Genomic DNA, 144,179 nt, shown 5'->3' on the forward strand with positions numbered 1-144,179 from the left:
TTCAGCGGAAGGTATGGTGTCTTTAAATATGTGTGCTTACGTTTGGATTTATAATTTTGATACTGTAAAGTGTGGTTTCTTTAGGTGTTTCCGCATTCTGAATTTAAGTTTAAATATATATATATATTTGCATATATATATGTGGTATGTTGAGAACTTTTACAAATGCTTCATTAACAAATAATGAATATAAATACCGGTTTTCCTAATGTTACCAGCTTCTTAGAGTTAAGCACAACTAGTTGCAAATAAAATGTCTTTTCTATTACATTCTCCTACAAAAGTGCAGTTCTACTCTTTAAAAATTATTCTGTATAAAGAAGCAACAGATGGGCGCATTCACAGCTCTGTCTGCTTAGTTAAATAACTTGATGTTTGTTGCCAGCTTCTCATGCTTCTTCGGAGCATGGTACTTAAGCTGGATGAGCAGGTATGTCTTAAGTGTAAGTACAGAATCTTTCAGTGGATAATTTTTAACATTCAGATCCCCGGGCAAGCATTATTTTAAGATAAACAGCTTTGTCCTGGAGACAGTGCTAAGCAAAAAATGCGGAAATTTTTAATGACTATTTTTGAGTCCCTCTTTTTTTTTTCTAGAGTAGAACCACACTTTAACCGCCATATCATGTTTAAGTAACTTAAACATAACATGGCTTTGTGCCATCCAGTAATGAAGGCACTGTCTTGCTGCTACTTTCTATGAAATGATACAAAATTCATGAGAAACTGTTTGGATGGGGAGCCTTAATATGGTTAAAAAGAAACATAACCCTTTGAGTGCCTTAAGATATTTCTTTAATAAACGGGCACTCACTTGGATCTGCAGGCGTACAGCATGTTTTCTCAACAGTTGGAATAAAATACTGCCTTAAGTGACAATGCCCTGGGATTTCTGAAACTTAGAACTCAAAGGGTTATTTTAGACTATTGTTTTGGGACTTTTTTTTTAAACAGGGAACAAAATGAAAAGGTCTTTGAAAAGTTCCTTTGCATACTATTGTTATTTTTACATGATGGATTTACCAGCTTTCAGGTGCAAAATTATTGTTAATCTTCTGAGAAAACATAACTGGCCTAAGAATTCTACACAGAGAAAAAGAATACATGGTTACCACTGTATGTGCAAAGTAAATTGCTTTAGTAAGTATAAATTTAGGGAGAGATGCACATTTGTGTGTGTTTACCTTGATGAGTGTGTCCTTGTAAACAAAATTTTAATAAGGCAGTGATGAAACTAGCAAAGTACAGTAAAGCCAATAATAAAAATATGAGGTCAGTGTGTTCAATTAGCTCATTACACGTTAAAGATGCACAGTGCAGGCAACTGTATGCTAAAGACTTTCTACAAATGATGCGGTTTAAACTTATTTCAAACCTGCATCACAAAAATGAAACTATCAAATTTAAATGATACTCTTACAGTCCTAGTTACCTGGAGTTGAAGATAAATGTGATGCTTTTTTCCCTTGAGGCGAAAAAAGCAGTTTAGGTACATGCAGCGCTGAAAACAATGGAAATAACAGGAGTCTTATTCACAAGAAGTGAATAAAAATTCAGTGACTAATGTTTTTATTCTAAACTGTGCACCTTTAGTAGTGTAATGGTCCCTCTTATTGAAGAATGGGATATAATTTTCTACTTGCATATGAACTTTCTTGAAATAACCAAGAGTCTTGGCATTGCCTGGTCTGGCTTTGGGTGTACATTGTACTGAAACTATTGAATTTTAGACATTTCTTTTAGACATTTAACTGCAAGTTAAAATCGCTAATAAACTGCATTCTGACTGTAGAATTTAAGTACTAAATAAACTCTATGCATATTAGACCCATTTTACTTGGTCTTAAGTTTCATAATAGTGTTGGATGGATTATAACGTAGTTTGTAGCTGCGGAGTTCAGTGACGGCGAGCTGTCTGGTTCCCCTAGAAGGATATTCCAGAATGACACTGTATACACTCATAGTTCATAGTGCAGAGTAAAGATGAAAGCAATTACCTACCCCTCTAAAGCTGCAAGAATCTTTATTCTCTTTTCTGTAGCAACTGGACATACAATTTGGTAGCTAGGTGATCAGACACTGAAATGTAGGAGAGGCAGACATGCATACAGCAATATCACTACAAACTTGTTTTGCTTCATACTTTCTTCATGATTACAATTTGACATTCAGAGAAGAATTAAATTTAAAGGAACCATTAAATGAAACTGACCATTTATTGTAACTGTTGGAACAAAGCTAGAAAGCAAACTAATTGGCAGCAAAAAAATACAGGATTCTTCTTGTACAGTCTATACTTCTCTGAAGCATAGAATCAGGATGTAATAGCAATAAAATGACATCACTATCTCACACTTAGAGCCGCGAGAGTTACATAATGTTATTTATCACCATTTTGGTTGTGGTAAAGCTGAGGCAAGGACACCAAGTAATTTGCCAAGTCCATAAAGTCTGTGTCAGAGAATGATCTATGATACAGAAATCCATGGCTTGAAGTTGTTGAGTCCAGCTGATGCAGTGTATCTTTGTGATCTTCTACCTTGTCTGAAATTCTGTTTATACCAAGGAAGACTAAGCTAAGCTAGATGGCTGTTCAGGATTTTCTTTTCACTTGACATTGATGAACTAATGGAAGCAGCTTGCCTTCCTCATGAAGCCTCCGAGTATCCATAGCACCTCCAACAAAAGCCCCATTGACAAACACTCTTGGGACCTATCAAGAAAATGAAAATTGCATTAGTTACTTCTTGGAAAAAAGATAAAAATCTAAGCAAGCCTACGTGGACTCTAGTATACACACAATAGTTATGTTCTTACATATGCATATTTAATATTACTGTACAACTCGTACGTTTCCATAATATTTAGAGAGAGGGGAAACTTTGTTCATGTGCCCCTCAAAAGTGGGATAAAGTCACTGTATGGGAGATTGTAATAAATTAAAATAATTGAGTCAAGTGAGACTATGTAAAATTAAGAAATTACAAGGTAAGTGTTAAACACAATGGATTAAATACCCATAATTAAATACCCATACAAATGAGAACTGACTTTGATACTTCAATTATCTTAGTAGCAGTATGGAAAAGATCAGCTCAGAGGGATAGCCAGAGGGCCTCAAGAGGAAGAGACGGTACAGAACCCTTCTGCATTACCTTGTCTTTAATTTAGGAGCTTGTATCCCAAGTTTACTGGTCTCAAAAAAATGAAGAACTTGATATGGTCATAACCCATGAGGAACGCCTGTAGTGTAAGTTCTTACTTTGCTTGTTACAGGTAAGAAAAAGTACTTACTGTTCTGCCACCAGTCATCTGTTCAAGAACGTCCTGGAAATTACTTCCATTTGTATTCCTGTCCAGTTCTACAGCTGTATAATTTACATTCATACCCTCAAAAAGGTTTTTTGCCATTTTGCAGTAGGAGCATGTTGTTTTAGAGAAAATCACCACACAGTTGTCTGAAACAATCTCCTGTATGCTCAAAAGAATGTTCAAGTCAGTGTATTTTAACAGCATCGAACAGTCATGAAAACAAACACAGAAGTTAAAATTCTGCTATTATGGTAACAGATACAGGAAAATTACTCGCTGTAAAAGGCTTTGAGGTATTTTTAACAGGGACAACTGAGGAGTTCGCAGCCATGCTACAGCAATGGCTGACTACTTCTGAAGAATCTTCCAAAACACTGTACTTTATTCTCAGTTTTTTAAGGTAAAGTGAAAAGCTAGTTTGACTTCTAAATTTTCCCTACTTCCAATCTAGAGCCACAAGAATCTTAAGGCGAGGAACGAACTACTTTTCTTTAAAAACAAGGAGCAGAACAGTGACTTCTGTCAAGGCATCTGTCAAGAAGATATCATCACCTGTATGGCGGGTGCAAAACATATCCACCCTACATTTGTTTTGAAGACTTCCATGGTGGCCTAGCACCTCCTTTAGGGATGCGTCACATACTTTCGTATCAGAATAAAAATTGCTTCCTACCTGGCTACCAAGAAAGTCAGACTCTCAACCTCAAAAAGTGCAGTTGCACGTGGCCAGATCCCAAAGAGCATCTGCACACAAGTGCAGTAGACAGTGAGGCACAACTTCAGCAGTTTGCAGAACTACATGGAAGATAAAGTGACTTCTCCTGCTCCACTTCAGCTTTTCAGTAAATGGTATGCTCTATCCTTTGAGTAGAATACATGCTATCAGTTAAAACTTAGCAGTGTCTAACTTTCAGGAATGCTATAATCTTCTCGTGGGAGCAGAGAAAGAGAAGAGAGTTGGCATTAACGATCTCTACCAGAAGCACTGCTGGCACCTATGTATGACCTGCACTTGGCTCCAAAACTGAGCAGAATGATTGCGGAGCATGTGGTATGACTGCCATGCAACGGTGCCAACCCTGAACCCTCTTTTGCTCTGCAGTCACAGACCTCCTGCAGTCTGCCAAACAAGCTGCATCTCCTTGAATTACTTAGTACAGCTTTCCCTGTCCGTAAGGCAAATGGAATGTGCCAGCGGCAAGCAGAGTGACAAAAAGGGTTCTGAGTGGCAGAAAGAAATACCCGTTCCTTTACTGTAAATTCAAGGTGATTTCAGGCTGTCATTTAGTATCAGTAAATTTACTTTAAAAAAACAACTTACTCTAAACTTCGTATCAGTCATTTTAGAAGGTTTAATCCCCGATGCTGATAGCAGTACTGAATTTGAGTAGAGGTCTGAAAAAACGTAAAATGGATGCAGCCGAGGAAGATCAGGTTCCAAGGCTGCGGGTAAACACTGCTGCCAGTATTACTTAATAAACATAAGAATTGGGTTCAACATGCAGAACTATTTACAGAATTTCTTTGTATGTATCAGAAGGGCTTTTAAGTAACTATGGCTTTTAGAAATGTTGAAAATAAGTAAGAATTGCATAAATAATGTTACCTGTATTTGATTCACAGCAGCATCATTAGACAATCCTACAGAAGTAGGCAGACTATTCCCCATTCTAAAACTAAAAAGAAATTCAAGTCAGATATCAAGCTTTCAAACGACACATTTTATAATTCACAAAGTAAAGGTTGGCTTCATACTGTTCTGTTTAAATATTTGATGTGATTTCTCCATTACATGTAAGTTTACTTCAGCTGCAATACCTACAGTCATACTAGTTCTTACATGCCTGCAAGAAGATGAAAATAGAGATGGATGTTGCAGACTATAAGAATAACCAAAACGGCTGCCTTCACGAGAGAAATACTTTTTTCCTAACGATAATACAGACACAAGTGTCAAATCTGACACCGGGCTGTATTCAACGTCACAACCCGACTCTAACAGAAGGGCCCACGGTCGTTTTCATCAAAGGAGCGGGTCCCGCAGGCGCGCTGCTCCGCGGCCTGCACGTCCCGATGCCAGCCGGGTCGTCCGTCCCCCCGCCTCAGCCCCGGGGCGGCCCCGGCACCTGCCGCTCCGCTCCCCGGAGGGCCGCTCCTTCGCGGACGTGCGTTCAAAGGGCACGAAGACAGAAAGCAGGCCCCGTCCCCTCGGGCTCGACCCAGGCCCAAGGTCCCGGAGCCGGCGCAGAGCTCCCGCCGCCGCCCGCCGCTGCGCCCTCTGCAGGGCCATGGCCGCCAAGAGGAAGGGGCGGGGCTTCTCCGCAGTCCTCACGGCGGTCCGACCCCTTTCGCAGGCCCCCGCACCGCCTCTCAGGGAAGCGTCGGGCTGCCCGCCGCGCTGCCGGTGTCCTGAGGCGCCGTGTGCCGGGCAGCGCCGCCCCGCCCCGCCCCGCGGCGGTGGGTCCCTCAGGTGAGGGCTCTGGTAATGGCGGTGTCGGAGGTGAAGGCGGCCCAGAGCGGGCTGCCGGGGGGGGGAAAGGAGCGCCTCCAGGGCGGGGAAGAAAGCGGTGCGGCGGCGCGGGCAGCTCCCGGAAGCGGTGGTACGGGGCGAGCGGCACCCGGCCTGCGAGGGCAGGCCCTGGGGGCGGGGGCGCCTGGCAGCCGCGGCGGGCTGATGTTCCCAGTTGGGATACAGGGGGTGACAGACTGTGTTTCTGAGGGAAAAACCGTTCTGGAATTGCGACGTGGGGGTAGCAAGGAGGCTCCGAAGCGCTCCTGTCGGCGGAGTGGCGGTTAGGAGAGGGAACAGAGCTGGGGTGGCTTTCTTGGAGGCCCCGGAGAGACTTGTGGTGCGGGGGGGAGGGCGGGGGTGGTCTCCTGCCTCTTGTGGCTGACTCCCAGGTGCTAAGGTTTCGGCAGTGCCTTTGTTTTGTCAAATGTAAAACTAATTTTAAATCTTCTCTGTCAGCATTTCAGTTGCCTGTTTGTCTTTACGTTTCTTTCCTGCGTTGCAGTTATTCAAATAGTCAGAAACTTACCCGTGAAACAGGAGCGTTCCCAGACAACAAATAATGTGTTAAAGGATAATGAACTCGTCCTGGTATCTGGGAAGTTATGCTTGCGGTGTGTTTGACTAATCCTGTAATATGTGGAATGTTTTTAGTGACTCCGGGAAAATTCGTTTTCTCTTCCTAAAGAATTAACGAATTTGGAGGCTTTACTTTATGTGGGGGTGTTGGTTTTTTTTCTTTCCTCAGACTGTCTAGTAAGAGCTGTTCAGCAATATTCTCTTGCTTCACCCCCACATAACTTGCTACAGAGCCTGGATCACTGGTGAAAGATGTATGTCCTTCGCAGACCATACCTATTGAATATCCTCTGAGTCTCCCCACTGGGATCTAGACAAGAATTTCAGTACTGCAGAAACTTCTCTGCCTCTCTCTTTGCTGAGAAGATAAGTTTTGCAGAGTTGTGCTCTGGATCACTGTTCAGTAGTCAGTCCTATGTTTTAAAATCAACTAATGTGTACTGTTTTGGTTTTGCTCACATATATATAAAAATGAATGTTGTTTATTCCGACACGGTATATCTTGCTCCTCCTGTATTATAAGACTTGAACAATCTTTCTTGATGTTATTAGTCGTAATGAACTTACCTATGATGTAAAGTTGTCAAACTAATGCTTTGCAACTTAATTTTCATTTCATATAAAACATCGGCATAACCTGTTAGACTACAGCTCTGTTAAACTAGTCATAGTTTAGACTACAGCTCTGTTAAACTAGTCAATAGCATAAAATGCAATTGAAACATTGTACTTATGTGATATACTTCTATTTTACTAAATGGTAACATGCTTTCTCATTTCAGGTAATGATTTTCTAGCCGAATCTCCTGGGATAAAACTGATAAACTCCCAGGTATCTAATGCTATGTGAAAATAGTTTCTCTGGCATCTCTTATCAAATCCTGATTTAGTGATAAAAATAATGGTTAATAATCTCACTATGATCCCCAAAGTAAACTGTGGGAACCATTTTGTAAACTCCCATTTAGAACTTCTAATGAAGGCATCCTTAAATGGTAAACCAGAACTACAACATTTTCTCGAAACATGAAAATAAATTTCTTTGCAGCCATGTATTGCAGCTGATTATGTACTGCATCATTCACTGCTTACTGGGCGACAGACCACAGCATAACTGAAATGAACGGCTTTCTTGTGCCATTGTAACATAATGAGTTTCTGTCTTGCTGAAGAAAGTACTATTTGCAGTCTACCAGATGTATGAGAGATGTTTCTTAAGAGGTAACACTGGTTTAGGTGATGCAGTAGGGTTTTTGGATGAGACATAGAAAGGGGACTTGGCACACTGGAAGCATTTCAAGTTCCATTCCAATTTTTCATGAGCTGTAGCTCCAGTCATCATTCCAAATCCAGTCTGAGAAGTTATATTCTGTTTATTCATTATGGTTTTGTCTCCTAAGTACATCAATGTTACTCTATGCCAGTTGAAAAATAAATAGTGGAAGTAATTGGTATAATTCATCATGTTACTAGGTGTTGTAGTATATTTGTGTATTAGGCTATTTCGATACCATATGTGAAATGTTATTAAATATACTTGCGATATTCAGCACGCTGTGTAGTTCCCACACAAATGGTGATATCACTGACATCTCGGAACAGGAAATTGTATATGCTGTTGACTTTTAGTCTGTTTTGTCAGTCTCAGTATGTGCTACTTACAGGAAGAAAAATGATGCAATTTTGCCTTTTGCAGATTTAAAACAGGATAATGTTTTCTGCCAACGTTGAAAAGTGTTAAGAAAATTCTGAGCATCAAAGATTAGAATAAGCCATCCAAAGCACTGGAAGAGCTTTCTTCCAGGCCTAAAATCCCAGAATTGGTATTCCCCGGGGATACCAGTCTGTTGGGTTCTGCTGGGAAGCACTACACTTCCAGTTTTCATATGCTTGAGTGGAAGAAATTAACCTGGAACACTGAGAGAGCAAGAACGTGCCTGACAGAGGAGGCCTCGGCCAGCCGCAGCTGTGCAGTTGCTCCGGTGAGCAAATGGCGTTACAGGGGCTCTGTGAAATCCTGAACTCTGCAGGTTAAAGTGGTGTTTGCTCAGTGTTGTTACTGTTCGTTCTTCTTCAGATGCAGAGGCAATAAATATTTTCCTAACTACTTTTTCGCTATGGTCTTTTGACGGCTTATTCTTGTCAGAATTAAATTGCATTTTTGTGATGGATAAAGCAGAGATTTTTCTCTTTTATCCTTTTTTTTTTTCCCCCTTTAGATCCAGGTTCCAGAAGACCTTCTTTCTAACCTGCGGGGTGAGACGAGTGCACAGCTTTTGAGAGCTTTCATGCTGTTTTCTTGAGGCGTTCCCCTCGCTGTGCTGTCCCAGGCGGCGCCGCCCGCCTGCCGCGGTGCAGAGCCGGGCGGGGCGGGGCGCAGGGGAAGGCGGCACGGCGTAGTGCAATTAGGGAGCTGCCGCCTGAGCGCTAATTGTTTGTGAGGCGGAGGAGGCGCGCTGCCTTCCGTGCCTGGTGCGCAGCGGCGTGACGCGGCTCGTCGTTTGGGTCCGCGCAACGCCGGCGGCCGCGATACCGGCCGGGAAAAGCCCCTCAACCGCCCTCACCGGGGTGCGGTCCCTCCCGCAGACGCTCCGGCGGTGACGCTGCTTCCGCAGCTGCCGCGCACGGAGGCGGCGTGCGAACGCACAGCGCGGCGGCACCGTGGCCGTGAGGGGCGTCGTCGCCCCGCCCCGCGGCCGTTACGCTCCCGCCGCCCGGCGGGGGTGGCTGTAGCCGGCGGAGGCCCCGCGCCGGCGGGCGGAACGGCTGGTTGGCAAGCGGCTCCGGGAGCGCCTCTGCCGGCGGTGTCCGTGACCCCCTCGCCGCCGCCGCCGCCTGAAGTGATGGCCGAGCCGCCGTGAGGGCGGCGGGCGCTTCCCCGACCGGCCGGGGGAGGCGCCTCCGGAGAGGCGGGGGCGGGACCGGGACCCACCCCGCCCAGGCGGGTGCCGCCCTGAGGGCGGGGCCGCGTCGCTCCATGGCAACGGGTTCGGCGTCGCCCCCTGGAGGCGGCGGCGGCGGCGGCGCTGCTCAGGCGGTCGCGGCGGGCAGCCCGGGGCCTGGCGGCGGGGTCCTCGCGCGGCTGGCAGAGGGGCCGGGCCGGAGCGGCGGCGGCGGCCGGCGGCTCCGGAGCGAAGATGGCGGACGTGCTGAGCGTGCTGCGGCAGTACAACACGCAGAAGAAGGAGATCGTGGTGAAGGGCGACGAGGTGATCTTCGGCGAGTTCTCCTGGCCCAAGAACGTCAAGACCAACTATGTCATCTGGGGGTGAGCGGCGGGGCCGGGGCGGGCGGCCGCTCGCCCGGGGAAGGGACGGGCGGGGGCGGAGGGAGAAGTTGCCCCGAAGTTGCGGGGGAGCGCCCGGGGAGCGGGGTCTCGCCGCCCTTCGCCTCCCGCTGCGTTGTAGGGAGCGAGGTGGGCGGGGGCGGGCGGCCTGGCTGCCGCCTCCCGGCAGGGCCCCTCGGGAGCGCAGCGGGGCCGTGCGCCTCCTCTCTGCCTGGGCGCGGTGTCCCGGTGGAGGGGGTGTCCGAGCGGCCGGCACCCTTCGCGGCCGGGTGGGCGATGCTTCCCTTCCCTGTGCTGCCGGCAGCCCGGTCGGGCAGGGAGGTCTCGCCGGTCCCTTCGGGAAGGTTCCCAGGACCGCGCCCGGCCGGCCGGCGCCCCTGCCCTCGGCCAGCAGAGCAGCGGGGCCGGGGCGAGGCCTTTCCTCGGCTCTCGGCCTGTCCGTGCGACCCGGGGGGGCTGGAGGGTCGCAGCGGGGCCGGGTTTTACAGGCTCATGCGATGAGACGATAGGAAGCAGCTTCTCGAAGTTTTTCTGGGTTTTGTGTGAAAAACAGGCGTTACGTCCTTACCGTCTTAGTTTATCTGGAGCTTTGTCCTGGTGTCGGAAAGTCAGTGAGGTCCAAACCGACGGTCCTTCTGTGGTCACCTGCGAGCCCCGTTGAACTATGCAGGCACTTTGCTCCTCCTCAGTCTGCTCCTAGCTGAGGCCTCTTCCTGGGCTGGACCTAATGCAGGCTGTTTCCTAGTTGGTCTTATCGTAATAAACAAGTAGAGATAGTGCTTCTGTTGCTTAAATGATTATATTGGGTAAAATGCTTATTTTTAGAAAGCTTCTAGAAAATGAGGTTTTGTACCTGTTGAGTTTTCTAGTATGATATGTATTGCTTACAACGCAAGGGAGTTCTTCGTTCTCCTTTCCTCTGAATTTAGCAGCTGCTTGCTTTTAACGCCCTAACTAGAAGGATTTCAACGAATCTTTTTTAAACCCGACAGAAAAAAATGCTTATTGTTAAGTATTAGATAGCGAACATTTCAGGTACTGATCAAAGAGAGTATGTTATCGTGTGAAGCTTGATGGAAAGACAGAAGAACTTGCAGATTTCTCAAAAAACCCCTTGTAGTTCAGTCTATGACCAGGGATTATTTTTTTCTAGTTTTCCTAATTATGATATGAGTATTACTATTGATCCAATATCCTGACTTCTAGTTTGAGAGAGAAAGGAAAGAAACCTATTTGTTTATGTTAACTTGTAGACAGATTTTTTTTTTTAACTGATTTTACTTTGCAGTCTCTTTAAAACTAGAAATGTGCTTTTCTGTTACCTATTTCAAGCTTTCAGAAACTCATTTGGGATTTATTTGCACTTCCTGGCTGAGTGGGGGATGCTGGTAGCTAGACTGAAGAGGAAGAAAAATATTTGCATAAGCAGTTAAGTTTTAAAATTCTTGAAAAGTCTTAGTTCTATTTTTGCTGAGCAACTGTATAGACAATTGTGGTGGTTTCCTTGCTACAAGTTGCTTTTCCCTAGCAGTAACAAGTAATGGTTAACTAGACAGACAAGTTTCATTGCTCTTCTGCAGGGAACAGAGAAACTGATACGGCAGCCTAACTCTACTACTGCTTAGGAGAGCTTGAATTAGGCCCAGAAATTGTTAACAAAAGACAAAAAGACAGCAGCTGGAGAGAAAAACTTTATTATGCACATTCAGGCAGCTTTATCTTCATGGTGAAGAAGGAACTGTGAGTGAACAGAGGATACTCTGAGCAAAACAGCAGCAGTAACCTCATAATAGCTGTTTGTGTCCTCGCCTTGTGTGATAGATGTGTTGTAGAATTTGGAGGTTTTTTGTTGGTTTGTTTGTTTGAAGTAAGTTAGTAAATCTTGGTTTAGACCACTGGCTTCTGAACTTTTGGTCGGATCAGACTGCTGTCAATTCACAACATTTCTTGTGAACCACTGTGGAATTATGTATGTCTAATCTTTAAATTGAAGACACTGTAAAAATGGCACCAGTTCTGCAAGCCATGCTCAACAGCTTGGACACCACAGTTTAGGAGCTGTTAATTTATGTAATTGCCAGACTTATGCAGGGACTTCTGAGGAACGTTTTCAAAAACTTTTAAGATTCAAAACCTTTTATATTCAGGTCGCTTGACAGGATCCAAACTCTGCTTGCACTGAGCAGTTGTTAGTCTTTCGTGAAGCAAATCTTGATTTCTGTTTTAGGTGTCCACACCATTGTTGCTGTAATTGCATCTCTGCTGCCAGTCTGGAGAGAGTAACGCAAGTCCAAACAGCAGTGGTGGCATTCTGTCCTTGCTAGAATTAGAAGTAGTCCCACTAGACATTTAACACTGTGGCTCCTTGAGCAGCTAAGCTGGCAGAAGTTGGCAGTGCTGCCCAGTGCAGTCTGTGCTAGCACAAGTGTCAGCCAAACAGTGAATTGGTCTGAGGAGCTAAGCCAACTTAAAAGTAACCTGGAGGAAAAAAACCCAAACAGACAAAAAAATTAATTTTAATCCAGGTTAATTTCCAGATAATAATTATGTGAATACCCCTGCTGGCACATGAAGAAGCCTAGATGGTCTAAGATTAAGTGTTTTGTGTGTTTTGATCTAGTGGCTGATCTGTGGCCCCTGAAGAGTGATTACAGAATCTGTTTCAAAACTGAAGGAAGGAATCAATCTAACAGAGAAACTTATTTGCTTTGTTTACCCAGCAGAGGGGCTTGTATGCACAGCTGAGAAGTCTTTAAACAGTGAGCAGCTGGTCATGGGTATTGTAATTTGTGAGATACTCTGCATGTCTAGTCTTGTGTTTTTAAAGATTACTGCTTTCTTCTGTGGATGAGGCACAGGCCTTTAGTACCTCTATAAAAATTCATGCTTTGAAACATGAAAGAGGAAATAAAGCAGTTAAAAATGAATAAATTCCTGGCACCCACAGGTTGAGGGTGAATGGATGAACAGGAAATAAATTTCTGGTGTTAAAAACAAGCAGGTGAAACTTTCTCTCTTGCATTATGTAAACATTTTGTCCGTTTTTTAAGCTGGAGTTTTATTTTTTTAAGAGATGCAACTCTTAAGGACCATTAAAGCAAAAGTACAAGTACTGGACTTTTTGAGGTCTGAATCTTAAGATTTTAATTTTTTTCTTAAGTAATTGATGCCATTACTAAATATGAGAAATAAGAGAATTAATTTCTTTTGCTACTTTGGATGTTTGTAAATTGAATGAAGTAAGCTACCTTCAGATCAGCTTGCTTTTATTTCTCTGTTTATTGAGCAGGTTCTTTCTGTCTGGAAAATCCGAAAGGAACACAAACTGATGCTGAAATGTCAGTTTAGACTCAGAGTTTCTCCTTGCGTACAACTGCTTGTCCATCTGACCCTTTCCCTTTAACGTGCAGTATCTTGTCCTCCTAATAACACATCCTCTTAGAACCATACTGAGCATGGGGATTTCTTGTGTGTGTGCTTTAAGTGATGAAGTACCAGCTGTGCCCTGCTGAGCTTTGGCAATGCCTGTGGCTTTATAATACTGTATTTTCAACTTAATAGATAAATTATGCCATTTATTGCTAAATATTGCTAAAAACTTGAACAGATGACCAGCTGGACTTTTTATATAATGTTCCGTGGATATTGCACACTTCAAAGAAATAATGAGTTATTCTGAAGTGAGATAATCTAAAATGTTCATTTTAAAATGAAGTGACAACTGTATCATGTGACAGAGGCTTCACTTCAGGGCCAAGTCTATGTGGAGGAAGCTTTTTTTTCTACCAGTGCTCTGAATATGTTTACCACCTTATCAAAGATAGCAGTGAAACAGTGAAATACTCAAACAATTCCTTGCTGAGGAATCCAGTTTCGTTGGCTGTAATTGTGAAGCCAACTTTTGGCTTCTTAGCAGTAAAAAGATACTATGTCTCTTCCCTTTCCTCTTCAGCAACAAGCCACACGCACAGCCCCACACCACACAGACTAAGTTTTTTGGAAGGAAGAAACAGTGATAGCAAGATCTTTTGTTCTACTATTCTCCCAGTGCTCTGAATCACTTTTCTCTGCGTGTTATTCATGTATTGGTTTTCTCAAGCATCGTTATGAAAGTAATGTTTTCAGCCTTACTGCTAGTAATGAGTTCTGAACAGGTTATTGGACACTTTCAATCTAGATAATTTCAGAAAAGGAGTTGCAAGAAGAGCAGTAGTGGCAGTATCCACAGTATGGAGAAAACAGACTTACACTTCTGTTGCGTTTAGTAGATGTTTGTGTAGCTCTTTCAGGTTCAAGAAAGCTATGGTTCAGTATTGTTTTATTTCCTCTCCCTATCCCCAGTGAGACTGGCACTTCTGCGATGAGCGTTTCGATGCTGATGGTGAGCCATGAGTAAAGCCACTGTACTTGGAGGGAAAACTTCTTATGGTTTTAATGGAAGTATTTCTTCCTGAAGTCTCTGGTTTGATCAAAATTCTGTGCCAGTCTTAAGTTTTACAGTTTGGGCCTGGTTTTTTGGTGAGTCAACTTCCTCAGGCTTTGAGGTGAGCCGGCTGGTTGGGGACGGGGACTGGGCAGTGTCGGGGAGCCCTGTCCTGCTTGGAGCTGGGGTCTAGCAGGTCCCAGGTCTGGGCAGTGGAATCGCTGGTCTTGTTGCTTTCGTGGTCCCGCTGAGAGCTGTGAAGCTGATGGAAAGGTCCATTTCTCAGAGCAGTTGAAGTATTTAGGGAGCAGGTTTTGTTTTGAAACTGGGACATGCATTGCTTCCCCTCAAAATCTTCTAGTAACAGCATAAAGGGGTGAATGTGTGTGTGAGGGGGGAATTATGTTCGATGCACATGGAGCCAAGCTGAAACTATGGTTTTTGTTTGGCCTTGTTTTGTGGGATTGTTTTTTTTCAAATTGTTACACAGAACAGATTCCTTTTTAGACTTAAAAGGCATCTCTTTCAAACAAGCTGTTTCGAAGCTGAGATTGAACTTGGTGCTGTCATGTTGCTCTGAAGTGGTCTGACTTCAGTATGGGAGTTCATTTTGATTTTGTAGTCCGTTTTGGTTTTGCTAGTTTTGTGTGCAGTTGGTTTCTAGTCACTCCTTATTTTGACCTTTCGGCACTGTTTTGAACCTTTTGCTCTCTAGACTTCATGGAATTTGTGTATTCTGAGTTCTTCACTGTGCTTCCTCTAGTGGTGAAAATTCTGTCCTGTTATACCTGAAGAGCATGTAATACTATTTTTTTTTTCATTTGCAGTTCAGTTATGTTCATCTAGCTGTCCCAAATAAGGTAGACATTTCCTTTGACAATTAGAATAAATATGTTTGAGATGTGGGAGAATGTGTCCTTACAGTTTCCCAAGTCTTGCTTCTTGTATATTTTACAACCCATCCAGCTCTTATTTTGGATTATTTTGGACAGTTTTTATAATTTGTTCAGTAAAGAGGCTGCACGAACATATATCCCTCACTCGTATTTGTTAACACAATCGATAGTTCCCTGGTTTGGCAATAGCCTGATGATAATATTACTGCTTGCTTTTTTTAACTGTCCTCTGGAAAGAAAAGAGAACTTTGCTAAAAAACTGTGTGCATGAGACAGAGATGGAGAGGTTAAATGTTAAAATCTTTGTTTCATGATTTTACAGAACAGGGAAGGAGGGCCAACCCAGGGAATACTACACTTTGGATTCTATCTTGTTCCTGCTCAATAATGTGCACCTTTCACATCCTGTTTATGTCCGCCGTGCTGCAGTAAGTACACCATATAAAATTTTATTTTGTCTTGTTTGTGATAAGTAATATGTGCATAGTTATTTTCAGGGAATGCTAGTAGCATTTAAGTGTATGAATTGGGCTGGGGAAAGGGAAAAAAGGTATGCAACAAAGTGTGTGTGTGCGCGTTTAAAAAAGAACACCTCTACATAGGGATAAAATGACAGTCCCTATCAAGGTGGAATATTTTTCTTGACAATTCACTTCCTAACAGATTATCCCTTCAAACCACCGGGTTGCATTTACAACAAGAGTCTGCCACCCAAATATTAACAGTAATGGCAGCATTTCTCCTGATATTCTACAGTCATAGTTGTCTCCAGCACTAACTAGTTCAAAAGTACTTTTGTCCATCTGTTCTCTGTTGTGTGATCCCAATCTAGATGATCCTTTAGTGCCTGAGATTGCAAGGATCTACAAAACAGAAAAGTACAGCAGAATAGCTTTGCAGTGGACTCAGAAATATGCAATCTAATTAAAGAAATTATTGGATAAACTCTACAAATAAAGATAGGGGAACTCTGAAAAAGAAAGTCCTTTTGATTTCCGTTTGACTGCTTTCTATGAGCCCACGCTTCATCTTCCCCTGTGCCACATGTTTACCTGATACAACAGTACTGTGTGTTGTGCATACTTGGAACAACAAAATTGAAATACTCAATTTCTGTGTACCAGCATTGACTCCTGGCAGAGAAGTGTGTGTGTGTGTGTTAAAAGCTAGTTCTTAATCTTATTTGCAAGTTTGAAGTGAAGGAGGAAAAAGGCTGTCCTCTCTTTCAGTTTTATAGCAGACAACATGTTTCATTTTATGTAGTTGAACATCCTCTAGGAAGTAATTGTATTTTTAAGCTTGATAGTTATGTTTTCTTGGGAGGCAGGACAAGTGTTCCTGTCTTTGTGTGAATGAGTAGTTTTCAATAAAAGTGAAAAATCTTCAGCCAGAGACTTTCTGAGGGAATAACAGTTTAATGTCAAGTCTGCTGTCTTTTCAGACTGAAAACATTCCTGTGGTAAGAAGACCTGATAGGAAAGACTTGCTTGCATACCTAAATGGGGAAACATGTGAGTGATGCTTGCTTTTAACTTAGACACAGTGTGCTTTACGGCTTCATGTTTGGGGCACAAGTGAGGGGTAGGAGGGGAAGGGTGGTTAACAATGGTCAGTTTGCAGCTTAACTGAATATGTTCAGACTTCTTAAACGAAGTTAGGATTTCTTTTATTTTTTAATTTTGTTCTGAACTATTTTTATGGTGCTCAGGAGCTGCATTCCTACATGCATGTTCAGAAGTGAGCTACTTTTTTATTATTATTAACACACTTTGGTTAATAGTTATGTGTTAGAATGCTTAGTGTTTATATTTTTTCCTTCTCTAGACTGTGGGAAACTTTCAGTAGTGCATTGATATTGATGCAATAAGTGTGTGGGATAAAATCTTCAGTACAGTAAAATATATCAAATCACTGCTTTGTCAGTCTGGCAGATTTGCCTAGTATTCCATCGTCTTAAAATTTTTGTTAACAATAGTCAGAGAAAAGAGGCTTCTCTGATGAGAGAAAGATAAATATGGCTTGCTTTTGTAAGTTGCTCTGTTTTGTAGGTGGTCTTAGAATTTTAAGTATACTGGAATATGAGATTATTTCTGTAATATGAGCAGTAAACCATTTTTTGTATATATTTTAAAGGGACCAGCAGGTTGTCTTTATTCCAAAAACTAGACAAACTAGTAGATCTTGATTCTAGGTTATAAAGTAATTATCTTTGTGACTCTGTTTTCTTTTATGTGGTATATACAGATCATAGAATCACTGACTAATTTATGTTCGAAGGGACCACAGGACGTCATCTGGTTCAATCCCCTTTTCAAAGAAGGGCCAAATGACCCTGAGCAACCTGATCTAACTTCACATTCAGTCAGGTTCTGAATATCTCCAGTTCCAGTGTGTGACTGCCTTTGCTACCTAATATCTAGTTAGAATTTCCGTTGTTGCAATTTATCTGTTGTCCTTCTTCCTTTTACACTTAAATACTTTTGTGACTCTTTTGTACTTAAATGAAATGTTGTGTTTGATTACAGCAACCTCATCGAGCATCGACAGAAGTGCTCCACTTGAAATTGGTCTTCAACGGTCCACTCAAGGTACAGGTTAACTAAAAAATAACTTTGAGGCTTATTTTATGAAAGCGTACTACAATCTTGCATTTTTAATGTCCTCTTTTTCTTGTAGTTAAAAGAGCAGCAGATGAAATATTAGCAGAAGCAAAGAAACCAAGAATAGAGGTAATGACAGTAACTGTCATGAATACAAATTGGGGGTGGTGGTAAATTACAGTATTTATCTTTTTTTTGTAGCAATTCAGTTGGGCTACCTGTCCTCTGGGTGCACACAGTACTTCTGTTAGTGTGAACATGAACTGGAAGGAGTTAGAATTTAAGCCTCTGATTTAAACTTGGAATTTTAGTTGCTAGATGTATGTTCTAGTATGAAAGGGGAAAGCCTGACCACATGTCTGTAAGTAGCTGTTGCATTATAACCTGTCTGCTAAGAGCTATGGGATTGGAATATAAGTGCTGTTTAATGACTGATTACAGTTATTTGCCATCCATGAGTTGGCATTATAACTTAAATGCCAGTCTTACCTCTATCAATGGATATTTATTTGTTTTACCTGCTATTTTAGTCCCTTGATAGCAGTATATGAAGCTGTCCCTGTGATTGCTATTTTCTGAAGATGTGTCTTAGGCAATGAGTTTAACAGTGTATTTTCACAAGTGCCTCTTGAATAGGAGCAATGTGTCTAGTTATTATGCAAATTGTATTACTTGACTTTTTAAAATCAGGCAGAGTTACTTACTGTTTTTCTTGGTTGTCTTTTTTTTTTTTAAAAAAACTATGTTCATTCAGTTGTCTCCTCTGTGAGTTGTTATAAATGTGGCTGTATATATTTTCAGAGTACTGAGGCTTTAGATTTCTTCTTAGAAGAAGAGTTATCAAAATAGATAAATTCCCTTATTCAAGAATTGGATTTAGACATTGTACTTGGCTATAACTGCCTAAGAATCAAAAACTTTATGCATCCTTAATGGCACATGAGCAGATGATTGCTGTGAGATGACCTACTGGTGATCTATAGACTTTAGTTCTACATTACCCTATGTGGTTGTGATGCCAGTATATTTTGAAACTGTAGATCTTCACCATCATAATTTTGAGAATCGAGAATTCTGCATATGAGCCTAATGAATTTATGGCCATCTTCTCTTTGTTTCCTTGCTGCTCTGGCAGCTCAGAGTCTGTAAAGTCTGTTTTAAGTTATTCGGAGATCATCTCGGTGTAGAGATTCCAGGTCTCTCCTGATACATGGGCGTGACTGGTTTTGCTGTGCTTCAGCCTTTCCAAATAGGCTTTTAGTGATAGGACAGGCTTGATGCTGATTTAAGTTTTGTGGGGAAGTAAGACAGATTGAGCACAAGTGGTACCACCATTAAGAAGCTGAAAAGATGGCATAAAATTACATCTCTCTACTGCTTTCTCAAATTACATGTCTATGTCAAACCTGGCTTGAGTAACTAGAGGCTTCCTTACTCTTGACTTGTTTTTTTATGTTTACTAGGAATGCAGTTTATAAAAGTTCTGTGTCAAGATATAACAGTTCTGAGCAGTTTTTTCTTTAAAAATGTCACTGATTAAATATCTGGACAAATTTGAGTGTCGGACAAATTTGAGTGTCAGAGAAATTTATCTTAAATAGGTATGTGTGTATATGTATTGTCCTACCTCAACGTGTGCATTGTTTGCCAGCTTTAAGTTCTCTGACTGATTTTTCTGTTGTTCTCAATTGTTGTCTGAGCAAGGCTCTTTACAATGGAATGGTAGTTTCCTTTTCATTATTCTAATTATACTTAGTGGTTCTTGAGCGGAAATTTCCAATAGCTGTACAGTTAATACTAGTGCACAGATCAAAAATAATTGGAAATAAAGATTATCCTTGCAAATGTAAAAAAAAAAAAATTCTGAATAGCTTTAATTCTAGCTGTATTTATTTTTTTTAATGAGAATGCACAAAAAATTAAAGATTACTGTTACTGCTAGGATGAAGAGTGTGTGCGCCTTGACAAGGAGCGGTTGGCAGCTCGGTTGGAAGGACATAAAGAAGGTATCGTGCAAACGGAGCAGATCAGGTAGGAATACTTTTTCTTATGGATAATGCTTAATTAAAGGACTAATAACAATTCTTGTGCTATTCAAGGCAGCCAGTTTTACTTCTGTCCAGCAGCTCTCGGTGGAAGTCTCCCTCCCTTAGGTGCTATCATTAGTAATGTCTGAGGAGGCAGACCTTCATGCCTGGTCAGACTCCTGTTCTTGAGTGGCAGTTCAGATGTCATGGCATGAGATTTGGTTTGTCTTCAGAAGTGAGCAGACAGTTGTCTCTTCCTCCCACCAAGTCTGCCATTTCTGCTTTCTTCTGCCATGGTGTTTATTTAAACAGTCAAATACAATGAGCAGAACTGCAAGGGGAAGCCGATTATCTCTCTATTTCAAAGAAAAATATCCTGTATTGAGGAATGTCTTGTATGTAAAAGGAGGAAAACGTTGTGAGAACAGATCAAAGGGTAACACAACCTCTGTTTGACTCCCTACAGAGGTGAGCTTCTTGCCTCTGAAGAAGCAGTAGGCTACCAGAGGATGATGCACTGTCATTGCCATAAGTAATAATCAGTATTCAGGTGCTTAAAAACTTGCCCATCACCTTTCCCCTTCCGTTGTATCCATCCAGAATTTTGCAAAGAATGACAGCTGGTTTTGAGTCTTACACCATATCTTCCTAAAGCCAAGCAGAGAGGAAATGAAATTCTTGCAAGATCTTGTTGATGCTAAGGATCTTGGTCTTAGTAGGATACCAGACTCCAGTAGTTCATTTTGAAATACCGGAGTTCAGAAGTCTTAAAGTAAAGGTAGCTGCTTAATTTCTTCAGTGTGTCAGCTCCCATAATGTAAAATGGGAGTCATGCTTCCTACAGTTAAGGTGTATGAGCATGAATTAATGTACTTCTTTGTCTTCATTGGATTTTGCAGATAAGTAGTTTCACTTGATAGACCAACTGCATTCTTGAGAAATTTACCTCTTGGGCATAAACAATATTGTGAATACTTGTCTGTCCTTTACTGGGATTAAATTTAACAGTTAGCCTTGCAACAATTAATATAGCAGAGTTGAGGCATTTATAGAATCCATAATTACACCTAACCACCTGAAAAATACATATTTTGAATATCTTCTTCCTCTGTCTCTTGTTTAGGTATATTTAAAAAGAAATTATAGGAAAAAAAGGAAATACGATTGTCATACCTGACTTAAAATCAGAAAGTCTAAGGATCAAAAAATCAAAAACTACACACATTGTTTTGTATAAACTAATAATTTTGATACTAGCTTGAGTGTATCACAACTTTGTTTTGGAGTTGAGAGACAATGCTGCAGTGAGGATTACCGAGTATTATTTGTAATTACTTTGTATTCTGTATTTACTGCTGGTTTTTAATGCTGAATGTAAAAGACTGCCCTTTTAAAAAAAGTGCAAATAACGTTTACAGGCAGTGAGGTTGAACTATGTGCTTGTCGCTGTTGTTACTTTGTTTAACAGCAACACAAAAAAGTTCCCTTTCCAGTAGCTTAGCTGTAAAAGGAGAATACTTCACAACCAGTACTTGTTGTATTAATTTTTCAATGTAATCTCAAAAAAAAAAAAAAAATCACGTAAAATTGAATTGGGTATGTGCAGTTAGGATTGTGCAATTCAGTCCTTTTTTTTTTTCTTCAGTTCACCTGCAAAACAATAGGGCTCACCGTTTGGCAACCAAATTCTGTGTTTACAATTAAAAGCAAACAGATAAAGATGTTGCACTCTTGGACTGAACTGAGCTACCTCAAACACAGATTAATGTGGACAAAGTTTCTACCATCTGTTGTTTGTTTGGCCTACAAGCTCTGAAAAGGTAACACATCTTCCAAGTGGCCAAGTCCACATAACGGCACCTCAGCCGAAATTTAGATTAATGCTTTGAGAGCCTCAGAGCAGCCAGGGATTGATTGACTGGACACAAAATTGTAATCCACTAAAAATAACGGGGAGCTGAAATTCAGATGATGTTGTAAGTGGAAGCTTTAGTCCTGATGCTTTACATTTGCAATCTTTACTTCTGCTTGTTATAGTTGGGATTTTTTGATGGTTTTTGTGCTAATACCGGGATTGAGTCTTTTGTCCGAAGTTTGATTCTCAGGCCCAAAACAGCAATGCCAAGCTCATGTAATCTTCAAGTATATGTAAGGTGACTATTTTATGATTTATAGTATAGCCATAAACTTTAAGCAGGATGAAGTTACTCGTTCACAAATTCTTTCGGAAAAATTGTTTGTGCAATTGTTCAGTCTCTTCTGTAATTTTTGCTCATTTAGGTCCTTGTCTGAAGCCATGTCAGTGGAAAAAATTGCTGCTATCAAAGCAAAAATCATGGCAAAGAAAAGATCCACTATCAAAACTGATCTGGATGATGACATAACTGCTCTTAAACAGAGAAGTTTTGTTGATGCTGAAGTGGATGTAACCAGAGATATTGTCAGCAGGGAGAGAGTATGGAGGACGAGAACTACAATCTTACAAAGCACAGGCAAGGTAATGCTCTGGATACCAAGCTATTTTTATGATCCAAATGATAAACTGCATTTTCTATTTTCTGTATCTCTAGCTTGTTAACTATAGATGACTGGGGGGATTATGCTTAGTGTTCTAGGTAAAGGTAGGCTTGGAGGGCACAGTGACAGAAGAGTTCGTTCTTACCTCATTACAGTAAGCCTAAAATGTATCTCAAAATACTTGCTTCAGCCATTTAAAAGATATGAAGTAATCGCTTAATTCCTCTTAAACAAAGCTGGCTTGAGCCCTACAATTGGGAGGGCTGTAGGAAAGTACCTGCAGGTTTGAAACGGGCAAAAGTGGGGAGTAACTGATAGAAGTAGCAACATGTGTACCTTGAAAGTCCAAAGGCTGCTAAGCTGTGGAAAACACCAAAGAAGTAAAGAGAGAAAATGCTAAAATGAACAAAACTATAAAGTGTTACCATGAGAAGGCTTTTCTGTATATTTTTGTCCCTTCATGCTCCTTTAATCCATGTCTTCAGCTGCACTTGGTTATGTACCATTCAGAATATGGTTGCAAGCGCAGCTGACAGCTTCCTCTCTTTGGACAGTTAGGCTTTCTTTATTGCAGTAATACTTGGCACTAAATTTCTCAAGGAAGCAGTAAGTCAATTTCTAAAAGATTGCAAATGTCTCTCTTCCTGAGGTTATTACCAAATCGCATCCTTTGCCTTCACTACTTCTTTAAGTACTGTCACAGGAAAATAGTATTTGGAAGTAAACAAGGTCCTGGTTTTCATTTGTCTTATTTTTAACAGTATTTTACATAGTGCTGATTTTCTCAACCTGATCTCATGGCATTAGTGGTAGAATAATTTCAGTCCTGGATTACGGGGTAATTACTAGGTATGTGGCACGTACCTGCATGCTACATGCAGAGTGAGTGTTGCTACTTCGAGTCTGTGAGATTTGTAGCAATCTCCCTGCTGAACAGTTGGTAAGTTGGTAAAAGCCTTTAACGTTTTAGTCATCGGAAATGGTTGTACTGAAGGAATCTGGGTAGCTTTTCCTCCTTTAGCGAATCATTCATGGCATTCATATCTTTACATGTCTTCCAAGGGAAACTTGTAAAGATACTAGGGAAAGAGTTGAATGTATTACTGTAGTATCCTTGTAATAATAGCGAGATGAGGTAGTGGTTTTAAGCAAAACCTAACACAGGGAGAAAGACAAGAAACAAGAGATCGAGTTTGGTTTTGGACTCCAGCATGCAGTTACTTTGACTAGCCTGATGAATATAATAGACATAATAGTGAGTCTTTATTTCTGTTTGTGCAGGATTGCAGGAGCATTCTTGATAGTGTGGACAGAAATCATCGAATGTTAATGTTTATATTTTTGTACAAGTAACAGTGAGAGTAAGTAGATGGGGAGACATCACTTGTTACCCAGGGCTGTGATTCATCCCAGAACAGCTCAGCGGTTTTTTTGTTTGTTTGTTTGTAGGTTGGTTGGGAGGGTTTTTTGGTTGGTTGATTGTTGTTGGTTTGTTTTGTTTGTTTTTTTTTTTTTAAAAACCTTTGTGAAGACCTTCTCAAAAGTTGTTAGGAAACTTAGATCTGTTCTCTCAGGCAGATCATTCCTTATCTACTTGCTTGTTCATTTAAAGAATTGTGATCAGGGAAGCATGACACCCCTCTGCAACTGCTGTTTTGACTTTTCTGTATGATACTTGAATTGCTAATATGCCTGATAGTGAAAATTTACAATAAAAAGAATTATCTGCTTGGTATAGATTTATCTGCAGTCTTTTGAATCCTCCTAGAATGTTTAAAAACAAAATTGACTTCAACAGTAATTTACATACCATATAGTGTCCGACTTTTTAATATCTGAATTCCTTTAGAACTCCTGGGTGAATGGTAACAAAGAGTGAGCACCCCAAAATGTCAATTTTATTGTTTCTTTCCAAAAATTGGTTCAGTCTGAGGCAGCTCCTCAAGCTCTCTTCTCCACAGAGGAAAAACTCCTGTGTGAGAACTTTCCCAGTGTTCTCTGTAGTAAGCAAAGATGCAGAGATAGCTTAAGGTGCAAAAGGAAAACACTAGGAAGATCACATCACAGCAAAAAGAAGATAATCTGTCGTCCTTATCAGCTTTCTGGCAGGTTTCCTCTGTTTTTGATGTGTTTGAAAAAAGTACTGATTCCTCCAGTAAGATGCTCCTCAAAATTCTGTGTAGATGGCAATAATCTTAACTATATTTATGGAGTATTTACTGTTTCTCCTTTCAGACACCTTTTCTGATTCTGAAGTTGGCTTTTTACTTCAAATAGCCTTTTTTGCTTTATAGAACTGTTCCAGGATTTTTTTTAAAGTCTTTAGTGACATAGTGTTCTTTTTTAACCTCTTTAAAAGTTTTCATGATACTTGCATTCTGCCCTTTTAGATGCTACTTTTAATTATCTTTTGATAGCACCTTCATTGTTATGTAGCTCCCCCTGCTGAAATTAGTGGTGGACTTTTTCCTGGCTATAGGGTTTTTTTTCATTTATAAGAGTGTTGAATTTGAGTGCATTGATACTCGTGTTGTAGAATATTCTTCAGCAGCTACCTCTCTAAAGTAGGTGCTAGGGACTAAATCAAGAGATGCTTTTCCTTTTGTGACTACTTTGGCCAGTTGCTCCAAGAAGCAATTACTTATGATAGCTAAAGAATTAATTGCTGCATCACTTCCCTTCTTGACACTTATCCAACCTATAAAGTAACTGCAATCTCTCATAATTACTGTTCTCTTCTTCGCAAGTCTCGGTACTGTCCCATTCGTATTGGCAATATAGCCCTAATGCGCTAATGATTTGAGACAGGTTATTGTTAATTTACTGTCACTCATTGGTTGTCATTCGTAGTTTATTTGACTCTAAGCTTTCTATAATGCATCACACAGGTCCTTTATCTGTATGATCCCCTTTGTTACCCTCTTTTGATCTGATGTTGCATTGATCCCTGGCTGCCTTTGTACTGATTTTTGTGAAGTTCCTATTGTTTGTAAAATCAGACATTTCAGTTCACCTGTCCTCTTTTGTTTTTAAGATTTCTAGAATTTGCATTTGTCTGCTTGCTTATTTTTGTTTTGCTTAGAACTTATTGTTGAGGTATTTTTCCATAGTTTTCTGCCTGATTATTACGCAGTTGTACATTCTTTTGGAAATACAGTGTTTGATTTAATTGCTAGTGGATGAGTCATCCTGCACTGTCTGTTTTAAATATCTGTTGGCCTTCCCGAAGTCTGTAGTGTAGTCTTCTATATTTTATGAATAATGTGACATTTTTATGTAATCACTTTTCAGAGCCAAATTGCATCTGGTTAGCCTAAGGTTTTTTTCCTCTCATAGTAGCTTAATTTTAGAACTATTTGAGAGGATTTATTGTTTAAAGCAATTTGATTTCAGGTTTGGCTAAAGGCATGCAACAAAACATTGCTTTTTTGGTGAGTCAACTGACAGTCTAACCAACTGAAAATTTACTCAGATTTCAAAAGCAATGAAAGTACTTGATGCTAGAGCTGCTTCTGAATTCCTTTACCATTCCTTTAACGGCCACAGTTGTTGGGGGCTTTAAGAAATTAATCTCTTCTGTTTGTCCTCACTCTTCATGCAGTCCAATTCTCATTCTTAATCTTCACAAACACACACAAAAATCGGGGTAAAGGAATTGCTGTCTTCAGATCCAATACAGCAGGATATGCTGGGAGAGAGAAGTTTAAAGAAGAAAAAGTGAAAATTATTTCATCTGTAGATTGATATTTGGACAAGGTGTCTTGCTGCTGTAAGTGTCTCACTTTTTTTTTTAGTGGTCTTTTTTGTATAAAGCAGACATAACAACTTTGGATGCTTGCTTACCTCATGTTAGAAGGGTATGAATGAGTTCTTGATCATGTAGTCACGCCATTGACTATGGAACCTGTTTCTGGAGAACAGGTTAAGTTTGTCAGATTTTTATGTATGTTAAATCAGCTTGAACTGAAATATTGTCTGGTGAAGATATGTCAGAATTAATCTTGACGCGTTTTGAACTGCAAATCTTAGGGGAGAATACTAAAAAAATATTACTTTTGTAACTTCTTTATTGAGAGAACCTTTGTTTATAGAACTGGATACCTTCTCTGGTAGCTAAAGTTTTGAACCCATACATAGAATATTTACCATCATAAGTGTTTGGAGTGTTAAGTTTTGAATTACTGCTTTGCAGAGGCTTCAATTCTGTTGTGTATATGTTTTTAGATAAACGTCTGGCTGTTTTGTAAAACCAACCATTGAACACCTAGAAAAAAACTGTGTTTAAACTGAAATTGATTCCTTCCTTTCATGTCCTTCCTCTATCTTTCCTTCCTGAATAATGCTTTGATTTTTATAATCTCAGAGAGCAGGCTTCAGCAATCTTTTCTGAAGGAAAAACCTCCTCATTCCATCTCTACCGTAAATGTGTTTGTGGCACTTTAATTCTTCCTCTAGGAACAAATTAAAGTAGCCTAAGCAGGAGTTTCAGCATTCACGGGTGTATTAGGAGGGTGTATTTTTGTCAGTGACTGCTGATGTACTTTTTTCTTAATCTCCCAGATTGCTCAGAAATATTTCTTAGATAAGCAGCATGGTAGCTGGGTGGGCTGGGTTGAACATGCTCTACTTGTGTGTAGAGAAATCTTAAAACTGGAATCTTGGAAATGCACTAATACTGGCCTTGTGAATTTATAACTTTGAAACGAACCAATGTTTTTATAGGAATAGTGAGCTCTGAGCATTTCTGATGTTTTAAAAAAAAAAAACTTTCATACTTTTGTTTGTAGGGTGTGGTGGGTTGACCTTGGCTGGATGCCAGTTGCCCACCAAGCTGCTCTGTCACTCCCCTCCTCAGCAGGACGAGGAGGGGGAGAAAATAAGATGGAAAAAAATTTAGGCAGTTTAATAAAAGCAAAGGCTGCACACGGAAGCAAAGGAAAGCAAAAGATTTATTCCTTACTTCCCATCAGCAGGCAATGTCCAGCCACTTCCGGGGAAGTAGGGCTTCAGTACACATAGCAGTTGCTCCAGGTGACAAACGTCAAAATGACGAATGCCCCCGCCCATCCTCCTTTCTCTTAGCTTTTATTGCTGACCACATGTCATATGGTATGGAATATTCCTTTGGTCAGTTTGGGTCAGCTGTCCTAGCTATGTGCCCTCTCAAGATCTTGCCCAGCCCCAGCCTACTGGTGAGGGGGGAATGTTGGAGAGACAGCCTTGATGCTGTGGGAGCACTGCTCAGCAGCAGCCGAAACACTGGTGTGTTATCAACACCTTTCTAGCTACCAATACAGAGCACAGCACTATGAGGGCTGCTATGGGGAAAATTAACTCCATCTCACCCAGACCCAATGCATAAGGATGTGCTAGAGATTATTGCTAAAACTTTTAAATTTTGGGTAGCACTCTTCAGTCATATTTTCTTACAGTTGCAAGTATATTAGAATTACCTTGTCTCAAGTGAACTCTAACCCTACATACAGGAGAAATAACATAATCCATCCTGTCGAACATATGGGAAGTCTTAAAGGTTATACCACGTAACCTTTCTAAATTGCTTCAACTAAGAACTGGAACAATGGCTACATACACTTCATGTATATGAGTCCATACACAGACACCCATTTGTATATCTGTGTGCAGCAACTGCACGGGACTTGTCCAGCTGCTGGTTTTGTGGATTTCTCAGTCTCTTTTAACAGATCTGTAAATCCCTTCTTTACTGTCTTCCTTGAGTGTTGTGTAAGTCTTTTGAAGAAATTGCAAGGCACTAGGAGTCTAGAGTGATCTGTACAGCATCTTAACGTTATTGTGTGCCTGGATGCGCTCCAGGGAAAAGCACTGAAGCAGAACCATGGAAGTTGGACATGAGAAATCTGAATTTGAAGTAAACTTTTTTCTAATGGAATTAGCTGTGTATAAAATCAAAGAATGATCAGATGTGGCCTCCTTATGCAGATATCTATTAATAATGGAAAAACTATTTAAAGCGTTAAAATTTGATATGGGATCAGTTATGTGAAACTCGGTCCCTCTAGTTGCATAACCTTTGAATCATGAAATTGTATCTTTTTGTCAATATAAGATTTGTTTCTTTATGCGCATATTACTTGCTAGGTCTAGGTTGAAATGTTGAAGCAAAGGTCTCATTTATTACTTTTGCTTCATGTCTGCAGACTGACCAATTTGATTCTCTCACAAGCTGGGTAGTTAATCTTTTCCCTGCTTAATATTTACAAAAAAATTAAGAGAATATTCTGAATTATGGCTTTTTATATATAAAAAATGTCCTCTTTCCTTTCTAATAAAGTAGGAAGTAAGCCTGAATCAAATGAAGTATTTTTCTGTCTTAATCCTGATATTTTTATATTCTCTGTTCTTATGTGAAAGACTTAGACTAGGCTATCCAGCACATATTTTTCTTAAGCTTTGTTTTGAAAACACAGCAATCATACTTTGTGTAACAAGCAATTTGTTTAAATAAACAATTTTGTTTGGTTTTTAACCTTCATAATTTTTCAGATTTGATATCTTTAGTTATTGCAGTCCTGTTGTAATGTACTAATTATCTATACTTTTCTTTGGCAAAAAGGTTGATGATGCCCAGTGTATTGTGTATCCATAAAAAAAGGACATTAATACAGAAGGGAATGGACTCAGCTCTAACTTCATTTTATAGAGCATGACTGTGAGTTGTATGTATTAAATTCCATAATCTTGATTTTATTTCCCCACCGCCCCACTCCCAGCGTCTGGGTATGTTTGTGTGCATGGTGATGAGAAATCCAGAACTGAGTAAGATGATTGGAGTTTATAGCTGACCTAGCTAGAGGGATTAGCACTTTCCTGGTATGTGGCATTTACCTTGGATGTAACCCACAATTGCAAATTCATCTAATACAGTGTCTTGCTCTGAACTATTTCAGAACGTTATTCCTTTGTGTGTATTCCTGTACATAATTATTAAATAGCAGGACTTCTCACTTTCCCCAATGAATCTCATCTTTATGGGGGTCAGTATTTTTAGTTTTGTGTTATCACCTGGAAAATATTACCACTACAGTTAGTATCTGCATACTTTATTTTTTAAATTAATGTCTTTTTTTTCGTAGGGTTGATCCTTTTAATAGTAACTAACATATTTGAAGTAAATGTGAGAAATTGCTTTTTCAGTTACTTTCAGTTCTCGTATTTTTTTCTGATACCTTTTCAGCATTCTTACTAGTAAAGTCACCTGTGAGGGGATTAATACTACAGTTATAATCACAATTTCAGTAAATTCTTTTCTATGATCTTGTAACTGGAAAATATTTAAATTAAAATAATTTTATACCAAGACTAATATAGTATTTTAATCACTTTTGACAGCTAAAAGGTCTGAGAGTAAAATTTTGGATATTTTAAAAGAAATTGTTTGATTGTAAAAGCAACTTTATGTATGGGCTCTAGGTGGCAGAATTGTTCTACATTCCTGAAATTCACAATAGTGGTGAATTTAATAGCAAAATTGAAAAGGCGAAGGTGTGCCAGGTTAATAGCAACTAGTATCCTCATTAGTGCTTTCAAATGGAACAAGCGTATGGTTTTAGAATGGCTGTGCACAAGTGTAATGGCATGGTATAGCTTAAGTTCCTAAACTCCATTTTTATCCTATATTAGCTTGCTTAGTAAAACTGGGAAGACCGTTATATTGCTGCTTAGGCACTAGTGCAGACGTTTTGAATACAGCACTTAAAAGAAAGATGGGCCAGATTATAAAAATTGTATTTATATTGAACAATAATGAATCTTGTTTTGTAAATAGGTACCTCAAATTTGTCAGAAAAATCTGTAGAATAAAGCATTATGTTTCCTGAATGAAAATTTAGGTTGGCTATAAAGTAACTTCACCATTCTTAAGCACTACTTTTATAACTATTAAAAAAAAAAGTATTTCCATATGCTGCATTCATAGGAGAAATAAACTCGGATTATGTATGAGGGGAATTTTTGAGCAGAGTTTATGCTGTGCTGTATATTCAGGATATTATAGTGTTGCTGCTCTTTCATACTTCTGAATTAGCCTTTGTTCTATTTCAAATTAAATGTTTCAGTTGTCTTTCATATAATACTCTTGCTATAAAAATTTAGTGAAGGTATTACGAAACAAGTGAGGAGTGGAACTTTTTATTGAAAACATAGTCCGCAAATATACAGGGCTAATAGCTATGTTTTCAATTCAGTGCAGAAGACTATAGTAATACTTAAATGAACTTTCTGACTGGAACATAAAGATATGTTATTTGATTCCTAGAGGAACTTTTTGTGAAAGGGAGTGTCTGATTTTTATTTTTTTTCCCCAGCAGTTAGTAACAAGTTCGGTTTTATGAATAGTTTTTTTTTTTTTAATAGGTTCCCTAATCTGACAGCTTAAAAAAATTAGTTCATGTACTCTGCTTCAGGTGGTTAGCTATATAAATTCTAGTACTTTATTGCGAATTTCTTAAACTACTGTTGTCCTGAAAGCACAACTAAGGTGACCTATTTATTTAGGTGGTACTTTTTAAAATTGTCTGTGTGGTAGTATGGTTGTTGTATGACTTACTGTAGTATGGTACGTACAGGTCACAAGTGTATGGAGAATAGTTTGAGAGGTACCGTGAGGTCTCTGCAAACATACCTGGCAATGCAGTTGAGCATCTTGTGCATTTTACATGTTATTCAAATGAAAGCAAATAAGGAAAATGAGAGAGGTGCATGTGTATGTAATTCAAAAAGGAGGATTTACTTCATCACAACTATATAATTCAACTTCATCACAACTATATCATTGAAGATCATGTTTCTAGCTGTGGCCTTTATCTGAAGGGTTCTGATTTAAGGAGAGGAAAGATGCTGGGTCAGAAATGATGGAAATTTGTATGGTCTGAATAAGCACAGTGCAGAGAATACCAGTAGTTCACATAGCCGTTCTACCAGTATATTTGCATGCTTGCAGTTGCTTGAGACTGTCCCTGAATATCAGTCTTGCATATGTCCAGCCTTTGATGCTGAGGGCAACCTGGCACACAATATAAAATGCAGTGCTTTAGGACTGTCTTTAAATTAGAAGAGCAAGGAGAGGAGATCAATGTTGGTGAACAGTTTAGCAGTTGAAGATACGCATTCTTAGGCATAGGAAAGTGATGCCTTAAATGAAGAACTCCAGATTTAAATATGTGCTTTAAATTTAAATGTGCAAAATACTTCCTTTTAAATATACAGTTCATCAGTTCATGTTCCATATGAACAATTTTTTAATTTCTGCTGTACTTTTATGAGACCACCTGAATACTGTTTACATTTTTCATGTCATGCAGTACATAAGAATTGCTGAAAATGTGTGATGGGAATATTGCATTTCTGGTACTGCGTCATGCCTTTCAGTCTGTCAGTGGCCGCAAAGGACTTAGCAGTATGTCTGAGCATATCAAGCAAACGTGTAAAGAAGTGTGGTAGTGGCTTGATTCTTCCTTCTCCAGCCCTACTCTAAGTTTGGACAATGTTTATAGCATTCTGCCGCTCTTGATTATCCTGGGATGCATGTCCAACAAGAAATCCTTATTGTCAGCTCAAATAAGAGTTTGAGTTTATACAGTTGTTCCTAGGCTCTTCTCTCTCTGCAGTGAAATACCAGAATGTAAAATCTGATTAAAAATTGGTTACAGCTTAGCTATAGGAAAGTTTTGAAGCCCTATAAGCCATGCTGTGTAACAGTGTATATGCTTCTAGCTTTATATGTTAGATTTGATCTTTTATTTTTGTTCAGATGATTGAGATGAAGTATGTTTTTCTTTAATTTTTTTTGCCTCAAGAATTGTTTTCTATGAAGTTGAAATCAGTATTTCTCATTGATGATCATTATTTAAAAAAGATTTTTTTTTTTTTGTTGTTAGCATGATAAAGCTGCTGTTGTGACTAGAAGTCTTTTTTTAATGAGCATTAGGGTTATGGCTAGTTACAGAAATTAAAGATAGGTTGCAGAATGAAGATTGTAATTTTTTAGAATAAATTGTGATATATTTAAATGGAAGTATTTTTATTACAAAAGGAGTCTTGTTAGTGATGTAACTTCGTTAAGTCTTCCCCAGCAGAGCAGGCTGATCTTACTTACTCTGGTATTTCTCCTCAAACAGACTGGTGTTATATTAACACCAGTGATAGTAACTTGACTTGGTGTATGTTAGTCACTATGTTGGCAAGGGATAGAGCATCTGTGCCAGTAAATTTTGAGAATTTACATACTGTTGCAGGCTTTCCGAAAGAACTTGTGTGACTCCTTCTGTAAGATGACTATGTTTATCTGACCATAGCTGCTGTTACTGTCTTTTGGCTACCGTTGTTTTCCTGTCTAATGTACATCTAGTGCATGAGTGAGGATGGGCAGAAAAATCTATTACGATAGGGCTTTATTTAAGGCAGTATCAAAAGCCTGATTTGGTAGTTGCTGAAACACTTTGCCTCCCCCCCCCCCCCCCCCCCGCAATGTGATGAATTATTAGGTGTAGACATGATTGGAATCAACAAAGAGAGCTTTCATGGGAGTAGCGATGCTCTAGGCAGCTAACAACAAGAATCGATGGAATTGTCCTTTTACATACTAAGGATTTTCTTAAGCATTGTTTTTACAGCATGTTCAGATTTTTTTAAGACTTAGTGCAGAGAAACAGATTTTATTTTTTTTTCTTTTTTTCTGCTCTGTCCCCCAGGTCAGAAGTTTTTTGTAATAAAAATGTTGCACTTGGTATTAAGTTTAACTAAATCTAGGGCAGAAGCTAGAGGATATTCATATTCTGATCTCTGAAGGGATGAACAATGAAAACTTAGCGGTCTTGCAACTCTGCAGGGCTTTGCAAATCAGCTGGTACCTGCAGTGGACTTCCTGCTCGATCATTTTTCTGTCACAGTAATGTAATCCCACATCCCCGACCAAGCCAATGAACACCAAGATGATGATATTAGTTTGAGCGCTTGTTAAAACACTGTGGTTTTTTCCCCTTCCAAACAGATACTAGTTGTGGCCTTGGGGGACCTGCATTTTCATGCTGTGGGAAAAAAAAGACATCAGCAAGAACAGTTTGTAATTCCGTGCTTATTAGCGACTTCTTTTCAGCAGATGGGAGAAAATCCTGTGGGTTTTTTTTAACCTGAAAGAATTTAAAATTTGGTCCAGGATGTGCAATTTCAGGCTATTAATCTGAGATGCTAAAATGCCTTTGAAAAATTCACAATTTGAAATTTGAGCTCACTTTAAGAGTATGTTAACTGTAGGTTTTATGAATGAAATATGGGTGTGAAAGCTGGTTGTAGCTTCCTTGTGACTGAAAGAAGACTTGGCTTCTACAGGGACAATCACTCTTACAAAATTCCTTTTCTTGTTATTTAATTAGTTCCTTCTCCTGGATTTCAGAAGACTGAGTAGCTTGTCGTTTCCAAGAGACAGTATGTGATAAAGCACAGCAATGACAAGAATTGTGATTGATATGCTGCCCAGTCCACAGTTTGGGAGAAATCTCTGAATTTCCAGTAAAAGTGTGTAGTTTAGACTTACTTTCTGAAGAACAGAGCTGATTTTGAGTATCCTCGTATGATTGATATGTGCATGGCTCACAGCTCTTTAAAGGTTTTTTTCCCAGGATTTTTCTGACTGAAAAGAACTTCAAATACAGTTTTGTGTGTGTTCTTTCACTCTTTGTGAAAAGAACTGGGTTTGCTCAAGGAATGGCTTTGCCTTTATAAGTGGTTTCTGGTGATCTTCCAGTTCCTGCCCCTCTGGCTTGGTGCAGATTGACAACATGCTGGCTGAGGTCAAGTGAACAAGCTTAGAGAAGCTTTGCATTACAGCTCTCTCTAAATGATTTCTACAAAATTCACCCCGGAAGTCTTTGTTTTGTAATTCATGCATTTGTTTTGTAATGCCAGTGGTGTTAACTAACACCACTTCAGTGTTAGTATACAATACTCTGGAAGAATGTAAGCATTTTGTGAATACTTTATACTATTCTGAACTAGTAAAAAAGCCATTTTCTTTAATTGATAAAAGGTTTCTTTTACTGATGAACCATTACTGAAAATTGACAGTAATGACAGACATTGTGTACACGTATCTCTATAGCTTAAAATGCCTATTGAGTGGTAATGTAATAAGCATATGCCTTTCAAAAGTTTAATTAGCATTTACATTTTTGTTTAGAATAAAGCAGCCCTACTAATATTACCAGGAGGAATGTGTTTTAAAAAACTTGATCGATATCATTTGTTCAGTTGTGCCTCAATGACTTAGTTATCTGACAAAGCACTGCATGAAGTTATTAGAATTATCCTGCATCACCCTTGAATCAAGGATTTGTGAATGGGATTTCTGTACATGCTTCCTCCAATTTAAAATGAAAGGCTCTACAGCTTAAATTATTGGTGCCAAATGGAGTGAAGTCGTAATTCAGGATAAATATTAAAAGAGGTGCACCACGATGTGACGGGGTTGTGCACATGTGTCAACCACTAACAACCAGTTGAAGCATGTTCTGCTCTGCTCATGAGCCTTGCTGGAAAGCGCAGGAGGTGGCTGCCTGTCTGCCTTGCCTCAGCTGCTCCGTGCAGGATCAGGGAAAGCCTGCCGAGGGTTCATAAGGACTCTTCCCTAAGAGTAGCTGGCTGGAGGAGAGCTTCTTGCAGCGCAGGGTTAGGCAGACAGAGGGACTGTGCCCAAGGTGTCCTGTCAGGAGGCCAAAAGTGAGCAGACAGGCTCCCATTAAGCGGACACATACCTGGGCCTCGGACATGATACTTGTCCTGGAAATCTTGAGTAAAAGTTTTTCCTTCTTTCTACAGCACGAAGAGTTCCAAAGGGACTGTAAGGGCATGGTAGGCAAGAGGGGAGAAGATGACAAGTGCTTTGTGAAGAGTTTGGTTTATGTTGTGGTATAACGAAGCCAGTTAGATTTAGCAAGTTTGGGTCTTAAAGAATAAGGTGTACCAATGATGCCTTAAAACTCTGTTTGTTTGGATCCTGTCACAGAAGAGTAATCGGAAAACATCTATTTATAAAATTGGTGCACTAGTTTTGTTTTTCTGTGAAGCACAAGTTAACCAAATGGTGTCTTCTACCTGTGTTGCTATTATGTGAAATGCAGATAGTCAGCAAGGTTCATGGGTATGTGATATGTTTTTCAGAACTTTGCCAAGAATATTTTTGCAATTCTTCAATCAGTAAAAGCCAGAGAAGAAGGCCGAGCGCCTGAGCAAAGACCTGCACCAAATACAGCACCAACGGTAAGAGCAGCACTTTGAATATGAAGGCTGTGACACCAAAAGTGAGAGTAGAGTGTTTTGTCACTACTAAATATGAAATTTGTTTTGGTTTAGTTCCAATGAATGCACAACTTTCAAGCATAACTTCACAGATATTCTCTGACTTAAATTACATTTATTGGTATTTAAAGAGTTGAATATATTAGTGTAATTTGTTCAGTATGTTCTTGTTACTTAGAGATTAAACTGCTAGTGCCAGCTTCTGCATCTATCAAACACTAGCGACATCCTGCATCTATTTGCAAAAAATCTATTAGATGAGACTGCTGCCATTTCAAACAAAATGTTTTGCTGTTTTTCTGACAGATAGGGTAGCAAATGTTTAAGAATCTGGAATATGACTCATGAGTGGGAACAGCTTGAACCAGCTTTCTTTTGCTTGTAATAAATCAGGAGGACAGACTTAGAGCTTTATTGTTTAAGTCTGTCTAGGTATTAGACAGGATTTGTTTTCTATTGTGGTGTTTACTATTGAGTTCTAGTAAACCTGATATATTCTTGAACTCAGTGGCAGTCTACTATAAAAGCTATTTAATCATACTTGGATTTGTTTTCGTTGCAACTGCATTTCACAAAGAACTAAATTTAAATAGCAAGATGAAGTCCAGCATTTAAATATTTGCTTTGTGTTGAATTTCGTAAATTGTGCATGGGACTATTCAAATGTCCCATTCGGAATAGTTGTGAATACATAACTAAGCCATCCACAAAAAAGACTGAATTGGTATTTAGTGTGCCTCTAGATTGGTACTCTTTAAAAACTTTTTTCCCAGAATGCCTTTTTTTCCCCTCCAAATTTGTTTTTATTCTGTAGGTTTAGCAGCATTTTAGCTTAATCAGGCTGGCAAGGAACATTTTGTGTGTGTGGCTGAAGGCTTAATCATGAGTTGTCAGTTGACAGGTTTTTTCCCCCCACTAATTCTTGAGATACTACAAAAACTCAGTGATTTCATAAAACTTACAGATTTTAGCTAACGTAGTTTGTTACTCCTACTTCAGTTTTGCCTCAGGTTGTTGTCATTGCTTTCAGTATGTACTTCTAAACTCCGTTTCTGTAAGATTATAAGTGGATGTTGAAGGGAAACATATAAGAAGTTTTCAAATGCATTGAAACTCCTGCAAAAGTGACCTAATTTTATACTCTTGGGCAGTTCCATGTAATACTTTATGAAGTTCAAAAACCATCAAATACCTTTTAGTATGTTTTACAAATCTTATTTAACCTGTTTTAGGATCCCACTTTACGAAATAAGCAACCTATTCCAGCTGCCTACAACAGATACGATCAGGAAAGATTCAAAGGCAAAGAGGGTAAGTTCATTGTAATGCTTCTTTTAAAAAGAAAAAAAAAAATTGGGAAATGAAACCGACGAGTTACAAAGTTCGGGTTAGGGTATTTTCTGTGCCATTACTTTTCAAACCTAAGAAAAGACCAAAAAAAGCGCCGTAACTATGCCTAAAGATAGCTTTTCCAAGTAATAAAGTCTAAAAATATTCTTTATTAGAAATTATTTCTACCTCTTAGGAAGCAAACTGAAAGCTTAAAACCAGAACTTCTTGGGGGAAAAAATATTAATTATTTGTTTGGGGAAGGTCATATGCAATTAATAAAAAAGCAGAACTGCAAATATGACTGTCAAGTGCATAAAATGAAATAGATTGCCTGTCTTCAAACAATCACAATTACTTTACAAGTTGCTTCGAATAATTACAAGTAAATATTATTAGCTTGTTATGTCTCTTTAAATTACAAAACAAACCGGTAACAGGAGTGCAAAATATTAGCTCCCTTCTGGAGAGGAGATGGAAATAATCTACAATATTTAAGAATTCTCACTTATTTTAAAACAAGGTGGAAGGTTGAACTTGAGTGATGATTTGAATTTCTAACTCAAAATTTTTCTTCTGTCCCCCTTGGCTTTTTTTTATCTTCTGTTTTAGGACAAGTTCTAGTTATTTCATGTTCATGTCTTGCTGTGTTTTTATTTTGCAAATCTTGTGTTTGTTGTGGTTGGATGGTTTTGTGTTTCTTGCAGAGGGCAAGGCAAATTTTGTTACACTTCTGACTTGCCTCTTCCTTCTAGTTCTCAAACAAAATAATTCTCTTTAATGAAACTTCCTATGCACGCTTCTAAGGACTTTCTTTTCTGGCTGCAAGAAGTTACATGCTGCTAAATGCCATTTTAAACTGTAGATGAGCAATTCAGCTTGCATCTTTTGGAGTATTTGGCTTTGTCCAAGTTAGTACCATTTTTTGTTCAGGGAAACTGAATAACATTCATATGCCATGTATGTGAATTCTCAGATGTGGAAGTGCTGTACTGTAGCTGATTGTGTTCAATTTTATGTTGAAATGACATGATTGGTTTTGCTATATAAATAAATAAAAAGCGAGAGTATATTATAGTACTACTTGGATATTCAGTTTTGATTGTAGCTGGATAAAGAAAAGCATAAAATGTAACACCAAGGAGAATTTCATGCCATAAGAAATTTGTGAAGGTTGTTTTCCATGCACCTCATACTGGATAACGTACAAGAATTTCAGAATCTGACTGTAGCCATCTCTGAAGTTATTTAAAAAAAAAAGTTTTGTAAATGTGCACATGTGAATACATTCTTTAGGTTTATGGGGTTTTTTGTGTGTGTGAAACTTACTATAGGAAATTTAGTCAGATATTCTATTAGATCCTCTTGAAGTCTATTTCCTGGTGGCCTCAATATACTTTTATTTCAGTGCAGTGGTTTTTATTTACTACTACTCATTGACAATTGCATGGCGGGGTATGAGAAAAAAGCTGAAGCGGGATATTTGCTAGCTTTTTCAGCATTGAAAAATAATCTACAAATAGCATCCATGAAGAATTAATTGTTATACTAGGAGCCAAGGGAATTTGGGAAAGAAAGGAAGAAAAAAAAAAAACAACCCAACCAAACCAACCCTTCCATGAATATTTTTACTAGTACTTCCTCAGTTTGCTTCTGATAATATTTTAAATCTTCAAGATTTGCATATTTGCCAAGTAGTTTTCCTTTTACTACCATTTCCTATTAAGAGTTAAAAATAGTAAATATCTATACTGGACAGTATGAAATAAAAGGTGGAGAAAGAAATTAATGGACAAGTGTAACAGTTCAAATGTACCAATGCATATAATTCATTGTGGACTCTTACAACAAGAAACTTAGGTAAAGGAATGGTCTGTGCCCTTCTAGTTGACAAATTACAGAGTTCTAGTAAGCAACCCATCTAGACAACATCTGCACTAAACAGGTGAATGTATTTTATGCTTTTACCACATGTGTGCAGTTCAAGAGCAGACAGAAAATAACAGATTTTGCATGTCAGGAAAAAGGAACCCAGAAGAGTTTGTCGAGCAGCTCACCAGTGTGGGTTTAATGTAGAAATTTCTGAGCAGAAACCAAAGAAGATATTAAATGGTTGCCAGTGGTGGTGGTGGGGAAATGTTTCTGCCTGTAATTAATAATGGTGAAAAATCCATTTGTATGTTATGTGATTCTGAGAATGTAGTCTTGGGGTTTCTGTCAGTGCTGAAATGGACTGGACTGCAGCTCTTGTTCCAGTTGAAAGGTTCTTTTGTGATGTAGTTATGAAATGCCTGAAATGGTCATATTCTACCTGGGTAGTTATCATTATCACTCTGCTTCTTTCTAGAACATGTTTATGTCCCTTAACTTTCCAGTTTCTTATATTTGGTTTAGTCATATACGGAGTTAACTTTCTATTTCAGTTTTCTAGGTGTATTTAAAGAAATACATAGTTTAAGAATAGCACTGGTGTAATACCAAGTTAGATATGTGTAGGCTAGCATTGGAAATACAAATCAGGTGTTCGAAAGAATGTTTTTCAAATACAAGACTGACTTATGAAAGGTATTGATACAGCATTTATGGAAGTTACGTAGAATTAGTGATTAACATCTGGATTTCTTAGGAGAGGACCTAGAGATAGTAGAGATCTTCCTCAGCTACAAATTAACTTTAGAAAATAGCAGATGATCTTATTTACTTCTGGGATATTCTATTATAAAACTATAACTTTAAAATTTTAGTCTAACTGAAACTCACAGTGCAGGTAGTTTTCAAAAGCCATAATTAGGCATTAATGTTTTCCTATGCCATTCAGCTCTGGTAATGTGGTTTGCTTAAAACTGAACTATACACATCACTTGCAACCGTATCACAAGTGAACTCATACCTTAAAGGATTTTTAATTTAACTGCCCTCAGAATTAAGTTATGGCCCCCAAATATTCAGTGCAGAAGTGAGATTGCAAGCAGAAATAGTCATCAATAAAAGTAAAACAAGGCATTTTTTGTTCCTTAAAGACTTTTTTTACAGTTGACCTAGTGAGAACTTGGAATTACATGTGTTCATGGAAAGCTTGCATTATTGGGGATTTGGGGAAAGAAGTCTGAAGGAAAAGGATGATTATTTGAGTTCCAGGTATAATAACTTGCAGTCCTGATACCATTGTTTATACCATGTTTGTTAGCAATGATGGGTAACACCTGAGATAAAGTTGAACCCTATAGATTTGTGTCACTCTGAGGGGTTTCTACATCTTACCCTATATGACTGTATGTGTGGTTGGCTAGAGATTGTGGAAGGGAGAATTGTATGATGTGTGTAACAATGTGCGTAGTAGTGATTTTGGCTAAAGATTGAAACAAAGCCAAGAGAGGCAATGTCTCTAAGCTTTTGTCTTTGTGTCTCAGCTGTTTGCTCTTTCCTCAGAGGTACTGAAACCATAGGAAGGATTCACAGTAGTCCTCTCCTAGTTGCATCATGATTGCGGCTTATTGGCTATCTGCAGTTTCATATAATACTACAGTATTCATGAAGATGTAAAGTTTAGGCAGCAAAGAGGTGAACTGTTTTTTCTTTGAATATTTGTGTAGTTTAACACAGAGTTTTTCCATTAACAGTCTTGTTCTTAGCATAAGTGATTCAAAGCTTGTAGAGTTAAGATAGTAAATTTAGGAATTTTAACACAAGATGCATAAAGTAAACTCCTGAGTTGCAGCCAAATTTCTCTACTTCTTGTGATGGATCATTATTTCTGATGCGGTGTATCAGGATGCCTCTCTGGTTGGCTTACTTAAAATTTTCATGCCAAATGGGACAAGCTTTGCTACTAGAATGGTTTAGATTGCTTTCACAGTAAATGTGAGGGGGTTGCTAATTGTAAAGTACTATTCTTGAAGAGCAAATAATCAGTTACACCTGCAGTCAGTGGAACTGCTTATGCAGCCCTGAGTCAGTAGTTGGTAGCTTTCTCTCAAATGGATGTCTTGTTACTGCAGCTTTGGTTAGGCAGGAGAGAGAAATCTTTCCTTTGACATTTTTAAACTTAAAGTTCTGCGACATATGCCATAGGAAGTGTATTAGAATGTCTCTTGCAGTAGGACTTGTATGTCCTAGATATTTCCGCAGGGGAAGAACATGTTACTTGGCAGTGCACCCATCATGCTGAACTGCTCAAATGGTTTTGAGGTGAGGAGGTGAACTCCCTGTGATTACTTTCCTTGACTGCTGTTTCCTTCCTGTTGGTTTTGTTTCTTTCATGCTGGCAGTCAATGATGGTATCCTCTCTTTAACAACGTAGAGCTCCATTCTGTGCTAAACTTTCTCTACTTTTCCCTTTGTAGTTTCATTATTTTCCTTCATATTACTCCCTTTAGCTTTTTTTTTACACTTTATTAATGTCATTTATTAATATGCATCTTTACTAGTGGTATTTTATTCATGCCACAGACCATCTTATTCAAACTACAGCCTGTCATATCTTCTTGAGCAACATAATTTTTAAATCCTTTTTAGGATTTAAAAATCCTGTGCCCAAATGTCATTTGACGCTTAGGAAGGTATCTCGTGTCCTCTCCTGTGTGCCTCAGTGTTTGATATTTAAATACATATTTATTAATGTATATGGTTTGCAGCTCAGCCAGTGGTATACCAAAACTTTGAGCTGATGTGATTGTTCTATAGGACATTCTAGGTACTAAACTGTTTTGGATGCTATACCTTGTTTTTTTCCCCAGTTTTTTGGGTGGCTTTACCTGAGATCCTCCTTTTCATATGCTTGTTTCTTCAGTAATTCCAGAGTGTGAAATAGTACTGGGATGATAATCTTGAAGATTTAACATTTTCATGACCCACTGAGTGCATCTCTCAGTATAGATGGCAAAGTAAAGTTTCTCTGTGCTGCTCCAAGTGTTAGGTCTTTAAGGAGTGTTTCAGGAGCATTGTTCTTGTTTGCCTGTTATTGTTGTTGTCAAGGTTTCAACATAGCAGAAGCCAATTGTTATTTAAAAAAAAAAAACCAAACCCAAAACTTCTATTTAGTGTAAATTGGAGAGGGTCTTGGTGTACAGCCACGTGATTTCCATCTGTAATGGTGACAAGAATATTTTTTTTACCACATCCAAGTTTTTCCTTCAGGAAAGCTTGCTGTTGACCTCCTGCTATTGTCACTTTATGTTTGAATTATTCTTGTAATTGTGTTGGATTTTCAAACATAGCTGCAGTTTTTCAGAAGCATGCCTAGCTTTCAATCACTTCTAAGTGTTAAGCCTAGGCAACAGAGGACTATGAAGTTTTTAAACTTGAGGTGACTCTGGACCATAATTTTTTTTTCTCTATGCATTGTTAAGAAAGATTCTTTATAAAGTATTTCTCGTTTATAAGTATTTCCTTTTAAATTGTGTGATTTCTGTTTACACAAGGAGAATAGGAGAACTGGTAGCAGGAGATCCAGAGTTCTGAAACTTGACTGCCTTGTTAAGACTTTTATTGCATTCATTTTTAAGGTTATAGGATTCTGCTTTTTTTTCTAGCAGAGAATGTGTGCAAGAGATTCACATTTGGAAAAAGACTGTGGTCTATCTCCATTTTCTAGCTTGGTGTGGCCAAGTAGTTTGATAACTTTCAGTACTGTACATTCACTTCAGTACTGGAAAACACACACAGATTCATACTGTAATTTTTTTTTATTAGTACTACGAGAAGCTTTCAAGAACTTGGTGTTAATTACTTGTAAGATTACTACTGAACTGTTATATATGAAATGTGCAGAGAATTTTGTAAACTAATTAGTGTAGCTTGGAAATTTAAGCGTGAAACTTTTACTTGTTAGGGTGTAGTACTGAAAAGGAGTGTTCAGTAATTGCTTATGTAGAATGAAATTTGGTGTCAGTGATTTAATTACCATGGGTGTGAAATGGGGTAGTGAATCATTTCCAAGCAGTCTGCAGAGCTGTTGCTGTCTGGGGTTTGAAGAGTGTACAGCTGAAAAAAGAAGTGGTTATTCGATCTTGTTCATCCACAATTCAAAGTCTTTAACTTGAGCTCTTCAGTGTTTCAGAGATATGCTCCTTTGTTCTGTTTCTGTTTGCCTAGACTTACTTCCAGAAATTCAGGTTAATTCGAGTCTTTTTAAAACTATTATTCTTTCGGTAATGTATCAGTGCTCAAGTTTGCACCCGGATTGGATGGCTAGAGCTGCAGCACGTGCAGAATCAAAACGCAGAGTGACCTAGATGGACGTAAAGCAGTGGGCTTTAAGCACTTTGAACATTAATACTTGTATGCAAGGAGATGGAACATATGCCCAAATGGTGGTGGAGAATATAATCAGTCCAATAAGCTGGTGCATTAGGGTGCATATTTTCATTTCCAGGTCTAATTCTTTTAAATGAGAGAAGGCACTCAGATTGATGCTTGGTGATGATAGAAAGGTAACTAGTGATGAACCACGCTGGGAAAGTGTATGATTCTTTTGACAGTCTTTGGGTTGTTGAACTGTGAAACTGTGATCATAATACATGCAATGACTGGAGAAGAAAAGATAGTCTTAACGTTAACTGATGGTAGTTTATGTTTTTGAAGCATTAGAATTGATTATTCAGTACTAGTTACTGTGTTTAGTCTCTCAAGATGTAGTTTTTAAGGCATTTGTTGATGTCAGTTTTTAACAATGCTTATATGTTTCTAAAACTGATTATATTTGGCAATATATATAATATATATTTTTTTAATAGTTGTTCTGCATCTAATTCAGAGTTTAAAATTAAGGGTCCAAAGATTTGCCATCATGATACTTTTATTTAAAGGGCTCTTTTCTTCTTAAACACCCTTTTCTCAGTAGATGGCTTATAATTTTAACTGCTTCCTGTATTACCATCAGTGAAGCTTTGATTTTGAAACTGGAGTTGCAAACTAATTCTTGGCCAGGCATTAATATTTCATCTCTGTGCTGGTGCATGACTCAGCAGCACAGGTTCAAGCTGGTTTGGGAGGGAGGGGAGAAACATACTGCTTTTGTGTTCTTAGTCAGAGGGTATGGTACAGCATTTGTGCTGATGTATGCTGGGGCATGTCCCCTGGTGCTCCAGGTTGCTCTGTGTTCTGCTGCTCTTTACTGTGGCCCGTGGTTCCTCTTGTATCCCAGGTCTGCTTTTGAGCAGCTGCATCAGGGTCAGCCCCTGCCCTCGGAGAATGCTCTGGAAGAAGTGCCTCTCTACTTTCTAGCCTGGTCCTTGAATGTCTTTTACAACCAGCTGCATTAACCTGACTAACACCCTCAGCAATTTTTGAAGTGGGAATGCAGCTATAACTGTGGAGTCCCTGACTTGGAAGCATTTGTTTTCTGCTTTGCCCAGGCTGTATACAGTGAGTGGAGCTGAAGGTACTGCTGTATGGGGCCAAGTGCACAAGCTGTTAAGACCTTATAAAAAGGCACAAAAGTGCAAGTGGCAGGGCTCTCGCTTGTAGCAGTGTTTATTTCTGTAAGAAAAGTGAGTGGCTGACAGGTAGAATATCACATGGTGAATGTGAGAGGATCAGGTCAAAAAAGCTATATTCTGAGAAAAGAGTGTCCATGCTGTTACCAGTTAAAGGAGCGTTGCTGTGGTTATCTGGAAGCTGGCAATGCCTAACTGTTGTTCACCAGCTGCTTGAGAGTTTGAGGCAGGAAATTTGAGAGCTGGTGGGCTGTTTGGGAGATGGTTTCTTCTACTCATCCCACCCTACCTGCAGGTAGCAGACCCTGGGGTCTGCAGTAGACCTCATAGTGGCTGCAGTAACTGTTTGCAGGAATGTAAGTGGGTACCTACGTTCTACTTTGACCGTTTAGCATCTCTTAGATTTACATTAATAAGGAAAAGTACTATGCCATTATTTACAGATTATCAGAACTGTTTTATTTACTACCTGAGTAGTAACAGCATTTAACGATGCTGTTAAATAGCATTGGAAGGCCTATGTAGCTGCTGGAAATGTGCAGCAGGCAAGAGCACCCACGCTAATGTTTGAGGCAGCAGGTGGCTCTGTGGGATCCTGGTGGTTTGCTCCTCCTGCTGGGAGGAAGGGTCTGCACAAGGCTGGGAGCAGAAAGCTGGTGAGAGCCAGAGGTCTGGTTAGTGGCTCTTGTCGCTCATTAAATGAACCAGGACAGATTTTATGAGAGACTTGGGGAGATTTTTGCAAAAGATGAAACCATTGGCGGTTGAGCAGAGGCTTGTTCCCTGCCAGGTGCCTCTTTCCCCTTTGATTTACTTTCTAACTGTGCTGCTGGCTCTGTGGGCCTTTATTCCCTTTGCAATGCTGATGGAGACTTGGGTTAGGTTTTTTAATTAATTGAGAAGGAATGCAAAGTTTTATTAGGGAAAAAGTAGAAAAAGAGTCCAGTGGAAAGAAATAACTGAAACAGGGAACAAACATGTAGAACTAATTATAGAATCAGGATTTGTGCTGAGAGGAAAGAAACTGTGGCAGGCCAGGCACAACGGGGGATGCTGCTTTGCTGGTCTTGTTAAGGGGTGTCTGTATTCTTTGGAGTTTGGGAAGAACAGCTGGTTGAAGTAGTTGGAAATTCTCCATGTCACAGGCAAGAGGAACCCATAACAGGTCAGTCTGAAAGGAGAAAGGTGCCTCTGTTGGTGACCTTCTGAAATTCACAAACTACTGTCAGCCTAGATTATACACCTCTGATTTATGTCACTCCAGGTCAGCAAAAGTATCTCTTCAACTTAGGGGAGCTCTGCCAAGTATCCTGCAAGGCTCCAGGCACCACCCGAAATATTAATATGCTCCTTGCCCAGAAACAGTGACCTGTATAGTCACAGAGAAAACTGCTACCCATGGAAGTGTTGGTCGGATGCAACTTCACTATCTGTAGCTCAAGTTCAGCTGTACGAGCCCTGAGCTAAGACTCAATGCATAATTACATCTTGGGGTTGAGGGGAAAGGTGGTAAGGCACTATCAATTTACAAAGAGAAGCTAGGCGCCTTTTTTTTTTTTAGTAGAAAAGACTGCATTCATGTTCCTCTGCACCTGCATTTTGCTTTCTCAGAATCAGCTCCGTGTAGTTTAGAAATGTTAAATCTGGCAGAAGGGGAGGGTGGCCTTGGGAGGCAAAGTTGAACGGCTGGAGCTGAGGTGACTGTGTAAAACAAAACGTGGTTGGTAACACTAGGCCTCTCCAATTGGTAGTTGGTGGTAGGTCTGGTAGCATAATCGAGGGGATGAGGGGGGAAAGATAAAACCAAAAACAGTGTTCAGAAGGTAGATACCTATCTCTGTGGTGAGAGGAGTATGATCAGTTTTCAGCTCTTGAGTATCTTTTTCTAGGCACTGGAGAGTTACTGAATCTGGGAAACGTTTCTGCCTCATCTCCTACAAGTGAATGGTAATCTTCCTCATCTAAGGAAGAAAGGATGAGCAACCATAGATGCTTCCCAGAGCATCTGCATTGTTTTCAAGGTTGTCTGGGTTTCAATTTAAGTTAATTTACTCATGATAAGAGCAAGCAGGTCTGACACTCTTGAAAATCTAATATTTTTCTTGGACTTTTTGTAGGTTCAGGTGTGAGCATTACTTTGATTCTGCATTATTTTTGGTCTGTTATGGTTTTGTGCTGATGCATCGTATGAAGGTGGTGTAATAAATGGCAAAAATCTTCCTATTCCTAATAGCTGTTTCTGCACAGTATCAGTTACCTTTACCCAAGTCTAGTTGAAATAGCCCAAAAGTTGCTTAGATGTATACAAATGCTTGCTTATCATGGTTTGATTGGTGATTATAGCGCTATTTTAAGTATGAATTAATTGGGTGGTTGGTTGATGGGGTCAGTTGACAGTAGATGCATGAGGCTAGGTAATTTACAAAAGGAAAAAGGTTTTCTTGGAAGTCCTGGTGGCAATATTCAGGAGCTCACTTTGATCTTAGAGTGCTGAGAATAGGAGGACAGAGAAGGAGTATTCAAAAGCAAACAGGCTAGTGGCAGTAGGTTTAGTCACTGAGCACTTGCAGGCTTCTGGCACTTACTCAGCATAAATTCAGTCTGATTAAAACTAGTAAAAAAAAAAAACAAACCACCAAAACAACTCTTTTTATCACCTTTAGTCTGGTAGTGTGAATTTATGCAGATTCTATCCTCTGTATCATATGACAATGACATTGTTGCTCTTCTGCGCTCCAGAAGTGAATTTATCATGTTAAGTGGTCACAGTTTTATAGTCAGCATGTAAACCAGTTTCTTAAGTATATTTTTCCATTAATACAACTACAAGTTGAATAAGTTGCGTTATAATGCATTCTGGGAATGTGAGGTACTTCTCCATTTTGTAGTGAAGAGAATTTCTGAGACTGCATGCATGTTGTAACATACTCTCACAAAGATTTAAACTTACATACTTTCTCTGGAGTGCTTTGAATGATTTCATGCAGCAGGAAAAGCTTATTCTAGTTACAGAAAGCAGAAATACCAAATGGACCTCTGTCTAAAGAAAACACCAATTTGCTAATTACTAACAAGGTTGTATATTGTGAACAAAGCCTAAACCACTACCAATAGCAAGATGTGTTCTTTGCAAAAATAATGTCAAAGATATTTCTAGTGTTGTCTGTTTAGACATGACATCCCTATGTTCATAATGATTTACAAGAGACTTTTTTTCCTTTGCAGAAACGGAAGGCTTTAAAATTGATACCATGGGCACCTATCACGGAATGACTCTGAAGTCTGTAACGGTAAGCTAGAATTCTTTTCTTAAACATGTTTTATAGAAATGATAGTGTACCTATATCTATCTCTTGTCCGCCTGGCCTAGGCTCTGGAAGGTCACTTTGGTTGACTAACAGAATTGATGAAAGTTCTTCTCTGTGAAAAGATAAAACATATTTTGATTTGTTGTGCGCATTTTAGAGATCTTTGCTCAAGGGATTTGTCTGCAGTAAAAAGGTGTGCTGGAAAGGCTTTGCTGGCAGGTTATTCTTGTGGAGGTGCCTTTTTGTGCTCGACTATGCTAAGATACCGAGATTTTTGCTAGCCTTATGTATGTTAATGAAGGACATCCTTCATAATTGTAAGCGATAAAACTATACTCACAAAACTGAAGTAACAAAACTAGGTTTTGGAGTATTGCTCTGTTTCCTACTCTGCATTTAATAACAATAAATTTGTTTAGTGGTGAAAGAATTTGACCTCTGCATTACTGTTGAAGCTTTCTAGCCTAGTGAGATGGACTTCTTTTGTATGACTACAATGCTGTCGGTAGGAATTGCTACATACACAGATGAGAAAGAGACCCTCAAACAGATTTCCTTTTTTTTGGCCAATATTTGTCTGCTTTTGTGGAAGTGGGTTGAATGCTCTCAAACAAATGCTGTTTTGATCTGCGGGTAAGTAGGACAGATGCTACAAAACTAATGTAGAGCCCTCATTAAGGTTTTTGCCATCTGCATACCTATATAAATCTGACGAATAGACAGCACTAAACACTCTCTTAAATCCATGCACTACTTCTAGTTTGCACTCCTAATTTGAACATAAAATAGTATCTTGAATGTAAATTTCTTAAAAACATTTAGAGCTTTTTCTTGTTTGATAAAAGTTCTTGCCCAAGTCTTTCATTCCCAACCTCCTCTGGACTTAAAGTACTTAAAAAAAAAAAGGGGGTGTGTGGAATCTACTTAGTTCTAAACAGTGTTGTTTCTAGATTAATTCAGAAATTGATTGGGTGAAGGAAGAAAATAACCCATTATGTCCAAAGATTTGTTCTTGAACCTTGCACAAATTTAGGGCTGCTTTATTGAGGGATCAAGTAGTGTTGTGTTATACCAAACCCAGGTTTCTATGGTATAATGTATCTGTTTCAAGTGGCAGTGACTTGAAATGTCTTAGTAAATGACTTAGTAAATAGGTTCTGTTTTAAATTGCCCTGTGGGGAGGAGAAAGAAAGAAGGGGAAAAAAAAAAGATTATAGTAAAGTAGAAATGTTGAAATGTTTTAAGCTTGTCAATATAAAACCTGTAAAAGTGAAGGGGTGCACGGTAACTCTAAAAATAATATTTTTTTAAGTTCATTAAGAAATAATTAAGGTTTTTTATTCTAGGAATCCTAGCTCACGTATTCAGCATACTACCTAGAGTTTTGAGGTAGAGTTACTAAACTGTACTTGCTGGTTTCTTCCATTAAGAAAGAAAACATAACTGATATTAAATTACTAGTAAACTTTTTTGCAACATAAACTAGAATTTTTTGAAATAACTATTTAAGAGGTATTGCATGACTGCACATAAAGCATCATCTGGTGTCATGATAAATATTAAAACTCCATCTGTCATTTAGCGTTTTTCTAAGAAAGAACTTGTAAGGGATTTTTGGAGCCTTATTTTCCAGACTATTAAAAAGGTGCCCTAAATGTTTAGCTCATTCATAAATTGCAGTGACATACTGATTTTGTGTTTCAGATAGGGGAGAAATAAATCTGTTAATTATGTGGCACAGAAATGTTCATCTGTTTTTGTCTAAACTTTGTCACACTGATGGACCCACATAGTTCTAAGCCATAATCTTCAGATCGCTTTGTATAGAATACTTAATCTCCTACAAGTTAGCAAATTTCATATTATACTTCTACTCAGTTTTTTTGTGGTTTGTCCCTATTTTTTATGCTAGACAAAACTAGGGAGGAAATAGGAAAGTAATTCCTTCCCCTAGAGGTTTAATGGAAAAGTACATTATACTCATTGGCTAAATCATAGGAATATGGAGAATAGCATTGGAATTGCATTCTACCTACATGATGTCATCTGCTATCCTCATAGTATTGGTATAATCCCTTTTGTGAACTCATCAAACATTTCAAAGGAACTGAAGTGTTAGGTAGCTCTTTTTAGAGGCTGTCTTCAAACTTCAGACCTCTGATTTCCAGATGAATGGTGAAATTTGAAAGATCATTTTTATGCCATTGTTCTCCTTGACTTAGGCAGCTCCTCTGTTTCTTCTGTGGTGGTTGTTTCCATTAACGTATTCATAGAGAGCAGTCATATTCTCTTAAAACTTGTTGTTTTGCTTGACTAAACAAGTCTTATTGTGAAATAAGCTTTCAGTTCCCATGTGAGTTTTCTTTCTCTAGCTATTCCAGTTAGAATTCATCTTTTTTTCCAAGCATGGAGAAGTAAAATTACATGGAGTCTTCTAAGTGAGATCTCACCAGTGGTTTGTAGAAAGGCATCAAGAACTTCTTACTGCTTCTGAAACTATAAATATTGCCTTGAGATGGATGAATTATGTATTTTTACTTTATTTTCGTTCTTTATCACTTTTTCATATCTTCTTATTTTTGCTCTAGTTTCCAATTTGGTTATGAGTTGTATGTTGGAAAAGATTGTTTATCCTAGTGTGGTGGTTCCTTTGAGTGTTTAATGTTATTGGTAACACCATCTACCCCGGCTTTTGTTCCCTCTGTGTCACATTGATTCCTTTGGCTTCCTGGTCACACATGGTCCTTTATTTTATTTGTTCAAACAAATAAGTTTGTTTTGATGGTTAGTCTTCTCTTTAAAAGGTTAATGGAGCCATTAGCTTCCAAAAGTTTTGATCTTGTTAGCAATTGGAAAAAACTTGGTAGATGTATGCTTATTACCTGGCATGTAAATGGTGACCCACTGTCTGGAGTTGCCCACCTGCTTCTCATGTAAAATATGTAAGAAGCTTGTATTTCGTGTTATAACCCCTATATGTGTTCCGCTTGCACTCTTCCTTATTGTAATTCTCTGTAATGATTTTTATGAAATGTGCAAAACTTCTGTTTTGTGTTTGTTCTTGCTGAAATGTGAGTTGTCCTAGATGCTTGTCCTTTTTAACAGCAAAACAAAAACTTCTGCATCTTGACTGCTTTCTTTTCATCAGTGATGTTGGAAACTTTCTTAGCATTCAAAATTTGTGCCAGAACAGATGGTGAATGGTGGGCTTTTTCTGAAGTAATGTCAGCTAAAATAACTTGTGCTGCTGGCAGTTCTTCCCTGTAACAGGGTTTTTGCTTAATTGGCACACTTACTTTCTCTGCGGAAGAACTGACTTGTTTAATGAATTTTTATTGTGAAGGCATGATTTCACTATTCTGGACCTGGAATTGTTTATAACAGGACATCTTCCTCAGCCTTTTTTAATACCTGTGGCAACTTCTATTTGCCTGGATTGATGATGTTTTAGAAATAAGTAAGCTAATGGTGGTAGCTCGTGCTATCTAGTTGCCCAGCCGTTCATGTTGCAAATGGTGCAGCATAACTTTTAGAAACCTACAGGTCTACCTGCAGGCTTCACTTCAAAGTATAATCCCCTGTACAGCAGGGCAACTTCTGTTTTTTAAGTTGGAAAGTTTACTGTTTGAGATGGATCAAATAAGAGCTATGGAAGATAAGAATGTTAGTATTTTTGTACCATGCAGGGTGTGAGGGAATGCTGAGGGAGAATCTTAAGCTGATATTCTCAACATGTTCTTTCTTACTTGTGTAAATTTGACATGTTCAGGGCATTAGCCTTCTGCTTTTCTAAAGAGAAATGTTAACTTGGAGTCTAAGCCAGTGTCATCTAGTGGAAGCCTAGAAAGTGGGTCTGACCTTTTATATAAAATGAAACTGAATTTTGGACTACTGGTTTCTGTAACTAGAATATGTGAAGTATTTAACTGTTACTATAGCTTGAGATGTCAAGATCAGAACAAACAAGCTATCTGCACCTGTGTCAGGATACGGGGGAAGTTCCTTCTTCCATGAGTGTCTGATAAAGCTGAGTTTTTTAGATAGATACTAAGGTGTATCCTTTTCCAAGCTGACGGCATGCTTTGTATTGACTGTGTGCACTTGCAAATAATGTTTGTTTCTCCATGACAATAATAGTCACGATGATGCTGGTTTTACTCATCTTTGTGTTTTTTCTTACATTTTCATGACTTCAATATGAAAGAAAGGAATAGAGTGATAGCCTGTGGAGTTCTGTGGAATGATTTTTGTCTGAGTTCTGAGAGTCCTGACTGGTCATGAGCTGTGTGATTCAGTGTGGTTATAAACTTAGGTGCAAGCAAATAAGATCTGCATAGCACTGCAGTAGGCCCTTGTAGAAATTACTTTGCTGCCTTTCCTAATTGTTAGAAAGCTCTCCTGTTTTTAACTTCTGGTTTCTTCTAGTATTTGTGGCTGCTGAAGCTCAGAAGCTTCCTTTTGTCTTTTGTTTTTGCTGCTAGTAATAGAATCTGTCGTTGATCATCTGGACTCATAAGCAGCCAGAACTACTGTTGGCATTTCTTTCTCTTACTCTTCAGTAAACAGGTGGATACAACAGCTCTTTTAGGTATTGAGATGATATCCTTACCAGATAGTTTGGGGCTATGCTTGAAGAATCAGTATAGTTAGTGAGGGTTTCAGTTGAGGCACTTCGCTTGTAGCAAACTCAAATGCAAATTTCTGCAGTGTATTCAAACGTGTAAGTTTTATCTCTGGTAAGAAATTCTATGTAAGTTTTCAGTGCTTCTGAGTTCAGTGATAATGTTTTCCCTGCAGATTAACAAAAGTAACATCCATCTTTCCAGTGTAAACTGCCAGGCTTTACAACAATCTCTCAGTTGTAAAACTACCCTGAGTAAACATATGAGACTATCAGTAATTAAAGAAAATACATTACATTTCAGTCGAAACAAATATATTCCATAGTCCTGACAGAAAACAACTAATAAAAAAAGGGGTCCCTATGTAAGCCACAGTACAAGCAGGCTTAATTTCAGAAGAATTCGAAGACTGGTTCAGCACCTCTAAGGTCAGCAGTGTTTTTCATCAGTTTGTGGTCAGTATCAGATTTTGAGCATTAACTAATCAACGGATGTTGCTGTTATTGCCTTCAAAATCTTTTGAGTATGGTGTAGTCTCAGTGATCTTATTATTTTAACTGAGAGATTGTTTAACCTCTGGTGTATTTTCAAAGGATTAGTGTGTAGTAGAATGCAGGGAAATGCGAAGTTTCGGGCACCTTAAAGACTGGGCCATTGGAGAGGAAGCATGTTGGGGCAGAAGCAATTAACATGGTATATGCACATATTTTATACAAAAGACTTCAGTTAATTGATGTGCCTCTGTGTAAGTAGGTAAATCCATGAGATCTTTTTTTAATTTATCATGAGGAATTAAGATTGTGATTCAGTGCCAAAACTTGAAATGACTTTTCAGAAGCATATGGTGGAATTGGACATTGTCTCTCAATACAGAGATAAATAGCACTTACCTTTAAAAAATAAAAATTTAATACATCTTAAATATTAGGTGAGAGATATAACTACTTATCCACATGTCACCAGTTTTCTGTGTCATGTCCTAATCTCATTAAAATGTTTGAGAGCAGTGGTATTGAGGGAGGAGTCAACAAAACAACAGACTCTTTGAAAGCATTTGAAACGGGCTCTGAAGTGGAGCATAATTTTCATGCAGTCTGTGCATAAGCTGGTCATTATTCTCGATGCGAGTGTAACACCAGCCTACCCACGCCCCGACTCCCCTCCGTGGGCTGAGCAGCATTCTGTGAACTCTCTGTGTGCATACTGTTCAGTTTTTAACCATCAAGAGGAGGTGAGGAAAACTGTAATAATTGTCCATTAGAAGAGTGGTCCATAGATGATGCTGGAGGTAGACATGTTTGTTTTCATTTGATATGTAAATTTTTTTCATGTTAAGTATATTTATCTGTAACTGTAATTCAGTCATAACCATGAGGTTCTCAGTCCATGAGGGTTAAGGACTAGGACATGACAACTAACTCAAAAAATCCTTGAGCTGGAGAAATGGATGTTTCCCCAGAACAGTCTGCCGGCAACCTTGCACTGCTCTGGGGTAACAGACTAGAAGGCTTTGTGTGTCTATATTACTCTAATGAGAGTGGATGAAACGCAACCAAGTTTCCTAAGAACTATTTTATATTTAAGGTCCACACAACAATTTCGGTGGTTGGCATGTCATTGCCTCAGTCGTGTTTCAAACATTAAATAAATTACTCTCCCTTAAAGAGTTTTAGTGTAAATAGTCAAGCTGATGGAGACCAAGGAAAATCACATACAAATGCTACTTTCAAGAAAATGTGTTGTGTTGAACAATGCTGTGCTCGTTTTCTCAGCGATTATAAATCGTGTACATCTGTGCCAAGATATCTTGTGGTTGTACTGTGTTATACAATAGAACTGCCTGTTTTGTTCGTCATAATAGGTTTTATTTTATTTTGAGACTAAGAACTGCAAATTCAAGAAAAGAAGTGGATGTTGTATAACCGGTCACGCATCTGGAAGTTAGGCATTGCTATGTTGCCCAGTATGCTACTGAACAAAAGAGGGAGCAAGACCTGGAGCCATCTAGCTTTGTTACTGAATGTGTCTGAATGACGTTACGAATGAACATGTCTGAAATCACTGTTCTGTGTAAAACTCGATAGTGTCAGTGTGCTAAGTGTGCTTGTGGCATGCCTGTCAGGTCCTTGAGTGGTTTAAATGGAGGAGTGCCAAGTAAGTATTTCTGAGTATACATTAAAGTGGAGCTTTAGACGTCCAGGGAGCTTTACTTCCAAAAGCTTGAGAGCCTTAAAAATTCTTGGTATGAATTTTAAGATGACTTGCTAGACCTGTCTTGACCTAAAGCTGAATGATATGAGTTTATTTGCTAGCCCTGTGGGTGTCCCTTGAGAAACTTATCTGCTATGTACACTGTGTGCTAAGACTCAGATCCTTTACGATGGTTCAGGTGTCACTCTCATTTGGAAACGTGACCCCAAATAAAAATGTCTAGGCAACTTCATTTGTCGTCTTTGAATTGGATGTCCACTTTCTGCTTGAATCCTGCGCTTAGGAGCATGCCTCAAACCCCAGTCTCATGTACATCTCACTCATGCTACTTACTACTACTTAGTTAAGCCAGAGCAAGTTCTCCTTTATGAGTTTGTTTTATTTTTATAAGTTCTGTACTTTGTCCTTATTGTCAAGGCCCTCTTTGAACATTCTTAAGGACTGTTGTTTCAATTTGTGGACTTTGTTCTGGAGTTGCTATTTTAAAGGTCCACCTTCTTTCCTTCTTGCAGCTGTGGGTTTGTTTTTTTTTTCCTTATATTGAACTCTCTTTCAGTGTGTGGCTGTTAGTGTTTGAATCCAACCAGAGGGTATCTCAGTGTGGCAGACTTTATTCACGGGTGTACAGTTATTACAAGAGTGTGTTATAGGCAGGTGTTCTTTAGTTCTTGCATCAAAATATGTAAGGCAAAGATAGTATTTTGTAAGCACATCAAACCTGCAGAGCTCAGAATTGAGACAGATCTTTGGAGGCAAATGTTAGTGAAATGCTAAGGTAAGAACCCTGGTTCTCAGTCTTTTGGGAGATGGATTATAAGTGATGTCATTCAGCATGATTTCAACGTAGTGCAACATCACTAATGAGAAGGTCCAGTTAGAATAGCAAAATAGGTGATATTTTTAAGCCTTTAAGGCAATTCCTTCTTGCATCTTTTAAGAAGGTAATTGATTAAGGCTGACTATATTTTGGTCTCTAACTTTATGTGATTTTTTTTTTTTAATTGTTCCATCTAAAGCCAGGTGTTAATCTGCCTGTGTCTTTTATGCAGCCACATGCTGTTGCTGTTGAATCTGCATCCTCACTTTCAGGATTTTTAAACGTGTTTTATTTATTTTTGGTAGGACAATCTATAGCCAAAGTCCTGGTTTACTCAGGTTTGCTACTGGTGGTCCTGGATACAGTCTGTTTCAGCATAGGCTTTCTCGTTAGGTAAATGACTGTAAAGACTCTATAATGAACTCTGCATTAGTTATGGCTCACTCAACTAGTGTTAGGCAATACTGATCATACCTTCTGGAATATACCTGTGACTGCGATCTGCTGAGCTGCCATCTGGAGCTATATTTATGTTTTCACTGAGCAATATGCTATTGCGGAAACTACTTGCATCACTGCTGCTGGAAGTGTGGTTCTTTGGTCTTTATTCATCTGAAACTCTCTTAAAGACGCTGCTCAGCTAAGCTAAGTGAGTTAAGGGGAGACCTGCGTATGTATGAAAGTGCATGTAGGTAAGCGTTGAAAGATGTATTGTCTGTTTTAACTTTCATTCACCACTTTATTTTGCCCCTCTTTATTCCCAAAAGGATCATGCGATTTTCTGGAAGTTTTTGGTTTGGGGGTTTTCTAAGTCACAGGAACCTCATAAAACTTTGGGTTAGACTTCATACATGAATATTAACAAAGCATGTTTTTATTTCACCTTAAACTACCATTGCATTTGGCAGACTAATTTTTAGGAAGTTGAACTATTCTGTTGGTTTGCTGCTTTAGGAGACTTAGGATGTATTATTGGAATTAAAATATCTCACTTTTTTGGCTCTTTGAGGTTAAAAGCAGGCGACACTTTCCCTCCCTAAAGGTGTATGAGTGGGTTTTGTGCATAAGCAACAGATATGCTTTTAAAATTCAGTTAAAGTGTGAAGCAAAATTTTGTGTGACTAAGCAAAGTGATGTGGTGATGTGATAAGATTGCTTGTAGTTAACTGTCAGTCTAGTTGCTGTAAATTCATAGTACTTTAGAATATTTTTTTAAATTCTAGGTTTCTTCATAGGGAATAAAAGTAATGTATTTTTTCCCTATAATCACCTAAGGCTCTCTGCCACCTAAGTAAAGTGGGTATTTCCTCATACCCTCCCTTGACCTGGAAGGAAGTGCAGCTGATGAGTTAGAGATGTTTGCTTTCGGGTGGCTTGGTGCTGCCATTTTGCGGAGATGGAGAAAAAGCACTACCTGCCTTTCTCTTTGGGAGCAGTAATTTGAGGGTTTCATTTCCCTGGCCAGCAATTTTCATAAAAATTGACAAAGGCAATAACTTTTCTACAGGCTTTACTGAAATTGGAAAGTAGGTTCAAAACATACTGTGGAAGAAGGGAGGGAATGTTACTGAAGTAGGCTGCTAACAAATCTGTTTCCTGGGGGGGGAAGCCCTCTGCTTTTACTTTGGAATAAGGAGACTTGAGGGCACATCATGCAACAGTATTCATCAGTCCTACTTACTAGTTATCTTTGGAGCAGTTGATGTAAATCAGGCAAACAGATTGCAATATTACTGACATTAAAATGGAATCTAGTTGTCATTAAAAAAGATAACCTGCCTGCTTAATTGTGGTTTATTGTGGTTACTAAGTAAAACAAAAGACTTCTGGATGGAGAGGGCTTTATAAGGCCTTAAGCCAAATATTTTGTAGCTAATAATATATACAATATATGCAGCTATCTCATATTGTTCTATAAAATCTGTTCTGTTTTAGGGTGACATCATATGCTGTAAAAAACCACCAATTTTATAGTAGGTTTCACATGTATAATTAGATCTGGAAAATAATGTTATGAAAAAGCTTCCAAAAATATCTGGACATGAACAGCAGGTGAAATGCAGATTACAGTAGTAAAATACATATTAGAGTACTAAATGGATCATAATGCTATCTTAGAAATTAAAACATAAAGGGACTCTGGACTGCCTGGTATAATGTTACATCTGGTAATAAAGGGGAGTTTTATAGTTGGCTCACATTTCATATGTGAAATTTGAACATGTAAATCAACTTCCTTGTTCATACTGGAAATCTTTTGAAAATTGTATTTACTTGTTTGTTATAGTTGCCATTCAGACTAATGAAAGAATAGCCTAATCAGGCAGTTTGCTCACCTTTGTTTGGATGTACTAAATATTTAATAAGGGTAACTTTCATATGCATGTTATTGTACTATACAACAAAACCACATATTCAGTATGTTTCTTATATTCTTTCCGCTGGCAGTTTTCAGCAAGGCTCTTAATGTCCTTTTATTTTCTTCTCTGGAAAGCTGCCTGTAGTTGGCTTGTATTATCAAACAGTGTGAATTGTAATTCTTTCAAATATGAATGTAGATATTAGATCCTTTTAAACAATGAATACCATAACAATAATCCATACGCAGGGAACATTTTATAGGTGGAAATTTACAATACACATAAAATATTTTCAAGTATTATTTTATCACTCATTTATATGGAGCTGAGAGAAAAGAATATAAACAGTAATAAATACTCAACATCCTCCAGGTTAAGATCAAGAATGTATTAAATTTAAACAGTAGTTACTAGTATACTAATATTTGTGAAAGTTCTCAGTTATGAATAAGAATCATACCTTTAAGGAAATAATGTAACTTTTTCTGATGCCTCTCATAAGTGGAATGAAAATGATTGATAAACCTGACATTTAATATTTGGCAAACTTCAAGAAGTTTCTGCCTTATGTTCAGTAAAGTGATGTTTCGTTAGTGATGCCATATTTAAACTATATTAAAATGCATAGAGATATATTGATACTTCATAAATGTGGCATAACTAAAGAATGTTCACAGCTTTGAGAAATATGTTATGACTTCCCCCCCCCCTTTTTTTTTTTTTAAACAAAAGACTCACTTTGGCTCAAGTAGGCTTGGCCAGTTTCCTCTCCTACCGCATTCCCCAGAAGGAAGCTAAATTAATTCTGTCCATAAGAAGATTAAAAGCTGGTGAGGTGGGCAGATGTTTTCTTTTCTCAAGGGTGAAGGAAGTAGAATAAGGTTCTCTGGCAAGTCTGAAGATGATGGGGGAAAAATGTTTTGCTTCTAGTTAATAAATGCCTTTCTGCAATACGTTGGGGGGGGGGGTTAGTGGGGAGGGAGGGCTCTCAGTCATTTTTAAAATTCTTGTGCTTTATGACATTATCTTGGTGGAGGAAAAAGATGTATTCTGGTTTTATTTATTAATAGTTCGTTCACTCTAACACTGATCCGTAGTGAATTTGTTATACTTCAGTGTAAATTTAGGTATTACTGTGAATTGTATTTCGCTTTTTAATTATTTGGTTTTCACTGTATAATGTTTAAAACTTAGAATTTTTCTACATAGAAAGGTCTATGCTTATAAATCCGAGTTCAGTTAGTTTTCAGTTATTTAGATTAATATTTTAATATTTTTCTTTTCCGTTGATGAAGCCCTGGCTGAAGTCATGCTTACTCCTTATTACCAAGCTGCTGTAGGAGAGACTCATGGTGGACGCTGTGTGCTTTCTAGCAGTATTCACAGGCATTCTCTCTTTGATATAAGCTGATTCTTAACCACTGTAGCCTGTCATCCAGCTGTCGTAGCCTCCAGCCTGCTGCTGGCCTGGGAGTTATTTAATAGTTTAAGTTCACAAGTTATGTGCCTTTTTCACCATCAGATCTTCCTGGATTCCCATCTTGTTTAACAATTTTTTTTTTTTATTTTTTTTTTTTTTTTTTGGACAAATAGACTTCTGGAAGTGCCTTTGCACTCATGCAAATGTTAGTCAAAGAACAACAGCTGTGTGTAGCGTTGGGGGAGGGGGGGGGGAAGAACCCTCCCCTGTGCCTGAAACGCAACCTTTTTTCTTCTTGGTAGCCTTTGAGTCTCAGTCAGTCAGTGCCCTTCAGGGACTCAAGGATCTTCTGGAACTTCTTCCCAGCCTTCTCTTGTAGTTGCTGAGCCCCCCAATACAGGATTTGTTTTAAAGGGTTAAAATCTTAAGTTATTTTTCATTTGTAATTAAACACCTCAGGTCTTTCCAGGGTGAAGCCATTGCTACCTGAGCGTGGCTCGGGGTCATTAGGAAGTTAAGAGTCTTTGACAATCGTCTCCATTTTCTTGTTAAAGCAAGTGCTTCATAGTTCTGCCATTCAGAAATAACCTCTTCTCCTTAATACAAAGGATGATGCAATCTAATATGGCAATATACAAGTATTCCTTAAGGCTATATCTAGATCAAGGCACTCAAGCAAATTAAAGCCAATTACCAAAGTGTACAACATCAACATTCATAAGTTATAATGCATTAAATTGCCATTGGCTGGTGATGTCTTTAGGAATAAAATTACTTTAGTTAGCTGTAGTTTAATTTCCTTGGTTTACAGTGAGTGAAGACCAATTTACTCCTGCATTAGAAAATTCATGTGGGAATTTAAATGCATTTAAATTAATATCCTTTGACTTCTCACCTTTACTCGCATCTTTATAAACCTTTGGATCATTGGTTAGCCCATTAAGTTTGGGAGCAGCTTCCCCAGACTGTCATATGCATTTCCTGCTTCTCTTGTTGCTGAAGTCCCATTTCTTAGTGCTGTGTGCATGTTCACTACTAGCTCACATAGGATTACAGATTTGATCTGAATCAGAGCCACAAATAAAATTAAACTATTGCTCTTCGGTCCAGGTAGTAATGGCTAGATTATATAGAACTACAATGGTATTTATTAACTAGCCTGTAAAGACTGCACATTTTCCAGCATGCACAGTTCAAGATCATCTGGATTTCATGTAAATTCAGTACCTTTTAAAAATTTTCATAGTGGAGTTGTTCTGTGCATATTAAAAAAAAAAAAAAAAGTTGCAGAAGTCTTTTTAAATTCTGGTTTTATTTTGGTTGGCAAATCCAAGGGTAGTTGGTTTTGCTTTCAGTTTTGCCTAGCGTGTTTGGGGTCTTTAAAGTGAGAAGGAAATAGGAAATTAAATTGCTGTGAATGTTTAAAAGAGTGACTGTTTATTTTAGGGCATAGTCACTCCTTTCACACTTCAATTGTCATTACACAAGGAAAAACACTCATTTCCAGTACTTAAACTGGTCAGTTGAAGCCTACCACTTAAAATTCGTCCTCTCATTTACTTACATAAGCTGCTTAGGGCAGAATATTTTCTCTTAGAATTTCTTCGGTGCTTGTCCTGCCTACGTATTTCCCCAGAAGTGTGGCTTTCCTTGGTTTTGCATCTTTTATCTCTCTGTTTAATAGAAAGAGACGTACTATGTAACACTTACTGAAGTGTCTCAATTTTTAAAGTTTAGAATAATGGACAGTAATTACAAAGTATTTCTGCTCTGTTTTTGATATTTTTTCATTTAATGTAGTTAGCAGCAGCACAGTAAATCTATTGATAATTTCTACTCCCATACTGCATATATGGAGGATGGTATAGTCTCAGATTAAAACATCCCTATAGTTGAATCTGTGTAGGTGAATTTCTGTGTTCTATCCTTACATTTTTCAGTAAATGGGGAAGTTCAGGTAACATTTCTGTGAATTGTTGGATAAATTTTTATCAACAGTTTAGGGAGGGAGTATTGGTAGTAACAGGTCCTAATCAACATTTGTTTATACTTACTGGTTTTTTTTAAATCTGTATTGGTACATTGGCAAACCATTGAAACAAGTCAATTTGATTTGGACTAATATAATCTGATGCCACTGGTAAGCGAAGAGTTGGTCTGCAATATATGACCAATTCTCTGAGGACATCTAAAGGACTCAAGCTTATGAGTAAGCTTTGGTTGTATAGAAAGTTCAGAAACTGTAGTTTGGTATTTATCAGAACCAGATGGGTTTGTGTCATCTCTTCTGAATGCGATCTTAAAAAAGCAATGTTTAGGGAATTAATGTTCACTTGTTTAAAACAAGACCAGTTAGAAATTTCTCTGAGAGAATGTTTCATCATTAGCATGTTCTTGAGGTGTTTGGGTGGGGAGGGAGATTCTTACAGGGTTTGTTTAGAAAAATGGTTAGTTTTTGATATTGCATCTTGCAGAGATTCACTTCTAGTGGGTTACCACATATCCTTTTGATAACTTGCGAAAAAGTTTAGCTGTGAAGAGGTAGTTGTCAAAGGGAAGTAGGACAGCAAGAAAAGAAAGCTTTATTGACAATTATAAAATGAATTCCATTTTTGTTGACTTCCCAAAACCCAGGGACAAACTATGAACATGGGTTCTTGTGTCTGTATTGGGTACTGAAACCAAGGAAATGCCAAATTTTTTAGTTGGCTGTGGTGGGAGGCAGTCTCTTTTTTCCTATGGCAACGCATCTCATTGTGATCATTTTTCACTTGAAGTAACTGACAAAGCCAGTGTAAAATATGTTCAGCAAATATGTAAAGCTATTTTTGCCCAAGAGTCTTTAAGTGTCACAGAAAAAAACGGAAATTATCCGGCACCTTGCATTATACATCTGGATATGATGAACAGTGTGAAGGCCAGCTACTCAACCTTCTGGCATGGTTGAATCGGTCCATCTTTTCAGAGCATGAGCACCGTCCAACTCCGCAATTTATCTTAACTTTAAACTGGATCATAGTTGTATATGCTGAAATGACTGTACCAGTGAATATTTTCTTTTCAGCACTTTAAACTGATGCAAGAGTACTTTGCTATATCCTAGCTAGAATATGATACCATGTACTGCTTTCTGCAATTCAGTTGTACATGGGTGGTGAGAAAAAAGAAAAGGCACTTAATGCTCATGATGATGAGTTTTTTCGTGAACATTCTAGGATTCATCTATTCTATGAGTAAATCAAGGTATTATGAATCCAAGTATTATATTAGTACTTCAGGTGCTAACACTCACAAGTCCAAGAGAGTATTCTGATAAGAAATGAGGGGAAAAAAACCCCTTTATTCCACATAAAATCTTTTACAATGAAAATTTTTAATACAAGATTCATAGATATTTTTCTCTTACAGAACTGGAAGAGGTAAAATATTACTATTTGACTGGCTGTCATAAGGAGTCTTACATGCAACAAAAGTAGTGTTTCTCAAAAAGGCTCGATTTATGGAATGTGTGCAGAAGATGTTAGAGAAAGCATGTGTGTAAAGTTTTTTTGATGAATAGGAGGAGGGGTAGGGAAGAAATGTAATTGTGTACTTTATTCTAGTTTTTCCATTCCGCTCTGCTAGCACGAAATTTTGACAATAAATCATTCGAACTGTTTAACTTCTACTAATAGAAAATGAGGAAATGGTGGAAGGGAAAAAAATTTAAAAATGGTTGAGGGACCCAGACAGTGCATTTTTTAATGAATATGGCAGCATTATATTTTGCTCAGGCTTAAAGCCCCCAAATTATTGGCAGAAGGCTGTCATTCCTTTATTAACTTTAATGAAAGCTGGGTATCTTAAGTTGTTTGCAGCATCCACTTCTCAACTGAATTTTAATTAGAAAGAAAATCATACCTTTGCCGGATGTAGCAAGCAAAGTTGCCTGCTTTTAAAAAGGGGATAATTCACAGCTGGATAGCATGAAGTATTAACTATGGCTTTTAAATCTGAATAAATTATAATTTTTGTAAAGTAAAAGAACTGTGATTGTCATTCTTCCTCTAATTATTCTTTTTTACCATTTTGAGAATTCAGGAAAAAGATTGGCTTTTTTAAGTAATGTGGTTAACTTCCAAAATAGATAAACCATCTCAAATTTGGTGAAATGATGGAAGTGATCTGCTGCATCAACTTTTAAAAATCATTTCAGATTTGAAAGACAGAATTTTCTCAGGACATTAATAGAGGCATTATTGAAAATACTTCTCTGTTGGAGATACATTTATATAGGAACAATGTGGTTTCTGTGGGCTTGTTGGTTGGTTTTTGGTTGGGTTTTTTTTTCCCTTTGGTATGCCTCAGTGTGCTTACAGCATAAGCTTTGTAATTTGCTTTTTGAGGAACAGATGTGTTAGTTGTCCCCTCAGGTATGTATATGATATTTACTTTTATTTTAAAGTCTTAAGTAACATTAAGAGTACCTCTGAATTGTAATCTTGTTTCTTTAAATTATTGGGACATAAAAATGTTACCCTTTTCTACATTAAAAAACAATAAAATGCAATACTTTAAATTATTCAAAGGTGATACAATGGGAAATTGGTTATTCTCTTGATTCAGAAGGCTGGATAATTGAGTTGAATTTTTATGTCTACAAAAATCAATGCCTAGGTGGACTTTGGAGGAATGCCTATAAAAAGACTGGCATTTGCATTAAGTGGCAGTACTAAATTTTTGACTGGGTCACAGATGGTGTCTTCCAATGTTTCATTTTTGTTTTATCATCTTGCATCAACCTATACATTACAGCACAACAGGCTTAAATTATGATGTAGATTTTTTTTTTTTGTATACTAAATTCATGTTTCTTTTGGAAGTGACGACAGTGGCATAGAAATCCTGAATGAAACGTAGAATCTCTCTTATTCTCAAAATACTTCTTAGACCTCAGCTTGTTTAAATGCAGGGTATGTTAAATATTTCGTAAAGGCAGTGAGCAAAGTTTTTGTTTTCCTTGGTGACTTGTTTGGTATTTTATTAACAAAGGATTTCTTGTGGCAGTTGGTTTTTCTTGTTTTAAACTTTGAGCTTACTGAGATGTGGGAACACTTGGCCTTTCCACAAGAAAAGATGCGGTGGGGTTGTGGTTTTTCAGGATTGGAGAGATTTGATGTTTTTATGATGGCATGGATGTTTTTAATTTTTAATTTAATGCAAAACTTTAAAAAGTGTTAACGGGGAAAGAACCGGGAATACTTCACTTTTTGAGGAGTTTATGTTGAAAAGATTAATCTCTTACATCCTTGCCAGCATGGCTATTTCCTCTAGTCCGATTTTTGTCATCTTGGGAAATTTTAAACATTTAAGGATTTTGCACTGTTCTCAGTTTCTTCATCTTTTTCGGTTGAATTAATTGCAAGACAGTATCAAAGTTGGTATCCTTAAAATGTTAGGATGAGAAACGTGTTTCACACACTTTGCTTTCTAATGAGGTAAAGAAAGAGACTTCTCCATTATGCCCACACTGAGCATCTGGGACATCAGAGTGAGTGGTTCACCGAATATTCATATTAAACAGTTGAAATGTCAATTAATATTAGATAAAGCTAAATGGGCTAAAAGGAAACGGATGCGCTTGTTCTGATGCACTTGTTCTCAGAGGCATACTTGTATATTCTTCAGTACACTTTGGCCTGCAGTGAGGTAAAGCAGCTTGCAGTGTTTCCTTATTTTAAAAAGTGTATATTGGTTACATACTGATAAAGATTGTAGAAAAACACCAGTCTCCTCCTCCTCCTCTTCCTCCTCTCTCGGGCAAATGATACCTGGAAGATATCGGCAGCAATTCAATTCACTCTTTAGAAAGCGTATTCTTCTCTCAGGTGTTCCCAGGCAAATGAAATCCCTTTGAGAAAAATCCCGTCAAGGATTTTAGCAGTCTTGACTTCTCCGCCCTGTACACAACTGTGCACAACTTAAGCATTCAAATGGAAACCTTTGAGAGTACGTAAAGCTTTAAGCCATGAGTATTCCCTGTGCTGGAGGGACTTTTTTTTTTGAGAGTAATAATTCGAGGTTACTGTCTCGGTCAGAACGTTTTGACCACAAGCATAGTCTTGAGAAAAGCGAAGGAAATGGTTCATACCCTGTGGTTTGAGTTATACAGCCATTAGCTCATGAACCAAAATGCATCATTACTATCATCCAGTTAGTGTTATCATGAAAACTGTCAGATTTAAATGCTTAAGAGAGCCCTTGTACCTGTTGCCATGGTAATATCAGAACGGCAACGAGGTAGTTTTCGTCCATATCCCATGTTCAGCTAAATTCCTTTGCAGTCATTTAACTGTGAAAGGAAGGTACCACGTTGTACTAGGCTAGATTTCTTTTGAGTTAACCAGGGACAAATGAAGACTGGAATTAACTCTTTCTTTGAAAATGTAATGTAAATCCTAGATACAAGTGATCTGATTTTCTTTGCTTTTGGTTTGACAGTGCGCCGACAGTCCTATACGTAAAATACTCTCTGTGGAGTTACTGACCTGCTGTTCATGCCATCGTGTCATGTCTTGTAATTACTTTGGTTCAGGCCATAATAAAAAGCATGCACTGCAGTCACAAACTAAAAATTTTGTTAGAAGAATGGAGTTACCTAATAGATTTTTATTTTCTCTGGAAGGGGAGAAGTGCAAACACTTATCACTAGAAATTCAGATCCTGCTTTCTAATTTGGCCTCACTTTTAATGCTTTCCCTTATCACTGAGCCTGCCCTATTTTTTTTTAACCTGTGTAGTGTTGATCAGCTGCTGCGTTTTTAGTTTCACTCTTCTGCTTTCTGACATTCAAGAGCTTTTTTAACTCACCTGCTGTAAGAAGCTGTTCTCCGCAGCCCTCCCCCAGCCTCCTGCCCCAGCAAGCCTTTGACTTCACTCTTGCCGTGGGTACAAAGCAAAGACAGTGTTCTCTCCTTTCTGACCTACATTTTCACAGTGCAGCATTGCATAGCTGGCGGTGCAGCTTCCCTGCCTTCCTCGTTCCTCCCCGTGCTCCCCTGGCAGAGTGGCTAGGTCTTGCGAAGCAGAGCTGGAGAAGGGAGGTGGGGCTGGATGGGCTAGAGATGGAATCTGTGCTAATACAGCAAATGCCATGTCTGTTAGATACGATCTGCAGTCTGAAATTACTGTGGTCAGCAAGGGTGAGACTGCGTGCCACCCGAATTGCATGCTGTTTTGGAAGAATAATCTGAAATGAAAAGGACAATAATGCTCTTAAAATTTGATCAGTGCAGTTATCGTAGTATAATTAAGTAATTGTCCAATATTTATTTATTTGTGTTACTTGACAGCATAGAAGGGATTGAGAAATGGGGTTTAAAATTGGAAAAATATGTAAACAGGTACTGATGCTTTTGCAAGTCAGTTTCAAGTCTGTTCTTGCTAATAGCATGAGTGTAAGAAGTAGTAGTTTCTATATTAGCATCTTCCCTTTCCCTTTCATCTCCTCCTAGGAAGTTTTCACACATTGCAATGAGTATTCATTCAAGAGATAAGATTTTCTTGCAGTGTGGGATTATGTAGGTATTTTAGATTGAAGTATGATTGGGGATTGTGTTAACATATCAGGAAAATTAGTAGGGATGGGAGGACAGTCTAAAGTAATGGCTTCTAGGTGCTTCCCTCTCCTCCAGTGCCTGATTTAGCATGGATTTTGAGACAGTTAATGCATGTCTTAACATGTTAATATATTCCGAAAGTATTTTGTAAATATGGACTGACACATTTTATATTACTGCATTGCAAAAAAAAGCAAATTTTAAATTAGTATTCTAGTAAGGTTAACCTGAAAGCCAGTCTGTCTCATCTCTTCTAGATCACTGCCATCCTATAATTTTAAATTTATAGGACATAAAAATAATTTATAACATTTAAGTGAAGATCTTAATGGACACTGAATTTTCCCTCAGACCAATCACTGAGGCTTGGAAGTACCTTTACCTGTAATTTTTTTCAGACTAGAACAGATCGTGAACTTTACCCATGAAAAATTTGTCAGTGGCTGGGGATAAGATCAGTTGTATTACACCAGAATCTCTAGTTGTGCATTTTCCATGCTCAAATCTATTGATGTGTGACCTGCAAATATCCCACATCACTGATTTATTTGGAAATGTGAAAGGAATAGTTTTGTTGTTGGTGAATAACAGCTTTTTGTGGGACTTCATTTTGGTCATCTAGTATCAATGTGTAAATCTTTATTTAGTTGAGAGTTAAATAGGGAAAAATTATGGAATTTGAATTTCTGATTTTTTGTTACCATGCTTCACTTTTCTAAGATTTTTCTTTGCCTTAATGATGGTACTGATGACGTTGCATTTTTTTTTTCCTGTAATAAATTTTGAGTCGTCATGACTTTTTGTATTTGTTTTCAACCTGAAGCACACCAAGAAGTAAAAACATTTAAGCAAATATTATACAAACTGCTATACCTCAATGAGTAAACTAGTTATATCCTATTTTTTTTCTGCATTGCAAACATGTTACACTTTTAGATACAAGCTTGTATCCTATTGCTAATAAAAATGCTTTTTTTTTTTTGTCTTGCTTTATGGGGAAAGGAAGTGAGGGAACTTGTCAAAGATTTTAATGATATGAATAATTATTGCACTATTTTTAACTGAACTGGTTTTATATTCTAGTAGAGTGAGTAAATAGCTTAAACACAAGCTGGAAAACAGTAAAAACATTCAGAGAATGGAATGTAGATCTTTCATTCCGTAACTGCGTATTTCATCATACAAGCTGTCCCTCCTGCTTCTGAAAGCTTTGTAACGAACTGTGCAAAAAACCAGTACTTGGATACAAATGATTTAAGTAGTCTTTGGCTGTCTTGATAATGATTCAAATATATTCACACTCAAACTTTAATACAAATTTTTAAAAAGTATGTTAGACCCTTAAAAGGGCATTAAAAATGGCTTTTTATTTAACATCTTATACTCCTCACTAGTATTTTAACTAGCAAGAAGTTTGATATACTGAACTCGTAAGCATTGTACCGTAATTCTGCCAAGCTTGGGCAGATCGGCATCATGCATGGGCTCCAAAGTGGAGTACCCAAGAGGTTGTTTGGCTGCCAAACTTTATGATTCAAGCGCCAAACTATTTAAGGTTTAGTTATTAACCTCTTGGACTATACCCAGAAGCCACTAACAGCATTTTGAACTAGCCAGTTAGTAAAATCCAAGTAGAGTACATTACACTCTAGCTTGAAAGTGCTGAAGGCAAGGAACAGTGTTGAAGTCCTCTCCAAGAGGATGGACTGCGTTCTTGGCCAGCATTACTCAGGGAGAGGCCACTTACGGGATTGTACATCTTCCAGAACTGAATGCCCTTGAGTAGTAGCTGGCTTTCAACACTCGCTCTGGTTGTCTAAAACTTGCACTATTGTGTAAAGCTTAATTTAAGCCAGGTAGCTTTCAGCTGGGATATTAACTGTGGCCTGTGTTAGCTGGAAGGAAGCAGGCAGATTGAGTGTGAAGAAAACTACAAACAAGTGTTGAAAGAACACTCCAAAGACTTTTTCCTAATGCAGCTTGCATCTCTGTGTCACATGAACGCCAATAGTCATCACATAAACTAAGTGGATGCACTTTCAATCTAGTTGGAGGAATCTCTTCTGCAGCGAGTTACTATTTTTACACACATTTACTTTGCCCAGAAACGGACATTTCTACAATTTGAGGTATCTTGGAAATGCACAAATGTATAATTATCATACCTCAAATACAGCAGATGACAAAATTTAGTGGAGGATCACCAAAAAAATGGTGATGAGCAAATTTCCATCCCCACTTTCAACAGGAGCTCCTAGAATTTCTTCAGAGGGCTAGTCCAGTGTAATACAGTCTGTTCATGTGTGTAAGTTCCTGCATACAGACAGCCTTAGGGCTGCTGAGAGTGCTCAGTAATATGATTTGTCTTTTCATTACAAAGGAAAAAAACCTGCTGTGATCTCTGTATTGTGCATGGTATGAAAACTAGGCTTTAAGAACTACGGAACACTAGAAAAGTCAAGTAATGCTAAAGCTAGAAATTGATTTCTTCCTGAGCAGCCTTCCCATAAGAAGTGAAGTCTGAAGACCATAAATATAATCAATTTTATTAAATAATAAAAGTACATCAAATATTTGTATTTTATCCAATTAAAAAGTCCCAGTCAAACAGAAAACTAATCACAGTTCCATCATTTGCTGCTAAATCAGAGGCGGGTATTGCTTACCCTGGCACTGTGACAAACAGTAATAACCTGAATCTGACACAACTCTGCCGTAAGTCCGTTGGAAAATAAGCTTTAAAAGTTCTGTTAGAAAACTGGAAACGTGTAAATAGATTTAACCTACTTCTCACAATTTATTTTCAATGGTACGTGTTGTGGCTTTAATTTTTAAAATTGCTTAGATTTTGTTCTTGCCCATATTGCTGTCTGGAACTCTCAATCTTACTATGACCTAGTCTTTCCCACCTATAAAGTAAGGTGTGTGGCTTAATTTTCTCTAGCAGACCTATTTTCACTTGACTGGTTGGGTTTTTTTTGGTTTTTTTTTTTTTGGTAGGCAGGAAAGAGCAAAATCAACAAAGACTTGGTTGGTTTTCTCCCTCTTTCCACGAAATGGAATATTTTCAAGATGGTGGTGAAAGACTTGAAGTTCCCTTTTGCATTTCTGATCAGCCTTTGAGTTACCTTGAAGTTATGTAAGGAAATTAATAGCAGATTCAATGAATTTGCATGAAGATGCCAAGATGAATGTTACTTGGCACCAGATTTTAAGAGCTCACCCTATGACTTCTAGAGAATTTAGTAACTTTTAGTCAGCTCTTTGAGGAGAATCTAGTTGAATGTACGGTTGAATCTAGAACACCACTTGCATTTCTGAAGGTGATGTACAAAGCGGCAGTCTTCTGAACTTTGATTTCAGTTATCCCTCCTTCCTAACCAAAATAAGCAACCTTCCCAAAACTGGACCTACTTTAAGGGCGTACTTTCTTAGTGTTTTAGAGTTCATTGGTAGTGTCTTACTAAATTGTAGATGTGACATTGCTAAATGTGTTGTACATTAAAGAAGCGTATAATAATTTTAATGTGGTATTTGAAGGTAAAACTGATCTGCCCTTTGTGCATTTCCTTAGTTTTTAACTTTTCATTTTATAGCAATTCTAGATAACAAGAAATCATTACACTGAAGAGAACTAGAGCTATGAATGCATTTTTAAAAACAAAATTTTAGTGTGGAAAATATGCTTGATTATATTTTATTGGCACATAAATCAGCAATTGTACCACCAAAGTGTGCATGCTTATTATTGCACATTAACACAAAAATCCTTATATACCATCTTCTTTTTTCCTCAAATTTGCTGGGAAAACCTTTTGGTTATAATTTCATAATATTAGTGTTATCAAGAGCTATACTTTTTTTAACTTAAAAAAATAATTTTCAGACTCCACTATGTGATGGGGGATCAACTAAAGGCTGTCCCATTAAGCTCATCCATTTTCACTGTACATGCGTTCAGCGGTATTTACAAATTGCACATGGAGTACATTTGACAGAGGGAGCGTTGTCCTTCTAGTGCAGTTTACGATGGCGATACCTGCCTGCTTTTTCTTTCGCTGCATTGGCACAGGCATTGTGCTTATTTTGTTGTAAGTGGTTCCAGTATTTGATCAGTTCACTAGGTTGGAACTGATGGGAGGTAATTAGGTGGCTATATTTACAGCTGGAGTAAGAAACTCGCCAGTGATTGAAGACAAACTCATTGGGTGGAGGCATAGGGTCAATTCGCAGCTTGGCAAGACAGATCCCCACATATACATCCTCTAAATGTAAACGTCTGATGCTTAAGGAGACTTTAAAGATTTTTTCTGCTAAATCTCCAGAAAAAACATAACCAGTTCCAGAGCAGAATACAGGATAACGTTCACTTGGATACAAATCAGGTGGCATATACCACTTACTATCCTTGTTCCTATTAGGTGCATAACCTCTCATTAAATAACCTGTAAAATACTTGTGCCTTGGAGGAAGTTCTGGTTTCAGAAGCTTGTGTATTAAATATTCAGTATTGACAAACATATCACTGTCAGTTTTCATAACATATGGAACATGTGGACAGTAAGATGCAACCCAGTTCATTCCCATCAGAGTTTTAATGGTTAAATTATAGTAGGTGTCTAAGTATTCTTGTTGAATGATGTCATGGTACTGTCTGCTTTCCTCTAGTATGGTATGCTGGAGGTATCCATTTGTCTTGATGCTTAACCCCAGCAAAAAAATACGAACAATTTGGATGCCAGGTGTCAGGCTTTCGTTACCCCAGGTTTGTCGAATAGCTTGTCTAGCTTCCACCTGGCCTGGCTCTGCAGCTATGAGCAGTATTAGAAAAGGGGTCTTCTCCTGGCACTTCTGAGGCTCGTTGATGATGTATTTGAAATGATAGGAAGTCGGATGCCCAGTACCTTTCTCGTTGTAAATACTTCCATTGGCACTGAGGGTATTTTCCAAGCCAGTTACTCCTTGCGGTGACAGATCCGTGTTGTTGGAGTTGGTGACTGTTTGAGGCCTGAGCGTCTGAGGTACGGCGTCTTTCCACACGTTCCTTAGAGAGCTGTGGTTTGTATCGCTTTTTGTAGATCTAAATCCTCGTATAGTGTAAGCCATGGGATTTTCTTTGAATCCAGCCCTGCCTGGCAGCCAGTCGTGATGATTAAAGAACAGAAACATAGCAAAAAGAAACACAAGAGAGATCAGGCCAATGAGATGGGTGCGAAACAGAGACCTTTTGGTATTCCAGGTCATCTTTGCAAAGCAGCAGTGTCGTCTTCTCCACTGAAGCATGTTGTAAGAATCCAATGATGGGATATGAGACAATGGACAAGCAAAATGCTTTTCCAATTGTTTTTGAATCTACCGCTATTCTTTGGTATTCATTTTCTTTTGTTCATGTTGAGTAGTTGTCTGCAAATGGCTCGCTCTGCAAAGATTTAAAAAAAGAAAATCAGAAAACTTTAATTTTACATGCTCATAATATAAAAGTTTACAATGAGAAACTAGATATAAACATAAAATTGAGTTCAATTTTTTTTTAAAAAAACAGCCCATGTTAATATAAACAAGGTTTGATTTATGCTAAAAGCCAGCCTTGTTTTATGACTAAAGTTAACTTGATTTGTTAGCTTTTAAAAAATGCTTTTTTCATGGTAAAAGTTTTGATAAACATCCTGGGTACCAAAGATAAAAAGGAAAAAAAAAAAATTGATCATGTTAGCAGAAAAAGTGTGAAGTAGACATAAATAGGTTCATGTATAGTGACTGTGAAATCCTTGTACAGTGTTTGAGAAGGACTGAATGAAAAGGCCTTGATACCAGATGGAAGGTTTATTGGCATTAATTAAAATTGATTTGACATGCAGAGGCTAGTACGGCTCACAGTTTAAAAACCCTTTTTGTAAAATGGTCATGTATTGGTGGTGGGACAGACGGCGCAAGGTTGATTATGGCAGAGTTGTGTTAGTCACAGTACACTGCTTGGCCTGTTTCCACCGGCCCCGACTGTGCTCAGAAAGTCAATGAGAAGATGCACCTGTCAAAATTCATTGTCAGGGTCCAGTAACCTCACTGCACAGCCCTCAGCTGGTAATGCAGGGTAACATTTTCGGTCACCTTTCAGGCACCTTTAACCTTCTACTCCACAATGAAGGAAAATATTGAATGGAACACTTGGCTGTTGTGCGAGGCTCATATGCAGCTGAACTCAAATGAAGCTGTTGATTTTTAGTAGGCAGAGATCTTGGGTAAATGTTCGTATTAACTGTGAGTAAAATTGCACAGCACTAAGTTTCTGGCAAACTATCTGATGAACGTGGTTTTTGTTTTTTTCTCTGTAAATGTATATGTAACTACTATACTTCTGGTACCATACGAAAATTTCAAGTATTGTTACCAGCAGCTGTAACTGTAGGAAGAAGTGCCAAAGTAGTCTGTGCTTCATTTTCTCTTAAATTTTTTTCATATTCAAGAGCAGAGTCAATATGGCAGCTTCGTGATGCTGCATATTAAAAGCTGATCACATCATCTCATAAATGAACCTTTCGCTGAACAGTAGCAATTCATTTGTGATTTTCAATTTGCTCTAATTTATTTCTGGGCCCTAGGGTTTTGTATAGGAAAAAGGATGACAGCTGAACAAGAGTCCATAGAAAATGCTATTTCTAATATAAAGGTGTAATTTATTAATTGCTTTTCTATCTTCTAAAACCAATATTTGGATTAATTTCTGCATTTAAAAACTAAGAGACATGTTATGTGGGAAATTACAGGATTTTACATTGTAAGGAAGTAATTTAAGATGAGATGGCAGTTGAATAATATATTATTAAATTGTATGTGTGTGACTTAACATTCAATCTGCCTGGTTCACATAAGGGAAAATTTGCATTTCCAAAGGGTAGGGAGAGACGTATAACTGAGCTTTATTTTAATTACTGTATGTCAGTTTATGTATAAACAAAATAACGTGTATGCAGAAGATGCCTCATTCACAGTATTTGGAAGCAAGGGGGAGGTAGTACCGCACCGAGTGGGAATTGTCTCTCTTGCTAACCTCCACTAGGAGGAGCAAGTAAGTGGGGATTTTAACTGCGGTTTGTGACAACGTAGACGTGTCTGAAGAGGCGACACTGCTCCTTCCTTCTCTTTCTGAAATAGCAAAATATTTGCCTAGTGATCTATTAAGCTCTTCCCGGTCGTTGCGCTGTTACACAGCATTCATGAATCTTGTTTTCAAGCTCACAAAGTATTTCTGATTTTTTATTTTTTTTTAAACTGCTCGGGACTGATGCCACTTGCTGGAGACTGAGCTATCTTTCTAAAAATTATTTTCCAATCTGCAGCTGTTAAACATGTGTGTTGAAAGTATGTAGCTTGAGAATTAACCTCAAATTCCACACTACTGTTTCTATGCTGCTTTGACTCAGACATTATCCTTATGTAAAAGAAAATAAGCCCCAAATGTGGAAGGCTTATGTTTATCTAACCACTTGCACCTGCTTTTGCATGCTTAGAAAATAAAAGCCTGCCCTCAAAACTAATAATTTTTAGTTTCTCCGCAGTGTGCGGTGAGTTTTATATGAACACTCAGCTATTTGGGAAGAATATCTCTGCATAAGCAAACATAAATGTCACTTCAAAAGGTACCCTAGATCTCAGGGAAATTAATTGTTTGATACCAGTTTGGAGGGCACCACTGGGAATATTTCATTAATTATTGTTCCATTGCATGCATACGCAGTTTAGGAAGAAAGTCAAAACCAGAATTTCATTAATGTGGAGTAGCAGCTAGAATTCAGATTAATTTTGTCACACTGAATTGTTCCACTTCTAAAACTGCAGTCATTAGATGCAAATACTTCAGCAAATCTGCACTGCACTACTGTTCTGTGTGTAATTTTTAATTGAGGTGGTGTTTTGTTGTGTACCTACTTTCATATGGCAATAGGTGAAAATAAGAATCTTAAGTTATGGAAATATTTGTGTAAACTGAAAACTGTTTTCAGGTATTCTCTTTCCGTGATGCACTGAGAAAGTGTCCCAGAAAAGGCAGTTGTAATGGCTGAAACATTTTTTTTTTTAATTATTTTTTTTAGGCTGCATGCTTACATTGTGCACACTAAAATAAGTTTTACAGTGAGGGACAGAACTAGAATCATAAGAAATTTAAAGAGTCATTTCTCACTTACATATTTCCTTGATTTTTCAAGGTGGGAGTTTCCTAGAAAATCTTCAATCTCTGTTTGCCCTTTAAAAAGGCGTTGTATGGATAGGGGAAGGACCCACATCTATTTCTCAGCTTCATAAAACTATTGACTGAAAAAAAAAAAAAATTACTTTGTATCTCATTTTCTTTGTAATTCAAGTGTAAAATATTTCAAAATATACAATGGGTATTAAGCATTTGAAATAAAGCAAATAGCAATTGCACCTTTAGAAAAAATACCATGTGCTAGGATGCATTGTTTAAAAATAATGTAAACAATTGTCAATGTATATTAAAACCACCAACAGATAGTATCATAAAAATATTATTTTCTCTCACTTTAGGGTTAGAGTATTACTGCTTTTGCCCAAATATTTAAAATTTCATTTCACAGAAAGCTTATGAACAGGCACCAACCATTGGCAGTAGATAAGAAAACTGAAGTATAGCAAAAGGTCTCTATACAATCACCTTGTCCTCTGAAAGTGTGTTGTTGCATGTAACTCTGCAGTTTGAAGATATGATTTATAATAGTTCTACTTCATTTTTGGCACTTGACTGTGCAGTCAATGATGCATTATCAAATGCCAAATATATAAACTGTGAATGCCTCTTGAATTTTTATTTGTAGTCTGTGCTCTGCTGGTGTTTCGATTCCTTGTACTTTCAGTTCTGCTCTGTAATTATAGCTTTGCAGATTGAAGCATTTGACTTCCTATTCACACGTCCTGGATTTTCATATTTTGATTAGCTGTGTGGGCAAACTCTTCTAATTAGAGGGAAGAGTTCGAAAGGCAGCCTGAGTCGGTATTCTGATAAACAGCAGCAGCAGTTGCATATTAGGCCTCACATAATGTGCCTGAGTCCACTTACAAACTGTATTAATCTTTTGCACAAAACAGTACTCGGGTTGAGGTTTGATGTGCAAGTTTTTAAATGTCAGATATGAAAGTCGCACCACTAGCTGGGCATGCTTCTGCAGGAGTATTGCCTGAGGGTAGATTTTTGTTTGTTTGTTTTAAAAGTTCTGGAAAGTGACTTTGTCTTCTAAATGTCTTAAGTGATCTGAAATCAGTGACTGTTGTATGTTGCATCCTTAGGTATGTGAACTCTTTCCAGTTGCAGTTGTTTTATTGCATGTTAGCATTGCCTTGGGCAAAGAAAGCACATTTATATTGACATCTAATGATTTGTTATAGCTTATTGGTAGATTCTGCAGATAAACACTTTCTTTCTGTGGTGTATTAAATTGCTGTAGATTTAGGTCTTAAATTTTTATTGCAAATATTCATCTTGTTTGTTTGCCACTAGTGATGAAGTATTTAAATTTCAACAATAAATAGAAATGAATAGCAATTAGATGGAATGTCATTTAACAATGCAAGTTAAATAGTCAGTGTTTTCATATCAAACAGAAATTGTAATGATGGCATGAGATAAGTTACATGCTCACCATTTTGAGTGTATAGTGTTTGAAGGTTTCCTTTTGGGATGTCAGGGGAGCCTGATGTTACTCGTAAAATGTGGTGCCTGATTGCACTGCTGATGGTTTAAATCATGTCCAATCTTTTGCACACTCCCAGTTTATCCTTGGCTGATAGTAGGCTGATGACATTTTGCTTGTGTTTCGGGGGGAAAAAAGCAAGTGTAAAAAGGTCTGAAGGTACTTTTAAGATAATGAAATTTGACTGCATGGTCTATTTTGATGGTTCAGTGCTCTGTGTGTCACATCATGGACATTTTACCAGTGCTTTAAGATTACTTCAGCTAAGGATTCATTCTGACCTAGTTTGAGAGGATTTCCAGCTGTTTTTTCTATATTGGAGGGGTTTGATTTTTTTAATTTCTCAGTTAAAAGCAATCATTACAGTAGCCACATTATCCCTTTAATCCCTCCTCTCTAGCCACACCAACCTTGTGCAGACTAAGCAATGCATTTAATAAGTGTAAGGTAGTGACATTGTGCTGTGAGAGGAAAACCTGCTAGAATTCTTTCTCCCTGTTCACTTTCTTCCTGTTCAGAGACATGTTATCTTAGGGCTCTGCAAATTCAGAATGATCATTATCTGTAATGGCTGAAAAGGTAACAGACAATCGAATGAATATCACACACAAGGATTTGACATACCTTCCTTGGTCAGGCCATTTATGGTGCGAGGATTATACCCACAGAAAATAGTTTTGGCACGCCATCACTTCAGCAAAAAAGATGCTATCGAACATGCGCACATCCCCCAACAGTCTGCTTCCTGCGATTGCTTTTCACAGTATCCAATCTGTCCATCTGTCTGCTCGTTGCTGTGTTACCTTCCTTGCTCATAAGTGTTGTCCTTGTATTGGGGCTTTTTGTTCATCCTTCAAACAAAAGGACAGTAGTTCTCGTTTCTGTTCTGATCGGGGCAGTCTGGCATTCGGGGCCGATGTATTGGAGCTTTTACATCTGGTGTTTCCCTTGTCGGACAATGCAGTGCTGTGTTCTCTTCTCCTCAGTATCCATATTTCTAATGGTAATGTTAGCAGGGAGTGCTAGCGCGTAGTGGTTCAGTTGCCTTCAGTAATAGGATTTCCCTCTATTCCTTCCTTCATTGTTGCTAGGCAGTAATAGAAACGGTTTTGAGCTGTTTTAACCGAGGATTCTGGTCTATAAAATCCATTCTGTAGTTCTTCAGCTGCTGCACAGGCAGGCAGCAGTTTAAATGTGGGCTTTGACAGATGCTGTCTTCTGACAGAGCAGAATTTAACGTCATTGCTTGGCTGAATCCCACGTGATTGTTTGCATTCATTTTGACTAATCCAAAGGCAGCCAGAAAGCTTTACAGGCTCTTGCTCCTATTTGATAAATGATACATACTCAGTTCAAGCACAATGATAGGTGAATAGTATAAAAATTGTATGATTATTAAATGAATGATTGAGGGTTTTTTCAAATTGTTTTCACTTTTCCTTGACACTGTAACTTATGATTCTCTAGGGGATTTTTAATGCTAGACATTCTATTCCCGTATTCCAAAAGCTGTTCTGCAGTGCAAAGGAATTATAAGCATTTAAATACCAAAGCTTGATTTAACCCATTTCGCTCTCTTCGAGTATAAATCTTTTGTGCCTTCATGCCAAAGAAAAAATAAAAATGTATTTCTTTGCTCATACTTCCTTTACACATGCTTACTCTATAAAAGCTGCTTTTCGTAATCTTCGGTTAGTCAATTAAGCTGGGCGACACTAATGTATAAGCACATGCTGTTAATGGCTTTCTTCCTTGGTAAAGGTCGAAGTCTGGTCTTGCAGAATCAGGGGCACTTGATTTCAATTATTGATGGATCTAAAACGTCCTTTGTTTGTTAGACACACCTATATTATAGAATTTGTCTTTCTGGTCCTAATGAAACTTGTGTTCCTTTCATTCCTGTCCTTTCAATGACTGACCCTTGTATGCTGAAGCATCTTATTATATTTACTATATGTTATAAATAAAATATCACAATAGATAGCTCAGAAAATAGAAAGCTACCAGCATACTTACCCAAGTATTTATTACTCACTGTGTTTGTCCACTCTATCTTGAAAAGTTAATGACTAACTCTAGACTGGTGTCGGTTGTGGGGTTTTTTTGTTTTGGGGTGTGTCATGGTTTAACCCCAGTCAGCAACTAAGCACCACGCAGCCGCTTCCCCCTTCCCCTTCCCAGTGGGGTGAGGAGGAGGAAGGAGGAAAAAAAAGTAAAAACTCGTGGGTTGAGATAAGAACAGTTTAATAACTGAAGTAAAATATAATACTAGCAATAGTAATAATGAAATATAATAATAATGATAGTAATGAAAAGGAATATAACAAAAAAGGAAGGGGGGGAAGGAACAAAAACCCAGTGATGCACAATGCAATTGCTCACCACCCGCTGACCGATGCCCAGTTAGTTCCCGAGCCGCGATCCGCGCTGCCCGGCCAACTCCCCCCTGTTTATATACTGGGCATGACGTTCCATGGTATAGAATACCCCTTTGGCTAGTTCAGGTCAGCTGCCGCAGCTCTGCTCCCTCCCAGCTTCTTGCACACCTGCTTGCTGGCAGAGCATGGGAAACTGAAAAGTCCTTGGCTTAAGATAAGCGCTACTTAGCAACAACTAAAACATTGGTGTGTTATCAGCATTATTCTCACACTAAATCCAAAACACAGCACTGTACCAGCTACTAAAAAGAAAGTTAACTCTGTCCCAGCCGAAACCAGGACAGGGTTTGAGGGTTTTTTGTTTGTTTAGTTTGGGGTTTTTTTATTTATTTTTTTTTTTTTTAACTAAAGGATAAAGTAAATATAATTGCTCTATCATATGGTGTCTCTGATTAGTAGGATTGGAGGTAGGTACGTCCTTTACTGGCAAATAAGGCTTCCCCAGGCAGTCAGTGTATTTTACTATTCTAGATGCATATTGTGATAATTTACTAGAAACATAATCAGATTTATATCCTCCTACCTAAATCACCTATGTACACTAACTTTGTCTATTAATCTAGTCTTGTTTTTAATGTATGCATTTCCTATCCTAATGACAATTTCCACAAATCCTATGATCCTATTTGAGGACATTTTAGAAGCATGAGCATATTCCCTAAATATTAATTACAAATATAATGTGCATATCAGTAAAGACTTGTATCTCCTCCACTCTAAAAAATTTTTTATTTAAAAAATGGAGAGGGGGGGTCAGCGGGGCGGTGGAGCGAGAGAGGAGACACCTATGTCCAGCACCACTTACTGTTCTGGGACGTTTATGAATAATTGAGAATCAGTGCTTTGAAAGGTTGCATGTATGCCTAGTCTACTGAATTTTCCACTTAAACACACAAAGCTTTCTTATCCTTACCCTATATAGTATACAAAACTTTATATAATATGTTGCTGTATGTATACAAATATGTGACAGAGTTTGGTTAGGAGTATTGTCAGTTTCCTGCATTCTGGGCTACGAGTAGGAAACCAAGTGAGATATTCATGTCGTTAACTTACCTGTGTTGATTTACATAGAGGCAAGTAATGTTTTTTCGAATACCAGCATATAAATCTGCCTCTGATTTTTGAATTTTCACGTAAGACACATAACATTGTATTTGGGAAACAAGTCTAAATCCCAACAGAATGGTTATTAAAATCCTTAGTGTTTCCACTTTATTTACTACTGCTTCACTATACCTGATGTGTATCTCTGAAGGTTTGTGAGTTATATGTAGTATGTTTATATATTGGGGTGGGCAGAGCTGTTTTTATTTTTCTGTAAATGCTCATTAGTAAATCTAAAAGGTACAAAAATCCCAAGGGCCATTTTTTTTCTAAATATAACCTGTTTTAAAGTAAATTTAGAAGGGAACAGACATCAGCTTTGGCTTTTAATTATATGACCATGTCACTTGTGCATAGCTTGTAAAGTTAAGGCGGAGCTGTTGCCTGTTGATATGTGTACAACTTGTCATCTTGCCATGTGAACAAATGGAATATTGAATCGTTAAATCTTAATGGACAATTTCTTTTGTTCGCTCATTCTTTGCTTTTAAAGGATGAGCAGGTCTTCACTCATCTTACAGAAAAGTAAGGAAAAGCTTTGATTTTTCTGCTACTTTCTATCTGGGTGTGACTGGTACAGATTTAGAGAGTCAAAGTTTCAGGAAGAAATTCCTTTTATTTTATAGCACTTTCTTCTTTACTACTTTTATATAATACTGTATGTTTCTGGGTATTTCAGGAGGGCACAGCTTGCTTTGTACTGGAAATATGACCTGAAAGTTTGACTAATCTTGCTGGGCTGGAGGTTGGAATGAGCTTTATTTCGGCTAAATCTCACCGTGAAGGGTCAGTGGACTGCTTGTTCTTGATCCAAGGAGTAGTATGTTCTGTAATGTTACTATGGTTACATCTTAAATTAGAAGCTGCAATGATAGTGTTTGAAATGCTGCCATCTATTAAGACTAAGAAGGAGTTACTCTGATGTGAAGATGTGCAGCGTGTGTGTAAGGAACACTACAGAGTTACTGTGGCCCGTGAAAGCTTGACTGTTCAGTGAGTTCTGCAAAGCCAGAAGCAGATGCAAGGAGTCAGAAAAGATGTCCACTTAGAATAACCTATGCATGTGACAACTGTGAACAATGCAAAATGTACTTATGTGTAACAAAGACGTGTAGGTTTGGAATATTTTCTTCAAAAAACTTAAAACTTGCTACCTGTCATTTTTAGAGAGTATCAGTAGAATCTTGTCTAACTGGTTTTAAAATAAGTCAGACCCTAAGGTTGAAGCATTAAATAAAGTTCTTTCTTGACACCATTAATAGAAGTTTCTCAAATCAATTTGGAGTGGTTGTGATAGTCAGGTGTGTACTGCTTGGTAATTTTCTGCCTGGTGGCTACAAGTCCCATGAAAGTTAAACTAACTAAGCACATCATAGCTGACCTGTCAACTGAATGTTCCCATATGGACCGTGCTTTCCGGATAATCCATGAATACTTTGCAAAGATTATTCCATTTTATCATAGTAAAATGTAGTATTATTTCAGCTGTAATGTGTTGAAAACCTTTCAAGTGACAGTTCAAAATGATTAATGGCAAAGTTTTCAAGGTTGGTTATTTTTGCTTTTAAACGTTATTCTAGAAGTGTGTTAATACAGAATGTCATGAATGCCTAGTTTTAATTTTCTGTGTTAAGAATTATTATGTCTGGCCAGTGGTCATTCTGCTCTTTGCTTCAAAAAGAAAACTTTTTCCATAAGTCATTTAGAGTGGAGAGCACAGGGTTGTAGAATATTTGTAATTTGCTTGGCTACTTTGTAATCCCAACATGTTTTTTAACTATCACAAGCATGTTTGTAACTGAATGAAAAATAGCAATCTAGAAATGACCACAAGTGTCAGTATTGCCTGCCTAATTTCCTTAGCAGATTTTCACCATTGTTTAGCTAGTTGAGAAATCCAGCTTACACTTGCTACATTTTTTTATAAATGGTCAAGATTTTGCACTCTATTCTAATCACACCCAAGCCATGAACTTAGTGATTTCATTAATCTTTGAATGTCTTAAACTTAAAACAGAAATGCGGCAATATAGATCAATCTGACATGGTGATAGAACTGGAAAAGGTTTCCAGTTATTCTGAAATATGCATATTTCTGTTTGCTGATGAGTAGTTGATAATTGTTACATCATTTAATAAGGAATATAAGCACATCCCCTACCTTTGCAAAGTTGCGAGAGAGAGAAAAGACCAAGTGATATCTTCAAGTCAGGAGGGTACTTTATTCCATCTGCTTTAGGAAACATTTCAAGGGGATGTTTCATAATTCCAAAGCTTGTATCTTAAGGAAACTGATGTTCTAGGTATCCAACTGGAATTCAGTCCATTCTCCTATCACAGCTTCCTGTGAGGAACACAGGTTTGGAGTGCTTCAAAATTCACTTGAAAAGGCAAAATACAAAATGGTTTCGGTCTACTTTATTTCTGTTCTGGTTTTGTGTGTTATGCAAATTTTGCATATTGGACTACTGTCCAGACACATTTCTTTCCTCAATAATGTGTTGTTTGCTTTATCACATCTTTCTTCTCTGTATTCCGATTTTTAATGTCTTCCGCCAGGCTTTACATCCAATTATTGCTGATCTCAAGTGATAAATGCAGATTTTTTTTTTCCAGGGAATGGACAACATAATTTCATTTGTATTGTGCAGTATTTTTGGTTGTGCGGTTCTCCCCTGATGAACTGACAATCCAGTGCCAGCAGTAATATTTTCTGCCTGTCACAAGTGTTCCTTTTGCATTCTGAGAAGAGCAGGGACTTTATGAAGCTTTGATTCAGCACAGCAGGGGAGAGAAGGCCAACCAGCAGAAGTACCAAACGTTCACAGGCAGTTTAAAGAACAACCGTGGAAAATAGACTTCTCTTTTTCCCCTTGCCTTATGACTTACCCCTAACACCCACCCTCACGCCCCCAGCATGAGAATTTGAAGTGAAAACTTAAATTCTTACAGAAAGTGAGACTTTGGGGAAGAACTGATACTACATATCAAATCTTTTAAAGCGGGGAAAATGGCATCCAATGGGAGTTAATAGGCCACCAGCTCTTATGCCTAAGGAGAAAAATGCATTGTTCCAGGTGTTAATACCTGTCCAGCCCCTTCTCTCTGCCTGATGCCTTCCTGCAACAGGCACAGAAAGACCCTTTTCCCTTAGGCTATCTTCAGGCTCCTGAGGCATCCAGCACTTCTCTCCCAATGATTTGAAGAGTCTTGGCCCATCAGGTTCATCACCAGGTTGCAGACCTCATGCCCAGTGCTCCTCCTTGGAATGCTGGGTGAGCTACATAGATTTTTTTTTTTTTTTTTTTTTTTTGTGAGACTGATTAAAAGATTAGCAGCTCCAGCTGTTCATCTGCTCGCTGCATTTTTTCCCTATGTATATGGTTTGTACGTGAATATGGAGGCATTTTGTCAGCCTCAAATTCCTGGTTTTGAAGTTGAAATCGGTGACGCAGATGTTTAGTTAATGTTAAACAATGTGAAATTGAAGAGCTAGTCTGTCAGAGCTGTCAGAATTTCACGTGTCTGGGGGTTGAGACCTGTATTGACTCTTTCCATCTGTCACATTTCTTCAGTAGCTTTAGTACATTAATTCCTGCAGCTCCATCCTGTAGGTATCCTCATTTACAGCTAATTCTGTGGGACATGCAGGGTTTACAACAGAAATAACAAAGGTTTAGCACGTGTCTTAAATGCCTGAAGCCTTTTCTTCAAGCACAGATGCTTAAACTAGGAAAAACAACAAAATCTGTGGAAAAATCCTTTCTCCAGTGATCCAAGAGGTTCTCCTAGTAATAAATTTAAGCAATATTTGTTCATATCAAACAGAAAACCTGGATCATAAAATGGAGAATAAGCCCCCTTTCAAGAGCAGTTCCCTGCCGCCCTTTCTTTGACATGCTGGGGGAACTGAAATTACTCCAAACACCCTGCACACCACCTAGTTTGGTAGAACTACTTCAGCTTGGCTAGCCAGTTTCATGTATCTGTTTTTTCTTAATGTTGTTCCCTGTTAATGATTCCGTCAACTTGAAGTAGTTTCCAGTCAGTGTATATTAATGAAAAGCTGATTTTAATATGTGCTGAGTTTTATCATGTAGCGTGCTTAATATCATTAAACTGATTTCCGGTTATTTCACAGTTAATTCTGTTTTGTGGCAAAAATCCTTTGGAAGTAAATGTTCATTTGTATATGCTTCTGATGAACAAAGAAATCGAGTTACTATACAAAATGACTTTGCATACCCCTAGTTGCCAGTCTGTCCTGCAGACTTTCTCTTTCCACTTTTGAAATTCACATTAAACTTGTATGATAGCATCCCTTTAGCAATGTCCAAGGAAAAGGAAAGTATGCTGTGGAAATCGTGCTCTTTGTCTGAATAACTGTGTTCATAATTCTTTCTGTAATCTGTGTAAGATTCTAGATGAATTTCGTAAGCCCGAGGATTTTTTTTTTTTTTTTAACATACATTACTAATGTAGAGTCAGAGTCACCAGTACTCCTGGTCCTCAAATACATGATTTAGAGGAAGTCCTTAGAGCTTGGTTTTTATTATGTTAATTGACAGAGAATTTTGGTTCAGAACTAGAGAATTTTTATTCTTTTCTGCTATCCTAAAGTATATGTCAAACTTCAATTCCAGGTTTTGTATTTTGTGTAATTTAGTGGCTTCTAAGAGAGGAAGAAATCAGAGACAGCTCTCTTGCATCTTGTCCATCTCAAGATATAGCATTAAGAATCATAAAGGCATACTGTAGGGAGGTCTGTGTTTAACAGAAAAAAAATACTGGATATATTTAATGTAATAATGCTGAATTCATAAAATTTGGCCTAAAATTAAATATCATATTTTTCTGTAATATAGATATATATGTTCTTGTAACTCTTAATCAGCATCTGCAAAGCTTTCTATCACTGCTCCGTTTTACTGAAGCAGAGTAAATTTATAGGGAGCATCTGTGATCTAAAAAAAACCCCAAAAACTCTTAAAAACACACAAAAAACTGTCATCCTCTTAAAAACACCACAGATCTCATGACCTTGCATGATGGGTTGCACATTGCAGATTCTTTTAAGTCTTCTCCTCTCGAGGATTTGTGTAACTAAGCATTCAGACTTCTACAAATACTTTTTCTGTAATTTTTGGTTAATGCACGTTTGTGCTTTAGTCATGTGCGAGTATTACGGTTTACACTGCAGAAGAAAAGAAATAACTTTTGGGAGACCAAACCTGACTTTCCCCCCCCCCCCCCGCCCCCTTACACCTTTGGATCTCCATCTTATTGTTTTCCTTGGAATTACTTATTCTGCCAAATATAAAAAGCCCTGTAATTCTCTTAATATCAGTAAGAAGCATAATAGTGCAGAAAAGACAACAGTCGTTTCCTAGTTCTATTGTATGTCTAGGTAAGCAAGCAAAGCAATAAAATAGAATAAAAATTCCTTCTTAATTTAATGAGGCCTGGATACAATACAAAAATGGAATCCCTTTTTTTGAGAATCTAGGTCACCTTATATGGAGAAGATTTCTTTGCTGTGAAAAAATCTTTTATTTTTTGCCTGTTGTTGTTGTTGTTGACCCTACACAGTGCTGGCTGGAACTATGCACCAGTATCTGTACTTTTATGCTGGGTTTGCCTCACGACAAGAAGAGGGGGTTTTTGTTACGTGTAATTAACTTTCACTTATCTGAGGTGCGCTGGGGGAAGGGAATGGGCAAGGAGATATGTCAGTAATGTGGGAAACGCTGGATGCAGTGGGGAAAGTTAGAGCAAGTCTCTTGAATGTCTGTACTTCTCTCACTAGCAGGTTGGTTGGGACCAATGCCAGATTAAAATTGGATCTGTGTATTCACATGATAATGCACACAATCTAATAAGCCTTGTGGAATGTCGACCATTAGGGAATAGATGCATCAGCCTACTCTGAATGGTCTGGTGGAGTTGGTTCAGGTCCCGTGTGGCTGGAGCTAATAAGCTCTGATGACTCTGTGTAGAATTGCTTGCTTGTTCTTGAAACAATGCTGCGGCATACATGAGATGCTTGCAAGATTTATAAATAGTAGCTCCATGCTGTGTGGCGGTGCTGTTTCTGAAGCCCTGCTGGCCTGGGAAGTAAACTAGCTGTGTTTCTACGGAGCTGCCCTGAGCTAATGAAATCGCTAAATCTAAGGCACCTCTGCCATCTCAAATGGAAAATGTGCTACCTTAGAATATCTGATCCCAGTTGATTGAGATCTGATGGCAATAATAAGTTGGGGTTTTTTTAGAACCACTTTCATACTGGTAGTGCCTTGTCATTATTTTTATTTCATTTTCAGATGGTTTTCTTCAAACTAGGCACAAGTCAGTGACAAAAATGTCTGTTTGAGAAGATAAGGGGTTTTGCTCTTCCTTCAAAATAGGCATATATTCATTTACCCAAGAACATGACAATGTAGAAGCTGAGAAATAAGGAAGAAATATGTAGTCTGGCATTAGCTTTTGAATAGTTGCCTTTTATTACATTTCCAAAATGTCTTTTTAGAAAACAGGAATAAATAGAAATGTATGAGGCTTCTGTACTTACTACCAGCCTTTTGAGCTACATGTAAAATTACTATGCTGCCCTTTCTCAAAAGGTGATGCTGCTATTTTGTTTTGGTCTTTTTCTCATAAAAGTAGAGCACCACCAGATTAAGACAAGGAAGTTATTGGATGAGTCTCTGTGAAATTGAATCTGCTTGTGACTGGTGAAGCCCTCCTAAGCATGTACAGAAAGTTCCAGGGTGTCATAACAGAGGAATCTTGTTACACTTTGGTTGGTTTTTTTTTTCTCATTGAGATCTTAGCATTGAAAGCCTAACTCTATTCCAAAACATTGTCTGCTTTTAGTGGGTTACTACTTTTTATTTCCTGCCACCTAAGTGCTCGGGTTTCCAGTGAGGGGATCTTTCTTTGCAACAGATGGCTGTAGAAAAAAAAATCTTGTTTATTTTTTATCCCTGACAGTAGACTTTTCAAAGGCGAAACAGCTTTTTGAAGTAACAGGACAGATGTGAGGGCTGAAGGAGAGCTGAAGAGGTCTTGCTTCTTAAGGCAGATTTCCTTCAGATAAACTGTGAAATCCACAGGATCATTATGGATGACTGATATTTGCTAACATGTGAGTAGCAGAAATAATAGTTGCAGTGAACCTCACCTGTGTCTGTGCTGACTGGCATAGTCTGTCATCATAGACGTTATTCACAGTGGGAAGTTCTTAAAGATGAATTTGTGTGTGTATGTGTGTGCATACGTACACTTAAGGGTGTGTGTATATATAGAGAGAGTGAGCGAGGCAGCCATTTGAAAACTTTTAAAACATGTTTTAATATACGCTTTTGAGTCTGCTCATTTAGTCAGGGGGTTATATTTTCTGCAGTGGTGGATGAAGACTCTAGAAGTCATAGCGTAATAAGAAAATCCTAAAATTTGTAGAGGTTTTGTATGGCCCTTATCCTGTCTTCATCTTTGAATGGAATGGCCCCAGACTGTATGATTGAGACCTTGTCAGTTGACCTTCATTTAAGAGGACTGCATTTTTGCACTACCAAAAACACAGCTGTGCCCTAGCCATTTCAACGAACAGTCATATTATAAAGCAGATCTCATAATGCATAGATAGAAGCTTGGAGATAGTCTATCTAGTGTATGGATTGCGTATAAAATGAAAAAATAAAAGTTGAACGCTGTCGTCTTAGTGCTTTGAGAAGGGCTTAATTTAATCTTCTCTACTAAAGAGAGAAGAATAATGGGGAATTTAGATATCATGCCAAAGGAAGCTGAAAGTAGAGGCAGAAGGCTAAATGGAAAAATTCCTTTTGTGTGATACAGCCAGAATCCTTCCTGTATTTTAACTTAATGCATGATTTATTGCCATTACAGTTAGTTTTTGATATAGGCATGTAACAGCATCGACTTCTATATTCTACAGTAGGGTGGTCTGAATGATATGTTTGTTCAGGATACAAATAGCAATAGCAGTTTGCACAATCTATTTGGAATATAATATTGTAGCAATAATATACAAATTCTGTTGCATGCATGCTAGTGCAAAAAATTTTGAAGGCAATTCTTTCAACCTAAATATTTGTCAAGAAGCATACAAGTAGAAAGCATTGTTGCTATGATGAAAATATGGTCTATATTCTTCTATTGTTTGTCTTCAACATATGAATCTAGGATGCGTGACTAAAATACTTTTGTGTCCCAGATGACTTTGTGATGATTAATATTGTGATTCTATTGCTTGATTCACATACGTGATTTCTTTCTGAAGTAAAACAGCCCTATCAAAAGGCTGTATAACTTTTGTCAGATAGCCAGGCTTTTAGAACATGCTTAAATGAAGACAACTGGAAGTTTACCAGTACATTGTCTATTTGCTCTTTGGGTACAAAACAGAAGGTTTTAATTTGTTGTAGTGTTTGGGGGATTATTAGTTTTTTTAATCTTGGAATCAGTTGGATAAGTATAAAGGCTTAATCCAGGAAATACAGAATTTTGGGTTCAGGCAGCTTCCTAGCTGTTTCTGCTGACATGTACAGTAGTGTGGTTTAGTGCTGCATAGAAGTGATCCCTGCAAAATATTTTAACTCTTCAATCTGTTCACATCTGTACCTAGGGAGGGAAGCTTCAGGCCTTTTGGAGTTACCCGGTTGCACTGAGTGGAAATTTCTTGGGGAAGGGGGGAAATAAATGTTTTGGTCTAATTTGAGTGCTCCTTCATAACTGTAAATAAAATCATTTTTTAATTAAAACAGAATTCTGGAATGACAGTTCTGCAATGAAAAGTATGTAGTGCAATGGATATCACTGGGAAAGCTGGAGGGAGAGAGAATTGGAGAACAGGACTATAAATGGCATATAACAGCACCAAAACCATCACATTTTTATTCTAGGTGTTTAATTGTGACAGTGTGTGTGAAACTTTTACATAATGCAGTCCAAGGAAAAGATCTAGGTACTCTAGAAGACAGTTTGTCAGAGCTGCTGTGACTGGTATAAGTGGGATGCTATTATTGTAAATTTTGGAAATGCTCAGACTTCAGAATATTGTACTGAGAAAGATATGTTAATGACTTTTACTAGTGGTGGGAGCAGCCATTTGAGGATACTGAAGAGCACAATTTTTTCCCCATGATGTTTTACTGTGTTAAATATATAAAGCATGGGAAGCTAGAGGCTATGTAGCTCCTAAAGTTTAATATTGAGATTGAGGTACTATTCATACACTGCTTATGAACTTCATAGGTTTGGTTCTTGAGGTTTGTATGTATATTCTTTTGAATCCCAAATTACCTCTATGCCCTGACTTAAAATGTGGGAAAATGTTTCCAAGGATCTGTTTATTTTGTTGAAATCTGAATGTAAACATTTTGATCCAGTAATAGGTGTGTTTTCCTTGAAGTTAAACCTACTGAAATATTTTGTTTTATTTGATACAAGTGTATGAAATTACCAGGCAGAAAGAAACATTGCAATCAAATGTCAGCTCCAGTTATAAGAGTTTTCAAAATAGTGCTTTTCATATGGCACCATATAGCAAGCCTGTACATTGAAAATGTAAGGTATTCTGTGTCTGTTCAAAATAGTTGATTTGTCTTGGATTTAGTATTTTTAGTGAAATAGAAGTTTAGTCACAAGATGACCGATAACTGTGTGGGGGGGCAGATTGTTATGTGTCGGATTTCCCAGCTTCTTGTGGTTAAAAACTGAGTGTAGATCAGTTCCTCTGAACACATCAACCTGTTGACAAAGACCGTTATGTTGTTGCATATGAGGAGAGGAGATGGGGAATGGAATCTGGGCTAGCAGTAACGCGAGTACATCCCGTCCCATCGCCCCAGCTAGAGGCGCTTTTATTGCGGAAAGCTTTGTCTGAAGTTTTTGTTGCTGTTCCCATGTGTTTTAACCTTGAATAATGCTGTGTTTCTGTATAGTGCTTGGCAAACATTTCACGGAGGCTTTTCTGATTGTACGAACTGTAAATGTAAGGCTTAAATTAGGCATTTGAGAAAGGAGGAAATGACTGAATTTGCGTTCTTGCCGTGGGGAAGTTACACCTTTTGCTGCCATTATGATCAAGGATGTTTAGCCACAGTGTTAAAAAGCAAACAAAAAAGTCTGTTCACCCGTTGTCCTCCCACCACCATCTACCAGAAAACTCTGCATCCTGATTTGATTCACTTCCCATCTTCATGGTACTCAACATATTTTCTTCCTTTCAGTCTGTTTGATAAGATCTGTAGAGTAAGAGCAGGACAAAATCTGGGTTTTTTTGTGAATATGGTGTTACTTCAGTTAATTTTCATTCTTCAATATAATTTTTTTTTTTAAATATGACAATTGAAAACAAACTTGGGAATTTATGCAGCTAGGGCAGGACAAATGTTTAGACAGTATTCTAGTTATCTTGTAAGCAGATTAAAATGTCCAGTCTTCCCAGTTTGGGGGAATTACAGTGTGTAGATAACTGCAGCATATGCAAGTCCAGAAATCATAAGACTTTCACGCTGGACTAAACTCAGAAATTTTTGCAGTAAATTACTGTTCTGTTTCTAACTTGCTTATCTGATGTTGTACAGATATCTCTTGTGTCTCAATATTTTGTCAATATTTTTATCACCAGCACCCAAGATGGTGAATCTGCTGTCTCAAAGGACAGTTTGTTGATAGGAGGGCTTTAAGAGATGTTATGCTGGAGGTTTACTACTCTGTTTGCAAATGGCACAGATAACTGGTGTAAATACACTTTTTTTTTTCCTTTTTATAGTACTTTTTTTATTTCCTATATGTACAGTTGCTATTGCTTAACTTTGTTGTAGCCAGTGAAGCAAGTGAATGTCCAACAAGACTCTTTTGGGGTGTCTTAGTGTACAACTTGCAAAGTAAAGAAATACAAAAAGAGTTAAGAAGAAAATTTGAGATAGCATAAATTTCATTACCAATATTACTTGACTGACTGCAGGGATCTGTACTTTAGTATTACTAGCAGCCTGTTCCAGTTATCACAGGCCTCAAGATCATCACCTTTTGTGGTTTAAAAAAAACACCTACTCTTTTGCAGCTGAACTTGCGTAGTAGATTAGCTGTTATTCATAAAGGAGTGTAAGACAATCTGCAATTAGAACATTTTTCTAGACTTTTCCCTGGCCTGTGACAGTTCAGAATAGCCCTTTCCGTGTTGGAGTGGTTATAGTCTGTTGTATGCTTACAATCATCACTGTCATCGCTTAAGCCCTCTTATCTCTTGGCTTGTTTATTACAATTTATTATAGCTGCAGCTAAAGCTTTTGATCCTGAAAAAGCTCGTGCTGGTTTTGAACTCAGCAGTTACTTTTCTAGGCAACACAAACAACTAAGAGTTCATCATTCCACTGTTCAGCTTTGTGCACTGGCTCCTCAAGGAATACAGTTTCAGGATTGTCTCCTGATATTTTAAGTCTTCCAAGGTGATTACTTGGAAAATTGCTTTCATCTCTCTGGCCATGACCACCCATGATAATTATGTTTTCTTGTAACATAATGTAATATATAACCATAGTGCTGGGATTGCGAAAGCTGGTAAGGTACTGTTGTGGTTTATCCCGGCAGGCAACTAAACACCACACAGCCGCTTGCTCGCTCGCTCCCCCTGCAGTGGGATGGGGGAGAGAATCAGAAAAAAGGTAAAACTTGTGGGCTGAGATAAAGACAGTTTAATAGGACAGAAAAGGAAGAGAAAATGATAATAATGATTAAAAAAATATACAAGTGATGCACAACGCAGTTGCTCACCACCCGCTGACCGATGCCCAGCCAGTCCCCAAGCAGCGGGCTGCCACCCCCTGGCCAACTCCCCCCAGTTTTATTGTTCAGCATGACGTCGTATGGTATGAAATATCCCTTTGGGCAGTTTAGGTCAGCTGTCCTGGCTGTGTCCCCTCCCAGCTTCTTGTGCACCCCCAGCCTCCTCGCTGGCAGGGCAGCATGAGAAGCTGAAAAGTCATTGACGTTAGCGTAAGCACTGCTCAGCAACAACTAAAACATCAGTGTGTTATCAACATTATTCTCATCCTAAATCCAAAACACAGCACTGTACCAGCTGCTAGGAAGAAAATGAACTCTATCCCAGCCAAAACGAGGACAGGAATGGAAGAATAATATTAAAACTGCTTTTCAGTGAATAGAAAGGAGATCATCACATCAAGATGAAGTACAACTGGGAAAAAGTGGTGCTGGATAATTTGTTGAACAAGCAATCACGAAAAAACCTAAGGTCTTTAAAAGCTTCCTATGTATGAGAATTCTAATATTACAGCATCCCCTGTTCTAGCGACAGGATTCAGTTTAACCAAGGGGAGTCTGGAAAGAGCCTCATCAGTTTCTGTTGCATTGGGATGTTGAACAGCATCATGTAAAGTTAATCAATTGCTTGGGTCTTGGTTCAGTTTGGGTTGTTTGGAAAAATTTTCACGCAGAAGTTAAGGATCCATCTGTATTCATTTGGGCACCTGCAGAGCTTTTAAAAATATTCTTCTCACACAAAGCATTTCACGAGTCTTTCCAGAAGTTGCAAAGGAACCTTTCTGAGGTCTTTTAAGCCTTTTCCTCTGCAAATTTATTGCTCACTGAATGCAGGTGTAAGTGGGATCTTTCCATTGCTCTGTACTGAGCAACGTTTTCTCTAACATACGTACGACTGTTCCCTTGAATACCATTTCCAAAGCAGGATCTGAATAGAAAAATAACAGTGCTTTTCTACGTAAGTTTAGAGTTTGCATGTCAGCAGAGCTTTTATGCAAATGAATTGTTTGAGCCCCGTGTTCTGTGATGTTTCTGGTGAAAAACCACTTCATGTGAGTGACTAATACTTGCGGTTACAGGTAGTATTGGAACTAGAGATTCATGAATGCATGAAGTTGAAAGTTGGAGATTAAAACATTAGCATATTGCAGTAAATTCACAATTATGCAAATTCCAGTTCTGTTGAATCAATGTGGCACGTTCTGATCTTAGTGTACAGAAAACCAGTAGTGTATAAGCTTTTGCACCTGTCTTTTGAGAAAGATTAAACAATCCTTTTATTCTCAAACTGTGTTTGTCAAAAATCTTACCGATTGCCAAGTAGTATGTGTGAGGCCGGCTCAGATAATTAACCCAAAGGGAAAGAATTCTAAGCAAAAATAATGTTTTAGTGATATCTACTTCTGTCCTTTCACTCAGTTAGAGGGATTGAGTCATTTAAATAAACATAGGTAGGTATATTTTAGGCAGGCCTTTATTTTTAAAACAAACAAACAAACAAAACCTCTGGAGTTCTCTTCTGAGGATTAAGAGTTACTGTCTTTTGATGAAAACAGCTTATCCCCAGGAAAATAGAAGTGCTTACATATTTAATCTGGCTTTGTCACCAACATTCCTCTTCAACTCAAAATTGCTATTTCAATAGCAACAGTTTGAAATTACATGGCTGACGTAAATTCAAGATGAAGATCTTAATTTTACTGATATTTTGTGCAAGGATAAAGATGGGAGGAGTTCTAGCACGCTTCATTGAAGACTGTTCAGGAATGTTTTGAATCTTAGCTCTGGGGGTAACACTTAAATTTTAAGGCATCTCAGTAATTGTTGCTTTCATTAGCTCTTTCCAAAAGCATCTCCAGTAATTTTTATTATTATTATTATTTTAGCATATTTATATGGCTTTGTCCCTAGTTGATCACTAGTCACTACAGTATTCATTTAGATTCAGTTGTGATTTGTGTTGCTTAGAACCATTTTCTTTGCAGAACCAGAATATTGCCTAAGCTATCTATAAGCAGTCCAATTAATTCGGTTATATTTTTCCATGTTTAAACTGAACTTTTTAACCTGGTTGTAATGAACAAGAAATCGCAGTGAGTATTTTTCATGTCTTTCAATGACACTGATCTCCAGGCCTAACCTGCTACTGAAAAAAAACATCAGTCCTATTCTTTATTATGTTTTACAGTGTCCATGTTCTAGAATTTGAGTAATCTTGTCAGGTTTAATTCTATAATGGATTAATAAAGGACCAGATTTGTAAACAAAAGTTTAGTTTGAATGCTGTGGAACAACAAGTATTAATATTTCTAAGTTTCAGTTAGTCCCTTGATGACATCAGCATAGTTTTTCTCCCACCCTCCCTTGCTTCTCCTTTCTCCCTCTCCTCCACCATTGTAATGCTGTACTCGTACAGAAGAGACTGTCTACATCTGATTTCCTTACACTTGCAAAATTTGTTATATGTACTAACTTTAACAGCATTTTGAAAACTATCATGAAATTTGCCTTATTTTGGTAAGAAGATGGGCATCGAGTTTTCTTTCTTGCAACTGAATTTGAGGATTGGCAGTCTTCCATTGGTATTTTTCTTCAAACTATGCTTGATAAGACATGATCTTCAGTATAAGCAGTTTTGTATTTTGAAATAAATATGGTTTATATAATTTTTACTAACCCCTTTTGTCACATCTTCCTACATCGAAGTAGGAAATAGTGAAGGTGTTGTTTTCCTTAGGCATTTAGTATCAGAAGCCCTTGATAAATAATGGTAAACTTTTCCCCTTTTTAAATTCATTCTATAAAAATATCTTTAATTCTGCTTAAACTCCCACTCTCTTTTCTAGACTATAAGGAAGTTGAAACAATGTAAACAGTAGAAATGACCTTTTTATTAATATTACAAGTGGTGGAAGTTAAAGTGACTGTGATATTAGCAGTATTTGCACAATAGTTAAGATCCTGTTATCAAATTCTATTTTTTTTACAGCATAGTTTAAAATTAGGAAGGCAGTTAAAAGCTTGCAATTTATTATTTAAATATCTGTCTTGGGGGACTGCATACGCACATTTGTGTGCATAGAATTATGCAAATAAGCTATACCAGTTTCATGTGTAAGTAAAATGATGATGTGAAACACTAGTTAAATAATTATTAAAATTTTCTTGATATGAACAGAAGTCAGAGAATTATTAGGAAGACTGCAGAGGCAGAGTAACTCAGTTGGATTGTTTTGCTTGGTTCTTGGGAAGATTTCCCTCCCCCCCCGGCTTTTAAGGGCTTTAAGTTTTTAGAACAAAGCCCTATGTTTTCAGAATCCAAGCTGTTTATATGAAATAGATAGATGTTTCTATCAAGCTTAAAGTAGGGCATCTGGACCAGTTGTTAGATACCTGGTTTTGAAGTCATTTCATTGTTGTGGCTGTTTGTCATACATTGATGTAGACAAGATTTAATTTCTAGAAAAATAATATTCTTTTTAACTATGCAGTTGTTTTAGATTTTGCCATAGTTCTTTAGGCTGGCTTTACTAGAATTTTCAAAGGTTCAATACTTTAAATCACTCAGGCAATGATAGTATAGTTGGTGGTAATTAAAATGGGTTCTTTCAGTCTTTTCTGCCCTAAATTGAATAGATAAATTGAAGTCTGTTCTTAAAGATAATTTTACAAGCTTACAATCCACATGTATTTATTTTCTTTCTCATTTGAGCTCCGAGTGTTGCGGTTTTACTACGTTCGTCTTTATGAACAGAACCGTCTTTGGTTGAATTGTCTTCTGTCATGGATGGTGAAGCTGAAAGCTGCTTTGTGTTTTATATGCAAGCAGTTGCTAACACTTCTTGTAGAATCGAGTGTTACTTTTTACTTGTACTACTTCTGTGCAGGAGCATGCAAGTTACCTAATAATTTTTAGATTTTTGGGTAAAGATCTTGTACTAATGTAAATGGTATAAAGGAACAAGATAGAAATTAAATTTGCTAAATTAAAAAAGCCACAAGATGGCATCAAATTGTCAATTCTGTCCATTGCTCCTAACATTTTTTAAAGGTCAAAATATTACAGACTGTATGGATCTCTACATAGAAACCAGTTGGGATAGTGAATGTGCAACGAAATAGAGGTTTTTCCTTCCATTATTTGTACCTTACGAAGGCACAATAAGAAACTTTTAATAGCTTTTTTGTGCTTCAAGAGAGTAAACTAACTTGGGTATATGTGAAACGTGCCTCCAAGAAAAAATTCTACCAATATAACATGTTTTATTGCTTAAAACATGAGGATTCATTTCCTAAAATGTAGCATGAGTTATGTTCAGGCAATTTCTGATTCCACTTGAGAAATGAGTGAGAATAACTTAACTGTGGATGTTAATGCTCATTTAGACTTAATTACTAGGTATCTAAAACACAGAATTTTTTCTAAACTATAGAAGAATACTAGTTGGGTCTTGGTATCAGATGAATATTGGTAATTGGTGATTTTTGCAAATTAACACAAAGAATGACAGATATATTTTTTTAATTAAAAAGGTCAACAAACACTGCAGAAGGTTTTAAAAGCTGTTAAAACCCAAAACAACACTCACTGTTGGGTAACTAAATACAACTATAGATTGACCATCATTTACTTTTTTTGTTAGATAATTTTTTATGTCTGCGTAGATCGAATATTTCAGATTTACTATTGCAAGAAATAGATCTTTTAAAAGTTGTTGAACTTTTTACATTAAAATGGATTGAGGATGCAATATATTGAAGGACAGACAAGTGTGGTAAGAATCTGTCCAAAACAATTTGCATCTTCATAATATATTGCAACTTACCTGTATAATGTAGAAGCAGGGAAGGGAAAATGAATGCACATGTGAAAGGAAAGGTGTGAAGTAAGCTGTATACAAAACGTACAAATTTAAGGGACTTTAAGCAATAGACCTAAAGCTTCTTGTTACTGTAAACATAGTTTATGCTCACAAAACTTACCATATCACATAGCAGTGTCTGAACTCTTAAGACAAACATAGAAATTGTATGAAGGAATGAGGGAAGAAAAGAACACACTAAAAGCTTAGTTACCAGGGCGTACAATAATAGTAGAAGTCAGTCGTCCTTCAGGGTGTGAGATTTCTTTTCCTTGTTTGACTCTAAGTGGGAATCTGGATTTTTTTTTTCACATGTACTAACCTGTTTTCTATTCATGCATTGGTTTGTGAACCCAGTATTTTTAGGTGTTTAGGTAGGACAGTGCTAAATAGAAGAAGGCATACACTAAAATAAGAACGGTTATTGAGCAGAGATTTTTTAGATGTCTAATATGATAGGAAACATTAGTACTGAAATGGAATGAATTCCACTGAAAAGTGTATATATAGCAGTGTATCTGTAAATGATGCAGTGAAATCCAGGAAAGTATGAAGCTTTCGGTGTCTGTTTTCCTGATTTCATTCTGTGTCAGGTTGTTGCTTCTGGATGGTTAAATACTCATGTATTTAATGTAAATCATAAGTAAACTATATATAACCTTCTATCGTAAATTAGCACAACTAAACCAAGTAATACATTTTTGATTAAAATACGGTGTTAAGTGGTCGTCTTAAAGAAGATTTGTATTTTTCAAATTACATGGTTTTGTTACTAAATTAGTTTCAACTTATGAATATTCATAATATACTCCTTAACAGTCTCAAACGGCGTATGCATAATAATTAGGTATGTCATCTTCGAGCAAAACTGTTAAGTGTTCAGAAACTTTGAGGAAATGAATGTTCTTTAAATAGCTAAACAGTGATTTCTGCTGCTTCTGCTGCTTAGGGTACAGCTGCACAAACAAAAGCTCCCCTAACTGGAGTTTGAATTTGCAGTGTGCTAGTTACTTAAGAGTAACTTTTACATTAAAAACCTCGCATTAGAAGATTTGAATTATCTTACTGTGTGCTCACTGAGAAATAAGCTACTGTCTTTACAAGGAGTAAGAGCATGCAAATGAGAAGTTGCCCCTGAGTAGCTAAGAGGCCATAAATTACCAGCAGCACTTACCTTGTGTAGTTGAATGAACCAGTTGAAATATTGATCAGAGCTTCTTTTGCTACATTGTCTGCAGTTTTTACATAATAGGAGGTGGTGATTAGGTCACTGATAATCGTAAAGAGAGAAGAGATGTAAATCAGTTACAAAGGATAGATGTTATGCCTTCAGTAGGTGACAATTGAGCTTCTGTGCTAAGATGCCAGAATATCAGGAGTTGTGAGCTGAGGTTCATCCATGACATTATCACAGGCTAAGGCAGTGATTGACAGAACTAAGAGCTGTGACCTCCATCATTTATTGATTTGCAGAAATTGTTCTTACAAATAGAAAGGTCATAGGCATGGAAGTGGTGGCCATCTTTTGTATCTACTCATTTAAAATTATTTTATTTCCTACCATTAATCAGATATTTTAATGTGATTTTTTTTTAATGTGCTTTTTGTTGTTGTTTTTGGGTTGTTTTGTTTGTTTGTTTCAGTTGCAATGTTCTTAAAGCCCTGCCTTTTTGTTTTAGGGTTCTGCACTATGTTTCCCATTAATCACTGTAGAGAAGACAATTCAGAGGAAAGTACAAAAAACTCCCAAATAGATAATTTGCCAGTTATTTTGTTAGGCTTGATTCTGTGTATATTCTGGTGCTTTATGGACATTTTGGTGAAGAGAGAAATCACAAGTACAAGTCATATGGAAACCAAAGCAAGGCTTTGGTTATAATTTGGTTATAATTCTTTCCAAGAATTTCCAAAAACTCTAGAATCTCTGAAGCAGCTCTAGGTTCCCTCCCTTCGTTGCAGCTGCTGTAGGACCTGCAGGGTCTGAGACATTGGAGGCACTGAATAAGTGGAAGGGCAGGCAGAAAAGCCTCAAAACCATTACTGATTCTGTAGGTGAGGAAAGAGGAATGGACGTGTGGGACTGCAGTCAGTCATAGTTAAGCATCCAAGCAAACTGAATTGGATTTAGAAACTTGAGACTTAGCATCGCAGGAAGTGATGTTTCTTTAGCTTGACGTTTTTCTTTCCATTTCATAAAGTGCTGTGAATTTAAGGAAATGTTATGGGAGAATTCTTGGTATTTCTTCAAAATGTGTAATTAGTGCACCACAGGAACAGTCTTTTCACACAGAAAATGACATTTTTGTATAGAAACAGATGCAAAATGTTTGATTTCCACTTTCTTGGTTAAAAGAAAGGTGATATTGTTTCAAATAACTGCTGTTTCTCAGTCACAAGGCTTCTCTCAAAGGTAGTCAGCCTTTCCTGCTGCTCTTACTTTAGAGTGTGGTATTTTGATTTTTATCATTTTCTGAGTAATTATTGTGAAAGGACATTGGCAAAAATACCTTTTCTCAGACGCTAAAAAAGTAAGTCTTAAAATAACAGTTTCTGACTCAAGTGCCCTACATAGATGTTGGTATTTTAATAATCAGAAAAGAGTACAGCAAAATTCGGGATTAATCCATTTCTTGCAATGCAGGGTTAAATCCTTATACTGAAGATTAATAGGAGGTTGCTGACTGTAAAAGTTACAAAAGCTGCGCGCTGTAGCAGATGTCAGCTCCAGCCTATTGTAACTAATCATGGGTGGCTTTGACTAAAGCTCAGGGAAGAGACATTTTGAGTAAATTTGTGTTTTCTAAGGGCTTGTCAAGTGATCTTCTCTTCTATTTGTACTTCACAGTTCTTGAGATAAAAACAGAGTTTTAACTTTCATGCTGAAAACTTAAAAGCAGTTTCTTTAAGTGTTGTTTAAATCATGGAACTTGAGGCTGCTTGTGTGTAGTCCCCTGCTCATTAGCTTTTTTATTTTGAATTACAAAACCTATTGTTATTTACGCATGGACATACAAATGTGATAATGCCATATTGGAGTCCTTCCCAACAGGTTTTTCCCAGAGTGGGATCTCTGACCTTTCTGAGTGTCTCACAGTTGTAGGATATGCTTCACATAGTGTTTAAGTAATTTTCAGATAGAATTCATGGTTTCATGTTAAAAGGTTTTCTGTCAGCCTTGCAAATTGAAGTGGCTGGAATATATAGCAGTGTTTTTACAGTGTTAGTAATATTGTTAGTAGTATATGTTTTGTTCAGTGAGGTTTCACAACAATAACTGAGAACAGAATTTGTTCTTGCAGGAATTCAATGTTGCTTTGGAACCAGATACGTGTGACCTCACTGTTCTCTTATGTGGTGTGTTGACTGTGCAGAGTTAACAAGAATAAATAGTAGTGCAGGTCTTTTGTTTGTTACATTATGGTAATTGGATAAGGGCATGAGCAGAACTAATTATCACGAGAGTGCTATTTCTGGGCACTAAAACTCTTCAAGGCAGGAATGCATTGCAATTTCTTGGTCCTAGTTTTCCATCCAGAGCATAAGCAGATCTTGTTTTGAAATTTCTATAGCCAGTTGCTTACATTTACGTTACTAACCCTTGGTGAAAGTGATCATAAGTAAAATGAAACAATGCTATAAATAGAAAAGGTTTCTTTGAATATAGAAAAAAGTTTGATTGGCATGTGATGGTTAAAGTGTAAACTTGTAAAAGCTTATGAGGTTGTCTGTCCTCCATAAGTCTAAAACAGAATCTGTAAAGAGTTTTGAATATTTTCACTATTTTCTTTCTTCTCTTTAATGGAAACATATTGCCCTCATTTTCATGATACCCTCTGTAGATCTGTGTTCATTTAAAAAACCCATGTACCTGACAAGAAGGCCAGCTGTTAATGTTACCTCTTCTGTCTTATAAAAGGAAGGTGCTTCTGCTCGAAAAACACAAACTCCAGCAGCACAGCCTGTACCACGACCAGGTAAGATAGCCTACTATCATTTGTGCTTCTGTTCCAAATAAGTATGAGTTTCAAAGAAGTACTATTTAAAACTTCAGTTAGCTGAAGAATGAAGTGGGGATCGTTTATTTGTGGCCTTTAACTGCACATGTATTGGAAATAACAGATAACTTCTTGGTTAATGTTTTACCATGGGGCTTGGGTTCATTCTCTTTGGTGTATTGCCCAATTAGCCATTGAAAGGATGCGCTAGTGAAATTAAAAAGTGACAAACTTCTTGGTTGTCAGCTTGGTAGCTCACAAATGCCAGCTCAAATACATGATAAGAGCTGGTTAATACTCCAAGCAGAAACAACCTAAATAGAAAAGCTAATCTCAAAAAGAGATATATTATTATTTCTATTATTAATATATCAGAAATAAGTCTTTCTCTGAATGTGTTATCATTACTTCTTCACACTTCTTACCACATAAAGTATTTGTAATAGGGCCAGAATCCTCAACTGGCTTTTTAATTCCCAGTTAGTAGACTTTAGCTACCAAGTCAATTTTGTATGTCAGATTGAATCTCAAATTGAGATTCAAAGATAGAATGATATAGGTACTTTGTTTTGTTTTAATGAGAAGCCCTTAGAAAGAGTTTTTAAAAGAGTGTAAGAGTACAGACAGTATATGAGAGGATCAGTGTTTCCAAACAGTTATCTGCATATCTGCACCTAATTTATGTACTATGACAATTTCTGGTTTGGTGGAAGAAAGTCCCAAGAGAAAGGTGTTAGTTAAGAACAAGATGATGGTTATTGTTGTTATGAAGGTATTGGAAAGGGGACGTTCTGGGTTTTTTGGAAACAAAGCTACCTTTTAAAATGAATATAGTTTTTCTAGAAGTACTGCTGGAATACTGTATATTCTTGTTGAGACTACTAAATGCTTTCAATGCATGCCTTGCTAATTCCTTGAGACTTATTAGTAGGATTTAATGTTAAGACTTAATACTGTAAAAATGATTCTTCCACAAAAATCTATTCTAATACTGGATATTCTCAGCATATCTCAATGCTGTTTTGCACAGATTCTTCTGTTTGGTTATTTTGGTACCAGAAAGGTCATGCTGCTTATCATACTTCTCTCACTAGCCCCATTAAGCATAATAATGCAAATGGAGTTGACAGACAGCAGTATGAAAGGGGTAGAAGTGGCAAGAACAGAAATCTGACTGAGTTGTCAGGGGTCCCTACTGCTAGCTGTGACTTCATGGGCATTAACTGGTAGAAGCCTGGGTTTTGTACATTATATAGGTTATACTGATATTGCCCTTCTCTAAGGCCAGTCTAATCCATTATCTTGCCTCTATATTGTAAGGTGAAGAGATGTATAGTCTAAAGAAAGTATATACTGCTTCATTAAAAAAAAAATTCTCTTTCTGCCTGTTCTAGGATATTATAGGGTTTGGAACTTCCAAAAAATCAGTTCTATTCTTAGCAGTCAAAGTATTTAAAACATGCAGTTTCCAGGAGGATGCTGCGTTGCACGTAAGCGTTAGTTGAATTGGACAAAACAGTTGTGCAGTACTGATTTCAAAAAATATCTGAGATGTGCTTTTAATTTAAGATTTTTTTTCTGCATCTTTCTGCAGTACCAACTTTTCTACTAACCTGTCTTGGTACAGCTATCAAATTTCTTACAGATGCCTTTTTTTTTTTCCCCTCCCCTCCTTTTTTTTTTTTTTTTTTTTTTCCTTTTTTTTTTGGGCAGCTTATGCTGCCCATATGTTTCAGGAACTTTTTTACATTAAGGAGATACCTAGATTTAAAAAAAAAAAAAAAAAATCATTGGGTAGGTAAAGTTCATGTAGTTCAATATAGTGTTGCCAATTATATCTGTGCATTTGACAGTGTCAGGAAAAGATAATTAAGGATATGGTCTCAATATTTCAACAATGGCAACTATATGTTGTGAATATTTATACTGTTCTAGGAAGTTTCTGAAACAGTTGGTCATAAATAAACATGAGCAAGTTGGTGCTATGAAATTGGAAGTCAATTAATGAAATTTGTCATGCATAGTAGCAGTTGAGACTTGAGTTAGTCTGCATCAATCTTTCTACTACTCACTGTTTTCTGATTTTGTGAATTAGGATAAACGCGTATGTTGATAACTATCAAGCACAACAGTTCTTTCCTTAAGTTAGGACTCCTGAAAACTGAACTATAAAATGTTTATTTGGAGGAAGCCAGGTTATTCAGTAATAGCACCAAAGTGAAGAAACATATATGCTTTTCCAACTTTGGACTGAAGTATCTCCCATATCGAGGAGGTCACAACTTGGAAGACTGAAGTGAAAACATTTTATTGGGGGGGTGGGGGGAGAATTCTTTGGTTTCTATCTAGCCAGTATTGTTTGTTTGTGTATTTTTGTTTAGTGGTTTGGGGGTTTTTTTGTTGTTTGGGGGGGGGGGTTGGTTGTGGTTTTTCTGCTTGAGTGCTGTGATATCTGTCAAGTTTCACTGTTTCTGGCACCCAAAGAGCTCATGTAACTCAAACTGCAATCCAAAATTAACTTGAGTAAGCCTGAAATTCAGATTTTGATTGTTGAAAGTTCTATATGTGTTAAGGATAGCTAAATCCTACTGATATCATGTACAATAATAACTACTAATGAAAAGGTGAAGGTCTGTAAATGTTAGTTTGTTGTGAAACAGTCTCCATGTTGGTTCCGCACTATTGAACTTAAGATCTATAAGCAGCTTTTTTCAAGATTGCTGGCAATTTTTGTCAATGCTATAGTGCCCCGACCTTTTGAGGAGGATGGAGAAAGATGACTAGTTTCAGTAAAATTAGGAGAGATTGACTCAACTGTCCTAACATCTGTTTCAGATGGTCAAAAGCTGTTTGTCTTCTGAATACTGAGACCCAAATTATAAATCCCTTCTTCAACTTTGTGTATTGCATCTGTGAAAATGATGTAATGACTATAGTGGGACTCTTCTCTGTTCACTCCTGCAACTAAAAACACTGAAAAGTTGCCTTACAATGACATTTGTATTTATGTATTAGTCATTCTGCCATATTTTCTGTTTTTTCTCAGTTTCTCAAGCAAGACCACCTCCAAACCAGAAAAAAGGTGAGTCAATTTTAGTTACACGATCCTTTTCATTTTTGTGTGAATTGTGCCCACTCTATCTTTTGCTGGAACCACAAGCAACAATATAAACAAGCAGTGGAATGCAGACAGCATTCTGTTTTGCTAAATATGGGTCCTACCCATATTTAGAGACTCTTGATACAGGGGTATGCTTTTTTTGGTGAATGAAAACCTTCAGTTTAGAAAAGATTTACTACCATTTTCCTTGAATATTTTTCCATTATTTTGATCTGTTAAGCAAGAGTTTTGTTTTTATGTACAGTTCCTTTAATGAAAAAAGGGGGAGGAAAAAAACCTCAACAACCAAAACCACCACAAAAAAAAACCCCAGGCAAATGTAACTTTATTATCTCTACAGGATCTCGAACTCCCATAATCATTATTCCAGCAGCCACGACCTCTTTAATAACGATGCTTAACGCAAAGGACCTTCTGCAAGATCTGAAGTAAGTAGTTGATTAGAACCTACTGCATAAAAAACTGTTTTCAGATATAAAGGTATACCAGTACCAAATCAGTAATTAAGCAAGAGGGAGTATCTGCTGTCTCATGACAAGCTAGTTCTACAGACCAGAGTATAAAAGATATTAATGCCTCTTGAATAGCAGGAAAAAAGCAAAAATGTATTTTCAGAGTTTTTGCCCAGTTGTGACCTGTGGGCCAAATGAGCAGACTGAGAAGTCTTACAGTACCATTTCTAATGTCTGTAGTGGTTTTCTTTTATGTAACATATATGCACACATGTGCAACCGATCAACAAACCCTTACAATGGAAGAAGACTTAGAGAAGATGAGCAAGGGCAGTGTTCTCACGGAGCTCAGAAAAGATTTTGGGAAATGACCACGGTTATTGTAAAAGAGAAGGCGACCAGAGGGTGGCCTCTGTTTTAGATAAACGGCTGTATCAGCTAAGCAAGTCAGCTGGTTGTATAAATAAAGAATTTTTTTAAAGTTCACATACAACAAAAATAAGAGTAAAACATTGTCGTTAAGTATTGGTGCAAATTCATTCAGGGAAATATTAATGAGTTGCTAAAACTTATTTATTGCATCACACATCTGATTCTAAGATTTAATTCATTATGGCTGAATGCAGTCAACGCTGCAAATTACTTTCTATGTGGTAAGGTAAAATTCACTATTATGGTTTAAAAAAAAAATATATATCTTTCTGCTTGTCCAACAGATCATGGTATTTAGAGTTGCCTATCAGTTAATACCAGTTAATTTTTCTGAAACAGGCAGTCATTTTCACAGAGAAATACACTGTTAGAGATTGTCTGCAATGGTTCAAGAAGTAGGGAGCTCTTCTTTCTTCCACCTTCAGCACTTTGGTTGTCCTTCATGAGACTATACACTGCTCTTCTTCAAAAATAGGCTGTCCTTACTGCGGTGGTACAGCTTTCACTGGAGTTGCCCTAGAATTTTTTTAAAATGTGCTGTGAGATACCAGGTGCCTTCTGATCTCCAGCTATTTCTAGTTCCTAGATTACTGCCACATATCATCAAAGATCCAGTAAGCATACTGGACTCTTGGTGCCTCTTCCAAAATACTTAATCAGAGAGAAGGCTAGCTTTTAACATTATAGTTTAATGTGCAAGCAGTTACTGGACTGATATAATTGTGTTGACAGAGGATGTTCCTTGTTTATGTGGGTTGTTATGTTCAAGAAAAAATTTCGCAACTACAAGCCCTGGATCTTACATCTATGTAACTTGTGACTTTCTAGTACAGGAAAACCTATAATGGAATAAAGCACCTATATGTCATGTCTAAGTATATCTGTGCTAGGAGGCTTGCACTGTTTTCAGCCCCACTGGGGTAGAGCTACGGTTAACTTCTCGAGACCTTCCCCAAGAGGAGGCTGAGCATTAGGGTGTAAAGAACATGATCTAGAAAAAAATGAAATTAAGTTTAAGGGTTCAAAGGAGGACACTGATGTAGTTAACAAGTGTGAAAGACAAAGTGAAGAAGCAAGGTATGTTAATGAATCAGAAGTGCAATGGCAGAATTTAGAAGAGCAAGATATTAATTTAGCCATGACAGTTCTAGCACTCTTCTAGAAAATATGCCACCTGGCCTGTATTTTTTTTGCATTCAAATTTATTGAAGTAGTTTGTTTAGGAATGGCTGCAGGGTTTGTTTTTACTGCTCAGGTATGCAGAGTGTAGAACTAGCCTTGATGTAGAGTGTGATTGATAGATACGTGACAGCTTTCCAAGGAAAGAAGACTTACCTAATTTCTGCCTCTAAGTCACTGCCACCTTTAACTCATTCTCCACTTTCAGCTAAGTTTGACAGAAGAGTAGAGATCTGGAAGATACATGTCATTGCCACAAGTTTTGGAATAAAGAAATATTGTCCAGATAGAAAAGACACACCCAAATTAATACTTCCTCACTTACCCCTGATGAGGAAGATGCAGGTAGATTTGAATTTCTTGTATTTCTAGAGGTAATCAGCCTGCTTGTATTAGCCATCAGAGGAGATCAATGATATAGCACAAGGAGAAGGGATTTTTGGAGCTGGAAGAGTAAGAGCCATTGCAAGGGAAACTGCTAAGAAATGTAGGAGAACCCTGGAAGAATGAGGCCCCCAGGATTGTTAGGGTATGGAAGCTGTGATACACGTGTGACACGGGCTGTTTACAGGGCAACTTTTTCTTCTATGCCTGATACCTGAGGCAGCACAGTTCTGTGAAGTGTGTGACAATAAAGAATGAGTATTTGGGTTCCATACTTTATGGTATATTGTGAAGCTTCTTAAAAAATATTTCATATAATACACTTTATTCTTATTCACTATCTGAATGCAACACTGGATGTCATAATTATTGTGTAAAATCTGGCTTTCCAGACTAAGTACTTGAGAATGTTTGAAGTTAGGCTTTTCAGAGGCAATGCTTCTGCTTTACATGGAACAAAAGTGAGGCAGGAATTATATCAGGCAGATGTAAATGATTAGATGATGATTATGTATTTTTATTATGATGATGCTTTTACTCATGATATGTTTCACCATATGTGGCCAGGCAACTCACTGAGATTTAGCCAGCTTTGATATTGAGCAAACTATCTGAGAGATTCAGGGATGATGTATTACAAAAAAAGCTTTGTTCTCTTGCAGAAATAGGTGTATGAAGCTTTTGATACTGTAATCTAACAAAAATATTGAGAGGGTTGTAAAAATAAGTCTCCAGTTCTAAACACAATCAAATGTATATTATGATGATCTCCATTACTGTCCAGCATTGGAGTTGCCTTATTCTTGGTTCATGCGTTTTTCAGTAGGCCTGAGTTGGGGGCCAGAAAGTGCTGACCTGATCTCAGTGAAAGTGGTTTAAAGTTAATGCTAGCAATTGATGTGAGTTTAGCGCCTAGGCGTGAGCAGTTCTGGCAGTTCAGTGGATAGTATCTTACCAGTTACCTCCATAACTTGGTCTTGTTCAGTCACTTGCCTGTTACCTTAGGAAAGGGACCTGCTGTCTTTCTAAAGTGAGAGAGTGCACCAGTGTTTATGTGGATAATGATTTTGGCAGTTAACAGCAAGAGAATTGAGTTTCCTAGTAGGGGTATAAAAATGGATCCTAAGTAGATATGGAATTTTTTTTTTTTACTAGGGAATAGTCATCTGGAGAAGCAACAAAAAAATGTAAGCTTCTGCACAGCCAGGTTTCAGAACACATTTGTAGTGTGTTGGATGATTAAAAAGGTGTCAAGTACAGATGTGTAGTTAAGCCACCAGCTATAGTATTGTGGCAAATGCTTCCCAAGAGAAGCTGGGTTTTTTGGTGTTTTCTTTAATACTCAGATTTCTTAAGCTTGTCTCTTATGTCTAGGTAGTGGTGGAGTAAGCCATGATTATATTTATAATCATACAGTAATTTCTATTGATTCTCAGTTATTGAGCACATGGCTTTTATTATACTTACTGAATCGATGGTTCCCGGAAATGCAAGCATGTATTTCATAAACTTTCTGTAAGCTGTCATTTATTCCCGTACTCTGTGTGTGTACATATATGTAAGCATTTCCTTCAATGCTTTCTTTATGACAGTCATCTTCTCTACTGTTCCATGTGAATCTGCTCATGGATATTTTTTTTTCTTCAGAAAATTCAGATAACAAGATATTTTATGTTCTGTCCTGGAGAAATGCATTGAAAAATATTCACATTTTTAATAAATAAGTAAATAAAACTGAAGCTGTTGTCTAGAAGATGCATAACTGAGGCACAACCGAATGGTGCCTTAATGGCTGTTACACAGTTTCGAGCTGAAATGGAGAGAAAGTGTCAATAAACTAGTGTTGAAATGAATTCTTAAACACAGAAACATTTAAAGCTAGAAGTAGAATTGAGAATGCCTGTTTCAGCCAAATTTGAGGGGTCTCAGATACAGTGGTGAAATTGTTAGACTCCGTAGAACAGCAATATTGCTTCTTGTCTAATTTGGCAGGGGTGGCTAGGTTTCCTGTTCCCATTTAAAATGTGTTTGCTTCCTCACATTTACAAATTAAATGAAAAATGTGACCTTTTAGATTCCTGTTCATATGAATATTTGATTATCACTGTAATGTATGTATGGCTGTTTGTTTTTTATTTACATGTTCTGTAAGAGTTTGTTCTCATTTAGTGCATGGGACATGTAATAATGAACAAAATTCTTCTCAAGCGCTCCACCATTTTAGGTGATCCTGGCTTTTCATGTAGGCCTTGCCACTTGGGTAAAAGGTGTTTGAGGGGCATTTTTTTTGTAATTTTTAAAATTATTTTTAAAAAAAACCATTTTATTTCCATCTTTCCAGCCCAGATTCCTTAGTTCTGATGGGTGAGGAGAGACTCATGAATGGTTTTCTTAAAAGCTCAAGACCACCAAAGAAATCCTTATTTTAAGTTATAAAATAGTTTCCTATCAGTTAGTATTGGCAAAACAAAGCCTGCAACATGTTGGCAGGACAGGCCATTAGGTATGCTCATGGTTAAAGTTCCGCCTCACTTTTGAGTTTTTAAATTAGCAACTTGACTAGAAATACTTAATTCTGATGTCATGTTTGGTAGCTTTTTCCAAAGTGAACTGTGTTGAACGCTTCTGTGTGTAGCACGCAAGTGTATGCGTCAGTCGGTTGTGGTAGATAAAATATATTTCAATATTAACTGTTTTCTAATTACTTCAATTATTGGTGAAATTGACTGTCTTAACAGGTTTCTTATAATATTCTAGCTGGCCTAAGTATACTTTTTCCCAGTGTATCCTGTACAGCTTTTTTGTCTGTATTTTCTTTAGAATGGTGTTGTTTTACATGTACTAGACAGATAAGCATAATTTAATTTATAGCTTATCATTTAACATCTGTAATGCTTTTTCTGTATTTGCAATACTAGTCAACTATAGTGCACAATTCATAGTCATTTGCAGTTTGTTTTTTAATTTTCCAGTGCAGTTGTATGCATTTGGATGCACACTTCAGAAATTGGTTGTGACTTTCTGTTTTTGAAACACTCTTAAATCGTGAAGAGTATAAGGGGGCTTCAACTGTTTATTTATATTAGGAAAGTAAAATAGTTTTGCTTGAAGGTTTATTGACAGTTTCCACGTGCTGCCTTAAAACATGTTTGTTTGGGGTTTTTTTTTCCCCAAAATGCCATTTTCTTATTGGATATAAGATGTAGCAAAAACTAGTATTTTCAAGTTGACTGAATAATGAACTTTTCCTTATATTTCATTTTTCATTCCTTTTTTCTATTTTTCCAGCAATAGGAAGTGCAGTCTGCCTGTTTAAGCACATTCAAATTGTTTTTTAGTATTCAAAAAGAAATAGGTTGAAGAGAACAAATAGAAATGGTGCAAACAACTTACCCGAAAAATGTAGTAAACTTTTAAAAAGCACCATCTGTACTATAATGAAGAGAAATCTTACCAATTATGTAGAATACTGTGTTTTTAAAATGTGGCACCAATACTCGTGATAACTTTTGCAGTTAAGTGAAACATAGTGTTTCTTTTTTTTCAGAAGTTTTGGAAATGAAATGTCAGTGGCAAACAGTGTTAGTAGTGCAGCTGGGTGGTTTTGAATAGAATATTAGGAGAACATGGGTCTGAGCTCTGCTCTGTTGCTGGCCTGGTAGGTGGTACTGGTCACTTCAGCTTACCTTTCTGTAACATAGTTTTAGTTCTATAAAATGCATGATTTTGTTATCTTTCCGTTTGACAAAATCCACTGAGATTCATCAGTAAAAAGGCGTACACTACTCTCACATTTATGATGCCAATTTTGAGAACTGTTCTGTGTATTTTATTTTTATTATCGCCATAAAGAAGAGACTCTTGAAATGGAATTGAATTTTTTTTAAGGTGGGGGGCTGAAAAATAAAAGATCTGTAATTCGTTTGGGGGAGTCGCATCTTAAGCATTTATTTTTGTCATACAGAGATTACATAAAACATGAGGATCACCTTATCCTTATTTTCTGAGCCCTTAATCTATCAGAGAAGCTATTTAGAAAAAAAAAAAAAAATCCAGAATTGTAGTGTCATGCATCGTAGTAACCAGATGAATCATTGCTAATGTAAAATCACCATCATCCAAAAAAATAAAACCACACTGAAAAAACTTTTTGACCAAAAATCCCAGCTTTCTTGAGAAAACATAATTCTGATGGGCCCAAGAGCAAGAGCGCTAAAATTTGCTCCAGGAAGCAGTTGTTTCTTAGTGCCCAAGCTTCCCCATGTTACCCCTGATCACTAAAAAGAACGAGTTATAGCCATTTAGCAGGTTGTGACCTGGCTACTCATCTGCAAATGTATTGGGTAAGGTCAGCAAGGAGTGCCACGAATGTATAAGAACAGGTCAGGCTGTAGTTTTGAGGGGCAGAGACCCTTTTAGTATGACTGGTTTTATGATAAGGGCTGATGAAATATTATTCTTCTATTTTCTTGCTGTTCTGAATGAGTAGTGATGGAGGTTTGGCATAGTGAAAATGAGATGGCTTCAGTGACTATTGCCAATAATGCAAAATTCTGATAAAGTCGTTACTTTTCCTGCCGATTACATCAAATACATTGCTTTTGTCTACTGAATGTTTCTTTATTCCCCAAGGTTTGTACCATCAGATGAAAAGAAGAAACAAGGCTGTCAACGAGAGAATGAAACTCTAATACAGAGGAGGAAGGACCAGATGCAGCCTGGGGGAACTACAGTCAGCGTTACTGTACCCTATCGAGTAGTAGACCAACCTCTGAAACTCATGCCACAAGACTGGTAAAATAGATATCCCCCTTACAAAATTTCTTAACCAGGAGAAAACATATTTCTCTTTGAGTAGCAAAACTCTGGAGAAATATTTTTTCGTTATTTGATATAATGAATTAGGCAACATTTTTACTTCTTCCTCACAAGTGTGAAGATTTTAGACATGCACGACGACATTTTTGGTGGTTTTGTAACTTCCACATTAGATTTTAATGGAGAGGAATACTTTGAAAAGGTCCTGTTCCTAAATTAATTGTTCTCTGTATTGAGAACTTGAACTAATCAGAAATCCGTGGGTTTGAAATTCTAAATATCAAATAGCACTTAAGTTGTTTAATGATCAAACCTTTAAGAACCATCTAAAATGGTTCCTAAAGTGCTTCTGACCAAAGAGATGAAGTGGTGTGGGTGTTTTAGTTTGTTTTTATCCAAGGGAGAATCAGATATTAGTATCTAGAAATTAACATGTTGCCACTGGTTTTTTAGCCATTACAAAACCTGCAACATCATTTCAAATGGCAACGCTTTAGTCTGTCTTCATAAAAAAAACAAAAAACAAAAAAACCCCACCAAACTCCACCCTGACTATTCTTTTCCATTTGGGATTTGGTAGACTTTACGATGAATTAAATTTGGGGATTACATTAGGGAGGTAATTATTTGTTGTAGTAGGTAGGAACCGTGGTTGGATGATGTAAATTTTCAAGAAAAAGACCATATGTGGGAGGTCATTTGTTCTCAAATGGTTTTTTTAAAGTTTTATTAGTGTAAAAGCTTCATCTTCACCACAAATTTATTTTCTTAGACTGCAGGTAATGTTACATACCCTTACAATAAATGATGCACTTTACGGAAATTTAGCAGCTGTCTCTTCTAATAAATTTTTGGAATAGAAGCTAACAGTATTCAGAATAAAGGCTTTTAAATTGATACATCTCAGTTTACAGTGTTGTTCATAGAAGATTACTCTAAAATGTTGGAGCACTTTTTAAAAGCAAAGTAATAATAACTAGAAAGAAACACTGTTTGACTTCATATAAACGTAACATGAGAAACTGAGTTGCATTCTGCAAAGGGACAGAGCTAAAAGTCCAGAAAAATCACATGAAATTTTTTTTTTTTTGCTTAACAGAGAAAAAGCAGTTCTGCTGGAGGTGTGGTTGTTAAATGTATTATACTGTTGTTACTAAAATAAGAAACTATGCTAAGGTATATTGCCTGTTTAAGAAAGCATGTAATTTAAATGTTCAAGGCCATCAACATGTCCATCTGTTTCTGTGTTCATAGGGATCGTGTGGTGGCAGTGTTTGTACAGGGTCCCGCTTGGCAGTTCAAAGGCTGGCCTTGGCTCTTGCCTGACGGATCACCTGTTGATATCTTTGCAAAAAGTAAGGGGTTTTTTTGTTTTGTTTTTAAGTGTTTTGGGGTTTGTTATTCTGTTTGGGGGTTTTTGTGGGATGTTTATGCTTATGGCAAAGTACTGCCAAAGTGCTGTTGGACTCGGGTTTTTGAGAAGACAGGGGCTTACATCTTCCCACAGATGGCAAATATTAATGTGCCCTCTACAGTGCCTCTGGTCTGACCTGTGGAAGCTCACGGAAATCTTCTCAGAGCTGTCATCTTTACAAGAGGTTCAGAAATAGCTAGTGTATAAATTTACTTTCCAAGCTTCTAAAAAAAAAAAAGTGAAAAGACAATGTATATTATAACACTTCATAGATAACAGGTTTATAGGCTGTCTTCAGATTTCATTACTACTTTGAACAGAGGATTCATCACCTAGTATTTCACTAAGAAAGCTTTACAAATAGGATCTGGTGTCTGACAAAAAGGTGAAAGTTTAATAAGATACAAATACTTTTAAGTTGTGAGCTCGATGTTACCACTGTATAGATCTGAACAGTTTTTTTGAGTTATCACAATTATGCCCAGAATGCTTTGAGACACGCTGCACTTTTCTCACACAGTTCACTCTTCTGCCTGTGTGTGCAATAGTATCTAAAGAAACTGTCAGCTTCTGTTCTCTGTTGCTACATTGTGAAGCTGCCTTAGAAAATGACCTTTTAGTGTCCAGTGGTTTCTGAGCTACAGATGTAAAAAACCAACAAACCAACGCGTACACACAAAAGCAAAAAAAAAAAAAAGAACCCCAAACCAGCAAACCAAAAAACACCTTAGTTCAGTCTGTCACCTTCCAGTCACTGTGATGCGGAAACAAGTTTGATCAGGTTTTATGTGTGCACATACTTGGTATGTGAAGCAGAAGCCGGAAAGAGAATGCTAGTTTGGTAAGGAGCAAAAAAAGAAAACAGTCGGACAGAAGGCTAAGGGTGTATCTGTGAACAAGAAAATAGAATGAGTTGCTGAAGGGAGGGATTGAGAATGAACAGGGAGAGAGTGAAAGAGCCTGAAAGTCAATGTAAAAGAAAAAATACACCACAGGAGGGAGTTTAACAAAAGAGAGTAATGAAAGAAGAAAATAACACTTCAAAATGAAGATATAGAGAAAATGGGAATTGTGAAAAGCAAAACCAAGAAAAATGCTGTTAAATATTTAAGGTCTAGCTAGTAGTTGCATGCTAGTTCCTATTAATTGTAACATTACATGTATATATAAATGTGTAGAGGGCCATAGGAATTGTTATGACATGCTTCGACGTTTTTTAAGTCTTTGCTATGCCAAAAGATCAAAATCATAGCCTGCGTAGTTCAGTCTGAAGGTGTACAAATCCATACATTTTTCAAGTGAAAGAAGGATATCTGTTCTTACTTGGTACATAAAGATACATTGAAGTGGACCTTTTTTAATTTTAGAAATGCATTCTGTTGTTTCAAAGTGAGATATTTTTAAAATATTTTCCCAATAAGAGTATCTCTAGGGCTTTTCCTAATGACTTTGCTCACTCCTCAAAATAAAAACAGTGTAAATGGAGTGAGCACAGGCAATGTCAGTCTGGTTGTATGTGTTTACCTTTTCCTGAAGCTATGACTTTGCCCATATTTATAGTCTTCAGTAGTCTTCATAAATGTGGTTTCTGGGATCTGCAACAGTTCATTGTTTCATCTGCAGCTTGCATTTCTTCATGTAAGTCACTGGGTCCATAGTGATTAACAAATATTCAAAGCTTATCACTGTCGTTTTGGAAAACAAGCAGGTAGCTTACCATAAAGAATTCCTCAGTAAAATTTGTATTGGACCAGAGCCTGTCAAACTAGTTTTATTTGTTCAATTGCTATGTCACGTAGCATTTGGTTAGTTATGTCTCTAAAATTGTTCTCCTTAGTTTTCTTTACATGTAGTCTGAGTGCTTAATGTTCACATAGCAGACAAGCTTATTTTTGCATCTGCAAGTGAATGTTTGAGATGAAGTTTTGAATGATGTCACTTTAATGAACAAGTATTTAATTTTGAATACCATTTTAAAGGTCTTGCTGCTAGAGCACATTAGTGTGTTTTAATACTGATTTGTTTCAGATTCAGAAAGGGGTTGTCTTTTGCTCAATATTGTTTCACCGTAATGCAGAGGCTCTGTCAGGTGTTGATTAAGTTTTCTGTAAATGCATAGCCCCAGTATATCTTTATTTGCTTTCTCTGGAGTTATTTTAAAACATGCAGCATTGTATAGCAAAGATAATGTATATGTATTCTTAGTTTTCATTCATAAAGTTTGGAAATTTATCTGGCAATGGTACAAGCCAGATGATCACTTCTTTAATTTGTTAATTGAAAAAAAAAAAAAGCTAATTTCAGATACGAGTCTTCTAGAAAGCTCCTAGATATATCATTTTATAGATTGACCTGTATCTGGAAAAGGGGACTGATTTTTTTTTTTAATTTGTTTATTTATTTTAGCCATTTGGCTAGAGTACTAGATCAGGGGAAATTGGCAGTTACTAAATTTCTGAGAATGCTTCATGTAGCATTTGGGGGTTACACTGGCATTCTGCTATCAGTCTTCTACGCAGACTTTCAGGAAATAGCCAGGCTTCCTTCTCAATGGTCTCAGAAATGCCTTTTTTTTTTTTCTTTTTTTAAATTCTTGGACAGTTCAAAGATTTTCAGAAAGAACATCTTTGTTTCCCAAAGAAAATGTGCTTGAATTGGCAATGAGTTTCTGCTATTCTCCTGGAATCTATGCATCTAAAAATAGGGGCTGCCCTTTCACTAAAACCAGTAATAACATGAGCGCCTGATAGTGGCCACCTACCACTATATTTAGCCCAGTGCCCTTTATTAACTAGTTGACATTCTTGAGAGATGGGCTCGTTAATTTTGTTCTCAGGCTTTATTCTGAAAGAAGAGGGGTGAGGTGGGAATTCTCTTTGACTAATAATTAAACACTGTAAAGTCGTCATGTTTGTACACCAAATGTTTTCCTGTTTCCTGTAGTTAAAGCTTTTCATCTCAAATATGATGAAGTACGTCTTGATCCAAATGTACAGAAATGGGATGTAACAGTGTTAGAACTAAGCTACCACAAAAGACACTTGGACAGGCCAGTATTTCTACGCTTCTGGGAAACTTTGGACAGGTATGTTTCCTGTTGAAAATCCTTTACACTCATGCTTTGATGATGTTTGGTGGGAATGAAAAGTTACGGCAACAAGGGAATTGTATAAAAATTAGACATCTGAACAATCTTTTTAGCTTGAAAATACTGCTTGTTTAGATTTTCTCTGATGATACAGTTAAATATATACCACTATATTTTATTACAGACTATAAATAATAATCTCCAAAGTGTAATCTGCATGGATTTAAAGGAAGGGTAGTTACCATTAATTATCGATTAGTACCATGATTCCCCACCTCCCTTTAGGCGGAAGGAATGGAATGGAGAACAAGCTAGGTGGTGTAGAGTTTTCTTTTGTTCCTCCAGCCCTCCCCTTGGACTGCAGTTCTGAGCTTACAAGCTCTCCTCCTTTCTCCACCTCACTAGATGACAGTCTAGAAAACGTGAGAAACTACCTTAAGATAAAGAGCCACGAAGCGTTATCTTATCCTGATGCCCTTGAGTCCACAGCACTGGGTAGAAGAGGAAGGAAGTAAAAAAAGATATGGCACATAATGAGTTTTGGACTGGTGATTCTTCTGGGTCTTAGGGGCCTTCCAAGTACTTAGCCCTGCCTTTTGTGAGAAGCGAGGGATGGAGGAGCACCAGCAGCTCTGTGAAGAGCAGCATTGCTTCTGACTCTGCTTCTCTGTGGTTCAGAACCCTCTCTGAATAGGAAGTTCATTGCAATACCTTTTGCATGTTGTAGAGAAGAAACTTTCTTATCATGAAGCAGTTGAAGTATTGAGGGAAGGGAGAAGCCCATGCATTTCATGAATGTTTAATCTTTTCATGTTGCTTGCGCAGCAATGATTGAGTGAACTTCAAAAAGAAAAATTCTATGGGAATTGTCAAAATAATTCCAAGCATCAAACTTGCTACAGCTTCTTATTTAAAAGTCTCAGCTAAACTATATATCTGAAATCCCAGAATGAACTAGAGTTATCTTTAACAACAGTCTTCCAATGTTAGAAATCATGTGATGCCTTGGAAAACACAGATTTTCTTCAAAGCAAAGGTTTTAGCTAACTGTCTTTTAGTGGGACAAATATTGTGCATAATGCAGAGCTATATGGCATATAAGACATTACATCTTTTTGGCAACTTGCTAATTCTCTTAAGAATTTTGTTTTAACAAAGTCTGTGCCTATTATTCCTGAGAGTAAGATTTCTATAAATACCAAAAGAGTAGTAATGTTGTCTTCTGTTAATTTTTTTCAGGTATATGGTAAAGCACAAATCTCACTTGAGATTCTGAATCCTTCAGCTGCCATTTATTTCCTGAAGTATGGATTGAGAAAATGAAAGGGGCTCCAGTTTGGAGACCAGAGCTCGCACTATATGATATGTCAAGAACTTTACAAATGAAGAAGGGTCACAGTTTAAACTTTTTATAAAATCTTGTTTGGATGCTTCATGCTATGGCAGGTTGATACCTGTTGTTATTCAGAAGCAAAGGGGTTTTGCTTAAAACTATTTTTTTAATGTTGTTAGCCTTCTAGTCTGCAATCCAAATTGTATATTTTGATAGCAGCAGTTTCTTCTCTGTTTTGTTAAATTAGCCACATTTTTAAATAATGTGTTTTGTTCCTTATTAGAAAATAGATTGATCTTCACTGCAGGTTACAAATGTGTGTGTGCACGTGCGCATGTGCGCACGTGTGTGTGTATATATATGTGTGTGTGTGTCTATATATATAATGTATAAAAAAAAAATTATAGACACACCTACGCACACATAGATGTTACCAGGCTTTCTAAACCACTTAGCTTCTGAGCTTAGTTTTGGTTTTCTTTGCTTATTGTTTCACTTACTGAAAATATTTTGTTGTGAATGATATTACATTTTAGTCAATAGGACTTGCAAACTGAGCAAAGTGAAAATTGTTTTGGATAAATCAAAATGTCAACCTGTATATGTATATTCTGTCAGTCTTTGTTGAAAAAGGGAAGATGAAAAATCTAGAAACACTTTTTTGGATTTGTAATGTCCCAGTTTACTAAATCTTTAAACTTTATTATAGGAATACCTTCAAGTCATGTTAACTTTCAATTGCCATTCTCCACACAAGTCTCTTTATTTAAACTGAAAGTGTGCATGTGTACATTCCCATCTATCAAAATACCTTTACATATGAGTCTAAATGTTACCTAGATTAAACAATGAATAGAGAAGGAGAGAGTTTGGATTTTTTTTCCTGAAACAGCCACCACAAGGAATGAATAATTTTAACTTCTTTGCATTTATACCTCTAATACCACCTCTAATGTTATTTTCTTGTGACAAAAGTAGCCCAGACTATGTCTACAGGAGTTGTAATTTTCTGAGATGAGTGGCTAATATGGCCTCCTAACAGTCCTGCATTGGAATGGAGAATGAGCCTACTCCAGTTACCAAAGAACAGATTTGCTTCATCTGCAGTATAACTGAGGCCAGAAGACCCTGGTATTTGTATGAATTTATGCTATCTCTGTATCTATTTAATAACATTAAGCTGATGTTGCATACCAGTGGATGTAGAGACTGATCAAATACTGTAACACCCGCATGAATTTTTTTCTGGGATAGAAAATACATGTTTATATTCCTGTTCTGGAAATTCCAAACCATGTTTTTTTAATATACTTTACATTTAAGGTTTGACAAAAGTAAAATGTTCTACCTATTCTTCTTTAGTTTTGCTTTTTATTTGATGTTACCTTCATTTTTAATAAAACCAGAAGGCACATCTCCTTAACAGGTTTTTAAAACTATGTCTTAAATTTATGAGGACTGTGAGGTCTGACTTTTAATTAAATGTTTCCATCCCTGCTCTATCGAGACTACTATTTTTAAATGGTCTTAATGGAACCGTAAAAAAAACCCAAACCACCGAGCAAAAAACCCCAGTGGCTCCAAGATTAGAAGTTGACACTGGATTTTTGAATGGATTCTGCGAAGTGACAGAGAAAAGCAGGCAATACAGAACTACTAGAAGGTCTCCTGTTTGTATGGGCAGTTGGTCAGTACCAAATGACTGTGTTTTCCCAATGCTTAAGCTTATTATAAATGTATGCATGTCATAGATGAGTGAGCTAAAACATTTAATACTTTGTTTTAACCTGTACTACAATTAGAAAAGCTGTGAATGGCTGTCAACACAGCAGTTGCTACTATGAGGAAGTGGTTCAATTTAGGGTTCATTACTGCTTTAAATAGTGGTATATTACGTATGTTTTTTTAACTCTCAAACATTTCCAATTAGAAATGTAATTTTTTTCAGACATAATCAGTACTTCATGGCCCATGCAGTTTTAAACAGACTTCTACAATGGGCAGCAAGCTTAAAAAGCAAATTCTGAAGAAATGTGTGCTTCATGTGCACTGTGATATACAGACTGTATAGTGGTCTTAAAATAGGCAAGGTCCAATTATCTTTTCTCTGTCCTGTATTTCACTTGTGTTTAAACACATGTGTAATCCCAGGTCCAATATTGTATACAGGAGATGGCTTGATTTAGATGTAAATTTATGTATATATTGGGAGTAACTCCTCTGAACCTAGTGAAGTTACATGGATGTGAAACTGGCAGAAGAACAAAATCCATGAAATCTTTGTATGAACTGTGCCATTTTTTATGGATTGAGCATAGACCTTTAACATCTTAGAATTTTGTACTTGCAATTTATGACACAAGTTGTAAAATATGTATTTGCGAAGGAGTTGGCACCTGATCGTGCATATTTTTGTCAGTCATAAAAGTAGTGATGTTTATAAAATGAGCCATTTTGCAATCAGATTCCTGCTGACATTATTGGAAGTTTAATTAGGTTGTCAGAATAGCATTCCTGCTGCCTTCATAAATAACTGCACATAGATTATGAAACTACTTGGACTTAAAAATTTAGCCTTACAGCAGCATTTTGCAACACAGCTGGAATTTTAGACACTTATGTTATGCTTAATTTATCTACAAGTTAATGTAGAGTAATAAAGAAAGCCGATACTAAGAACTGGGGAAGCTGGAGGATCAGACATCTGTTTTAGTGAGCTGCATTCTTATTGTTGAGGAAATTTGACGCACTACTTAGAGGTGTATGAAGTGTGTAAATTGTATTCAATTAAAATGTATAACTAAAACTGAGCTACTTCACTGACTGTAGTTTATTGAACAGTAGAATGATACTAGCATGGGAGTCAGATATCAAATTGGCTGTTTCTATTAAACATCTTAAGTGTCATAACTCTACACTGTTTTATAAGTACAAGATGAACGAGATGAAACAAGATAAAACAAGATGAAAACTCATTTGAAGTCTGCTATTGGGCTCCCGTCCTGTCAGCAGGTGATTATTTCTTTTAGTAGCAAGGTTATAGGGGCCAGTAGGTATATCTGAAGTAATGATTTTATATTAAAAACTGTAATACCTATGATTTATACTATTTGAGCTTTCTGAATGCTACCCTGAACAAAGCAGACAAAGGGGGAATTTTTTGTAAGGTAAAGTAGGGCAACCGCAGGGACTTGCATACCTGAAGAAATTGCAGATCAGCATCCTCAATTGAGTAGGCTCAGCTATTTAGTTATTACCTAGAAATTCTTGTAGCAAGATAGTTTCACAAATAGGTACTAAAGTCAGTGCTTGAGCTAGACAATTTATAGAACTGTTCTGCAATGCTGTAAACCTTTTTATTTCTGAATACAGAAGAAAATGTAGATAGCAGATTGTGTGTTAAGTTGCCCTTGATCATAAGTTGAACTATTATGTGATATTTGACAGATAAGCCTTTATCAGAACAGCAAATTTGGTTTTGGCTTTCATTTGATATGCAGTCAGTGTGTAAAATATTACCATTCTCTGCAGGGACCTGCAAAAGAAAGCTTTATTAGTACAGCTTTCATTCTTTTGCTGGTGAAATATGCACTTAGTTGCTAATTCTTGCGAACACTATACAAAAAAAAAAAAAAAGCTGGTCAAAATTAATGGCTTAGTGATTTTAAAATTTAATGTTGTGAATGCATTTTAATTCAAAAGCCATAACTAATGCCAAGTACTTTATTAGAGCAATGTGTTCATGAAAAATTAAAATCCCTGCCTGAAGAAACTGTTGGCCAAGTAGGTTACAGTTCAGCTAATCTGTGGAAAAATGTGCCACAAACTGGAATCTCTGAATGTCATATTCTGAGTTGCTCATTTGTTACTTAACTGATTTTTTTGAAGAGAGATGGCAGTTTTGCTTTCGTTTTCTGAACAGTTACATGCTTCAATAGCAATTGTGTAGTTTACCTTCTTTGGTTTGATTTTACCCTAAGATTGTTAACACGATACAACAATTCTGAGGCAGAGTGAAAACAGATCACTTTAAGTATGAAGTTGTTTAAGTGGAGCTCATGCACTTGACAAAGATAAAGATGGTTTCTTAATGGAACTATGATCCAGTGGGTAACATCGAGTCCATTGTTCAGCTGTCATTGACTTGTCTGTAGATCATTCTTCTCAGTGGTGATGCTATCATAGAGGGCAAGTTTGAGAAGAATGAGATTTAATCAAGCAAAATTCATTGGTAGGTAGTACACAGTGACAGGCCGTGCATCCAGACTGATTTATTGTGTTAATCTTTCTTTAAACAATTTTATAATTTTTTAATAAGAATGCAAATGCAAAGAACAATCTCAAATGTTTGAAACTTTATTGCAGAGACTAGTTCACATGTAAAACTGAAAGATATGAGGTGGTACATAAAATCTGTAAGAAAAATATCTTGGTTTATGGTTTTTATTTGCATCTGTAAATTCTTCTGCCCTAGTTTGTTTTATTTCAAATTCAGAAAAACTGGTTACTTGCTTCACAAGGTTCCTGCATGTATCACTAAAAACTGTCAGAGGTAAATCTTTAGCTGCAGTTGCTTGAAGGTTTGGTTAAATGAGTTTGTAGATTATAAATTCTGGCCGAACTGTGTCAGTGGCCCCAAATTTTAACAGTGGTTTTGAAGGTTCAAGTTAAAATGAAATCTTGTAAGAATTGGATGGGGACAGCCACTGTTGCATGAAAGGAGAAGACAAACTTCTCATGAGATTCAACCTTTAAACTCTCACGTAACTGTCATAAACTTGTGTTTAATGACTGTTTCGATAAATCTTAAATTTTTGGATATGTCTTGCCACTTGACCTATTATTTAAGATCTGGACTATATTATTTGTATTTTTATGGAGTTAATAGTTTAGTATCAGCTCAAGTCCAACTCTTGAAAATTCTTAGCAAAAATGTCTTGAGGACTTTCAAAGGTGGGATGTCTTTCTAAATGCAATAGTCAACTTAGCTGTGAAAGAAGAAACAAAAAAAAAAGCATGTCTCTCTTCTTCCTATCAATCAAGACCAACCCTGTAGTTCCATAATACTGAATGGATTTTTATCGGTGAAATAGGATGTAAAAAATACCTTGAAGAAACCGCTTCTAATTTTTCACTTGTTCCTGCCCTCTTGAAATCCTATCCAGGAGACCCATCCAGGCCCTCATCTTCTTCCCTGACTCATTCTTTCTGCTTGTGTATCCCGAACTGGGACTGTTCCCAAACCTGCAGGCTTTCTGAGGACCTCGGCTCAGCGCACATCCATGAATTATTCCTCTGCCCATCTTCATCAGTGCACAAACAGGGCAGTGGAAGCACAAGAAGCACAAGCTCCTCCCTGTTACATATCAAAGAGTTGGTTACAAACTTAAAAAAAAAAAAAATTAAAAAAAAAGGCAAGTATGACCTACTGAATACTTCATCATGCTTCTTTCTAGTTTAGTTTTGAGCTGTAGTAATGAAGCTTTGAGGTTTTGAACATAAAAATATTGAAGGCTTACTAGTTATTATTTCCTTAATTATTATTATGTCTAGTTATTCTCCAAGGATCTTTAACGGTAGATTTCTCCCTATTACTGCAGGTAAGTGTTAGGAGCAGAATGGTGAATGATTATCCTGAGCTCCACCAAGTTGAGTGAATCTTAACCTGAGACTGAATGAAATCTAAACACTTAATTACCTGACAGCCTTTGTTCGGCAGCTGGCAAATGATCTGAGGAGTGCCACACTAGTTTTCTTTGTTATTGATTTTGTGAGAGAGAGATCTAATGTAACAAAATCATGAGCAGCGAAGAAAATAAAAAATTGATACTTGTTTTTCAGATGCTATTCAACACTTGTAATAGTCAGAGCTATTTACAATTTTGTAAGAATTGTGAGGTGACCACAGGAACTAATACTAGTCCCAAGAGCAGAAAGTGTGGATTTGATTGTTTTCTAGGGCTATGAGTTATCAAAAAATTTTGCAGGATGTCCTTAAAAAGTTCAGATGGACACAGAAAAAGCTAGTGTAACTGAATGGTACCTCTCCAGCTGCCTCTTTGCATGTAGTGGGACATCTCGGCTGACCGCTTCCTCAGTTCAAGCGTTCCTACTCACGATCACTGCAGTGACGAAGGAAGTGATCTTTTACATACTCAAATCCCCTATTATGGAGCTTGTTTCGGTTGTCTACCAGGTGTTCTTCATCCTGGTAGTCTTGAGAATGGCTGTCAGGATTTTCTTGATGCTAACATGCTACTGAAGGTATGTCTGTGGATTTTAAAAAGATATAACCCAAATGAAGGGAATAAAATTACTTAGCAGTGCTCCACTTGTTCTTATGACAAATACCACTGCTGCAGATCCTGCGAATAACACAGGTGTTAGAGTGGAAGATTAATTTAATTACTTCAGTATGTCATGTATAGCCACTTTGTATGGTAGGTATTTTCAGCCATTCATTAACCTCACTTTGTTTAAATTCACTTGTTGCATCTTGTGTGAAACTTGGATTGCAGGTTCCACTGGAGAGAGGAGATCTTTTTATTCTGGAATAAAACTTGTATGAAAGAGCCTCTGTTTTATGCGTGATGGAAGCAGTTAGTCTGGTTGCTGAAAAGCTGCTAAAAAGGGAATAATGGGATTAAAGATGGAAGGAAAAAAAAAAACCAACCCAAACATAGAAAAGCTTCCTAAAGTGAGATTACTAAACTGGAACACACTTACAACAATTCATTGTGAAGTCTGTGTAGAACAAATTTATTTGTGTTCAGTGGATTAATGCCCTAAATTACCTGCCCAGTAATCTTGTTTTAGCTTTATCAAATTGAATGATCCACAAATTCATTCAGTGATATAAAATCTCTCTTGAATTTGATTAATTTTCACTTTTAATCTTTTTTATTTTTCTGGCTTTGGTCAGTACCTGTTGATCTGTTCATCTAGCCTTTTCTTTCCCTCAAATATCAAGGCAGCTGGATGATCTTGTAAGTACTAAATTAAGTACAAAATTACAGTTAATTTTGTGTTTATATGCATGTACGTTCACATTATTATTCCACTGAGAAGATACGTGCATCCCTCATGATGCACGTTGTAATTTTTTACATCATTACTTTTGTAATGTATCAAAACTGAAGTGCAGTGCTCTCCATATGTTGAAATTTTTTTCAGAACAAATTTGGCATTTGGCCATACAACATGAGGCAATAATATATGGTAACTAAGCTACATATGAAATTATGGGTAAGGAGAACTCTGCGTTTAATAATTTGCCTCTCGGGAGGCTTATTTTTACACTGATGCAGGCTGAAGAAGGCTGTGTTCTCTAGCCATTCCCAAAAGCAAGAAATAGCCTTTGAGAACTTTAGCAGAACAAAATCTGGCAAAAATCTGCTCAATGCATTAGATATGTCAGGGATTTACCCATTTAATACGAGATGGTCCTGAAATGTCACGCAGGTATCTTCAAAACATTCTCATGTTTCACACAGTCTGCAAGTCAAAATGGTAATAAATTTGCCATCGCTAGCCACATATTTTTTTAATGTGTTTCTCTTCTTATATTCTGGAATCGTGATTTATACTGTTATTTCTGGGATTAATGCCTTCAGATGTGTTACCAGTCACATCAGGGGAGGGGGCGGGTGTAAATATTTTCTAATTTTTAGCTCCTGAAGTATACAGTATCTCTTGCAACAGGAAATAATGTCCATTGCAGGTGGTAGTGTATCTGGGAAGAGATACATAATCGAAAAATGGAAAAATAAGTGGATTGTGGTAATTGCTTAATAACGGGATTTTGGGGGCACAACAATACAAATGCCTAATGAGTTGTCATTCCCACACTATATGAACCTGTAGCACAGTTTTCTTACATCCTGTCTATTGGTTCTTTCACAGCAATTTCTTCCAGTGGTTTTCTCAGTCTCCTGTCTTTCTACCGTATTGCAGTACCTGCCCACTTTTTACTTCTGTAAAAATAATTCAGCTGACCAGTACTATATTGGTAGCCTTGTAAACAGTCATTGACCATATCATATCCATGTCGAATATTTTTTTTTTATAGTAGTAAAACATGAGATAAAGTGCATACCTGAAACACAGAGATAAATGTCTGGTTTTCTTTCATGCAGCTCTGAATGTTCCATACCACACTTAGCAGTGCAGTGTATGGCATTGTCTGCAGACTAAAAGACTCCTTAAAAACCAGCAATAACCTTGAAGCTTTTAGCAACAAGACAGAGAAATGGGGGTTCCGCTGTGTCATAAAATGATGATAAGGTGAGGAGGTTCAGGACCATCAAAGGAGTTGTATTTCTGCAGTGGCTACAGGCAATCATGATTCAGCTTAGCTTAACTTTTATTTTGCTGTAGTTTTAGGCTCTGGAGGTTAGAGGAAGTGGTATGTAGTTTCTCATCTGAAGTGTCAGGAAAAGTCTATATGGGAACTTTCAGGTTAAGATTTACATGCTAAAAAAATGATACAACTTTTTCATCATGCCATTTCCTTTATTGGAATGTGCAACTGAAGCAATCTTAATAAAGTAGTCATCTGACTCAGCTAACTATTGCATCTTTCTCCCTGGGTAAGCTAGCCGACCCTGCAAAACCCTAATTTAGGTCATCAGGTAAATTGACATAGCTTTTACATTAGCTGAGTATGTAGCTAGCAACTGCTAAAGACAGCAGTTTTTCTACTATTGGAAATTGATCACAATGTAAAAAATTTTATTAAGTATTTTAAAGTTAGGAAAGAGCTGTAAGTCCACACCTTTGTCTGTGAAAATGGCTGCTTGCATAGGGCCAGATTCATTTTGCATCAGCAGTCATAACATGATTGATATAAACGATATTGTAAAGTATTGATTTTGAGATGGATTACTCTGAATCTTTTAAATTTTCTGGAAATTCATTGCTTTTACCCAATGACACCAGTGTTTGATAACTTCTTTGCCTTCCTGTAAAGGTAGCAAGTCCAAGCATCATATCATATATATGCCTGGAAGGCAAAAATTCTGTCTGCTGGAGAGTATGAATGATTGCTGTTGACTTACACTTCTAAATGGTGTGCCTTGTGCACTTTACAAAGAAGTTCTGTGCTATTAACTTTTACCTTCCTGTTACATCCCTTTTAACTCCAATTATTTGAAGTAATACGTGCATCTTTCAACAGAATGATAAACCTGATTTACCAAAGTTACAGGATAAAGTGCAAACCCTAATATCATCATTTGTGTCATGCAGAGCTAATACGATTTTCCTGTAATTTTCCACAGATGTCTTTTTAACTATTATGCTTGCAAAAGAGCATGAAGAAAGAAAATTATTCTAGATCAAGTATTTCTAATATTAAAGTAAATTTTTCTAACTAAATTAGATGTGGAAAGTCTACATAGCATGCAACAACAGAGAGTGCAAGCAAACTAAGCGGGGAACGTTCAGGTTTTCTGTGGGAACATGTTCCTCATCCAAACTGCAGTACCAATGTAGGTGCACCCTTTGAAGCTCACTCTAGATTCTGCATAAAATGGTCAAGAATGATCAACATACATTTCATGAAAAAAATCCATGAAACTTAGGCTCTTGCTACTGCTAATTCAGTTGCTATGGAAGGATCATCTAAGCCTTCAGGGTAAGTGAAAGGCTTGGAGTCTTAGCCTAAAAGTTGTATTCATCTAGTAGCCTTCATCTTGAGTTTGATCCGGCAGTGGCGGGGGTTGCTTTGTGGCTAATATAAGTGCTGCTAACTAGTCCTTTTGGGGACTTCTCTGTTCTATAAAACATTATTTAAAAAATGGAGGATGTATTCAGATGGTTCAATGTAAACAGATGACTTGGTTTTCACTTTTCGGGGGTACAGATATATTTTGTCAGTGTTAGGTTTTTCTAAGAAGAATGCAATTCATTTGGGGTTTTTGTTTGTTTGTATTCTTTTGTTTATGTAGTATGTTTCTCCTGTGACTCTCCATCTGACTTCAGTGTTGTTTATTTCATCACTGGAAGAGAAATTAACATGGTTTTTTTGAAGGCTCAGGGAAGATCTACTGTGTTTTCCAGTACCTAAAAGGTAGCTGTAGAGGAGACAGTGGTCCTTTCTTCACAAGGATGCACGGTGACAGGTAAGAGGCAACAGGGACAAGCTGCTTCAGGGGAAACTGTCTGGACAAAAGAAAAGGAAAAAAAAAAAACTTCGTTAGAGCAGTTCAGCATAGGAATCAGTTGCCCATGAAGTGGTGGAAGCTTATTTCCTCACTGGAAGTACTCCAGACTTGGCTTAATTGGGCTCTGGATAACCTAGTCTATGGCCCTGCTTTTAAGAGGAGGTTGGACCTGGGGATCACCAAAGACCCGGACTTTTCCATGAGCTCATAAATCCCCCTGAGTTGTCTCCTTACTATCTCGTGGTGTTCCAAGGCCACTGATCATTCTTGTATCTGGCAGAGATGTGCACTGTGTCATTCAATGTTAGGACCCAGTTAATCATATATCTGTCTCTACATAGAAGCGCCCAAAATTAGTCACATGCTGATGTTCCTTACTGAGTTGAGGGCTTCCATGACAATAGACTTACCGGTGCTTTCCAGGGAAAATGAACAATAACCACTGCTCCAAAGCAAGACTGACTCCCTCACACGCTGACAGCGGCACCAGACCGACTGCCTCCTGTCAGGGCCGGGAGGGCGCTGCTGCGCGCGCGGGGGCCTGTTGGGCGGCAGCGAGCCGCGCCTCAGGAGCTGCCGCCTCAGGCCCTGCCCGGGAGCTGCCGCCCGGCCCCGGCTCGTCGTTCCCAGCCCCGCCAGGCCGCCAACCCTGCTGCCCCCCGGCACTTTTAACAAAACCAAAGTTATTTTCCCCTCTCTCTCCTGTCGCTGTGCCGGTGAGGCACCTGGCTGGGGGAGCAGAAGGTGCTGGGACTCAGAGGAAAGCGGCAAGTTTTGGCATTCGTGCCTGTTACTGCATTTCAGTTGTCTCCTCAGTTTAATCAGTCAGTTTATAATTAGCAGAAGACGGTGGTATTTAAATGTTGTTCTGAGTAATCTTCTAATAATGGCCAGGATGATTTTCCCATGTAAATATTAACAATCAAGTTTATTTGCTGATTGTTTCCTCTGCCAATTAGTAGCGTTGCTTAATTCACACATCCCTCACCTTAAGCAGAAAAGCACTTACAAGAGTTGCTTCGTATTTTTTTCAGATCCAAATTGAGAAAGTTACTTTTTGTAATGTACTTTAAATACAAGCCTGTACCCATAATAGTAATTTTTTTGTGGAAAAATATATTGCTGCCTTTCAAGTGTTAGCTATGGTTTTTTCCCTCCATTATTGAGACAACCACAGTTTTTTTAATTGATATCCAAACACTTTAAGAATAATCACAGTGTTTCTAGTCTTGTCTAAATTAATGTTTCTGTAAACCGTCCCTCAAACCAGTGCGGTACATTTTTATATGTGTAAATCAAAACCATACCATGAAAACCCATTTTTTCACAAGCTTTTTCTAGAAATTTCATGTATTTTCAGAGTTGCCAAGATGATTTAGATAGGCAACTTCCAATATAATTAGCCCTTATTTATTTTCATAACCCTTACATCTGAAACATTTCATAAACAACTTGCTAATAGACTAAAATGATAATTTCTCACAGAAATGGTAGAACTGAACCAGGTATTACTGCAAATTGGTGTACTACTGGCAGCAGTTGTGTGAGATGTAAGTGTCCTTCACAAACATTAATGTATTTAAACGTTAATGTATTTATATTCACAGGAAAAATAACTCTCTCCGCATGACCAATAGACTGTTTGGGCACAGAAGTGAAGTAAATTCAAATTTTTAACTTGAAGTCCAGATTAATGCTGAATGCTTTTTAATTAATAATATACTCAGGGAAAAAAATGGCACATGGGAGAATGAAGCTAGTCATGAATCAGAGTTGAATCTAGAGAACTGAGGTGAAAAGAAAGATTGGAGGGGTGAACAGGTAGATGAAACAAAGTAGTAAAAGATTTTGTCTTCCAATCCCTCCCCCCCAATCCATGTATATCAACTCAATATAAAATAACTTTTTTTTGCTTAAAAATAGACGTACAAAATGCAGAGACCTGTTGAAGTGGAAACCTTCATACACATACATGTGTTGTGGACCTGTGTGCTCAGTATAGTATTGAACATGCTGGTGAGACAGCCGAGAGGCCACACTGCCAGAGTCTAAGGCTCTTCACCAAGCCCCTGGCTGTTCTAGTGGCTCACTGTAGTGGGAATGGGGTAACCCTGTTTCCATAGCTGCCTGGCCAATTTGACTGAAAAGGGATAGCGAAGAAGGAGCAGGCCCTTTGAAATCCTTGGCTTCAAATACTCCCCAGTACCTTTTCACCCCGATTCAGTCTCTTAGCTTTTTCTTGTGTCATGCCGCTCCCCATGTTTGTAAAGTCCTCCCAACCGGTTGTAAGTAAGCCTTGACATGTTATTACACGATTTTGGTATTCATTGAAATAGTGATCTGTCTGAAATGGCTTGTTCCTTACTAGCTACAGTTCAGTGTTAGATGCTTCTTGTCACAGTGATGGGACACATCCAGAGCTGGCATCTTTTCACCACCATTCCTTATCCAAATTTGTTCCCAAGGCTACATCTGTTCTGGGATGGGAATTGTATTCAGAGAAACCTCATTGAAGCGATCAACAATGTGCAGGGCATTTCAGAGTTTGGGGATTTTCAGGTGTAATCAAACAAATTGGCCTGAAATTTTTCGCTCTGTCAGAAAGCAGCTGAGCTCTGAGACTCATGCACAAAGAATTAGACCCACCTGCCTATCAGTTTACCTCCTTGATCCTCTAACCACTGGTGAATGAAAACCACTATGCTTTTTCGTAAGTGGGAGATTCTGCTGTCCTGAGGATATTCTTTTCAGGTTTCAGGTTATTCTGGGAGACTTCTGTTTGTCCCTGATAGGCTAACAGGGTAATCAGATTTTTTTTTTTTTTTTTTTTTTTTAAATCTGAAGCCTGCTAGTCAGTAGTCTCTGCCTGTTATCCTCCTAGTTTAATTTAGGGTATGTGCCTTCTTCCTCTCCAGCTGAAGATACTGACTGATGCAAGACAGAAGGTGGCTTTGATGGCTAGGGTGAGGCACAAGGCAAAAATCTGTTATCTAGATAGTTTTATGCATCTGATAACATTCAGAACATTCTGAGATCTTATTTTCTGCTCCCGGTTCTCACAGAGGTCTTGAAGTTTCACTGGTCTGGTCTCACTGTGGTTTGTCTCACAGAATCAATCTTTTTCACAGTGTTACTGCTCCTCATCAATAAAGGTGCTTTTCACTAACAGTAAAAAGATCTCTGAGATGCATATACCTCACAAAGTAAACCAGGTTTTCAGCATTTCTCAGTACTGGAACTGAGTACTGAATGTTTTGGATTAATTAAGTTTAGAGATCTCAAATTTCTCCCTTGTATGCCAAGTGAAATTTAATAGAACTCTTTTACCTATCAGCCTACTAATTTCAGGAAGCATCTGTTTTTTTCCCCCTATTCTTTTACAATTCCTGAGAAGGTTAACAGTAAAGATTCCTCTACCAAGGCTGTCTTGTGAGGGAACTCAATATGGTTATACTTGTTGGGCCTTCATTTTAACCACTGGTAACTTACTTTCGTACCTTGCTATTGCACTTTTCCATAATGATATCTTTCCCCATAGCTATCACCCCTAACAAGGTATTGGAGGTGATTTAATCCCTTCTGATGAAATATCTTCATACAAAACATGGGGGGGGGTTGTGCTTTGGTGTCCCTCTGCTCTTCCTGATTACTCAAGAAATTAATTTGCCTTCTTTTCCACAGAGTATGTCTTTGATACTCATTTCTTCATACAGGGGAGGTCAGGAAGGCTTTCTTTTACAGAAGTAGGTCTTTCAGACAACTGTGTTGCTAGCTGATAAATCTAAAACTATGGCCATCTCACCAGCCTGTTTCAAGCGCACAGCAGACTTTGCAGGCCTGCGACAAGGCTGCCAAATGGAACCTCCTCTTGTCTTTGTGGCACTTTCCATCTGAACTCAGGCAAGGTCATGAATCTCCTGAGAAGCATCCCCATTCCTAACATAAAAGGAACTATTCAGGATAAACTCAAGGCTTTCAAGAGGCTTTCTGCTGTTGTTGAGGCACTAAGGACTGATTCAATGCTTGGTAGAGCCGTCCTTCAACTCTTGTTTGTATGAAGTACACCAAGATGCCCCGTCAGATAAATATGAGGGTGTAGGATTCTTGCTTGCAATGATCTGTAGTATAAATGGGTATGTAAACTATTACTCAAAGTCAAAAGAAAAACTCTACATCGTTGCTTATTAGAGATTGAGATTCTTCAAGATGCACATGGAATAATAAGTTTTAGAGATTAGTTTGATGTAGGAATTACAGGATGAAATTCTCTGATTTGTTCTGTGGGAAGCTGAGTGATCATCATAGTCTCTTCTAGCCTTAAAATGAAGTGATTTTTAGAGTGCTTTGCTTTACTGTACAGAAAAAATTTGGAGACATTTGCTTTACTGTACCAGAAAATACAATCTGCTGTAACTGTCACAAGAACATCATTTACTATCTAAGTAGCTCAAAAAAAGAAAAAGCAGAACATATGAAACATTTACATAATCAGACAGGTTTATTTGGACAATGCTAGAAGGAAATTTAGTAGAGCAGGTTCATACATGTTAAAAATAACAATTGCTGAAAATGTCTTGCCCCTGAAAGATGCTGAACCGGTTCCAGAGTTCGCTCATTTGATGAAGACAATCTGTTCTCTTTACAGGGAAATGCAATGGATCAAAATGAAGAAGCGAATTCCTGTGTGGGAAGGTGGCATAAGGTATGTACCCATTGCAAATGAAGGGGCCCTTATCTGGCTTACCCATTGCCAATGAAGGGGCCATTATCTGGCTTTCCAGAGCACATTATCAGCTCAAGAGCGGTTTATCTTGGGCCACTGGTTTTGATTCTGGGCTGTTAGCTTTTGGGTTAGAGCTGGTACCTTAATATGATTTGCTTAGTTCTTGAAGTAGAAGTGTTAGATGTGAAAAACAGGTGTGCTGTCTTTCCAAACAGTGTTTACAGGTGTTATCAATATATTTGCATTAATTAACAGCCTGATGTCTTTGTATATAATATTTTAAAATTTCCTCCCTGAGCTTTGCAGAAGTATTTTGTTACATATTTCTAGTTGTTCAAAAGCAGCAGTCAAGAACGTTTTAGTGCTCTGGAATTCTGTAGTTATCATAATGCAGATAAACAACCAAGCTGTAATAATCAAATTGTAGCACAGATTAGAGGACATAATCATACTTAGAAAACTGCCAATTATCTCTGACCAGAGTGAAGACTTTGTAAAGTGATATGGTCCTGATGTGTGCTATACTTCCGAGATGACCAGAAATTACGAATAACATTTAACCTCTTACTGATGTGGAATATTATTAGCCATTAATTCTGAGCATTAGGGTTCTTTACAGGTGTATACATTACCTTGTAATTGCTCCATTATTTTTACCTCCAAATTATTAAAGGACATGCCCACACAATCTGCTATATTTTATTGATGCAGTAGCATCATGTGTGAAATAAGATTTCTACGAATAAGAATTGAACAGAAGAGTGCTATGGTTTTTTCTCTGTAAAAATTTCTTCCTTTCCCAAATATCCTGTTAGCATAGAGGCTTTAGGAAAGGAGTGCAAGTCAAATTCTTCAAAACATTTGATAAATGCAGCTGCTAAAAGCTCTCAGCTCCAACAGTTCTTTTGTTAGACCCTGAAGCCTGCTTCTGGTTATTCAGTGCATCTGTGTGTTGCACATGATCACTGAGCAAGTAAAAAGAGGCAGGACAGACACAGAAATATGTGACAGAGATATGTAACATCTGGAAGGGCCATTTCAAAGCTAAAGAATGACACAGGAGTTCTTTAATAATATCTAATTGCAAGAATAAAATACTTCTCTGCTGACTTTTCTGGGGGAGATGTTTTTGTTGTTGTTTTGTAACCAGGAAGATGTTTTCTAGCTGGGTCTCCCCCCTCCCCAGGGTGGTTTCTATCTTAGATCAGGGGAGGTTTGCATCTGAATAGAGATGAAAGCTTCATTGGCAGCTAAGGCCAAAGATGGGTTGCAGCTGATTCATGAGGTAAGTGAGCTTTTGTGCTGGGAAGTAGTTCATGCTTTTATAGTAATAGGATCTAGCAGTCATCGGTTGAGATAGCAGCAGTTGGTGCTATTGTACTTCATTTAGGACATACAAAACAGTTTTTCCTTCAGAAGTAAAAGGCAGCTTTCAGAACCAAATCTTTAGCATATGCATGTGGCAATATTGGTAGTTCTTTGTGCAATGCGGACTGCTTCAGATTCATCTCTTCCTAAAATAAAACCAGCACTTTATGGTAGCAACATATGTTTTAGATATAATTTCTGCCAGAGACTAGTGATGTGATGTGACTCAGTTTTCTCAAGAAGTGTCAGACTCTGTATGGTATCCTAACATGAGCGCCCAAAATCAACTTTATAAATATTTTGCTATCCTGATAGCTGGAAACAGCTCAACTGAAATCTCAGGCTGGTCTCAAAGTAGAGAGGGGGCTGTGCCTTGCTGCATCTGCACAGGTTTTTCCCTGTTTGGGATGACTTCAATCTCCTGATCCCTAGGGCTGTCAATCCAGGACTGTAGTGCTTTTCCTCTGGTACTGTATTCTCAAGGGGAGGCTAAAGAAGGGGCATACAGACAGCAGAAAACACCTTTTAAAATGATAGGTATTTATCTCGTGTGCATTGCTCTGTGGAATTAAAGGCTCACAAAGCTTTGCAGTCCCTGCAGTCCGAGTAAATTTAAAAAAAACCCCAAAACCTATAACCAAAACACAAAAAACACCAAACCCACAGCTTTGAGGTTCAGTCTGTGTCCCAGTTACACCTCAGCTTTGGAAGCCTTTGCAGAACTTGCAAATACCCAGAAGTTCTTCTATCTTTACTTGTGAGCTATTTCTATACTGTAAGGTTAGTTTCCCTCATTTCTAGCTTCAACAGCCTTTAAATATCGTTTTCACCTTCATCTGACCACTGTCTTTCCTCAATGTAGACATTGTGTGCTTTGCATTAATACATAGTCTTTGACATAAAAGAATTCATGTTGAGATGCTGGTTGGCTTCTGAAAGATTCAGCTCACAGGCAGAATCATAGAAAAATTCTGTTTAGAAGAAAGAAGAATGAATAGTTTCATAGGGTATTTTTAATTCGGTTATTTCTCCCTGCACCCCCAAAAGAATTAGAACAAATGATTTTCAAACTCATTAGCTTCTACTTCACGTAGGTATGATGGCAAATAAAAATCACTATTTGAACAGTTCTTGTATCTGTTTTTCAATGTCTGAAAAAATATGTAGGAGAATTCCTAACAGGTGACTTGTAAGGGCATTAGTTTTTGGTGTCAAATGATAGAGCACAAGCAAAAACATCAAGAATTAAGGAAAGGGGACAGAGAAGAAATCTAGGGAGGAAAAAGGGAGAAGCGGGGGAAAATGCAGAAATAATTTTACAAGGGGCTTAGAACTTAGTCATTATCAATAATTTAGTATAAGCAATGCTACTTTTAATATTTGTTGACCAACCTAATATGAGATAATTCTTAAGATTTAAAGACCTCTAATAAGACAAACTCATTAACTTCACGTAATGTATTGATTAGGACTAAATAGGTCATAATTTGGTGTTTCCAAAACAGGACAGGAGACGTTATATGTATGTTGGTTTGCAGATGCGGGGCTTCTGGAAATAGCATCATGAGTCTGAAAACGCAATACAACTTTGCAGACTAGGTTGCTGGTTTCATAGCAGTTGTCATAACCAAAAGGGGTGGTCTGATGCAACGCAGTGATGGGATGGAGCCAGCTCAACACACTCTACTGAGCCACATATAAACTGAAATTAAGATCTAAAAAATCCAACCCATCCTATGTTTAGAGAATATGCTTTTAAGCTCTTTGCAGTGACAGGCACAGCCGTAACTGGCAAAAGTCAGGAAAGAGAGCGCAGTGTCCAGCACTGTCTAAATTTCGCTCTCTCCTCAGCCTTGCTTAGCAGACTGCAATGGGGCAAGTTCAGCTAGCACTATTAAGGACTGCAGGGTTAAGAACAGCTCTGTCAGGTAAAGGTGTGTTTTGTTGCTTTATCTTTGTAAACTGAGGTCACTTTATATTCAGTGTAATATGGTGTTCTTCGTTATACCTTCATTGGATACACCTGTATTTAACGCCACTAATTTCTGTGGAAGTTAAGCAATTCTTTCTTGCTTATCAAAGAAACGTGACTGTTTCAGAACAGTGGAAAAGAATTTATTTGAACAGTTTATTTTCATAAGCTGAAGTTCTTAGGTGGTCTCTGGAGAGGAAAAAAAAAAAAGAGGCTATTTTCTCATCCAGTTTCTATTCAGCAATCATAAAACAAAACTTTGCCTTCCCTTCACTTGCCTCTTGCCAAGTATATTGGAGCTGTGGCTTTTTCTATACCCTTTTCATATGGAGTGAAAACTAAGCACACCACTTTTCAGTCACATATAAATATGTTTTGTCTTGTGATTATGAACTTGAAGCACTAGAATGTGTCAAACTTTTGATCTGCATAGAAATTAGCATATGCAAACAATAGGAGAAATGAAGGACTTACCTAGTTTGAAAATAAATTTCACCTTGAGATTTAGAAAGAGAAAAATGCATGGTTTTTTAATAGCTTTATTTATACTCCTTTAAGGCATAATAAAATTCCCAGTATTCAGACAAGAGTGAACAAAGGTTCTCTAAAACCTAAGGAAACCTAAAGAAAGAAGCAGTACATAAAAAAAAAAAAAAAAAAAAGAGAGGAAAAAAGGCAAAACCGTCATCTTAATAAAATCAGGCATAGGCACTAAGCTTACTGGAGTTGGAGAGATTTTTCTATTTATTTGTAGGGGTTGTGTATAAAACTTTTACAGTGCATATGCCAGGTGCTTCTCTGCTGGACCTTCTAATGAGTTGCCATTTCCGTTTTCTAGCACTCAGGAATAAAAAAACAACAACCCACAAGATTTTAAATATGCAATAAGTTTAGCAGGGCATTTTCTTTATTTGCCTTCTCCTTTGAGGTTTTTAAATGGAATTCTGAAACACTTTTCAATATAAGCAGAAATTCATTTTTAAGTTCAAATCCTTGAAGCTATGGGAATAGCAGGAAAATGAATTAATACAACAAAATTCAGAAGTGTTGACTGAAATGTTAATCTAAAATGGTTGAGCCAACGCTGGTATTGATATTTAAAGTGTTCACAATTTTTTGAAAGAATGCCTTTCTGTTGGAAAACACTACAGCCTTGAAATTGTAAAATTCCTTGGGAATGCTTTGGTTTTGTCTGAGCTTCCAACAGAAATCAGGCAGGTAATTTGGGTAACTTTGAGAAACCAGCTTTTTGGAGGCTTAGATAGAAAGCCTTTGATTTGAAAGAAATGTGGTGTAGAGGAAAGACAAAGAAACTTTTTTTTTTTTTCCCTCGAGTTCTTCTCATCCCTTTTTCCCATGCTCAATTTTGACCTTTTTCAAGACTGGTTTTCCTGCACCCACTCCAACAAAACTGGAAAATTCTTATGATGGAACCTTATGATTTCTATCTCTACCTTCATATTTTAAAATGAAATTTCTCTTTATCAATTCCCAAAGTATAAAATTGTATAAACTTCAGCTCAGCTTCCTAGTTATGTTAATGGAAACCAATTACATGGTATTTCAAACTTCTCTTACTTGCAATACAGACTCTTCACTCCAAGATCTAGCAAGTCACTATAGAAACTTTCCCATAAGTATTTTTTAAAAGGAAAACACTATAAAATACTTCCTATAAGACTTTTTTTGTTGGGGGGGGGACGACGACTGCAGTGATTTTACTGCTCTGTTAAAGAATTGCAGAGGAATCTCTGAGTTAAAACATTAAACAAGGAAATGACAAAACAGCTTTGAGGGCACTGGAAGGAGCATGAGAAACTTAAAATCTTCAAAGGGATTTCAGCAGGAAATGCAGTGGTATGACACATGCTACTCAATGGTCAAGGTTGCAGCCTGAGTCCTAGACAAAAACAAATTTATGGGATCCCTGCCTACTTTTTTCCCATGCCTGTTCATTGTGCTACAGACTTGTAGTTCCTAGAAAGTTAATTCTAATGATTTTGTTGTGGGCCTCTCTGTATTTTAGTAACTCTTAAATTCCCAGAGAACATTCATGAGTATTTTTAACCATTGTAACTGTGAGGATAGTCTTGCAGATACGACACAAGCATAATTTAAAGGATCACAAACTACACAGGCAGAAAAATCAAAACAAGCTTACTGAGTTCCAGTTTTCAGATAATCTTATTCTTTGTTAGTCTCACTCCTATTTGAACTGTTTGGAGGTGACAAATACTTTGTTTGCTTAAAGTTAAAGAGCGTATGCTTGAATATTTACACATTTACTCAGGATTTCTGTATCAAATGTAGATTTGGAGTTTAATCTTGCATTTGTGCAAGTATAAAGCATTTTTGTCCTTGAATGATGAGAGACTGCTTCAGATATTATTTAGCTGGGTTTCTGGAAATGTAATTTGTATCCTAATGGATTTATAAGAAGAAAGGAAAGGTGGATATTAATGGAAAAAAGATGCAGGCAAACCAGATATACAGATGCTCTTTAGAGTAAGCCTGGTACGTGGAGCAGAAATAACAGCTAAGTTAGGTAATTATTACAGTTAGGTAATAATCTTACCTAAACTCCTAATATTAAACTGTAAAGCAATAGGAAATTGAAGATAGCAAGTTTAGTGAATAAAGCAAAGTTCTGTTATCATTGAATTAAACCATATCAGGTAACAATGTCTTGTTATAGATCTGCACAGCTACCCAGGAAAACAGAGCTGTGTAAGTCTTTTTACTATGATGGATGTGTTTGTATGATCTATGGCGTAGTCTTGTAGCCCAGTAAATGTGGAGTTGCCATTGCTTGTAACTGGTCACAGCGTTGTGTTGAACTAGCAGTGTGGACTTCAACATCTGTCAGGCTTTGTCTGGGCTTGTCTTGGCCAGCCTGGAGGGTTTTTTTGTTGCTGTTTAGCTTGTTTAGCTGTAACAGCAATTATCTAATAGCTGCTAGATTATTATCTTGTGACCAGGGGACTATTACCTACCTCGTTTTAGCTTTTGCTTAGCTTTGTACAGTTGTGTGGCATAACACTTAACATTATGAATATTTTTTAAACTAATGCAAAGTAATTGCAACTAGTTATTCTGTGGAGAGTGAGCTATCTATGACCCTAGACCAGAGCAGAGGTGCACAGGCATGGGCAGAAGCCTTGAAAGTACAGGTATATGAGGATACCAGAGGCCCTGTGGCTAAGAACCAACTAGCCCATGGTCAGATACTGGTCAGCAAAGGAATGCAGCCTTGGGAGCTGCGTAAAACCAGTTTTAGGGGTAATAAAGAGAGCAGAAATTATTCAACATATGTAAACCACAACATATATAGTAAATTCAGTTGTAGTGTAGACCAATGAAAATAGAGCAAGGTGTAGAGCATGTTAACCAACATGCAAAAACTTGCTTGTGACAAATCGGTAGCAGTAGGGAAATTTTGCAAAGGAACAGAAAAGCCAATCTTGAGGTAACTTTTAAAATAAAAAATTAGTGACCTAGGCATACTTTACACAACATTAAATGACATTTAGTTATATTTTTTTTCATTTTCAAATATTATATTATTAAATTAATAATTACAAGACCCTGCTAGCCTTTAAGATAATGAAAGAATATTGAAGTTGGACACCCCTATAAAACTAAGGCTTGAACTGAGCACTATGAAGGAGCTGCGTTGACATAAATTTAGTTTTGGAGTGTACAGTGTTAATTAATGACTTGAAAAATGAAGACACCTCTGAGCTCAGGTAAAGGTGTTCCCTACGAGGTTAGATAATTGCTCACTTATGTATATTCTTGCATCAAGTGAGTGGATTGGATTATGTGGAAGCAGGCAAAGCAGGAGCCTTTGGACTTTCAGTATCTTTCCTGGGCTCTATCTAAACGTCCTCTGTTCTGTGACAATTATCATGTTATCTAATCCTTTCTTTCTCTCCCACTTTCCCAGTCTATGATTACTTTTCATATCGGTTTTGCTCCGCATTTGCCCTTCTTACTTTCTCTCTCATTGCCTTTAGTATCAATGTCCTCTTTTTCTTCACTTCTCTTTGTTTAGCTTTTCCTAGCTTACTAACCTATTCTTTCTTCCAAAGAAATAAGGATAAATCCTTGATCACTCTGCTTTGTGTTTATATACTTTTCTCCACATGTTATCTGGTTTGTCTGCTTAGGCTGCATGCTCTTTGCTGTAATGTACTGATCTTTTACAGTGTTTACAATAGCGAGTCCTCACTCTGGCTGGCCCTTAAACATTAGTTTTATGGTTACACTTAAAATAATTAGAGAGCAATTGCTTAAGGGTATATGTAAATGCTAAGTGCTTAATTGTCTGTTTTGACTTTGAAGAAATCATTTGAATAAATGAATATTCTTTAGAATTTGAATTGACATAGTGAATTGATCATTAATGTTCTGTGCCTTAATAATGAATGCTGTGATTTTGAAAAAGTGATTTTAGATGCCTAACTTGGAAGTAGGAGCCCTGATTATCAGAAGTCAGATGTTCTGTACCCTCTGGAAAGCAGCTTTTTGGGGTCTTAATGTGCCCAAAATTGAATGCTATCAAAATTACATTTCTCTGCAAAGTATTAGCCTACAAAATTGAATCCCCTTCAACTCCTATTAACTTAAATATAACGATGACAACAGGGTGTGATTTATTTGCCCATTTTCCCCAATTCCTTCTTTAGGAAGTCAAAGTTGCTTCCTTGCTCTACTGATGTAATCTCTACCCTTTCTGTTGGTGTTGAGTTATTGTTTCTCTAGTTGCAGAGCTTATCTGTTGCAAAGAAGTTGGAGGAGTTTGCTATGTGGGCCTTGTTTATCTAGATACTTACTGCATGGATGCCATGAATTATTGGTGACCAGGGTGGTCCCTTCTTGATTCTAGGCTGCATTGGACCACAACATACCATTTCAAAGAGAGGAGACAGTGATGCTTCCTGCTCAGAACAAAGTCAAGTACAGCAGCATAGTGCTGAAGCGCTCTTACAAAAATGCTCATTTTATGGCAAAACTCCGGTGCTCCTGCTAAAGCTCTGTTGTATATCTCTGCTTACTGTAAGAGCAATTGGTAATGAATCTTTTCTCTGGCAGGTGTTTCTGCAGTGTAAATGGATCACAATTTTGTTTTGGTGTTGCAGGAAATTGGAAAGCTGAGAAACAGAACTGACTGAACTGGTGTGTGATCTGAGGAGATTAGAGCAATAGGTGATATAGGCAACTGGGTTTTAATTTGACAACTCCTTCTGGAATTGGCTCAGCCCTGTACAACTGCGTTAGCCACATGCAAATATCCCAAAACATCAAAGCATACTTATTTATATCAACATTAAGGAGTCTTTGACAATTTCGATAAAAAATTATGCTTTATTCACTCTTTTCTATGTAATTTATTCCCTTGGGGGAATCTTATCATGATCCCAAAAACTAGAATCCTGTGTGCCTTTCTGCTTTCTCAGTGAGAGAGAAAGTGATTAATGGTAGCAAAGAAATGAATCCCGAGTGCATGAGTTAAACTAATGGGAGTTCAGCTGTTACACCACTAGTAAATGGGAAGGGAAACTTTTCATCTTCCTGATGCTGAAGAGCCCTGCTTCATCATCCCCTTTTCTCTGCTTGTTTTCATTGCGAAATTCTCATTACAAGAAGTAGGAGCTGACATCTGCTGGAGAGCGTTCTTATGGATGACTGTTTTCCTGTTAACAGAGGCAAAAACCTGATGGAGGAAAAGGGAGGGAGACTATATTAAGATGCTGTTTTTCTGGGACTTGCAGGGGGGAAAACCAACAGTACAAATGAAAAGACTTCTTTATCCTTTAGTGGAGGATAAATATATGTAAAAATTCTGATAGCTCCATCTGTATCCAAGGGAAAGGCAGATCTGCTTAGATTTCATGAATCATCTAGTTTTTCTCTGAGTATCCATCTTCAGGGTTGAAGAGAGATCAGGCGATGATAACTGGGATAAGCAATTGGAAGGACAGGCAGGTTTAGAGGAAGGGAAAACAAAAGGCATGGAGAGGTGTGAGAAGGGGTGGCAGCAGAAATGAGTGGAGGGAAGGTGTGTGCTAGAGTGGGGAATGGTCAGATTTCACAGATGACTAGGGGAGTTATATGAGAAATATCCAAACTTCACAGATAATTGCAAAGGGGACATTTTGGGAAAGGGAATCTTGCAAAGCCAACAGTATCTAGGTAGCAATATCAGTAATACTATATAAGATTGAGATGACCTTGGTAATGGGATCAGAAATACCAACTTTGGGTACAGACAGTGCTGTGAGCTTAGCTGGATTTCATAGGTGATTAATGGGGAGTAAGGTGAGAGACAGTGAACTTCACAGATAATTGGAGGGCAGTATTGGGGACCTTTGGGGGAGTGAAATCTTGCAATACCACAGAATATCCTGTCAGTATACGGTAGAAAGCTTAGATGACCTAGATAATGGGATCAGAAACACTAAACGTGGGCATGGGTGTAGCAAAACTGGGACCAATGGGAAAAAGTATGTAGGAGTGGGTTGTTCATCTGGGGGGAGATAAGGGCAGATCAAAATGAATGAGGAAAGAATGAGCATGGAAAAGTAGACAGGAGGGGGGATAAAAAGGGCTGATTAAGTTCAGGCAGGCTGCTGGTCAGTACCCTTGCCTGGCTGAGCACTGCATGTTGTCACCACAGCTTACCCTATCTTCTTACTAAGCTCTATTCCTGACTGTTTTCTGGATGAGTGTGCTCTCTTCTGTGTGTGTGTGTATGTAGGCACACTACTGAGCTTGTGTGTGTATGTGTGCCTGTGGTGTACATGCTCAGCTCTGCCACTGGCCCGACCCACAAATGGGAACTGCATCTGCCACCTCTGTCTGACTGGCATGGGAGCAGTCCTGGGTCGGAGCCCACCGACCCAGGGAGGGGAACTCCCCTGCATCCCCAAGCCCTCCAGATTCACCTTCACTTCGCACCAGGGAAAATGTAGCACATTGCGTAGAGAGGGTAGGATTAAATGTGAATAACCATCCCCTAGGAAATTTCAGGTCTCCTTGGCCAGTGTGCTGCATGCATCAGTAGTGATTGCCATGGCATGTTACAGGTACAGCTCCCCTCCTTCCCCTCCAGGAACTTCAGTTCTTGCAGCTGGGTGCACAGGTGTGACAAACTAGCCTCAGCTCAGCTCCTTCAGGGCAGACAGCCACAGGCAGACTCATTTCTTGCTGTTGCTGTCCGTACCACTAGTCAGAAGGGGCTTGAAAGAGCTCCTGTTAGAGTCAGATTGCCTCAGGACCTCTTCTCTCGACAGTGTGGCACAGGCACGAGTCTGTGCTTTCCCTAGATATGCTCTGACAGAAACATCTTGGTGTGCTGGAGGTGATAGGAGCACGTGAAAGAATTAGCAGTCGCCAAAAGTGAGTTGGGGAGGCAGGTAGGCGTGTTATGGTGAATACTGTGTAGGCAGAGAGGAGGTCTCAACAGGAGAGAGAAACGGGGGTTTGGGAGAAAAATTTGAGAGAGAAATGCAGGAGTTTGGGAGAAGATGTCATGCAAGAACAGCAGAAACAGGATATGGAGATTTGGAAAGCAGGTTAATTAGAGCAGTGAGAGCTTGGCAATGACAAATATTTTATCTCATAATACTATGTGCCCTCAATGTAAAAAATCTCCATTCATCCCCTGCATGGTTAGGATCTTCTTCCAACCTTTTTTCTTTATAAAGGTCTGATGCTCGTTCAAAATGCACATGCAAAACACACTAAACCTCAGATTCAAGACTACTGCATTAATTGCATTTCCTCTCCTTATTTCCTTTGTTTAAATCACCTGAAGATTTTACATGATGTGTTTGTTACTCAAATATCATGAAGAACTGGGGACTTGTTAAAAGTGCCCCAGTATCCTAGTTGGAGGAATGAAAGAATATCTTAGGCTTATTTTGCAGTGAGGGGATTAAATGGATATAAGATCTAGTCTTGACTTTGTCAGAGACTTATTTTGAGAGTTAAAGCAAAACATTTGGATACATTACTGGCTAAAGTCTTTTGTCTGTGAACTTGATGATGATGGGAAAGAAGGCTAATGCTTGCTAATTGTGTTTGGGGTATTGGGTGAATATGAACCTTAAAGCCATTATTACGTTATATCTAATGAGATGTGCATTTATTTTTTTGTAGTAGTTCACTACTAAAGTAATATATTTCTGTAAGTCATTAGCAGCAATATTTGATGGGGTTATAATCTCTTTATATTAATTTCTGTTATTAGTATCTCTCTTGGAGGAGTGGCTTGTTACCTCTGTTAGGATTACTCTATCCATCCTAAAACGTATGGAACAATAATTTTAGCTCATTCAGTGATACAATGCAACCTGTTAAATGCACAAAAGATGTAGTGATATGCAGGCTTCCTAATCATGATGTCAGTAACGTAAGAAGAGGTCCTCTTTGACACTATAAATAAAAATGACAGTCCACTTAGATTCTTTGCGTGGTTTGTCAGTTCCAATTCTCATCCATGTTTCTAAGTATTCTCAAACATGTCGGGATCACAACATGCTTTGAATAAGTTACAAAGTATGATTTAAAATCTAACAAAATCTAATAGAGATCTGCACTCCAGTCTTACTGCATCTTGTGCTTTAAGTATCAGCTATGCAGAAAAAACTCCTGACTATCCATGGACCTGTATTTTTTCTCATTGATTTGTACACATACAGTGTTGGTATAAAACTATTTCAAAACCTATCAGCAGAGTGTTTCCACCTCCTTTGTATTAACTTCATAAATATTAGTGTAGCTGCGACGTAATTGAGAAGTAGGACATTTCCCTCCATGTCCTTGAATTTTGACCACATTCTTACCATTAGTAACAATAAGATGTTTTGTTTCTGGTGTTAAAGGCATGTAAAGACTGTCATTGTTATCTAAGCTAATCCATGAGGCAACATAAGCGATAGACTTTCCCTTCAACTGGTCTGGGGGCTAAACTGGAACATATTTTTCAGAAAGAAACCCAGACTTGATTTATAAAGTCTGAATAACGGAGATGCTAGCGCATGCCTTGGTAAGGTGTTTCAGCACCTATTTTATTTTCAGAGGTAAAGTGTGACCTTCTTGTCATTAATTTTGCTGATGCTAGATATTGTGGTATCTGAACATGCTGATTGTTGCAATGATGCTGAATATTGTCTACTAGATTAAATAAACCTTTTTATTAGAAAAACTCAGCATTGTGCTGCTTTAAATCC

The 144,179-nt window shown here is 37.6% G+C and overlaps 3 protein-coding genes, 1 long non-coding RNA gene and 1 pseudogene across 6 annotated transcripts; 3 read left to right on the forward strand and 2 right to left on the reverse strand.

Moving 5' to 3' along the window:
- Positions 1-2,006: 2,006 nt before the first annotated feature.
- GLRX2 (glutaredoxin 2) lies at positions 2,007-5,561 on the reverse strand. Of its 2 annotated transcripts, XM_050901436.1 has the most exons (4): positions 5,439-5,561; positions 4,919-4,988; positions 3,295-3,471; positions 2,007-2,713 (listed from the first exon to the last, which is right to left on the reverse strand). In XM_050901436.1, exons 2-4 carry the CDS (start codon positions 4,979-4,981, stop codon positions 2,594-2,596), a joined length of 360 nt encoding a protein of 119 aa, XP_050757393.1. In that variant the 5' UTR covers positions 4,982-4,988; positions 5,439-5,561; the 3' UTR covers positions 2,007-2,593. The 2 variants fall into 2 exon arrangements, with proteins under 2 accessions (XP_050757393.1, XP_050757392.1); XM_050901435.1 differs by lacking the exons at positions 4,919-4,988; positions 5,439-5,561 and adding an exon at positions 4,634-4,902.
- Positions 5,562-6,248: 687 nt separating this feature from the next.
- Positions 6,249-8,507, forward strand: LOC127019401 (uncharacterized). 2 transcript variants are annotated; one of them, XR_007766906.1, is made up of 2 exons: positions 6,249-7,621; positions 8,097-8,507. It is a non-coding gene; the product is annotated as an uncharacterized LOC127019401 (long non-coding RNA). The 2 variants fall into 2 exon arrangements; XR_007766907.1 differs by having other exon boundaries at positions 6,249-7,232.
- A 1,018-nt stretch (positions 8,508-9,525) lies between these two features.
- Positions 9,526-118,137, forward strand: CDC73 (cell division cycle 73). The gene is made up of 17 exons (XM_050900583.1): positions 9,526-9,668; positions 15,328-15,433; positions 16,447-16,516; positions 17,531-17,593; positions 17,682-17,734; positions 19,548-19,636; positions 21,913-22,129; positions 35,344-35,442; positions 36,714-36,792; positions 47,472-47,536; positions 100,418-100,475; positions 103,543-103,578; positions 103,958-104,045; positions 110,697-110,858; positions 112,137-112,237; positions 115,240-115,381; positions 116,624-118,137. The coding sequence occupies exons 1-17, from the start codon at positions 9,538-9,540 to the stop codon at positions 116,658-116,660; spliced, it is 1,596 nt and encodes a 531-aa protein (XP_050756540.1). The 5' UTR covers positions 9,526-9,537; the 3' UTR covers positions 116,661-118,137.
- On the forward strand, positions 15,614-15,929 carry LOC127018820 (ubiquitin-conjugating enzyme E2 D2-like; annotated as a pseudogene).
- Positions 70,597-71,865, reverse strand: B3GALT2 (beta-1,3-galactosyltransferase 2). The gene has a single exon (XM_050900584.1). It carries the CDS (start codon positions 71,863-71,865, stop codon positions 70,597-70,599), a length of 1,269 nt encoding a protein of 422 aa, XP_050756541.1.
- Positions 118,138-144,179: the final 26,042 nt, after the last annotated feature.

This window comes from Gymnogyps californianus, chromosome 8 (assembly GCF_018139145.2).
Source record: "Gymnogyps californianus isolate 813 chromosome 8, ASM1813914v2, whole genome shotgun sequence".
Classification (NCBI taxonomy): Eukaryota; Metazoa; Chordata; class Aves; order Accipitriformes; family Cathartidae; genus Gymnogyps; species Gymnogyps californianus.

Coding starts and splice junctions, on each gene's coding strand:
- GLRX2 (XM_050901436.1), bottom strand. CDS start 4,981: ATGGGGAATAGTCTGCCTACTTCTGTAGGATTGTCTAATGATGCTGCT. Junction 3,472..4,918: donor CTGCTGTGAATCAAATACAG/GTAACATTATTT, acceptor TTGAGCATACAG/GAGATTGTTTCAGACAACTG. Junction 2,714..3,294: donor AGATGACTGGTGGCAGAACA/GTAAGTACTTTT, acceptor TTTTCTTGATAG/GTCCCAAGAGTGTTTGTCAA.
- B3GALT2 (XM_050900584.1), bottom strand. CDS start 71,865: ATGCTTCAGTGGAGAAGACGACACTGCTGCTTTGCAAAGATGACCTGG.
- CDC73 (XM_050900583.1), top strand. CDS start 9,538: ATGGCGGACGTGCTGAGCGTGCTGCGGCAGTACAACACGCAGAAGAAG. Junction 9,669..15,327: donor ACCAACTATGTCATCTGGGG/GTGAGCGGCGGG, acceptor ATGATTTTACAG/AACAGGGAAGGAGGGCCAAC. Junction 16,517..17,530: donor ATACCTAAATGGGGAAACAT/GTGAGTGATGCT, acceptor GTTTGATTACAG/CAACCTCATCGAGCATCGAC.